Source organism: Salmo salar, chromosome 01, assembly GCF_965601325.2.
Source record: "Salmo salar chromosome 01, fSalSal1, whole genome shotgun sequence".
In the NCBI taxonomy this organism is placed as follows: domain Eukaryota; kingdom Metazoa; phylum Chordata; class Actinopteri; order Salmoniformes; family Salmonidae; genus Salmo; species Salmo salar.
This window is the reverse complement of record NC_138291.1, coordinates 35,388,413-35,532,591: the sequence shown is the minus strand read 5'-3', so window position 1 is coordinate 35,532,591 and position 144,179 is coordinate 35,388,413. Positions and strand designations below refer to the sequence as shown.

The 144,179-nt window shown below is 42.7% G+C and overlaps 2 protein-coding genes across 3 annotated transcripts; both read right to left on the bottom strand.

The window, feature by feature from the left end:
• Positions 1 to 12,246: 12,246 nt before the first annotated feature.
• LOC106601320 (G-protein coupled receptor 68) lies at positions 12,247 to 29,497 on the bottom strand. 2 transcript variants are annotated; one of them, XM_014193465.3, is made up of 2 exons: positions 29,132 to 29,497; positions 12,247 to 20,535 (listed from the first exon to the last, which is right to left on the bottom strand). In XM_014193465.3, the coding sequence occupies exon 2, from the start codon at positions 20,427 to 20,429 to the stop codon at positions 19,338 to 19,340; it is 1,092 nt and encodes a 363-aa protein (XP_014048940.3). In that variant the 5' UTR covers positions 20,430 to 20,535; positions 29,132 to 29,497; the 3' UTR covers positions 12,247 to 19,337. The 2 variants fall into 2 exon arrangements, with proteins under 2 accessions (XP_014048940.3, XP_082829878.1); XM_082973752.1 differs by lacking the exon at positions 29,132 to 29,497 and adding an exon at positions 28,788 to 28,883.
• A 2,256-nt stretch (positions 29,498 to 31,753) lies between these two features.
• Positions 31,754 to 119,234, bottom strand: LOC106601343 (protein Daple). The gene is made up of 32 exons (XM_014193488.3): positions 118,642 to 119,234; positions 117,296 to 117,396; positions 111,405 to 111,513; positions 88,913 to 88,982; positions 74,147 to 74,205; positions 70,011 to 70,094; positions 69,380 to 69,520; positions 69,041 to 69,237; positions 68,734 to 68,815; positions 68,122 to 68,280; positions 65,745 to 65,891; positions 64,101 to 64,245; positions 60,644 to 60,825; positions 59,169 to 59,306; positions 58,764 to 59,048; positions 58,049 to 58,594; positions 57,733 to 57,972; positions 55,119 to 55,246; positions 53,276 to 53,417; positions 52,894 to 53,091; positions 52,507 to 52,668; positions 48,847 to 49,124; positions 45,064 to 45,207; positions 44,507 to 44,693; positions 44,245 to 44,390; positions 44,042 to 44,131; positions 43,476 to 43,747; positions 41,070 to 41,279; positions 39,100 to 39,174; positions 38,898 to 38,966; positions 38,396 to 38,643; positions 31,754 to 35,301 (listed from the first exon to the last, which is right to left on the bottom strand). Exons 1-32 carry the CDS (start codon positions 118,699 to 118,701, stop codon positions 34,300 to 34,302), a joined length of 6,096 nt encoding a protein of 2,031 aa, XP_014048963.3. The 5' UTR covers positions 118,702 to 119,234; the 3' UTR covers positions 31,754 to 34,299.
• Between the last annotated feature and the right edge of the window lie 24,945 nt (positions 119,235 to 144,179).

The following is a 144,179-nucleotide window of genomic DNA, read 5'->3' as shown; positions in this document are numbered from 1 at the left end:
TGCTCATAGACAGTTCCACTTCACAATAACAGCACTTACAGTTGAACGGTGCAAATAATTATTAGAAATAATTTAAAAAAAGGAAATATCACATTTACATAAGTATTCAGCCACTTAACTCTTTGTTGAAGCACCTTTGGCAGCGATTACAGCCTCGAGTCTTATTGGTTATGATGCTACAAGCTTGGCACACCTGTATTTGGGAGTTTCTCCCATTCTTTGCAGATCCTCTCAAGCTCCGTCAGGTTGGATGGAGAGCGTCGCTGCAAAGCTACTTTCAGGTCTCTCCAGAGATGTTCAATCAGGTTCAAGTCCGGGCTCTGGCTGGGCCACTCAAGGACATTCATAGACTTGTCCAGAAGTCACTCCTGCACTGTCTTGGCTGTGTGCTTAGGGTTATTGTCCTGTTGGAAGGTGAACCTTCACCCCAGTCTGAGGTCCTGAGTGCTCTAGAGCAGGTTTTCAACAAGTATCACTCTGTACTTTGCTCTGTTCATCTTTCCCTCGATCCTGTCTAGTCTCCCAGGCCCTGCCGCTGAAAAACAGCTGAAGGTGCCAGGTTTCCTCCAGATGTGACGCTTGGCATTCAGGCCAAAGAGTTCAGTCTTGGTTTCATCAGACCAGAGAATTTTGTTTCTCATGGTCTGAGAATCTTTAGGGGCCTTTTGGCAAACTCCAAGCAGGCAAACTCCAAGCAGGCTTTACTGAGGAGTGGCTTCCGTCTGGTCACACTACCATAAAGGCCTGATTGTTGGAGTGCTGCAGAGATGGTTGTCCTTCTGGAAGGTTCTCCCATCTCCAAAGAGGAAGTCTGGAGCTCTGACAGAGTGACCATTGGGTTCATGGTCACCTCCCTGGCCAAGGCCCTTCTCCCCCGATTGCTCAGTTTGGCTGTGCGGCCATTTCTATGAAATAGTCTTGGTGGTTCCAAACTTCTTCTATTTAAGAATGATGGAGGCCACTGTGTTCTTGGGGACCGTCAATGCTGCAGAAACGTTTTGGTACCCTTCCCCAGATCTGTTCCTCGACACAATCCTGTCTCGAATCTCTACTGACAATTCCTTCGACCTCATGGCTTGGTTTTTGCTCTGTCATGCACAGTCAACTGTGGAGACCTTATATAGACAGGTGTGTGCCTTTCCAAATTGTGTCCAATCAATTGAATTTACCACAGGTGGACTCCAATCAAGTTGTAGAAACATCTCAACTGGCTGACCTCTAAAGTCTGACCTGTGTGTTACAAGGTAAGATAAAGACAGCCGTACCACTGCTCAGTTACCAAGGCAACAGCCCAGACTCAGCACTGCCTGTGTCATGACGGAGACCTAAAAAGCTCAGGTGGTGAGCTTTCAACACACGCACACATTCTTAACAACACCCAAACCCATACCAGCCAACCTCTCACGCCGTCCTATTCATGAGGGTCAATTTAGTATTTTATGCTCAGGTTTGACCACTTGGTGGCGATATAAAGCAGTGGCAGAGTATTAATGGGAAACTCTGCATGAAAGGAGTGAACCTCAAGCACCTGGTGGAGCCTATATGACCTGTTTACCACAGCCAGCACCATCCAGGGCATCAGCACCATCCAGGGCATCAGCACCACAGGTTGGTACAGATGCTATGGAGTCCGGTGTTCAGGTACCGACAGGTCCACCAAGTATGCACACAGATCTTTACGATAATATGCCTGTCTCAATATAGACTTAAATGAGTGTGTGTGTGTGTGAGAACAGGATAGGGGATGGAGGGAACGAGGTGGACGTGGGCAAGTTGAAGGTGGCAGTGAGGGAACACATGCCCAACGGGAGCCTAATAACCTGTGACATGGCTGCTGACTTCGCCTTCACAGCGGTTGGGAATGAATGTATTCATTTAAACGTTTATTTACGTGTGAAGTCACCTTTAGCAATCCATTCTTACATGATTACTCTATTATATTATTAGATACCGTGTTTAGATTTCCTATGAGCAGATTGGAGCCCTCACATTCTCCAGTGCCCTTTACAGGCAGAAGGGTGGTTGTCTCAGGTTTGACGCAAGGGTTGTGTATTATTAACTGCCTTCCATATAGCCAGGAAGTGTGTTGCTCGCTGAAGCAGAGTCAGACATCCTCTCACCATGATTAATTGAGACCAGAGCAGAAGTAGTTTCCATATGTGTGTTGTGTCCTCTCCTCTGTTTGACCATCTATGTGAACCCTGACCATATCTGTGACCCCACACCACCGCTGTCCTGACACCCTGTCCTCCGTACACACAGCTCGAGTGAGATTTCCAATGAATTCATTACGCATGACACTTAATAATAATAATAATTTAACTTGTATAGCGCTTTTCATAACAGAAATGGATCTCAAAGCTGGTTCCTGAAACTTGAAACGTGATATAGTGACCCAGGTTTACGTGATATTGGTTTACTCTTACAGCAAAGACAGAAGCAGGTCTAATTACCTCATTTGTGCCTATTACTATTTGTGTTTGTCATCTTGGAAAATCGAATTAGATCATGAGATAGCATTATTAAGAGTGTATGAGGGAGACTGTGAGAAACATTGAAGTAGTAAATACTGTTTTGAATCTCATCCTCTCCAACCGGTCTCTCTCTGTGTTGTAGAAGTATTTAACTGTGGAGGCTACAGTGTGGCCTGTGCTCTGTACATCCTCAGTCTCGGTCCCATCCACTTAGCGGTACTGTAGGTACCTCCACAAAGGCCTGGGCCAGGAATGTAGCCAAGGTAAGAATGGCTAGGCCCCAGCCCTAGACTATACTAGTTTTATGTGTATGTCTATGCTTCACCACATGCAGATCTTAGGCATGGGGCCAGAGCTGAGGCCCTCCACTGTTAAAGTAAGACAGGACACTATAGGGAGGCACAGACAGGATGTGAGCAGGATTAAACATTTTAAACCCAACCCATTGAAAACTGTTACGGTGCCTTTCATTCCATGTCATACCATTTTGTCCCATCATCTCTCAAATCACAGGTTTTGGATGAGACTGACTTTATGACCAAAATTATACTTTTTACACTTTGTAGTCAATTTTGACACTAGAATAAATGTTTCTGGCTCATATCGATGCCACATAGGCCATTTTCAAAACCAGAAGTTGCTTTTTAGTGGCAGTCGCTCTTTAAAGCTTGAGCTCTATATACAGTGCATTAGGAAAGTATTCAGACCACTTCACTTTTTCCACATTTTGTTACGTTATAGCGTAACAAGATTCTAAAATGTATTAAATAAATAAAAAAATCCTCATCAAATCTACACACAATAACCCATAATGACAAAGCAATTATTATTTTTTTCTTATTTCTGCAAGTGTATTAAAAATAAACAGAAATACCTTATTTACATAAGTATTCAGACCCTTTGATATGAGACTCGAAATTGAGTCATCCTTGAGATGTTTCTGCAACTTGGAGTCCACCTGTGGTAAATGCAATTGATTGGACATGATTTGGAAAGGCACACACCTGCCTATATAAGGTCCCACAGTTGACAAAGCATGTCAGAGCAAAAACCAAGCCATGAGGTCGAAGGAATTGTCAGTAGAGCTTCGAGACAGGATTGTGTCGAGGCACGGCTCTGGGGAAGGGTACCAAAATGTTTCTGCAGCATTGAAGGTCCACAAGAACACAGTGGCCTCCATCATTCTTAAATGGAAGACGTTTGGAACCACCAAGACTATTCCTAGAGCTGGCAGCCCAGCCTAACTGAGCAATCAGGGGAGAAGGGCCTTGGTCAGGGAGGTGACCAAGAACATGATGGTCACTCTGATAGAGCTCCAGAGTTCCTCTTTGGAGATGGGAGAACCTTCTAGAAGGACAACCATCTCTGCAGCACTCTACCAATCAGGCCTTTATGGTAGAGTGACCAGACGGAAGCCACTCTTCAGTAAAAGGCACATGACAGCCTGCTTGTGCTTGGAGTTTGCCAAAAGGCACCTAAAGACTCTCAGAACATGAGAAACAAGATTCTATGGTCTGATGAATCCAAGATTGAACTCTTTGGCCTGAATGCAAGCGTTACGTCTGGAGGAAACCTGGCACCATCCCTACGGTGAAATATGGGTGTGGAAGCATCATGCTGTGGGGCAGAGACTGGGAGACTAGTCAAAACCGAGGGAAAGATGAACGGAGCAAAGCACAGAGACATCCTTGATGAAAACCTGCTCCAGAGTGCTCAGGACCTCAGACTGGGGCAAAAGTTCACCTTCCAGCAGGACAACGACCCTAAGCACACATTCAAGACAATGCAGGAGTGGCTTCAGGACAAGTCGTTGAATGTCCTTGAGTAGCCCATCCAGAGCCCGAACTTGAACACGATTGAACATCTCTGGAGAGACCTGAAAACACCTGTGCAGTGATGCTCCCCATCCAACCTGAAAGAACTTGAGAGGATGTTTTTGCAAAAACCCGTTTTTGCTTTGTCATTATAAGGTATTGTGTGTAGATTGATGAGGGGAAAAAAACAATTGAATAGATTTTAGAATAAGGCTGTAACGTAACAAAATGTGGAAAAGGTGAAGGGGTCTGAATACTTTTAGAATGCACTGTAGACTGTCATGTTTGGATCAAACCAAGAACTGAGATATGTGGTTGATTTACATGTTGTGAGAAGGTGGAGTTGGCTGCAGCTGTGCATTTGATTGCTCTCAATTTTCCTCCCGAATGCGTGTTTATTAGAAATGTAATAGATTATAAACCATCATTATCCCATGATTGAAGCTAAAGCCTGATATGAAAAAATGCCACAAATCAAGTTGTTTGTGTAGCTCTGTGATCTCATCTAGAATAAACAAAGGCACTCGAATAGAACAAAATAAAAACGGGTTTTAGTTTGTGATAGACATTGAACATCCCAATCCCCAATTGCTCAATATGAAAAGTTTTGGTTTTCTTCTTAGGTAAATTATTTTGTGTTTACTTGTATTATGGAAATATTGAGACTTACACTGTCGCATCAGCCTTCTGGTAGATTCAGTTTCTAACTAATCACAGACTGAAGTGTGGCACGAAGGGAGGGGGAGGGTTAGAGAAAAACCTGCCTCAATATGTTTTCTTACATTTGAAAAGCAAATCCTCCCAATCTTAAGAACTCCCAATGGACATTTCATGTCTCATCTTCAGTTAGTAGAACCAAATAAAGAATCAGTCATGCACAATTGGCAGACAAACACACAAGGACACACACACACACACACACACACAGAGCAGACACATAGAAGGCAGTGCTCTGAGGGACAGTTAACTGCCTTTGTGGCAAGCTGCCGACTGAGCTCTGCTCCTGCCACTACCACTCTGCTTCTAGATTAAAAAAACAGAAAGGGGAGTGTGTGTATGTGAATGTGTATATGCGTTTCAAACCAGAAATGCTGCCTTGGTAACCTTTTATCTGTATTCCTTAGCTATGAGTCAGTGAGCAAAACACTTGCTAAGAGCAAATCACCACCTCAATCTGTGTCCTAAAACCCTCTTCTGTAATTCATCATATACAGTTGAAGTCGGAAGTTTACATACACTTAGGTTGGAGTCATTAAAACTCGTTTTTCAACCACTCCACAAATTTCGTGTTAACAAACTATAGTTTTGGCAAGTCGGTTAGGACATCTACATTGTGCATGTCACAAGTAATTTTTCCAACAATTGTTTACAGAAAGATTATTTCAATTATAAAATTCACTGTATCACAATTCCAGTGGGTCATAAATTTAAAAACACTAAGTTGACTGTGCCTTTAAACAGCTTGGAAAATTCCAGAAAATTATGTCATGGCTTTAGAAGCTTCTGATAGGCTAATTTGACATAATTTGAGTCAATTGGAGGTATACCTGTGGATGTATTTCAAGGCCTACCTTCAAACTCAGTGCCTCTTTGCTTGACATCATGGGAAAATCAAAAGAAATCAGCCAAGACCTCAGAAAAAAAATTGGAGACAAGTCTGGTTTATCCTTGCGAGCAATTTCCAAATACCTGAAGGTACCACGTTCATCTGTACAAACAATAGTACGCAAGTATAAACACCATGGGAACATGCAGCCATCCTACCGCTCAGAAAGGAGACGCGTTCTGTCTTGATATGAACGTACTTTGGTGCGAAAAGTGCAAATCAATCCCAAAACAACAGCAAAGGACCTTGTGAAGATGCTGGAGGAAACAGGTACAAAAGTATCTATATCCACAGTAAAACGAGTCCTATAATCGAAATAACCTGAAAGGCTGCTCAGCAAGGAAGAAGCCACTGCTCCAAAACCGCCATAAAAAAGCCAGAATACGGTTTGCAATTGCACATGTGGACAAAGATCGTACTTTTTGGAGAAATGTCTGGTCTGATGAAACAAAAATATAACTGTTGTTTGGCCATAATGACCATCGTTATGTTTGGAGGAAAAAGAGGGATGCTTGCAAGCCGAAGAACACCATCCCAACCGTGAAGCACAGGGGTGGCAGCATCATGTTGTGGGGGAGCTTTGCTGCAGGAGGAACTGGTGCACTTCACAAAATATATGGCATCATGAGGAAAGAAAATTACGTGGATATATTGAAGCAACATCTCAAGACATCAGTCAGGAAGTTAAAGCTTGATCGCAAATGGGTCTTCCAAATGGACAATGACCCCAAGCATACTTCCAAAGTTGTGGCAAAATGGCTTTAGGACAACAAAGTCAAGGTATTGGAGTGGCCATCACAAAGCCCTGACCTCAATCCTATAGAAAATGTGTGGGCAGAACTGAAAAAGCGTGTGCGAGCAAGGAGGCCTACAAACCTGACTCAGTTACACTAGCTCTGTCAGGAGGAATGGGCCAAAATTCACCCAACTTATTGTGGGATGCTTGTGGAAGGCTACCCGAAACGTTTGACCCAAGTTAAACAATTTAAAGGCAATGCTACCAAATACTAATTGAGTGTAGTAAACTTCTGATCCACTGGGAATGTGATGAAAGAAATAAAAGCTTAAATAAATCACTCTACTATTATTCTGACATTTTACATTTTCTAAAATAAAGTGGTGATCGTAACTGACCTAAAACAGGGAATTTTTACTAGGATTAAATGTCAGGAATTGTGAGAAACTGAGTTTAAATGTATTTGGCTAAAGTGTATGTAAACTTCCGACTTCAACTGTATCTAGATTTTTTAAACACCTATTTCCTTAGTAATATTAATGGTGTAAATATGAAATGTATTGGAACTCATTTGTATGTGATTGACTGTTGTAATACTGATTCATGTTTATGATGTAACAGCTTATGCAGTGTATTTTAATAAATGAAGTGCTCTTGACATCTGGTTAGAATCAGAGCCCCACTGTCTGCGCTCTAACATGATCTCATCAACTGTCAATACCAGTGCCAGTGTGTGCCATGCTAGGGCCACCCTCCCTGACTTTCCATCCCTCTCTCCCCAGCCAACTGAGCCAAGTCAGACACAGATCTGTCTAAAACAAATCTTCCACACACACTTCATACAGTCAACACAGTCTGATAAACACATGGTATGGTTTCAGGCAACCTTGCAAGGACAGTAGACGTACTGTATTCTCCAGCCAAAAAATGACTTCCAACATTATGCTCACACTCAGTCACACAGTTAGTTAATCTGTTATTTTCTTAGCTAACATGGAGATAATAGAAAGCGATGACATTGAGTGTGACCTTTCCAAATGAAGACCTTTCCCTTTAGGTTCACTCAAAGTCAAGTTGATATCGTCCAAGGAAGCTTCTGTTGCTAGGGAAATAAATAAACCAAGGATATTCATTAGCTAGTTAGCTACTGGCTACACCTGAGAATGTTAAGTATTATTCGATGATGGAATTAGTTGCTTAGTTGATAAAATTACAGTGTGAATTTAACTCTAGTTCCACCGAGCCATGTGTGTGCGTGCATTTCTGATTCGGTCTCTGTCCGTCATACCCTAACAAGTGTGTTTGGAGTGAGATGCATTAGTCTGTTGAAATGTGTTTTGAAGTGTGTAGTTGTATTTTGAATCAAATCCAAACTGCCAAGGCACCACTCCTTCACAGGTGAAAGAGAGAGAGAAGGTGAAATATGAGCACATACAAGACGGTTTGTTTTACTCTTAAAATATGCCAGAGCAGAGATCTGAATAGGGTTGAAAAAGCTACCGGTAGTTTACCAAAGTTATTGGAATCTCTAGTAATTTTGGTAATTAATACTTGAATAACATATATGCGAGAGAGTATCACTTTTTAATATCGGTCTCCACATTGTCCATGAGTGTCTAGTAGATAGACCATATGGTTCAATTAGCAATCAGGCCCTAGGAGGTGTGGTATATGGCCAATGTACCACAACTAAGGGCTGTTCTTCAGCACGACGCAACGCAGAGTGCCTGCACTCAGCCCTTAGCCGTGGTTTATTGGCCATATATCACAAACCCCCGAGGTGCCGTATTGCTATTATAAACTGGTTACCAATGTAATTAGAGCAGTAAAAATAAAATGTTTCGTCATACCCGTGGTATACGGTCTGATATACCATGGCTGTCAGCCAATCAGTATTCAGGGCTCGAACCATCGAGTTTATAAGAGAAAATAGCCTAACTAATAAAAAAAAGCATCTCCCCACTGGGCACAGACGTCAGTTCAAAGTTTAGTTTTGATTTACATTTGGTTGAGATGTCAACTAACGTGAATACAAAGTGGAATCGACCAAAAATGTAACCCTATCATTGGATTTAAGTTAAAAGTTGGGTGAAAAAAAGACTAAATTCGCTTATTTTGATCACTTTTGGCAAGTCCAATCAGTTAATATTTTGGGGTTGAAATTACATGGAAATAAAGTTGATTCAACTCGTTTTTGTAATCAACAACGGCATTATTTTCAATTAACTCTGCAACTTTTCCAACTATTTATGTTTTTCAAAACTGCCACCAGTTTGACACCAAAACATTGAAAACAAATACATACTGACATAGTAAAATGTGTGTAAAATACAGATATTTCATGCTGAAACCCTAATACTAAACAACGGTATTCACTAAGTTGATGGTTTATATTTAACATTGTTTTTTGTTGTTGTTGAAAATCTTATTGAACTATTTAATACATTTTACATGTGATAAGGCCACACAGAGGGACAGAGATAATTACAGACACCTGTAAAAATCTGAAGTACCCAAAAGGGCCACTTGATGTCTTAAATCCTTAAAAAAAAAAAAAATGTGGGTAGTTTACTAGTAAACTTAGAAAGTTTCCAGTGATATACCCTTCTTTTGCAACCCTAGATCTGAATAAGATAAAATTACATGAAAGCCCTCTCTTCCAGAGAACAACTGTACAGAGGAATCCACACAACTCCATACATCAACCATCATGACAAATGTTTTCCTTCTTTATTTTGACAGGGAGTCAATGCTGAGACCAAGGGCTCTTTTCCAGATGAGTCCTGTTTAGCCCAACAATACACATCAAAATACAACATACACATTAACAACACATCCATATACACATTAAAATGCATGTTATAATACACAACAATACATGAAAAGCAAAACACAATCATAAAATATAGCTGGAAGCAGCAATGAATGGGGTTCACAGGATGACAGAAAGGACAAGATCAGAGTGGATTTACAGTGGTTTAAAATGGACACGTAAAATCTGACCAATTCCTTAGCTAAGTTAACCTCTATGGGTGGTGCACTCCATCAACAGCAGGTGCATTTCAAGAGCGGCAAATTTGAATCCAAATAAATGTCAAAATTCAAATTTTTCAAACATACAACTATTTTACACCCTTTGAAAGATAAACATCTCCTTAATCTAACCACATTTTACGATTTCAAAAAGGTTTTACGGCGAAAGCATAAATTTAGAGTATGTTAGGACAGTACATTTACAAGAGTTGTGTGTAATGTTTTGTCAATTCAAAGACAGGGTCAACAAAACCATAAAACCAGCTAAAATGATGCACTAACCTTTTACAATCTCCATCAGATGACACTCCTAGGACATTATGTTAGACAATGCATGCATTTTTAGTTCTATCAAGTTCATATTTATATCCAAAAACAGCGTTTTGCTATGGCATTGATGTTGAGGAAATCGTTTCCCTCCAATAACCGGCAGTCAAGTCAGCACCACAAATTAAATAATTAAAATTAGAAAACATTGGTAAAATATTATATTGTCATTTAAAGAATTATAGATTTACATCTCTTGAACGCAATCAACTTGCCAGATTTAAAAATAACCTTACTGGGAAATCACACTTTGCAATAATCTGAGCACTGCGCCCAGAAAAATACGCGTTGCGATACAGACTAGTCGTCATGTTGGGGAGATCTAAAATCGAAAATACTATGTAAATAATCCATTACCTTTGATTCTCTTGTCAGTGTCCTTCCGGTCCGGTCCAAACAAAGGGGCTCATCATTTATGTCCAAAAATCTCCGTCTTGTTAGCACATGATCTAAGCCCGCCGGACTTCACTTCATGAACGAGGGGAAAAAATATATTTACGTTCGTTCAAACATGTCAAACGTTGTATAGCATAAATCATTAGGGCCTTTTTTAACCAGAACATGAATAATATTCAAGGTGGACGAATGCATACTCTTTTATAACGTATTGGAACGAGGGTACCCAACATGAACTCGCGCGCCAGGTGTCTAATGGGCCATCATCGTTCCATGGCTCTTGTTCGGTCAGATCTCCCTCCAGAAGACTCAAAACACTTTGTAAAGGCTGGTGACATCTAGTGGAAGCAATAGGAAGTGCCAAAATATTCCTCAGCCCCTGTGTTTTTCAATGGCATAGGTTTAAAGGTAATACAACACATCAGGTATCCACTTCCTGTCAGAAAATGTCTCAGGGTTTTGCCTGCCAAATGAGTTCTGTTATACTCACAGACACCATTCAAACAGTTTTAGAAACTTTAGAGTGTTTTCTATCCATATATAATAAGTATATGCATATTCTAGTTACTGGGTAGGATTAGTAACCAGATTAAATCGGGTACATTTTTTTTATCCAGACGTGCAAATACTGCCCCCTAGCCCCAACAGGTTAAGACATACGATAGGCCTACATTCCAAATGTGGTGTCATTTGGTCCTATGGTTCATGAGAAGAAGATTTCTTTAGTATTTTTAGCATCTTTGAATGCATCAATGTTATTTTCTCAAACTCTTTACAGACTATTGACAAAGATTAAATTCAGAGTGAATCAGACTTTTAGACCATGAAAAGAAGATGTTATGATTATTTTAATTATTAGCGTTACATCGTCAAAAGTGAACTATTAAAACCTGTTGGGGATAGGGGGCAGTATTGAGAATTTTGAAAAAAAATATGTGCCCATTTTTAACTGCCTCCTACACCAACTCAGAAGCTAGGATATGCATATTATTAACAGAATTGGATAGAAAACACTCTGAATTTTCTAAAACTGTTTGAATGGTGTCTGTAAGTATAACAGAACTCATATGGCAGTCAAAACCCTGAGACAAATTCTGACAGGAAGTGGATACCTGATGTGTTGAATTACTTTTAAGCCTATGCCATTGAAACACACAGGGACGTATTAATCATTGAGCACTTCTTACGCCATCCACTAGATGTCACCAGTCTTTACAAAGTGGTTTGAGTCTTCTACTGTGAAAACTGACCGAACAAGAGACTTGGAACGTTGGTCATAAGCGGATGGCCGATACGACTCTGGCGCACGAGTGCATGTTTGGGTACTCTCGTTCCAATACGTTTTAAAAGAGAATGCAATCGTCCGCCTTGAATATTATTGAAGTTCTGATTGAAAAAGGCCCTAATGATTTATGCTATACAACATTTGACATGTTTGAACGAACGTAAATATTTGTTTTCTTCTTTGATGAAGACAAGTCCGGCGGGCGTCGTTCATGTTTTTGAGTAGCCTACAGGACGCGCTAACAACACGGAGCTTTTTGGACATAAATGATGAGCTTTTTCGAACAAAACTACATTTGTTATGGACCTGGGATTCCTGGAAGTGCCTTCTGATGAAGATAATCAAAGGTAAGGGATTATTTACATAGTATTTTTGATTTTAGATCTCTCCAACATGGCGCTTAGTCTGTATCGCAAAGCCTATTTTTCTGGGCGCAGTCCTCAGATTATTGCAAAGTGTGATTTCCCAGTAAAGTTATTTTTAAATCTGGCAATGCGGTTGCGTTCAAGAGATGTTAATCTATAATTCTTTTAATGACAATATAATATTTTACCAATGTTTTCGAATAGTAATTATTTAATTTGTTGTGCTGATTGACTGGCGGTATTGGAGGGAAAATATTTCCTCAGCATCAACGCCATAGTAAAACGCTGTTTTTGGATATAAATATGAACTTGATAGACAATACATGCATTTTTTGTTCTAACATAATGTCCTAGGAGTGTCATCTGATGAAGATTGTCAAAGGTTAGTGCATAATTTTAGCTGGTTTTCTGCTTTTGGTGATGCCCGTCTTTGCATTGACAAAACATTACACACAGCTATTTTCAATGTACTGTCCTAACATAATCTAACTTTATGCTTTCGCCGTAAAACCTTTTTGAAATCGGACAACGTGGTTAGATTAAGGAGATGTTTATCTTTCAAAGGGCGTAAGATAGTTGTATGTTTGAGAAATTTGAATTATGACATTTAATTGTTTTCAAATTTGGCGCCCTTGATATTTCACCTGCTGTTGATAGGGTGCGTCCCACGTTCCCAGACAGGTTAATAGTTTACTTATTTTTTAAGATGTCAATGCCAAACTTAACATGGTTCATCATGGTAATATCTTCGGTAACCCTAAACAGTTTCAAGCTGTTATGCCATTGTGAAGTGGATTCACAAAGGATTTAAATGGACACATAACATCTGATTTCCTGCTTTATCACTAACTCACCCATCTCTTAACAAATCCCTTAGCTTTTCTCAAACCATGTTAAGATATGTAGCATGGGCCTACATACCGAATTTGGTATTATATGGTTTTCCAAAATGTCCAAGTTGGAGGACAATCTATTCTGACGGACCTTACCGGTCTTTGAGGCAAATTTGTTCAGTACACCTATTGTACATTTTCTTTAGGAATATAGGGGAGTAAAAGTTGTCAAAAATATAAATAGTAAAGTATGATATCCCCAAAAACTACTCAAGTAGAACTTTAAAGTATTTTTACTTAAGTACTTCCATAAAAACTAAAAGCAGATCAACCCAACTGAATGGATCTCCAGAGTTAGCCATCCCTGAGACAGGGTCTGGCATCTCAGACATCTGTTAACAATGAAGTAAGGTACGGCGGAAGTTTATGCAGGAGGACTTTATAAATAAAGAGTGCAATGCATCAATCTACGATACTTGAAAGAGTGCAAGCCTACGTTCTGATACAGAATACAGTGACGTGTACTGAACCTATCGCCCACCAGGTGCTTTTGCTCTCTGAGCCTGACGTGAGGAAAACTCTCAATAGAGTAAACACTCACAAAGCAGCCGGCCCAGATGGCCTCCCAGGCCGTGTCCTCAGAGTGTGTGCTGACCAGCTAGCGGGCATCTTCTCTGAAATATTTTAGCTGGTCCTGTCCCAGGCTGTAGTCCCCACTTGCTTTAAGGAGACCCCCATCGTCCCAGTGCCCAAGAATAACAACGTGACATGCCCAAATTACTATTGTCCCATTGTGCTCACCTATGTCATCCTGAAATGCTTCGAGAGGCTGGTCACGGCCCATATCAAGGCCAGCATGCCAGGCACACTGGACCCACTCCAATTTGCCTACTGTTCCAACAGATCCACTGAAGATGCCATGTCTATCACTATTCACACAGCCGTAACACATCTGGACACGAGGAACACCTATGTGAGAATGCTGTTCATTGACTGCAGTTCAGCAATCAACACTATTGTTCCCTCCAAGCTCGACACCAAGCTCAGAGCCCTGAGTCTGGACACCACTCTCTGCAACTGGATCCTGGAGTTCCTGACAGGCAGACTGCAGGCTGTGAGGATTGGCAACAACACCTCCTCCACACTGACTCAACACAGCGTTGTGTCATCAGTACTCCCTGTTCACCCACGACTGCGTGTCTTTGCACGACACCAACTCCATCAAGTTTGCTGACGACACCACGACTATAGGCCTGATAGCCAACCATGACAAGTCAGCCTATAGGGAGGAGGTAAGTGAACTGGCATTGTGGCGTCATGACAACAACCTCTCCCTCATCGTCAGAAAACAAAGGAGTCGATTGTTGACTTCAGGAAGCATTGGAGGGAACATGCCCCGATCCACATCAATGGGACTGTATCAGTGAGTTCCTCGGTGTCCACATTGTCATGAACCAACACCATCACCACTCTTGTCAAGAGGGTGCAACAGCGTCTCTACTTCCTTCTACTTGTTGAGCTAACCACAAGGTGCCGGGCTAACAGAGGTATTGCCAGATATATGAGAAAGATGTGAAGAGAACATTTCTGATTAGACCAAACTGATATGAAAGGAAACAGCAAGAGGTCATAACTTCAGCAGAAGAAGAAAAACACGCAGCGAGAAGGCATTTCATGCATCACTGAGTCAGTCGGTCACTGCTAACGTCAGGCATGACTGCATGGTCACAAAGCAAATCCCTCAAACAGCAAGAGAAAATAAAATTAAACCAATGAACTGGTTACAGTACTTGCTCTACAGATTTATGTTCATATTTTCATGATGTGGTTAAACATACAACATTTAAACAAATTACATTTGATCCCATTAGAGCCCCTGTGAAATATTATATAAGAGTCAACAATATTGTTACACTGGCTCCTTCTGTGTGAATTTATTGACCCCTGGGTTCTTGTTCTGCTTTGAAATACTTTGATTTATGAACTCTGAATGTCTCAACGTTTGACCGCTTAGAACAACCAGTCCATCCTTCAGTGATTTACAACTGCATAATTCACAAGTGAAAAGCCTATTTCTCGCTCGCTCTCTGTTCTGGGAAGATGTGGTACTTTAAAACCAAACTCCTAATGTAAGGAGGGAAAACATGCAGCAGAAAATAATCTGTGCAGAGTGTGAAAGGTCAGCTACGTTAGTTCCCATGTGGGTCGTTTAACCTGGAAATACTCAGGCTGTGTGGCCAGGACATGGCCTGGGAAGACATGGGAACAGGAAAAGGGATGGGGGCATCATGGGGCAGTTCAAACTAAGACATCCTTAAGAGGGGCAGGATAAACCCCTGGGAAAGAGAGTGCAGTAGAGAACACTGAACAACTTATGCTAAACACAGAAGTCAAGTAAGTCAAGACCTCTGGGGTACTACGGAGCTTGCCCCGGTGCTGATGCTTCCCTTTAGGCTCTCAACCAATGATGTATGTATATACAGTATGTCTATGCTCTCCACACACCGTCAGTTATGAATCTGAGCTGAGGAATCCTTACGTACCCCTGAAACTGGGAGCAATTCACATATATTGAGCAGCAAGAATCCCAGAGGGATTCTTGTACATTGAACATAACTACTTGTACATTGAACATAAATATAAACGAGACATGCAACAATTTCAAACATTTTACTGAGTTACATTATATATAAGGAATTTAGTCAATTGAAATAAATTCAATTGGCCCTAATCTCTGATTTTAAATGACTGGGAATACAGATACGCATGTGTTGGTCACAGATACCTTAAAAAGAAAAAGGTAGGGGTGTGGATCAGAAAAACAGTCAGTATCTGGAAAAAACTGTCGTACACGTCGACCCACAGCATCCCAAACATGCTCAAATCGGTGACTTGTGGTGAGTATGCAGGCCATGGAAGGACTGGAACATTTTCACAACTCCAGGAATTGTGTATAGATCCTTGCGACATGGGGCCGTACATTGCCATGCTGAAACATGAGGTGATGGCGGCGGATGAATGGCACGACAATGAGCCTAAGGATCTCGTCACGGTATCTCTGTGCATTTAAATTGCCATCGATAAAATACAATTGTGTTCGTTGTTCGTAGCTTATGCCTGACCATACCATAACCCCACCGCCACCATGGGGAACTGTTCACAACGTTGACATCAGCAAACCGCTCACCCACACAACGCCATAAACGCTGTCTGCCATGTGCCCGGTACAGTTGAAACTGGGAGTCTTCCGTGAAGAGCAAACTTCTCCAGCGTGCTAGTGAAGTCGATTACGACGCCGAACTACAATCAGGTCAATACCCTAGTGAGGACGCAGAGCACACAAATGAGCTTCCCTGAGATGGTTTCTGACAGTTTGTGCAGAAATTCTTTGGTTGTGCAAAGCCACAGTTTCATCAGCTGTCCGAGTGGCTGGTCTCAGACAACACCGCAGGTGAAGAAGCCGGTACTGGAGATCCTGAACTGGCGTGGTTACACGTGGTCTGCAGTTGTGAGGCCGGTTGGAAGTACTGCCAAATTCCCTAAAATGACAGCTCTGGTTGACATTCCTGCAGTCAGCATGCCAATTGCACGCTCCCTCAAAACTTGAGACATCTGTGGCATTGTGTTGTGTGACAAAACTGCCCATTTTAGAGTGACCTTTTATTGTCCCCAGCACAAGGTGTAATGATCATGCTGTTTAATCAGCTTCTTGATATGCCACACCTGTCAGGTGGATTATTATCTTGGCAAAGGAGAAATGTTCACTAACAGGGATGTAAACAAATTTGTGCACAACATTTAAGAGAAATGAGCTATTATGTGTATGAAACATTTCTGGGATATTTTATTTCAGCTCATGAAACCAACACTTTATATATTTTTGTTCAGTGTACTTAAAAATAAACAAACAGGAAATAGAGATAAGTTTGGTCAAGAGGCTATGTTGATATGTCGTATCTGTGCTGATATGTCGTATGAATTCAGAGTCACTCCCAAAACCAAAAACACACAATGAATATTACATAATGTGATGAAAGATAAAAACCTGACAATGTTGCAGAAAGAACTTGGTAAGCAAGATAGTTTTCAACTCAGGCTTATACACAAGGCAGCATCACGTGTGCATGTGTCCTGCACATGTTAAAGAAAGCATAAAACATTCATTTAAAAACAAAAAGCATCATATTCATATGTTATACCTTAATTATAAGACTTTTACTATGTCATATGTCCAAGGCCACTGTAACAGAATGACACAGACTGTATGCCAGACAAAAACCATTGATTGCAAAGTTCAACAAAACATACAGCTCTATGCACAAGGACTATTTTTAACAATTTCCACTGAATATTTTACAAATACATTTACTGGAAGAACAGTGCAGATGTAAAGTTTGGTAACAGAATGCCAATATAATCTCCCTCTGTTTTTTTGGACCATGTTTTACTCCAAATTAAGATTCAAAGATGTCTGCAGAAAGAATCGGTGTCAGCTATGATATGACAACTTGAGTTAGATTTTTTTTTACTTTGGTTATTGAACTACAGTAAGTGAAGTGGATTAACACCCGGAAACAGATGGTCACATCATGAGACCCTGATCTGTATTATACCGTAGTGTATAATTATGAATGTCCTTCTCCTCATTGTGATGTATCCTGAAAAAGTACACAAAGGTAGAACAAATGTAATATCCCTCTTTGCATGTTTGGGTATTATTCTACACAATGGCTATTATTCTAATGAGCTCCGGCCCCAAACAAGACCAAATTTGGTTGGTCCAGTTCGGACCAAATCTGTACCAATCATAGATGTCATTATTTCACACGTTTGGACAACAAAGTACAGCATCAAAATACAGCACAGTAGAGCAGAGTACAGTACAGTTCAGTACAGTAAAGGTCAGTACAGTACAGGTCAGAAAAGTAAAGGTCAGTACAGTACAGTAGAGTAGAGTTCAGTACAGTAGAGTTCAGTACAGTACAGGTCAGTACAGTACAGGTCAGAAAAGTAAAGGTCAGTACAGTACAGTAGAGTTCAGTACAGTAAAGGTCAGTACAGTACAGTACAGTAAAGGTCAGTACAGTACAGTAGAGTTCAGTACAGTAAAGGTCAGTACAGTATAGTTCAGAAAATTAAAGGTCAGTACAGCCTAGTATAGTTCAGTACAGTAAAGGTCAGTACAGTACAGGTCAGAAAAGTAAAGGTCAGTACAGTACAGTAGAGTTCAGTACAGTAGAGTTCAGTACAGTAAAGGTCAGTACAGTACAGTAAAGGTAAGTACAGTGCAGTAGAGTTCAGTACAGTAAAGGTCAGTACAGTATAGTTCAGAAAATTAAAGGTCAGTACAGCCTAGTATAGTTCAGTACAGTAAAGGTCAGTACAGTACAGTAGAAACAGACATCTATGACTGGTTTAGATTTGGACTGACAAAATGTAAACTACTTTTCCACGTCCAAAGACGTCCGGTGTCAGTCGGTGCTCAGTGGGTGAGAGGGCCAGTTACAGTAAATGGAAATAGAGAGGGCTCATGAGAGTCATGGCTAGGTGTCAATAAGAACCAGGAGAAGTGACTTCAACTGGAGAGAGAGAAGAGAGACAGGGAGAGAGAGGGCGGGGTTGTCCAGACTGTTTTCACACTCTTGCTTTGACCGCCACACAACGGAAAGAGAAAGAAAACAGTTATGAGCTGAACATACCAGTATGCCAGTAGAAGGGAGGACATTAGCAGATGACCCACCTGGTTTGTAACTAGTATGAACTCCCATTGCAGCCAATTCAGTTGCAGCCATTCCGTTACCAATTTGGTACCAAAATGACACGTTTTAAATCACTTAATAAATCATAAACCAAATTGTTATCAGTAAAAACACTAAAACCGGTAGGTCTACCTTTAATTGTTACTTATGTGAACTTTCATTATTCTCCCTCCTCATGAGGGAGAGAAATTAGAAAATATCTTAAAGATATGTTTCTGGTAAGAGAATGACTAGACACTAGGCAACATTCCTTAAACTTACAGACGTCAAATAATTTCTGCAAAACTAAATATATAGATATTACTTGGAAGGGTCTTTACTGCAACATTACTGGGTTTTGATGTATTTCTAATACCTTTAAGACTTTTTCTGGTAGATGTTTTATAAGACCCCTTTTCTATCTGTTTGAACAGAAATCAAAGCCTTTGCTTATTCCACATTTTTTTTGCATTGGAAATGGTTGAAAAATGTATATATGCGTTAATTTCTCAAAAATATAGACTCTTAGCTTTCATTTGACAGCATATTTGATGGGTTCCTATGAACCTCACGTTACTGCTCATGGGACTGCCCACAATCATATCATTGCCCAATGTCTCATGTCCAATGTCCTGTCACTGTATGTATTTTTTCCCCAACCTTCTCTCTCCAAATCCAACCCTAGCTCATAGTCTAATAATCAAGTGTCTTTAGGTCCTTCAAAAGAGCTTCATAAAACCCATGTATTATTAATATTACTACTAGACGTCAGCAGTGTGACTGAGACTTTTCTGTTCTCGTTGGAGGTGGCCACCTCGGAGTCTGTACCTGTGGCTGTGATGGGGCTGTGCTGTCCCCTGTGGCAGCAGTAGCAGAGGGCCTGGGTACAGGCCTCCTGGGCTTGTTGGATCCCCTGCTGGGCCCTCTCACTGACGAAACAGTACAGCGCTGGGTCGGCCACGCAGTTGAAGCTGGTGAGCAGCAGGGAGACGTGGTAGTAGTTGAAGATGTTGATTATGAAGGGGCAGTCTCTTTCTAAGATGGTACGCACCAGCAGGAACACGTGGTATGGAGAGAAACACACCAGGAAAATGACAATGGTGCTGGTCACCAGGTTCTTGATGCGCGTTTTCTGGGTGCTTTGCGTGCCTACGCTTTTTCCGACCGCCCGCAGGACGCGGAGATATGACACGGACAGGATGCCTAGTGGGAACAGGAAGCCAACGGCAAAACGGTAGTAGTTGATTGGGTACTCCCACGGCTGCATGGGGTAGTGCTCAAAGCACACCGATTGGTTGGTGCTGTCCCTGCTTAGCTCTTTGTGTTTGAAAAAGACAACACCCACAGCAATCTCTTTCAGCCAGATGAAGGCGCTGGCCAACGTGGCTGCCCGCATACTTCGAAAAGCTGTGAAGCGGAATGGGTACACTACGGCCAGGTAACGGTCTATAGAGATACAACATAAGAATCCGATACTAACATAAATGTTTTCATAGAGCAGGAAGCCACACAGCTGGCAAAGCCACTCAGTTTGTCTCCAGTCATCTCCCTGGAAGATGTACTGCAGCCAGAGAGGCAGAGAGGCCAGGTAGAGGAGGTCTGACACGGTCAGGTTGAGTAGGTAGATCCCCAGCTCGTTCTTGTCTCTCAGCTGAAGCCAGGCATGGTAGAGGGAGTAGGCGTTGGTGGGAACGCCAATCAAAAGAACCAGGATGTAGGCCACAGAGAACAGGTACTGGTGGATCTCATGGCTGATGGTGCAGTTAATGTGGTCTGGCTCAGCCTCAGACATGTTGACTGTCATGGCAGATGTGGTCCACATGCTTTGTTCCTCTCTGTTAGCACCCACACAGTACCAGGCTGTGGGGCCCAGCAAAGTGAGTTTGACTCAAAACAACGACAGTCCCGGCCATTCCACTCACTCAGCTCTGGAAGAAGAAGAAACAACAAAATGTCACGAGGAAAGGATTTTTGTTTTGTCATTGAGTTCCTGAAATCAAAATGATACAAAGAGAGTCCTTTGATAGAGTAATATAATAATGCACGGACTAAGAACAATCTGACATTTTTTTCAATTTTCACCCAAAATGACTAACTGCCTGTTGCTCAGGACCGAAAGGAAGGATGTGCATATTCTTGTTACCATTTGAAAGGAAACACGTTGAAGTTTGTGGAAATGTGAAATTAATGTAGGAGAATGTAACACATTAGATCTGGTAAAAGATGATACAAAAAAAAAAACATGCATTTTATATAATTGTTTTTCTCCATCATCTTTGAAATGCAAGAGAAAGGCCATAATGTAATATAGGGGTTTAGATTTTGGCCATTAGATTTTGGCCATTAGATTGCATGTGCAAAGTTTCAGATTGACCCAGTGAAGAATTGCAATACTGCACAGCATTTTGTATCAAGTCTGCCCAAATGTGCCGAACTGGTCAATTGATACATTTTCAAGTACATAACTACAGACAACATTCACAAATTATATGGTAATACAAAATGTACGTTTATACACTCCCAGGAATGTCATACATGATGGATTATTAGCTTATACATTAACTTTCACACATCTAGATGGCCGGGCAGTGTGGGTGTGGACCCAGAGACGGCATGGGATTCAACTGTAGAACCATGTTCCTACATTTGAATATAAAAATGTATTTTATCAAACTATGCTACGTTTTATCTCTGGGACCCTCAGGATGACAAATCAGAGCAAGATCACTGAATGTAAGTACATTATTTACCTTCAGAGGTGAATATATCAAACCAGTTGCTGTGGTAAAAGTTTGTTGTTGTGCACTCCCCTCAAACAATAGCATGGTCTTTTTTCACTGTAATAGCTACTGTAAATTGGACAGTGCAGTTAGATTAACAAGAATTTAAGCTTTCTGCCCATATAAAGACATGTGAATGTCCTGGAAAGTTTGCTGTTACTTACAACGTCATTATAGTCACATTAGCGCACGTTAGCAACAACTGTCACGGTATGGGGACACAGTAGTGTCTGGAAGAAGAAACAAAATGTCACAAGGATTTATGTTTTGTCATTGTGTTCCTGAAATCAAAATGATACAATGAGAGTCCTTTGATAGAGTAATATAATAATGCATGGACTAAGAACAAGGCTTTAGCAGCAGACTGTGACAATCTGAGATAGCTACTCACATCCTAAAAGGTGACTAGTTTCAGGAAACTAGGCATATGTCTCAAGTCACGACTTCACAGGAGAGGCATTTGAACTTTTATTTTTTAGATATTTTTTGTATGCATTTTTTGGCAGAAATGCCTTCTGGAACATTTGAACTTTCATGTTTTATTTAACCATGTACCTTAATAACAAAGTTGTATGTCATGTGTAAATACGAATAAAGTTAAAGTTAAATTACGAGCCTAGTTGGTTAAGCCACAGAAAAAGACAGGAACCTTCCCGCTAGCCATGATTGGCTGAGATAATGAATTGGCTGGACATCCTGAGAGATGAGTTTCAGATTGGTCTGCTGTGTAGCATCTTCTGTCTATAAAATGAGCTGCTCGTTATGTGCAATCCTTTCTACTGCAGTTTTTTTTTGAAAGATATAACGTTAGCCATGGAGAACTGCAAATGTGTTGCTACTGCTCCCAATAACATTGATCCCCTTAATTTATCAGCCGCTATCGACAAAGGTCAGTGGGAAAATTTGTGATGGACTACTTTCAGGAGGACGATTCTTATGCCATTGCACACGGTCAGTGTGAACCAGAGTGACTTGACACAACGGGCCAAATAAGCTGTACAAACAAAACTCAAACGACGTCTAATTTAATGAAAGGGGTTGCAGTCTGCCATGAAGCGTTCATTTTATTTTATAATTTTAGTTAATTACAAATTCTTATTTACAATGACGTCCTACCCCAGCCAAACCCTAACGACGCTGGGCCAATTGTACGCCACCCTATGGGATTCCCAATCATGGCCGGTTATGATACAGCCTGGAATCGAACCAGGGTCTATAGTGACGCCTCTAGCACTGCGATGCAGTGGCTTAGACTGCTGCGCCACTCGGGAGCCCCATGTATACAGTTAAGAGTCTAGCTACAGTTTCAGATATTATAAATTTCTAGAAAGACCAGAGTGAACACTTTTGCCTGAGATTGCTGGTGTTGTTTAGGACAGCACTGTGACAGGGGTCAACATCCCACAGCTTGTTGGACTGGAGGATGGTACGGTGCTGGTGGAAAGCTATGGCTGGTAACAACACCTGACTCTGTACTTCAGGCTGCTGCCACAGATCAAGCAGTACCAGCACTTCAGGTGAATATCATTTTCATTGCATGAGGTTATTCTTCTTATCTAAATTTGGGAGGAGAATTGATGTTATGCAAGGTTGTAATGTATTTTCAATTTGTTTTGTTATTTCCTGTTTTACAGCTTCGATGCACTGGAGCCTGGTGTTGTCTCCAAGGAGCATTTGGACTCAGTTGGGACCAGGTTTCAGCTGCTGAGCAACGCTGACATTCTTCCTCCCATGGATGGTCTGCCTGTACAAGCACCACTTGGACTGGACACAGCTAGACAAACTTCTCTTTTTGAGAAGATCGGGGAGTTTTGCGACGAAGAGACATCACATGACCTGCATCAAAGTCAAGAGCAGGACAGAAACAGGCTCTCCGAATAGATTCCCTTGTTCATGCGTGGTTCGGACAGACCAGTTCATCACTGGTGGTGAGTTCAGTCATCAGCACTATCTGCAGTGCCTCTATTCACATGACTCTCTCCTAACACAGACCATACGTTGCTGCTACTATTTATTTTTTTATCCTGCTGCTCTGCCACTTTACCAATTATTGTATGCATATAACTTACAGTTGAAGTCGGAAGTGTACATACACTTAGGTTGGAGTCATTTTCAACCACTCCACAAATGTATTGTTAACAAACTATAGTTTTGGTAAGTCGGTTAGGACATCTACTTTGTGCATGACACAAGTAATGTTTCCAACAATTGTTTGCAGACAGATTATTTCACTGCATCACAATTCCAGTGGGTCAGAAGTTTACATACACTAAGTTGACTGTGCCTTTAAACAGCTTGGGAAATTCCAGAAAAGTATGTCATGGCTTTAGAAGGTGTACCTGTGGATGTATTTCAAAGCCTACCTTCAAACTCAGTGCCTCGTTGCTTGACATCATTAGGAAAATAAAATAAAGAATCAGCCAAGATCTCAAAGAAGATTTGTAGACCACAAGTGTGGTTCATCCTTGGGAGAAATTTCCAAACACCTCAAGGTACCACGTTCATCTGTACAAACAATAGTACGCAAGTATAAACACCATGGGACCACGCAGCCGTCATACCGCTCAGGAAGGAGACGGGTTCTGTCTCCTAGAGATGAATGTACTTTGGTGCGAAAAGTGCAAATCAATCCCAGAACAGCAGCAAAGGACCTTGTGAAGATGCTGGAGGAAACCGGTACAAAAGTATCTATATCCACAGTAAAACGAGTCCTATATCGACATAACCTGAAAGGCCGCTCAGCAAGGAAGAAGCCACCGCTCCAAAACCGCCATAAAAAAAAGCCAGACTACGGTTTGCAACTGCACATTGGGACAAAGATCGTACTTTTTGGAGAAATGTCCTCTGGTCTGATGAAACAAAATAGAACTGTTTGGCCCTAATGACCATCGTTATGTTTGGAGGAAAACGAGGGAGGCTTGCAAGCCGAAGAAAACCATCCCAGCCATGAAGCACGGGGGCGGCAGCATCATGTTCTGGGGGTACTTTGCTGCAGGAGGGAATGGTGCACTTCACCAAATAGATGGCATCATGAGGACGGACAATTATGTGAAGCAACATCTCAAGACATCAGTCAGGAAGTTAAAGCTTGGTCGCAAATGGGTCTTCCAAATGGACAATGACCCCAAGCGTTCTTCCAAAGTTGTGGCAAAATGGCTTAAGGACAACAAAGTCAAGGTATTGGAGTGGCCATCACAAAGCCCTGACCTCAATCCTATAGAAAATTTGTGGGCAGAACTGAAAAAGCGTGTGCGAGCAAGGAGGCCTACAAACTTGACTCGGTTACACCAACTCTGTCAGGAGGAATGGGCCAAAATTCATCCAACTTATTGTGGGAAGCTTGTGGAAGGCTACCCGAAACATTTGACCCAAGTTAAACAATTTAAAGGCAATGCTACCAAATACTAATTGAGTGTATGTAAACTTCTGACCCACTGGGAATGTGATGAAAGAAATAAAAGCTGAAATAAATCATTCTCTCTACTATTATTCTGACATTTCACATTCTTAAAATAAAGTGGTGATCCTAACTGACCTAAGACAGGGCATTTTTACTAGGATTAAATGTCAGGAATTGTGAAAAACTGAGTTGAAATGTATTTGGCTAAGGTGTATGTAAACTTCCGACTTCAACTGTAACTACCCCATCACCAGTATCATTGATATTGTTCTTGTATATACAGTCTATTATTTTGTTCTCTCTCTAGAATTGACACCACCTAGTTTGATATTGATACTACGCAAGTAACCATTTCGCTGTAGAGACACATCCACTTAGCAAGAGTCTGGGTAAGCGTCATCTAATATTTGGACACTTTCTATTTACCTGGAATTTTTCCTTATTTTAGGCTTCTACTTTTACCACTTTTGGTCTTAATCTTTACTACACTACTCACTGTTTAGCACATGACCTCACATGTGAATCCTTAGAGATGGGTGGGGCTGGTTTAAGGGGATGTGAACAATGCTGAATTGGTGTAGACAAAGAAGAGCTCTCCACTAGGTACCAAAGCATTCAAGGGCCATTTTCTCAAATTACTTTCCCCATTGTTCCTCAACTGTAGTGTATGGTATACCATTTTATAGCTGTGTGTCTGCTTTTATCCAATGTAAAAAAACACCATTTAAAATGTTGCTACATAAGACCGAATCAAGGCGGTCGGTCACAAATAGCATAACAGTATCCTGTTACAGTTGCAACTATTGGCAAGCTTAACTTAATAATTCCAGACCTCCAATTAGAGTGATTCTTCTGTGCTGCTGTGAGTGACCTCAGGAGGACAGAGGAGAGTACAGGGAACAGTTTGCCCAACTTTATCTCAGACTAGCCCTCCACAAAAAGGCCTGCAGGACAGAGAGAAGATCTCAACATAACTTAGACCCAGTCAAAACTTCACAGCTTCTCAGGTAAGCCATGTGCTCTTTTGTAAAACATTAACACATGAATGACAAACCTAATGAAAACAACTTATATTATGCCTGTGTAGTAACGGTTTAATTACACTAGTAACAACACTAAAACATTCAGTGTGTGAGCATTAAAATACAGGGCATTGCTCTGTTCAGGCATGATGAATTACACACACTAGCTGGTGTGATTTCCCAAGAGCTTTTGCTGTTCTATGTGAAATGATTCTCTGCTTTATCACACAGGCAGAGATCGGTGAGGTCTGCACTCTACTAGCTGGCCTGGACTGCATGTATTGATTGGTGATTGCTACCAGGTGATTAGTGAGTCTGCCAACAGCCCTAAGCATGCAACCTTGGCAAACTAAATTGGAACTACTGTGGCTGTATATCAGAAATACAAGATAGTCAACCCAGAAACCATGGAAACGGGACAAGCAAGATAGTGTATGTCACATGACCAACATTTGATAAAGTTCCCCCATGTGGCCAAGATGTACTGTACTCATGCCTGGTGTAGTAACATGTGCTGCTGAAGAACAAGGAGTTTGTCTCAAATCAACATCATTATTCAAGAATGAAGGGATGAAATATTAAAACGCATCATTAGCCTCTGGTCCTTCCTACACTGTGATATTATTCCAAAAATGAACATGTCCATCAGTTACTCTGCGCTAACTTCTGTCCTCATATAACCTGTCTAAATATGCCCATGTGCAGATGGAGATTTGGATCAACACAAAGCCATAAACCATCCCCACTGAAACTGATGTGTAGCCACGGGCGTGTTCAGTAGGCAGGAAAATGTGAAACCATTTAGAACACACATTTGGTTGCAAAACGCTTAACTACGTTGTGCTGAACACAACAAATATTTGTTTAACCTGTGTTCCCTATTTCATACAACAGATCTCTGTAGTCGAGGAACAGCCAACCCTATAGAGGTGCTCAGGCTGAGGCTGATGATCTTGTTTACAGGCAGGTCCATGCATCGCACAACAAGTCCTGGAATTCCCAGTGGACCCTTAGCATGTAATGAGCATCCCTTTTCAATAAAGACAAGCCTGGAATAACAAATCTGTCCTATCTGGGCTAATTCAGTCTAATCACGTCTGACATGGAATTATGTACGTGTCTGAAATAGCACCTTATTCCCTATATCGTACCTTATTCCATCTATAGTGCAATACTTTTGACCAGAGTCCTATTGGGTCCCATTTCAGACACAAACCACAAGAAATCAAGTAAAGCGTCAACATGTGGTCATTCTGTATTTTCACACGCAAGACTATACACTTAGAAAAAATATTTCCAAAAGGGTTCTTCGGCTGTCCCCATAGGATAACCCTTTTTGGTTCCAGGTAGAACCATTTTGGGTTCCATGTAGAGCCATCTGTGGAAATGGTTCTACATGGAACCCAAAAGGGTTCTACCCGGAACCAAAAACAGTTCTTCCAATACCCACACCAGCATACCACTTGAAAAAAGCAATGTGCTGTATTGGTAATGCATTCTAATTTGAAGTGTTATGCTAGTGTGGATATTGGAACATGGCCCATGCCTGTTCCACAGGCTTATATCCTTCTCTGGTTCTATTCAGTTCAATTAAATACAGATTTATATATCCCATCAGGGGCAATTACAGAGCCGTGGAGGAGAAGCAGAGAGAGCAACAGGTGTACCAGGCAGCAAGTTGGTCATTATAACCACCACATCCTCATTATAATCATAATGTACACTCACATTAGTCCTTTGTTGTGTGATCCCATTGGGCAAAAGTACAGTACCAAATCATAATTGGTTTAAGAGGACATTAGCTACTGATTGATATTGCATTAGGAGGATTTCTAGTATTAATATTTTAGATCAATAACAACATTCCCTGTCCTTTCTGCAGGATGTGGCTGACATTATGGTCACAAAGAGGAGTCTAAGTGCATACCATAACTTGCTCTACCAGCACCAGACCAATAAAGACTGAACAATAAATTAGCAGAATACAAACATTACAGCACAATCAGACCTTTAGCTAATATTTTACTGAAAGTTTAAAGGATGTAACGTTGCTTGCTCAGGAAGTACCACTTCCTCCTGACTCTTCTAACACCGAAGCTCGATCCCAGGCCCCCTGCCTTGCTAGAACAAGTGACTGCTCTCCTGAAGCTTCTGCGTCTCATGAAAAGCTAGCTATTCGCTGGAGCAGGTGAGGACTCTTCAGGCTGAAGATTAAGCTTCACACATCCCCATGTGCTACATTCATCCCTCAAACTTCCTTAACAGTGACCCCAGCGTTGAGCTGAGTGCAACTGTAGATCTAGGTCACAGCACCACAGTAAATGACCGCACATTGCTTACTTAGAGAGTACCGCTTCCTCCTGATTCGGCGCACACCGACGCTTTAACCCAAGACCTCTGCTTCGCTAACACACCACCCTCCTTGACAACGTACCAACCGTTCGAGTTATCCAAAATGTACTAATAGGATAGCTCCATCGGTGACATTTCAAGCTAGCTGTGGAGTGAGTTTCCGGTGCGTTCTTAAATCTGTTACAAAAGCACTACTCTGAGTTGCCAATGAGTATTGAGATCCACTTAATTTCAGCAGTCTCTACTTTCCTTTCTAAAGAGTCATTTGGGGATTGTGTTTGTAGGAGACAAAGTCTGAATCAGTTCATAGCTCAATGCCAGCCAAGCTATTCATTCATAGACCAATGCCACAGGAGATGAAGCCTGGCAGCTCTGTGGTACCCAACTTTTGTCACCGGAGGGCATTGCTTGGCCCACTAAGAGAAACTGAGGGCATGGTTTGGCCCACTGAGAAGCTCCAATATGCATCGGCATATTTTCTTTTGCTCTTTGTTTGACTTCTTAACCTACTTAGTATTCTTGTGCTAAACTCCCCCCAAAAAGACTTATTCCACCACCGGTTGAGCAGAATTTGATGCATACTCCAATATTGGACAATGGTAAAATATAAAAATATTTTCTTGCACCTGTTAATCGCATTGGTCTCCATGCAGAACTCTTGTCCACTGGCTAACCTAGGGTACACACCACAGCACCATGCGCTTCCCGTTAAGTCAGCTACTGTAAAGATGTTCAATAGGATAACTGGATTTAGAAGGCGTTAATAGGATACATACAAATGCAGGCTATATAATACACAATCTAGGCTACTTCCCTCAGACGTCAAAACACAGGAAAGCCTATTGTACAATTGCAAATAGCACAACATTTAGGAATTATTTGCAAAGATAAATAAGCGCAGAGAAACTATAATAGACTAATTAAGCCACAAACGCCAATAATTAGCGATATACTAAAGATATGATTTTACCTTACCCACGCCTCTTGAAATAGGCTGTTTGCGGTCTTTGATGGTGAGAGTTGCTAGGTCTCTCGGCAGTAACTCTCAGTGCTCTGAAGAACCAAGCGCTTGGTTATTGACCAATCCGAAAGTAAGGCTGCTGTAGCACGAAAGAGGAGGCACTGTTCACATCTGGCGTTAGAGACCGGAGAGCACGGTGGTTAAGGGATTTATCTCAGTGTCACAGATTCTGTCTGAGAAACCCCACTTTCATTATAAGAATGCTGGTTTCCCTAGTGCCTTATTTTGTCAGCATATCTTCTTGAACTATATCATCATTCAGAGTAATTTCCTACCCCCTTTCCAGTACACTACAACCCTAGCCTGTGTGTCTATTCATGCGATTCATGTTGGAAACGACCCTCTGGTAATATTTAAACTTGCGTCAGTTGCACGGTGTGGGTGGGTCTAGCTCTTATCCTTTAACCATGCAGCCACTGCTGAATAAGGTCATTTTCATGTAAAAAGGTACCAAAGAGCACCAAGTTTATATATGAGTATATCAAATTTGGTGTGAAATGAAAGTGAAGAGTCTATATTTTTGTGAAATGAAGGCATAGATAAGTTTGCTTATTCCTAATATTTAGGATGAAAAATGATTGACAAAGGCTTTGATTTCTGGGCACACCATGGAAAAGGGGTCTAATAGAAACTACTAGAAAAAGTATTTAAAAGTATTAGAAATGCATCAAAAAAACAATGTTTAAGTAAAGGCCCCTGAAAACAAATATTAAACGTTTATATTTAATTTTGCAGGAATGATTTTGCTTTCATAATAGTCACAAACCACATTGCAGTAGAGCATAGTACAGCACAGTAGACTATAGTTCAGTGCAGAACACAGGAGTAGTGTACAGTATGTAATATATTCAACTGAACTATACTGTGCTCTACTGTAATGTACTGTGCTGTTCTGTGATGTCCAAACTTGTGAAATATAGACATCTATGATTGGTACAGATTTAGTCTGGCCTGGACCAACCAAATTTAGTCTTGTTTGGAGGTCGAGCTCATTATAATAATAGCCAGTGTGTAGAATAATACCCAAACATTTAAAGATAATGGAGGGACATTCATAATGATTCACTTCTGTAGAGTACAGATCAACGACCAATGATGTCCTGTTACCAGGTGTTGATCCACTTCACTTACTGTAGTTCAATAACCATATAGCTGACGCCCCATTCTTTCTGCAGACATCTTTGAATCTTAATTTGTAGTAGATATTTGGGAAATGTGGTCACAAAGAAAACCGAGGAAGATTTTACTGTCATTCTGTTACGAAACTTTGCATATGCACTGTTACTCAAGTAAAATGTGTTTTAGTAACATTTTCAGTGACAATTGTTAAAAGTAGACTTCTGCATATAGTGTATGGTTTGATACACTTTGCAATCAAATGGCTCTTGCTTGGCATACATTTTAAAGTGAAAAAGTGACCATTACCGTGTAACTGCCCATAAGAGATGTCTGTCATGTCATTGTATTAACAACCTGATGGTGACATATTACCTTGACAATGGTCAAACCGTAGTAACACAGTAACAGAAATACACTACATAACCAGAAGTATGTGGACACCTGCTCATCGAACATCTCATTCCAAAAGCATGGGCATTAATACGGACTTGGTCCCCCCGTTTGCTGCTTTGACAGCCTCCACTCTTCTGGGAAGGCTTTCCACTAGATGAATGAACATTGCTGAGGGGACTTGCTTCCATTTAGCCACAAGAGCATTAATGAGGTCGGGCACTGATGTTGGGCGATTAGGCCTTGCTCGCAGTCAACATTCCAATGTATCCCAATGGTGTTTGATGGGAGGTCAGGGCTCTGTGCAGGCCTGTCAAGTTCTTCGACACCGATCTCAACAAGCCATTTCTGTATGGACCTCGCATTGTCATGCTGAAACAGGAAAGGGCTTTCCCCAAACTGTTGCCACAAAGTTGGAAGCACAGAAGCGTCTAGAATGTCATTGTATGCTGTAAAGATTTCCCTTCACTAGAACTAAGGGGCCTGGTCCGTAGCATGAAAAACAGCCCCAGACCATTATTCCTCCATCTAACTTTGCAGTTGGCACTATGCATTCGGGCAGGTAGTGTTCTCCTGGCATCCGCTAATCCCAGATGTCTGTCGGACTGCCAGATGGTGAAGCGAGATTCATCACTCCAGAGAACGTGTTTCCACTGCTCCAGAGTCCAATGGCGGCGAGCTTTACACCACTCCAGCCAACGCTTGGCATTGTGCATGGTGATCTTAGGCTTGTGTGCGGCTGCTTGGCCATGGAAACCCATTTCATGAAGCTCCTGACGTTGCTTCCAGAGGCAGTTTGGAACTCGGTAGTGAGTGTTGCAACCGAGGGCCGGCGATTTTTACGTTCTTCAGCACTCGCCGGTCCCGTTCTGTGAGTGATCTACCACTTCGCAACGGAGCTACTGCCAATGTTTGTCTGTGGAGATTGCATGGCGGTGTGCTTGATTTTATACACCTGTCAGAAACAGGTATGGCTAAAATAGTCGAATACACTAATTTGAAGGGGTGTCCACATACTTTTGTATATGAGGTGTAGCCCTACAAAGACAGTCAGGAGAAACGTCATTTTACAAATCTTTATTTAAAAAGGTTTCCATTGTTTTTGGACAGAAAAGGTCTATGTATCTACATTAAGCTATGAAAACATTTGCAATATTTTCATTTCAGTATCTGTGCACGTTGGTAGGTCTGTCTTTTAGAACTCCAGTCATTTTTTAGTAGTGTTTGGTCATGATTATCAAAATCAAATCTCTAACCTACTGTACATTACACACATGAACTGTGCACCAGTTTGACAAGACCTTAGACACCTGTACACATGGTGATGGCACACGTATTGTGCATAGGTGTGTGTGTGTGTGTGTGTGTGTGTGTGTGTGTGTGTGTGTAAAACAGATGATATTACTCTTGGGAATGCCAACCATACCAACCTTTCATCAATCTGAAGAGAACAGCTGGAAGGGAAATTTGAGTTAGTAGAGAAAAGTGCCAAATATGGTCAATTTTCATGCTCTATATAGTCATCTGATGCATTATATTACACTGTCACAGGCAGACTAGTCATCCACCTAATACAGGAGTCTAATTAGAATTCTATCCACTGACTTTTTACTAATACAGAAAACGCATAGATACTTTTTGAATTAATGAGGTTGTGCACAATTCAAACACCACCCTTACAATGAAACACACACTGTTCACTTCACAACAAACACATTTAGGTGAGAGAAAAAAAACATGCAGACACACTGTAGTTTTATCATCGAGGGGAACATAAATACATTGAGTCGTATTGCCATTTTAGAGCTGGGTAGCAGACAGTATCTAAAAAAACTAAAATTCAACACTATCAAGAACTCAAAATGAAAAAGACAAACCCATAACCCCTGGTCGATAATGTACTCGTTTTCTGTAGTAAAAATGTATCCAGTGTTCAGACTCATTATCTACTTCAGTGTATAGTGCTTTTTGGAATGAATTTGGAAAATAATATTCATCATATGCATATAGAAGACATCAAAACTGACAGTGTTCTACTGTATATAGCAGGGCACTCCAACCGTCCTGTACGTTTTCACTTCAACCCTAATCTAGTGCACCAGATTCTAATAATTAGCTGAATCAGGTTAGTTACAACTGGGGTTGGAGAGAGAACCTACAGGAGGTCATCTCTCCGGGAACAGGGTTGGAGAGAGAACCTACAGGAGGGTATCTCCCCGGGAACAGGGTTGGAGAGAGAACCTACAGGAGGGTATCTCTCCGGGAACAGGGTTGGAGAGAGAACCTACAGGAGGGTATCTCTCCGGGAACAGGGTTGGAGAGCTCTGGTATAGAGACTAGTTTCTGGGCGCATTCACGGTGGTATGAAATATTTCACCGTTTTGTTTCTCAACCTGACCAATCTCTGTAACTCTCATCTTCATCTGTTTTCATCATCATGTCACCATTTCCTTCTTTGTCCATATAAAAAAAAAAAAAAAAAACACTTTCACTCCATCTCCATCACTTTCGCAATCCTCCATCACTTTCTCAATCCTCCTTCACTCCATTTAAAAAGCGTACCCTCTCTTGCTACAAAAGCCCTGCTTTTTCTCTTTTCGGAAGTTGGTCAGTGCGGTGCTCTCTCCCTCTACTTTCTCATCCTGCCTCGCGTGCACAAGGACAGATATGGGATGAATTACATGCTCCCCACAAGCCAGTTTCACAAAGCCCATAGTTTGGTCACCCACAGGCCACAACAGAAAACAGTATGTTCAAAGTTGGAGCAGACCTTTTTCCAGTAATGTGTCACTCTGAGGCTGTGTTGAGACAATCAAACACTGTCTGTCCTTAAGCTCCTAAAGATGGAGGACAGAAATTACCATGCAATTACTCTGGGAGTGGTTCTTTTCTCCTTCCCCAAAATGTTTGTTTTTCAGATTCAGAATATAACTTCTTGGCCAAGGCTGTGTATACAGTGCACAGAGAGCTGAGGGGAATCAGTGGTGTCCGATAGAAAAATATTAAAATACATTCGTCGCTCCCTAGTGCCTTTTGTCTTCCTCAAAGCATTCATGTACATTCATGTGCTAATGTAACCGCGGTACCGGCGGTCCCTTGGTCATGCAAATCAAATCAACGATATGTTTTGCCAGCTGGGTACAGGCCCCTGTGGTGTGTTAATTGAGGTGGTCTCTTTGGGGCACCATTTCCTTTATGAAGCTTTAAAGATAGAATCCGCAGTATGGGGAAACAGCGCCACTGGCTGCCACGCCAGCGCTGTTATTGTTTTTGATACCGAGCTGAGAAGATGTTGCGCGGCATGGTAAAAAAAAAACAAGCAGTACATATTTTGCTCTACTGTTGTGCGTGTAATGATGTCTGAGGGGAAAAACAGTGTTCGTTGTTTGCAGTAACTTCTTTGTTGTTGGCTGTTTCACCATTAAAGATTACAGCTTTAAACCAGTTAGGAAGTTTCAAAAAGTTTCAAATCATAAAGGCTATATCCAGTACAGTAAGGACCAGCCTAGGAGTGCCAGATAAGACCAGGCCAGACATCCTGTGGTTTAGCAGGAAGAACAGTGTTTGTACAGTACTGAGGCTGTGGTCTGTAACTACACTAACGGCTCCTAGACACAGCCATATTCATACCACACAGTCTGGGGGTCGTTGTTGGGGTCTGGGGAGGCAGGGGTGCTCGTGGGGGGCTCCTCTGTGCCACAGCTCAGCCCCCCTCCTCCTCCCACCTCCGGTTTCTTCAGTAATGGGGAGTCCGCCTGTAGCCGCGCCTCCCTGCGCTGCACCTCTTCCTCCTCCAGTCTCAGAGCCGGCACTGCCCTGACTGGCGTCACCATGGCAACCTCCCCACGATGGTTCTTCTGATTCTGCTGGGGGTTGGGCCGTCCCTGTTGTTGTCCGGTGCTGGGTCCGTTGTTCCTGGGGATGGAGCCTGGTGTTGTTCTTCCTCCATATCGCTCGGGCTGCAAGGATAGAGAGGAGGAGTGGTGCTGGGGAAGGCTCAGGCTGAGTGGTTCCTCTTTGGGTGGAGCCAGAGGCAGCCTGCGGGGGTCTATGTCCGAGGGTCCTGCTAGCCTGGCAGACTGGGGGCGCTCCCTGGCCATGGCTCCAGCCCCAGGCCTCCTGACCACCCCGTCCACACTTCCACCACCTCCACTCTGGCTGGGTGAGCCACCTGCCTCCCTGTCTGTCCGGTAGCTATCTGGACCGTTTGAGCGCAGCAGGTCAGCAGAGGCCAGGCTGAAGGTCCGAGACAGACTGCTGCTGCCCAGACCACCTCCACGGGGTGCAGGGGGTCCCAGGGGTGAGGGCCGGCCCCCTGCTCCTAACCCGTTGCTGGCCCGGTTGGGTAGGGTCTGGGACTGGGGTGTGGAGGTGGATCCCTCAGGGAGCCGGACGATGGGCCTGACGCTCTGGCCTGGTTTGGAGTTCCTGCCTGGCACCTCGCCGGCCCGTTGGAGGTCTGTGTCTCTCTTCACGGTGGGCGTGACATAGCTGGTGGGGGTCTTAGCTCCATCTCTCAGAGGAGGGGGCCGGCCGGAGGTGGATCTCTCCCGCTCTCCTGTTCTGCTGAAGTAGTCCTCCATCAGGTCCTCCCGACTGCCTGTCTGCACCTGAGGGAAGGGATGAGGGAGACCGACACACAGCACTTAGATGAATCAAGAAAGTAAAGACTTCAACACCAAACCCTTATCACACAGAGGGAATCCATCCAAAGCTATTATTGTCCATGTTCAACTTCCTGGATTACTGTACAGACAACATGGGACTCAGGACTGATCCAACCAGTGAAGTGCTTGTTTAGATTGTCTATTGTTAAAGAGTATAAAGATTCCTGGAAATATGGCCCATGGCTCTGTCTGCCTATGCCTCTATGATGCAGATTCATTAGGGAATGTGTTTACAACACCAGGGGCCATACACATCTCACTGCAGCGCTATATAAATTATATTACATTAATGGCAAGACAATCAGAGCGGCCTGCTGCTCGCAGGGCTAACAGCCAATGACATGATGAGAAAACAAAGCTAATCTAATGAGGAAGAAGAAATGCCTTTATAAACAAGGAGAAGTATTGATTTGCTCTCATCTACCTGCACCATTAAAAAGAGGGACTACGGGAGGTAACATCACTGCTCAGATGTTGATTGATACAGCACTCTGGGATGCAGGTAAATGTGAGTGTGTTTAGGCATGAACAGCTCTCAATCATATTTAGTCACGTTTGGAGGCAAAAACTTTAGGTGTGTCAACCCATTTTACACTGATTTAAGTGGTTAGTCAGGGAAGCGAGAATCAGATTGATCTCTACATTCTTTAAAAACAGAGGTAGGAAGAGAACAAGAGATATAGTGAATAAGAGCGAGAAAGAAAAATGTACATCGTGTGGTATTGAACCCCCGTTGCCACAGTATGACCACTAAGTGATGACGATTTTATTTACTGTGCGAGTTTAAAAGTGAGGTGAACAGAGAGTGTGTGTAGGTGTGCAAATCCTAACATTTCATCTACAAAACGCATGTCAAGTCAAGTGAGGTGAATGACCAAAAACGAACAGTGCCACCCATCCATCACCCTGGTGGTACCAATACAGAGCCCCAGTCAGAGGGGCTGGAGAGAGGTGCTTTATGTAGCATCACTCAACGCAGAACGAAACCTGACCTTATGTCTGAAACTGGCGGACTTACAGAGAGACCCGTTCAGTATTCTTCATTAGCCAACGTAAAATAAACGTAATTCAGACCATTGACATTTTAGAGGCTGTTTCTAGGAGCCTGCCTAGGTTGGCTGAGAAATCTAACTAAATGTATCATAATTCAAAAAAAATCTGAATTGACTATATGAAGCCACAACGCCTTCCCAAACCTTTCATCCATTTCCCTATGACACTATACACTTATAGCTGGTTGTGAAAATTAACCCAGGATGTGTCATATTAAACTAGAAGCTATAAGCACAATTCCATCCATGCCAAACCACCATACATCACTTTATGGCATAGAATGTGCAAGTTCTTACAGTGGTTGATGTACAGTGCATTCAGAAATTATTCAGGCCACTTGACTTTTTCCACATTTTGTAACATTACAGCCTTATTCTAAAATCAATGAAATATCTGTATTTTTTTCATCAATCTACACGCATTACCCCATAATGACAATGCGAAAATAGGTTTTTAGACATCTTTACAAATGTATCAAAAATAAAAAACAGCAATACCTTATTTACATAAGTATTCAGACCCTTTGCTATGAGACTCGAAACTGAGCTCAGGTGCATTCTGTTTCCATTGATCATCCTTGAGATGTTTCTACAACCTCATTGGAATCCACCTGTGGTGAATTCAATTGATTGGACATCATTTGGAAAGGCACACACCTGTCTATATAAGGTTACAGCTTATTGACAGTGCATGTCAGAGCAAAAACCAATCCATGAGGTCGAAGGAACTTTCCGTAGAGCTCCGAGGCAGGATTGTGTCAAGGCACAGATCTGGGGAAGGGTACCAACAAATTTCTGTAGGATTGAAGGTCCCCAAGAACACTGTGGCCTCCATCATTCTTAAATTGAAGAAGTTTGGCACCACCAAGAGTCTTCCTAGAGCTGGCCGTCCAGCCAAACGAAGTAATCGGGGGAGAAGGGCCTTGATCAGGGAGGTGACAAAGAACCCGATGGTCACTCTGACAGAGCTCCAGAGTTCCTCTGTGGAGATAGAAGAACCTTCCAGAAGGACAACCATCTCTTCAGCACTCCACCAATCAGGCCTTTATAGTAGAGTGGCCAGATGGAAGCCACTCCTCCGTAAAGGCACATGATCGCCTGCTTGGAGTTTGCCAAAGACACCTAAATGATTCTCAGACCGTGAGAAACAAGATGCTCTGGTTTGATTGAAATCTTTAGCCTGAATGCCAAGCGTCATGTCTGGAGGAAACCTGGCACCATCCCTACATTGAAGCATGGTGGTGACAGCATCATGCTGTAGGGATGTTTTTCAGCGGCAGGGACTGGGAGACTAGTCAGGATCGAGGGAAAGATGAATGGAGCAAAGTACAGAGACATCCTTGATGAAAACCTGCTACAGAGCGCTCAGGAGCTCAGACTGGCACAAAGGTTCACCTTTCAACAGGACAACGATCCTAAAAACACAGCCAAAACAACACAGGAGTGGCTTCGGGACAAGTCTCTGAATGTCCTTGAGTAGCCCAGCCAGAGCCCGGACTTGTACCCGATCTAACATCTCTGGAGAGACCTGAAAACAGCTGTGCAGCAACACCCCCCCATCCAACCTGACAGAGCTTGAGAGGATCTGCAGAGAAGAACGGGAGAAACTCCCCCAAATACAGGTGTGCCAAGCTTGTAGCGTCATACCCAAGAAGACGCAATGCTGTAATCGCTGCCAAAGGTGCTTCAACAAAGTACTGAGTAAAGGGTCTGAATACTTCAATGTAATCAGTTTATTTTTTATTTAAAAAAAAAAAGGTATAAAATGTTTTACTTTGTCATTATGGGGTATTGTGTGTATATATTGAGGGGAAAAAAATAAAAAATGTAATCCATAAGGCTGTAACATAACAATATGTGGAAAAAGTAAAGGTGTCTGAATACTTTCCGAATGCACTCTTTACGTTTTACCATACTAAGCTAGTACATCCACATCCCAAACCATTCATCCATCTCCCTATGACACATTATCCCTCTATTCTTACAGTCGGTGGTGAGAGGGTGTTGCTCTCCTCCAGGAACTCTTCCAAGGTGACCATGTCGCTGCCAGGGGAGGAGGTTCGGTGGCGGCCCGGCCGGGGTGCACTCCTCTTGGTCGGTGTGTGTGTATGGGTGTCGTAGGGAACCGTAGAGCTCCGGGGAAGAGACAGGGAGTGGGACACGTCGTGACTAACGCCCACTACGTCATCACTGGACAGGCTGGCAGAACGGCCCTGCAGGCGCTCCAGGGAATCTAGATGGACAGAGGGAGGTAGAGAGGTAAAGATAGACAATAAGGATAAGAGATACAGTATTGCTTTTTAGTCAACTAAACACTGAAAATGACTTAAGTCCACAGTGGGGGATAGTACTAGAAAGCAGGCTAAAACAGTGGCCTGAGACATGCCCAATATAATGACAAATCTGGTAAAGAATTCAGTTAAATGTAAAATGGCATCTATTGAAGTAATTTGCAGGGTTTGCAGATAGGCATAATGTTGGTTGTACCTTTGCAGTTAACAGGGGAATTGCTGCTGGAGGTGTTGCAGCTGAGCTCAGCAGAGCCTGGTCGATAACCTGCAGAGAAAGATGGAGGAGGGAAAGAGAAAGAGAGCAAGAAAGAATGAAACAGAGAGAGGGACACAGAGTGAAAGGGAGCCCAAGGGTCCAGCAGCCGTCTTAACTTGTATTGATCATCCTGGTCTTTCACCTGCGTTTCCATGGATACTGCTCCCAAACAGGGCGTCAGGGGAGTGAACCCGAGGGTCGTCCCCATGGATGAAACCTGCACAGCACAGAGGGAAGTGAGTTACTCCTCCACGTCATCACGTATTGATAGTGAGATGAAGGTATGTGTGTTACGAGTCATTTGTCCCAACAGAAGTGTACCCCACATGCTGATACTGTCCCACTTTACAATTAAAAAACTGTGCACACTAAAAGGGCAGAAGTGTTTAAGGATGATTAAGGGGATATTTCTAAGCTGTAGGAAAACCCCCATGTTTATACACAGTAGATAAAACTATGGATAATCCACTTCACTTCTACATACTGAATTCAAATATTGCTACTGTATAACATAATGTAACAACTGGCTCTGTAAGATGATGTAGCCTTGAGCAACAAGGCTCCTTCCTGTAAGTGTTTGTGTATCTATTCTCCAGTTGATGGGACAAGGTTCTGAGATTGGACCGCAAGGTTTCAAGGAAAGTAAACAAAATGTTCCGACTGTGGTTATTGACTGAGGATGGCAGAATTACTCCAAAACACTGATAACTGACCTCTTGGTAGACTAAGTGACGTGTCAATGTTTCAGCACTGCGCTCTGGGAGATTAGGGATTTAAGTCACCTGTTTGGTGTTATTCTGGAACACTAGATAGGTTTCCATTCAATTGGCGACTGATTTTCATGCAAATATTTTAAAACCTGCATGTTCTCTCACTGGAGGTACGCTTCCATCACACTGATTTCTTGTGGATAAAATACTGTGTGTGATAACGCAGTACACATAAAAATCACTTTGGCGCTTTAGTGTCCATGTACCGAATTTAAAGCAGAAGTTCAATGCTGTTTCGACCCTCTCTCCCCCCCCTCTCTACCGCACTTGCTGTCTCGAACCTCAATGCTTGGCTATGAAAAGCCAACTGACATTAACTTCTGACCTGTTGCTCCCTCTATAACCACTGATTATTATTTGACCCTGCTGGTCATCTATGAACGTTTGAACATGTTGAAGAACGATCTGGCCTTAATGGCCATGTACTGTTATAATCTCCACCGGGCACAGCCAGAAGAGGACTGGTCACCCCTCGGAGCCTGGTTTCTCTAGGTTTCTTCCTAGGTTCCTGTCTTTTTAATGAGTTTTTCCTAGCCACCATGCTTCTACACCTGCATAGCTCACTATTTGGGGGTTTAGGCTGGGTTTCTGTATAAGCACTTTGTGACATCTGTAGATGCAAAAAGGGCTTTATGAATACATTTGATTGATTGAATGGGTTTCCGTCACATTTTAAACTCTACTGATGGTTTTGTCACTAAAACTGTTGCTATAAATTGCAAGCTTGCCCAGTCTGGTTTTGGAGCGTTCTCTCTAGACAACAGGTCACTAATAAAGTGGACAAGATATGATGAGATATGGATAAGAGCAATATAATCTATTTGATCATTTGCAGCCAAGAAACCAATCAATCATGTCACCAGCATTCAAATAATACCCTTGATATTTATTGTAAATTTGCATCAAGCTCGTCAACATCCATCAGTTAACCACCATGACGTTTATCATAACTTATTTAATCTGCCTATAAACGCAATGCTTTTCCACATTGTTGTGGTAGCACAACATAGCATATCATCACGTGACTCCATATCATGGGCATAAAGGACTTTCTACCGCATAATACATTTTACCGACTCAAACATCACACCATGTCAAACAAACTGTCTGTCAACATTTATGAAATTGTATAGACATCATGTTTCCATCACACCTGTCTTGATTTATTTAACGGAATGACTTGACTTAACTGTGGAAGGAAACTTAATTACTGACTTTTAGAAGAGACTTAAGCAAATGTGTAGTTCCATAGAAAGAACATACTGCAGAGCTACACTACATCATGACATCTTAACATTGAAGATGGCAGCTAGTCAGTAAATGGGCATTGGGCCTACCGTACCTTTGGGTCTGCGTCCAGGCCTGGAGCTTGAGTTGGGTGTCAGGCCTGAAGTGGACGTGTGGTTGGCGAGGGTGGAGTGAGCAGCAGCGCCCCCTAGCTCCACACCTCTCCTTCTGGCGTAGAGCTCTTCTGTGCCATTGACACTCTCACTGCTGCCCCCTGGAATTCGGTACAGCTCCCTGCCTCGGGACACTGCACTGTCGTTTAGTGCTAGGGGAACAATAACAGAGCAGTTAGTATCTATGATGGTACCACATCCATCCAAACAAACAACCCCATTCTGGACACAGCAGAGGCAGGTGAGCTGGAGGCTGCTGGACAGTGGGCAGTTAGGGCAGGTAGACAAGTGTGTGCTAGAGCAGTGAAGCGTAAGTGCCAGCAAAAGCTTTCAAAGGACACAAGTTGACTCCGTTTGCACATTTGCTACAGTACACAATAATATACAGTAGTCTCAACTATCATTTCTTCAGTCAGACCACTTTCCAAATGGCAAGATACTGTACACCCACCAATGGTTTTTAGATGCATTTTGGACCTACCAATGTTTCTATCCGATTAGTCTTTTTTTACCAAAGAATAAAAGGCTAAATCCATTTATAGTAAGTCAGACTGAACCCTGGCCTGCTGTGACAGAATAGAATACTGGCAGTTCTACTATTCTATAGGAAGTGAAGGCTTTGGCAGTTTCCTGTCTTTTTCTAACTCTCAAGAAAGGAAGAGAGAGAGTGTGTGAGTAGCCTACAAGATGGTGGTGTCTTAGTCAGCAGGGTGTCTGTCTGGTAGGCTACTGGCTCAGCGAGGGTCTGGTTCTATACCTTAGTCTTATTGCATTCCCTGCTCCCTCTCTCAGTCCAGCATTGGATTGGTCATTTATGCAGACATCACTGTGTTAGTAGTCTCAGACATCAATAGATCCAATAGAACAGCTATTCTGTATTTTTGCACAGCCATTGTCATTATGGCTGAGCAAAGGGATAACGCAAATGGTGTGGAGGGAAAAGAGGTGGACAGAGAGTGAGGCTAAAAAGCATGGCAGAGAGTGACAGACAGATAAGAGTACAGGATATGGAATAAAGGATAGGATGATATTAGACTGTGGTGCGCGTTTGACAAGGAGAGTCAGAGAGAGTACGACGCTAGCTGGAGGCATTCATATTATCAGCAGCGTGACACAGGCTAACACAACGCAGCGCAGACAGCATGTGCACACATCACTCCCCAAAGTGGCATTTCTTTCGCACTGGGATTAAAAGCACAATCCTTTAAACAGCAGTAAATATTGCAGATTGCCCCTGTAACAAAAGTTCTCCTCTCGTCATCCCTCCAGCCATGTGCAACATGAGATTTATACCAGCTGCCAGACTAAGAGACACAGCAGACTGAGTAATTGCCTTCATTGGGCTGGTGTCATCGCTCTTCAGTTGCCCACTTTACACGATTAAACATCAGTTGACAGACACACAGATCTCATTTTCACAGAGAGAGGCAAAGCTGCTGGCTGCAGTAAGGGCTGGCTGCGGTAGGGGTGGGCTCTAATCCAAAACAAGGCTACTTACTGCAGGGTCTAGCCAGAGTCCAGAGTGGAGTGTGCAGGGTATGAGGCTAGAGGCCCCAAACGGTTCAGTTCAGAGTTCAGTTTGTGTGTGTTGGTATGAGTGATAGTGTATGTTGTGATGGGAGGAATGTGTGCATTAAGAGGTCCGTTTTCTGTAAGTAAATTATGACAGAGGGCCAAAAAGTTAAGATGTTGCAGATTAAAAAAGGGGGGTGAGTGAACATGAAGATGACGAAAATGGTGGTGGCATTAGAACTGTCCAATGAGGGGCAAGAGGGGCTCGGTGGTACAGGTGGAGATGTCAGAGGAGGACCAGAAGCGAAGTTGTCTAGAGAGAGAATGCCGTGAGAGAGGCGTCTTGGGAACCTTCATTTTCTCCTGGCTCTTACTCCTCAGAAAACCAAACCGCTTGGCTGCTGTGACAGGGAGTACTGCTGGCAGGGCTGGGGGTGCTGAATGATAGGGGATTATGTTATACACACAATGACAAAGAGAAGGGGGAGAAAGAGAGATGAATGAATGAACGAAGGCAGTTAACTACATGCATTATATGAATGAACAGAGTCCAAAATAGTCCAACAGAGAAGATGAAGAGTTAAAGTATTAAAATGTTTAGGCATGCAATAGATCCCCATTGAACTAGTAGATAATGAAGAACATGCAAGATGAGTTGGAGGGGGAGGAAATGTGAGATTGTGTGTAGCTAGAGCTCCCTCTTGTGGTAAAGAGGACTTGTAGAACTGTATGGCCTTGACACCTTTCTTTATTCAGTTAAGAACAATCCTGGATGAGTAGACGAAAATACACTGCATTTTCCTTTAGTTCCCCAACCCACCCCGAGTCAGTCTTACCTCTGCTGGAGTAGGTGAGGGTAGGGGAGTGCCCCTGTCCGTGGTGGTTCTCCTCCTGAGAGTGGTTCCCCACAGAGTCCAAGCTGAGGCGGGACTGGCGGGGGGGTAGAGGAGGGGGAGGCAGGGGGGGAGGGATGTCAGGGAATTCCAGGGTGGGAGGTTCAGGCAGGGGGATGTCTGGGGCGCTCCGCACCCTCTCCCTCGAGCTGTCCTGTCTGTTCTTGGGCTTGATGAGTTTGGCCAAGGCCTTGGCCCCGGCCCAGTGGTTCTTCCTGACAGACAGGAAATCACAGTTACACTCAGACATCCATCTATCCTCAGGCCATAGGTCATCTTCACTTGCGTCATATTTCTTTCCTGTCTATGTATGCTCTAGGGCCCACAAAGTAAGCTCTCTTTCCCTCCTTGGGGAACTCTCCACAAGTGGCATAGCAAGGGTCAGGAGGGTTTACGGACCATGTGACTTGACCAGGAACAACTCAGGGACCTAGGGCTTGCTAAATGCATCCATTTGTCGTCCTATTCCATTGACTTAGATTAGCAAGTCAAACTGTAACAAAACTTACTTTTTAGGGGTTGGATCATAAAACTTGTACTGATCCATGATCTTCTCCTCCAGCTTCTCTTTCTGCCTCCGGAGTGAGTTCAACTTGTCACTGGAAACACAGGATTTGTTCGATTTATTTATGACATTAAACTAATCAAATTCCAGTAGAAATATCTCCCTCTATATACCCGCACGTGCACACACACACACCTCCCTACTCACATGTACTGTTTTTGCTCTTCGTGGTAGAGCTCCTTGTTCTCCATGGTTCTCTCCAGCAGGGTCTGGTTCTGCTGGCTCAACATCTGGATCTGACTCAGCAGGTGGTGGTTCTCCTCCTCCAGGTTCCCCTTCAGACGCGTCAGCAACTGGGACAGAACACACAATAGAGATGAGCTGTTTTATCTCTAAGGAAAACCCATAGACAGTCCCCTGTGCAGTAGCTCATTGAGGTCCCGGTGTGGTCTTTCAGTCGTCTCTGTACCTCACAGTGGTTGTCCAGCTTGGTCATGGAGATGTCCAGGCCCTGGTGCTGCTCCTTCATTGAGTCGTATCTGGCCTGCCAGCGGTTCACCTCCAGCTGAGCTCCATTCAGACTAGTCTTCAGCTCCTTGGTCTGCACCTGCACCCCATCATACTCAGCACGTAGCTGGGTATGCGTCTGGGTCAACCTTCAGGGGGTGTGGAGAGACCGTATGGAGAGACATGAGTTCCTGGTGCTTTGCAAAACAAATTCATCTTCAAAATACCAATTTTGTCAGTTTTGTAGTTAACTTTGTTCGATTTTTGTTGAGAGTTGAGTTTTGCCATACTTATTTTTTCTGCCCACTTGGCAACGAAAGCCAGTTTTATCTAACTGTAGTGTTAAAAAACCATGGCCAAGTGTGTGCAGCTGGAGGAAGATGGTTAGAAACAGCCATTACAGTATGTAACCACCAGAGGGTGCCAGGGTCAGGCTGTTCTCGGGCTGTTCTATATGTGGTGCTTTGAAAAGCTGGAGTAGGTAGTTGGTGCTGTATTCAGGTGCTGCTGTGAGCTCACCTGTCCACTTCCCCCCTCAGGCTCTGGTTCTCCCCCAGGATCAGGGCGTTTTTGTGGATCTCCTCTCCGAGACTCTCCCTCTCCTTCTGGAGGGTGGACTCCAGCGCCTCCATGGCATCTTTCTGCTTCAGGAGCACTATGTACCTGCACACAGAGACACAGACAGAAAAACAGAAACAAAGACTGGGTTAAAAGACAATTTCTCCTCGGAGGTCAAAGTATTCCGACCCCTTGGATTTCTTAATATTTTATTGTGGGATTAAAATGGATTTAATCGATTTTTTTTGTCGTCAACAATCTATACTCTATTGTCACAGTGGAAGAACATTTTCATAAATAAAATAGTCATTGCTTAAGTATTCAGCTCCCTGAGTCCATACATGTTAGAAACACCTTTGGCAGAAATTCGAGCAGTGAGTCTTCTTGGGTAAGTCTCTAGAGCTTTGCTCACCCAGATTGTGAAATATTTGGCAATTACTCTTTTCAAAATTCTTCAAGATGTTGGGGATCATGGGTAGACAGAAATGTCTATAGTATTTAAATCAAAAGTGTAGCTTGGCCATTTAGGAACATTCACAGTCTTCTTGGTAAGCAACTCCAGTGTTGATATGGCCATGTATTGTAGGTTATTGTACTGCTGAAAGGTGAAGTCCTCTCCCAGTGTCTGGTGTAAAGCAGGTTTTGCTCCAGGATTTTCCTGTGCTTAGCACTATCCCTTTTTTTATTCTGAAAAAACTCCTCAGTATTTGCTTATGTCAAGCACACTCGTACCATGATGCAGCCACTACCATGCTTGAAAATAAGGAGGCAGTTAAATGACAATTAAATACATTTTAATCCCACTTTGTAACAAAATGTGGGAAAAAAATCCAAGGGGTCTGAATACTTTTGCAAGGCACTGTATGGTGCCTAATTAACTGTCCCCAGGTTTTGTATTGTGTTACATCTAAAAATAGGCCATGGCAATCCCATCCCATATAGATTCCTATTACCACCAAAAGAACAATATCGATACTGGGTCCGACAAGAGCTGGATGGAAAAGTCATGAAGTATTAAGCATCCATGATATATGTGGTGGTGTGTTCAAAGAGCTGCTAAGATCACAGATCAAAGCAATCCAATCAGGGTCGTCTTGATTCTTTCATAATTTCCAAAAAATGTAAGAAACTGACTGGAAAAGGGAGGGACTACCTCAGCCTGTCCAATAAGCTAGCTACGTTTGCTCTTACTCAGTACATTTATTAGCTATCTAGCTATTAGCATTAGCGGCTAACAATTAGCATCTCAAGATTTAGGGCAACTTGCTAAGAAAAGACAAACTATCTGTTTGCTGATATAAGAAACAAACTAATAGTGTCATTTATAGAACGCTGGTGGATTTATATTAAGAAGCAAAGTGAAAACAGCATTGATGTCATCAACATTGTTGCATGTGCTGCATTGACCAGGCAGACTGAACGCAAGTGTCTCCTGGTTGAGGAACATCAAATGCGCTCGAGTGACAGGGGGTGTGGCTAGGTCTGTGTGGAAAGTGGCACGGAGAGAGAGTGGACAGAGATGAGTCAAGTAGCGAAGTAAAGTAAAAATTAACATTACAGATGGCATTTCACATTTAACAAACCAAACATTAAAATAATGGTATAGAAGTTAAAGTAAAAACCCAAACCGGTCCCTGCATCAATACCGGTATGTCATAAAATAAGGTATACCGCTCAGCCCTATGAGATATACTTACATAATATAACCAAGTCTAAATATAACCACAGCAAACAAACAAAGAGAACACAGTCACCATAGTTAGAGTAATGTACTTGTGACACGTGTCGCCCTCCGGCCCTCCCCTCAGGAGTGACCTGCCTGAGCAGTACAGGTTATAAAGGTTCCACTGTAAAACAATAAAAGCAGCAGACTAGAAGAGCTCCACTGACATCCAAAAGCCCTTTCTGAACACCAACTGAATGAAATGAGTCTCCCAGAGTTATTGAACAGTCACAGTTCTGGCCTGATAACTGATGTTGTCCTGTCCCTCCCTAGCCTTAGTGATAGGCTACCTGTCTCCACCCAACCCGACGGTTGCTGTGTCAGCAGCCTCTCCCAGCTCCAGCCAGGGTGTCTCAGAGTGAAATCACAGAGTGAAATCCCACCCAGTCTGTTACTGCTGTACTGTTCCAGCCCGGTGGCATGGAGTGGTCAGGCGAGAGCAGGGGAGAGGCAGGAAGGGCACTCAACACATCCCATAGGTCACTTCCTTGGGTCGGTCTCTCAATGTCCCAGTGCCAAGCCAGTCTGGAAGGACATACTTTCACTAACCTATGGCTGTTTATATGTGGCTTATCAAATGAGGAAGTCTGTTATTGGAAAATTAACTTCAGAGAAATATATTAACAGTTCTCTTCATGACATGTAACCAATTGATATTTTACGCAGACTCACTGAGGTCAATAAACATGACATGGACATGAACAACAGTGTAACATGAACACTCTGTAATAATAATTCTATATATTTATTTTAAACGAATCTGACCTTTTTCTACTACACCTTCTCAGTGTAACATCTTGGTGAGTGTATTCGTGACCATGGTAGTTGACCACTTGGTGTGTATGACCCATTGTGGACTCTTCCATGTGTGTGCAATCACTTGGTGGGTGTGTGTGTGTGTGTGTGTGTGTGAGAGAGAGGTGTGAACCCGTGGATTATGACATGTATGTGTGACCATAGTAGTTGACCTCTGGAGAAAAAAAATCCCCGCCAAAATGACAAGTACTATGGTGGTTGTCTATAGTGTGATTTCTAGCGGAATGTTGATTATTTTTTCTTCCTATGAATTTGGCTCTAGCGTTTGAACAGTTTAAGCCACTAAATATTATGACCCCATTCCTGAAAGCTAAGACCAAGGAACAAGTACATGCCTCCTGTTTCCCTCTCGGATACTCACAAGGACTCGTTGTGTGTGACAAAAAACACACCTAATGACTGAGGGAAATTAATTCTAAGCATACCTTCAGACTGGAATTTGGCATTAGCTGATTGTCATTTATTGAGATGCCTAGTTTTCAGGCGATTTTAAAAATACCTAATTTCTTTTAAAGCTGCAATATGTAACTTTTTGGGCAACCTGACCAAATTCATATAGAAATAGCCTAATTGTTATTTTATTGTTGCTCTTTTATTTTTTTAACTTTTGTTGACTTAGTAAATGTTTTCTTAACTCTTATGTTTCTTAAAACTGCATTGTTGGTTAAGGGCTTGTAGGTAAGCATGTTGTATTCGGCACCTGTTGTATTTGGCACATGTGACAAATATGTGATTTGATTGGATTACAATGACTATACACAATACTTGCTTGTTTTGTCAAACTGAAATTAGGCAAACTATTCTAATTTTAGCAACCAGGAAATGGTGGTGCGATTTCTGCATAGTGCATCTTTAAGAAGATTTTAATAGCGTTGCGCCTTTTCAACGATGCTAACATTTTTTGGTTGCACCTTGACTCACGCAAGTTGAGTGCACTCCACTTCTTTCATAATTACTTTAAGCAACATTCCATTTTAAGAAAAGTGATTTATTGTCGGTCGTGTATTGCTTTTTTTATACAGTTCTTCTGAAGAATAATCGCATGTGGAAAATATCCGGAACCCCTGCAATGAAACTTTTTTTTTTACATATGGCCCCAGTAAAAATATTGTTGAATAGCCCTGCCTTAGGGTATTACCACTTGGTGTGTGTGTGCCCGGTGGTTTGAGTAACCCCTGTGCGTGTGCCCCATGGGTGTGACCCACTTGTTCTCCAGTGTGCGGTGCTCTTGCTCCAGAGCTCTCTGGTTGCCCTTCAGGGTGGCGTGTTGGGCGATGAGCTGCTCGTACTCCGCTGCCTGTCTCTCATGCACACTCAGCAGGCGCTCGTGATCCTGGAGCACGCTCTCCCTGCCCACCCGCGCCTCCTCCCGCTGCCGCTGCCACGCCTCTGACTCACTCTCCAGCGCCCCCACCTGGCCCTGCAGCACAGCATTCTGGGCCATGAGAGATGCACTCTGGGAGTTGAGGGTGGAGTTCTCCACCTAAAAGAGGGAGACATTTTTTTCATTTTACAACATCTATATATTGGCAACAACTGACACAGCTACTCTAACTAGGAATTAGGGCTGACCCCATTTAGTCGATTGTTTGGTCGATAGGCTGTTGGTCGACAGAGATTTTTTGTTGTTGAGCGGTCACAAATATAAATATATATTTTTTCCATGGCACACATGTAGGGCTGACACAGAGAAAAAAAAGAGTTGTCTGTTCTTTCAACCAATCAATTAGACATTTTTAAATGTGTATTTTTCCATATATTGACACATCCTATGTGTTTTAATCAAATCAACTATATTAGCTTGTCTGATGCTTTAAGCACACAGTTTGATGAAATAATTAGGACACAGAAATGACTAGAGGGAGTCCGGCCAGCAATTGATTTGATTGTGCCGGGGCCGACTCAGACTTGCTGCTCTGTGTTAAAAAAAAAAAAAAAAAAAAAGACAGCGAGTGACTGTGACTAGCACCCGTTGTCTCTCCCTGCTGCATCGACACCACGGAACGTCAAAGTGTTTATCGAGCGGTCTGTGTTGCTGAAGCTGCAACATAATTACAGCCATTTCTGACTGAAAAGTTCTGTTGCCGGAATCCATCATTTGTTTAGGAAAAATCTCCTATTCCCTCAACCCTTGCTTTCTTTACGTGACACATGTATGCATCGCATGCACATGACCAAAGACCTGTTCGCACAGGACAAGTATTACTGGAGAATGTTGGTTATGTAATTATTACTCCAGAATGCCCGTTATTCCAGAGGACGATTCGGGTGGGATAATTTTGTCCCCAAACTGCCCCCTGTAATTGTATTTTATATACATTTACACAGTTATGAAGGAAGGTTTTTATTCTAGGCGTGAAGATACAGTATTTCAACATGTCCAGGTGATAGGGCCACACTGATAACTCAAGCTTGGTTCCAAAATGTCTAAACCATGCCAAACCATATTTCCTATAGTGTCACCATAATATTTGAATTGAGGAAGTGTGATCATAAATCATTAGGATATTTTTGCAATCCGCAGTGCGTCGAAAATGCCCCCCAGCCTTCAGATGTGAGCTAAACAGTGCAATTACACTTGAAAAGCATTTTAAGGCTATCGATGAAAAGGTTTACTTATCATTTCCAAAGGTCAGTTGTATGCTGCTGCTTTGCGATCTACTAACAGCAAGGGTTGCATTAAATAGGCTCAATATTTTTTACTGATGCATTTAGTAATACTCGATTCATATGCACAAAACAAACAAAAGCATTCACTGTGAAAGTTAATAGGCTACATGTACGCCATTCATATATAGCTTATGCGGAGCACTTAGTTCAATTTATCCAATCAGTTATTGTTTTCTTGCGCAAACAGTGAGCATCACCTGTCAAACGCAGACATTTCTCTCAAAACACAGGATGTTGATTTTTCACGGGACTAGTATTATCAGACCTTGGAGTTTGTCAAAAAACAGTATGTTATTCTGGCTGGAATTGTTACTCTCCTGCAATGTAAAAATGACTGACATGGCAGATTTGGACAGGACTAATATTACAGATGTAATTATGTGCATGAGCACAAAACGCCACATTTCCCCAACCTCCCCAGTAAAACGAATACTGTCCGAATAGGGCCTGACCTATAGACAGGGTCGGTCTTCGCCTTTCTGCCGCCACAGGTGAGACCAAAAATTACACCGGTTTATTTATTGTTTAAGGTAATTATTCAAGGCTTGCTTTATTTTAATTAAAATACTTGATTGCATTTCAAATCATGAATGATTCATATGCTGTGTGATGACATGAACAATTGATCGATACAGTAGCCTAAAAAAGTATTGAAATATAGGCCAAAGTAAAAAGGATGTGCTTTTATGCCTGAATCTCAAATGGTGGTTATACAAAGCTGCTATACTAAGCCTACTATACTAAGCCTACTAATGATAATGACATTATCATCATCACAACAACAACGAGATCAAGAAAAAGGAGCATTATTGTTATTCTAAATATGTTGTTTCGGACAATTTGGAAAAGTGTAAACACGAAATAAATTACAATACCAGAGAGGCTGTTCTAATGAAAAAAAGTGTAAAGCCTTTACAGCAAAGATTAAAAACAGCTGAATTTGGCTTGGTGCTCGAGGAATCAGTAGACTATTAAACAAACACTCAAACAGGCAACTGAAGCATCTTATTTCTGTAGATATATTGATGACTTATAAAGTCAGGCACATTTAACAGTTAAACTATTGATTATAGACCTAATTAAGTTTGGATTTCCCCTCTCCTCACTTTCCTTAGACAATGAGGCAAGGGGTGTTTTCGCATCTTCTCATTCTGCTGCTGCATCCGCCGCATTGTTCTCAACACCAATATGCTGGTTAACTTTGCTATTATGCACATAGCAACATGGTCTAGGAAAAGGCGCCAATTCAACAGCGCACCGATGTGTTTCAGAACCGTGGAGAGCGATCGCTATCGAAAGAGGGAGAAAGCGTATTTGTTATAAAAAAAATATCATTTTTATTAGTGTTGCACCATTGTTCTTATGTATATAACCATATACAATTTCAGTAGTACATGTCTTAGACTGATGTACAGTGCCATACCCACGGCATCCAAAGTATGTTTTTAGATCCACTGAGAATGACAATAGTTTCTCAATGTATTTGAAAATTCTTTCTAGCTTTGTTGTAAGTTAGTAGCGTGAGCTTTGGACCAGACCCAGTCGATGGTTGATATAATGTTTCAAGTTCATTGCAGACAGGCCATGCGAAGCCAATGTGATGTATAAGATATTCATTTTTAAAAATCAGGATATTTTCTACCTGCAATGTTTTTATTTGTTGGTTTTATGTAGGCTATTTGGTTACTTCTATAGAAGTAACTCTTAGATTTGTATCATTTTCAATACAGATAGAATTGAGATTAACCACATGACAATGATTTTGCGATACTATAACTTAAATAACACTGCTCCGCAAAAATTTGCATAAAACTGGATCGGTAGAAATGGTAAGATAAATAGTAAATTGGCACTCAACATGAAAAATATATATATATGTCCCACCACTGGTGTAGCCTATTACCGGCACCTTCAGGAGCGCAACGGCAGAATCTGCAAAGGCCAGCAGCAGGGGGGGGGGGGGACATAGGGTGTGTCTATATATGGAAAAATACACATTTGGACCGATCGATTGGACGAAAGAACAGAAGACTGTCGGTTGACCGAGATCTATTTTAGTCAGGGACAGCCCTACTAGGAATGCAAACAAGGGGGTGAGTAACAACTGCCAGACCGACACACAACCTAGCTCAGAGAGAGAGAAGCACAGTAGCTGTGCAAACATGGTGGAGCAGAGCCCCTGTAGTATGTAGTACCTGTAGCTTGGCTGTCTGTGTGTGCAGGGCCGTGTTGTGCTCTTGCAGTAGAGCAGCCTGCCTCTGAACGGCCACAGTCTGGGCATTCAGCTGACTGTTCTGGGTGTCCAGCTGTCTCAGCTGCTCCTTCAGAAGGTGCTTCTCTGTCTGCAGGGTTGCATTCTGAAGGGAAAGGCATCTAGGTAAGATTAAACATGCACAATATACCATTTGTATAACAATTTACCTGATGCTTGCATTGGCCAGTATGTTTTGACCGTTACTGTAGTAGCTGTTTTGCTATGCATGTTCTAAGCATTCACAGCAAGGGTTGAGGGATCTACAGGAAGAAGTCCTTGTCAATGGTCAACTAAACATTAAACTCTTTTAAATTCCATCCCCACTCACATTCTTCTCTATGTCGATGAGGCGGTCCTTGAGTTTGAGGAGCTCTGCGGTGGCCTCTCTAGTCTCCGTTTCCCACTTCTCCTTCTGGCCGGGCCAGCCCTGGCCCTGACCTACAGCCTGCAGTGTGGAGCTCTGGGTCTGGGAGTGGGCCTCCTCCTCCTCCTGCCTCTGTCGCAGAGCCTCCAGAGTCTTCTTCACCTAATCACCACAACAACAGTGTGAGCAAAAAGATTGTAAGTGAATAAGTTACAAAAGAGAGTAGAAGCGTGAAAGTGTTTATGTGAGAAAGATTGAGTAGGGGCAAGAGTATGATTAGTAGACTGTGTGTGTGCTCCAAATATGTTTGAGTGTGAGTGAATGAGAGAGGCGTATAGGTACGTACGGTGCTGAGTTCAGTGCGTAGCTGCTGGTTGAGACTACTAGACTCCTCCAGTCGGGACTCCAGCCCCTGAATCTTCTCCTCGCGGATCTCTAGAGTCTTCTTCAACGTTGACTCGATCTTACTCTCCAAGAGCTTGAACTTACTGAGGGGGCAAAGAGACAGGCAGACAGTATGTCTAAATGTCATGAAGAAATAGAAAGTCCAAGACAAATTTGAATCTCAATGAATGAATTTATCAGCAACGTGGGTTTTTTATTTAAGTCCGATGATGATCAAACATAATGGAAATTCCTGCAGAATGATGTGCATTTACTTCTCTATGTTTTTGAGGCTGAGTGAGACCGCATGTGTGGCAGATATCAAGCCTTCACTTAGGAGAGACTAGAGTAATACTATGGGATATCAAGTTTGAGACAGAGGTTTGCTTGCTGAGGTAATGCTGAAAAGTTTTCCAACCATAAGACTTTCATCTGTACTAAGGAGTCACGGTATTAGCTTTGCACTAAGACAGGGAAAAATATGAAAAACCCTAGCCACAAGAGGTTGAACCCAATAGTTAAATAAAAATAAATATATATCATAAGCGTGCAGAGCACACAAGATTACTAAGTGCTGTAGAAATGTAACTCAGGGTGGTGAATTTCTTTGACGTTAACTGATTAGTGGCAGCTTGGGTTTCATTGAGCACTAATAGCTAGAGAAGGAATGTCTTTGCTTTTAATCCAATCCCCCTGGGTGACACCCAGCTGGGTCTCTAACTCTTACCTTGAGGTGCCTCTTAACACATCCTCAGAGACTGAAGAAAACCCCTCAAGAGGCCCTCCTTTCAGGCAATACAAGTTTTTCCAAAGTGTCTTATTTCATATATTTTCCCTTCAGAAAGGCTGGAGTTCAGGAGTGTACAGTTCAGCTATTCCCACAGCGCTGTCCTGCTGCTTGCCTCACCGGACCTGGGGTTCAAATAGTATTTGTTTTTTCTTTCAAATACTTTAGCCGCTTTTTTATATCTATATTTTTTTTTTTACTTGTCTGATACAATTGAACCAATGGAATAGTCCCAAAACCTCACCCATCTGGCACCCCAGGCTCAAACGCTCAAAATATTTGAAGGAAAAACAATACTATCTGAACCCAGGTATGGTGCTCCCGGTCACTGTACATTACCTCACCAAGCAGGACTATATTCTAGAATGCCTCTGCTCTCCAGGGAAAATTCCAGAGAAAATTAACCTGCTGCAAGACACAGAGGAAAGGAAACAATCTTTCCCCTGTAATTTCCCCATTCAGTCTTATGAAAATGGTTGTAGTAGAACACTGCACACCTGCTGCTGGAGAACGCTCAAACACATACTTTTGAGTGAAACACGTGTTCATGCCACCAACTGCACCAAACAATTAAAAAAAGAGCCTAAATAAAAGATGGCACATTAAATCTACAGAGAAATAGATTAAACGCTTTCAACACAGGTTTGAACAGAAACCAGGATTCACCCACTATATCTGGCACAGGAGGTAGGGCAGAATCCATTAACGCAAATAACTTGCTAAACATGAAAAGCCTCTTTACAACTCAAAACCAACATGTCCCCTGTACCTCATCCAAAGTGGACATTGGGCACAGATTTTCACAAGCACTTCAGCACACACAAATGCTCTAAATACCTGTTACAAAAGATTTGTACACTCCCTTTCTTTAATACAAAAAAATGCCTGCAGTATTATGAGGGTAGGGTATAGAGTCTGAGACATGGGTCTGAGACACTGGTAGTGTGATGGCATGCTGGTACAGTATAGATGTAGTTAGTGTGACGCATGCTGGTAGAGATAGTGTAAAGCCTCTTACTTGTCTTCACAGCTGTGCTCCTCCTGCAGTAGTTTCTCTCTGTTCAGGCCGATCTTCTCCAGCTCGTGGCTCAGTGTCTCCAACTCGTTCCATTGCTGCTGCACCTTTAGCTTTTCATTCACCAGGTCCTGGACAGAACAAACACACAATATAACGCCGATTCCACTGAGCTGTCCACCAAACCGTTTAAGAGAGGCAGTTGTAGCAGAAATGCAGATCTAGAGACACACTTGAAACACGCTGCACATTCAGTATACGGACAGGCTACTGTAACCCTTACTGCAGTTTTAGAGGCGCATTGACATAAGCAGAGTATGCACAGAATACTAATCTCTCATGGTGTGATCCATAATTTATATATAAAAAACTAAATCTTTATCCATTCATCGGCACCCTGCATTTCTTTTTCTACTTGAACTCCATGTGCTGTATGGTACATCTACACTGAACAAAAAATATAAAAACGCAACATTTAACAATTTCAAAGATTTTACTGAGTTACAGTTCATATAAGGAATTCAGTCAGTTGAAATTAATTCATTAGGCCCTAATCTATGGATTTCACATGGCTTGGAAAATAGATATGCATCGGTTGGTCACAGATACCTTACAAAAAAAGGTAGGGGTGTGGATCAGAAAACCAGTCCGTATCTGGTGTGACCACCATTTGCCTCATGTGAGGCCAGTTGGATGTACTGCCACATTTTCTAAAACGACATTGGAGGCGGCTTATAGTAGAGAAATGAACATTCAATTATCTGGAACCACCTTTGGTGGACATTCTTGCAGTCAGCATGCCAATTTTACGCTCCCTCATCACTTCAGACATCTGTGGCATTGTGTTGTGTGAAAACTGCACATTTTAGTGTGGCCTTTTATTGCCCTGGGTAAGTGCACCTCTAATGATTATGCTGTTTAATCAGCTTCTTGATTTGCCACACCTGTCAGGTGGATGGATTATCTTGACAAAGGAAAAATTATCACTAACAGGGATGTAAACAAGATTTGTCAACAAGATTTGAGAGAAATAAGCATTCTGTGCAGATTGACCATTTCTGGGATCTGTTATTTCAGCTCATGAAACATGGGACAAACACTTTACATGTTGCGTTTAGATTTGTGTTCAGTATACAGTAGACCCTTTGACTTTTTCCACCTTTCGTTACGTTACAGCCTTATTCTAAAATTGATTATATTGGTTTTTTCCATCATCAATTTACACACAGTACCCCATAATGACAAAGCAAAAACTGGTTTAGACATTTCTGCTAATTTATAAAATAAAAAAACTGAAATATTACATTTACATAAGTATTCAGACCCTTTACTCTGTTGAAGCACCTTTGGCAGCGATTACAGCCTCAAGTCTTCTTGGGTATGACGCTACAAGCTTGGCACACTTGTATTTGGGGAGTTTCTCCCATTCTTCTCTACAGATCCTCTCAAGCTCCATCACGTTGGATGGGGAGCGTTGCTGCACAGCTATTTTCAGGTCTCTCCAGAGATGTTCGAGCAGGTTTAAGTTGGGGCTCTGGCCGGGCCACTCAAGGACATTCAGAGACATGTCCCAAAGCCACTCCTGCATTGTCTTGGCTGTGTTTTTAGGGTCGTTGTACTGTTGGAAGGTGAACCTTCACCCCAGTCAGGTCCTGAACGCTCTGGAGCAGGTTTTCATCAAGGATCTATGTACTTTGCGCCGGTGATCTTTGCCTCGATCCTGACTGGTCACCTAGTCCCTGCAGCCGAAAAACATCCCCACAGCATGATGCTGCCACCACTATGCTTCACCGTAGGGATGGTGCCAGGATTCCTCCAGACGTGGCGCTTGGCATTCATCTTGTTTCTCATGGTCTGAGGGTCTTTAGGTGCCTTTTGGCAAACTCCGAGCGGGCTGTTATATGCCTTTTATTGAGGAGAGGCTTCCGTCTGGCCACTCTACCATAAAGGCCTGATTGGTGGAGTGCTACAGAGATGGTTGTCCTTCTGGAAGGTTCTCCCATCTCCACAGAGGAACTCTGGAGCTCTGTCAGAGTGACCATCGGGTTCTTGGTCACCTCCCTGACCAAGGCCCTTCTCCCACGATTGCGCCGTTTGGCCAGCTCGAGGAAGAGTCTTGGTGGTTCCAGACTTCTTCCATTTAAGAATGATGGAGGCCACTGTGTTCTTGGGGACATTCAATGCTGCAGAATTTTTTGGTACCCTTACCAGATCTGTGCCTCGACACAATCCTGTCTCGGAGCTCTACAGACAATTCCGTCAACCTCTTGGCTTGGTTTTTGCTCTGACATGCACTGTCAACTGTGGGACCTTATATAGACAGGTGTGTGCCTTTCTAAATCATGTACAATCAATTGAATTCACCGCAGGTGGACTTCAATCAAGTTGTAGAAACATCAAGGATGATCAATGGAAACAGTATCTGTTTTTATTTTTTAATACATTTGCAAAGGTTTCTAAAACCTGTTTTCGCTTTGTCATTATGGGTTCTTTTCAGATTGCTGAAAAAAAATATTTAATCCATTTTAGAATAAGGCACTGTATCTACTGCATAGTACACGTACTTCTCTACAATCTACTGTAGCCTATATTATCCTCAGACCTTCCCCATACATACCTCTCGGAGTGTGACCAGGGTCCTCTTGTCAATCGTGGCCTGTTTCTGCAGCTCCTTGTTCTCCCTCTCCAGCTCTTTGACCTTCCCAGTCACCTCCTTTAACCTCTCCAGCTCTTTCTCCTTGGTGATGCCCTCTTTCTCCAGGGAGGCCAGCCTCAGAGCAGTCTCCTCCAGCACCCCCTCCTTCACCTCCAGCTGCTGCCACAGCCTCCGTGCCTCCTTCTCCAGCTGCTTCCTCTCCTGCAATTTAATTGAATTGAAATCAGGAGTACTTAAGACACGGACACTACAGTTTACACATAACACACAGACATACCTTCTCTGACTGGCCCAGTTCTTGCTCCAGCCCCCTCTTCTCCTTCTCCACTGCCTCCAGGCGTTTCCCCACCAGGCACACCTCCTCCAGCTCCCTTCTTAGCCCCCCTGTCTCGGCCTCGGCCTGCCTCAGCTCCCTTTCCAGCCCCTGGATCTTGGTGGAGCTGTTGTCCAGGCTCTGCTGGAGACTCTGGTTCTCCTGACCCAGGCTGCTGACGCTCATCTCCAGCCTCTCCGCCCTCTTCCCCTGGGACCTCAGCTCCTCCACAGACCGGGCCAGCTCCTCCCTCTCCCGCTCTAGCTCCCCATTCTCCTGCTGGAGCTGGGCCAGGCGCACGGTGGCCGGCCGGAGAGATTCCACAGTGCGGCGGAGCTCCAGGTTCTCCTGGTCCAGGAGGCTGTGGTCCTTCTCCAGAGTGGTCAGGCGCAGACTGATGTTCTGGGCCGTGTCCGCCTGCTTCTTCAGCCTGCGGTTGTCCTGCTCCAGGCTGGCATTGTCTCTCTCCAGGGCGTCGGCCCGGTCACACGTGATCATCAGAGACGTCACCTATGTTTACATTTACAGTTTAGTCATGTTGAAATCATTGTGATATGTGGTTGTTTTACCTAAGTTGAATACACTGATTGCAATCCACAATCACTGCAAGTAAAACATTCTTCAAAGACCTCTGCAAAAATGGCAAAACAAGTGTGAGCACAAGAAGGACCTCCCTCACCTCCCTCTGAAGCTGCTCCTTGCTCCTCTCCAAATGTGCAGTCTCCCTCTCCAGCTCCTCACAGCGCTCCCCCCTCTCCCTCAGCGTCTCCAGCTCCTTAGTCGACTGCTTGCCCTGGGCCTCTAGCCGGGCCAGCTTGGACCTGGTGTCTGTGATGGTCTGGTGGAGGACGCGGTTCTCCGTCTCCACCTCCCTGACCCGAGCCTCACTGTCGGCTTGGGCGCGCTGACGCAGGGAGCTCACCGCCTGGCTCAGGTGCTCCTTCTCCTGCTCCAGCTCGGAGATCTGGAGAACACACAAACACAGTCAGGTGGGAAAACAGTGACAAAAGAGGGACCATCGATGACACACACACACACAATCAGTGGTGCATTTAGCATGTGTAAGGTTAGAAGTGGTGTGTACCTGTCTGTCCTTGTCTGCCTGCAGTGTCTCCAGAGCCTTATCCAGTTTCTGCTTGTCTTTGAGCAGATCTTCCCCGAGACCCTCCATGTCCTGGGTGGTCTGCTTCTCCTGGTCCAGCAGGGTCTGCAGACGCTCCAGCTAGGGAAGGAATGGAGGAAACAGCAGACACAAAATGGATGACAATCATGATCGAAAGCACAAACACTAAATGGAACAAATTCATAAATTCACAGCAAAGAGGTCATAAATATGAAAGCATAATGTCAGAAGTGTGTGAGAGACAGTGTATTCGGAAAGTATTCAGACCCCTTAACTTTTTCCACATTATGTTACATTGCAGCCTTATTTTAAAATGGATTAAATACAAATATTCAATCTACACAGAATAACGTATAATGACAAAGCGAAAACAGGTTTATAGATTTTTTTGCAAATGTATAAAAGTAAAAACAGAAATAAATAAGGTGTTCAGACCATTTGCTATGAGACTCGAAATTGAGCTCAGGTGTATCGTGTTTCCATTGATCATCCTTGAGATGTTTCTACAACGTGATTGGAGTCCACCTGTGGTAAATTCAATTGATTGGACATGATTTGGAAAGGCACACACTTGTCTATGTAAGGTCCGACAGTTAACAGTGCATGTCAGAGCAAAAACCAAGCAATGAGGTCAAAGCAATTGTCCTTAGAGATCCGAGACAGGATTGTTTCGAGGCACAGATCTGGGGAAGGGTACCAAAATCAATCTACAGCATTGACGATCCCCAAGAACACAGTGGCCTCCATCATTCTTAAATGGAAGAAGTTTGGAACCACCAAGACTCTTCCTAGAGCTGGCCGCCCGGCCAAAATGAGCAATCGTGGGAGAAGGGCCTTGGTCAGGGACGTGAAAGGGTCTGAATACTTGTGTAAATGTGATATTTCGTGTTTAATTATTTTTATACATTTCTTAAAACCCGTTTTTCACTTCGTTATTATGTGGGGTATTGTGTGTAGATTGAGTGGGGGAAAAAAACAATTGAATCCATTTTAGAAAATAAGTCTAACGTGACAAAATATGGAAAAAGTCAAGGGGTCTGAATACTTTCTGAATGCACTGTACATAAAAAAAAACATCCACACCGGTGCTGGGCCGAAAACTAGAGAAATATTGCATTAATCCGGTACATGCTGCTCTGCTCCCACCCGCATGCTTTAACTGCACCACAAAACATACTGCAGTGCATACTGCAGACCAACTATATAGGACATGTGGGACCAGCAAATAGTATCCCACAACACACAGACTGTCAATCTATAAAAGTATGTGGGACACGCATACAGTACCTTCTGCATGCTTCTTTTCTGTATTCAAGGTGTGACCCCCATCCCTGTGCGTACGTGCATCAGAGTGGCTGAGCGTGCATGTACGCAAGTCTGTGAGTCTGTCTCTAGTATGCGTGTGTCTATGGGAAATCAGTGTGTCTGTACAGTACCTTCTTGCAGAGGCCCTGGTTCTCACTCTCCAGCTCCAAGGTATGTAGCTGGCCCTCCTCTAGACTTAGGGAAGCCTCTCTGAGCTCCTGGATGGTGGTCTGCAGACCCTGGTTCTCTTTCTCCAGCTTCAGCAGACGGCTCGATGCAGACTCGTTCAGCTCAAACACAAACGATTTGCGTGCTGCACGGGGGGGGGGGGTGGATTGATTAATCCAATGCATTTGTGTACTGTACAGTATAAGACTGGGATCATAAGTATGTCTTTATTTACTTAGAATAGTGGGTGGAAGTGATTGAGAGAGCAGCTTTGGCTGCTTGCATAATGGATATTTTTCGTTTTGACTGAATCGGTGTGGAAAGTTTGAGTCAGCCACATTTATAGGACACTGTAGATTTACATAATACATAGTCGTGCTCAAATTTGTTGGTACCCTTACAGCTCATTGAAATAATGCTTCATTCCTCCCGAAAAAAGTGATGAAATGAAAAGCTATTTTATCATGTATACTTGCATGCCTTTGGTATGTCATAGAATAAACCTGTGAATAGAAGCTGTGAAAAGAAATGAATTACTGCTTATTCTACAAAGAGATTCTAAAATGGCCTGGACACATTTGTTGGTACCCCTTAGAAAAGATAATAAATAATTGGTTCCGTGTGGCTCAGTTGGTAGAGCATGGTGTTTGCAACGCCAGGGTTGTGGGTTCAATTCCCACGGGGGACCAGCACGGAGAAGAAAAAAAAAATGTATGAAATGTATGCATTCACTACTGTAAGTCGCTCTGGATAAGAGCGTCTGCTAAATGACTAAAATGTAAATGTAATTGGATTATAGTGATATTTTAACCTAATTTGTTTCTTTAATTAGTATGACACGTCTCCAATCTTGTAATCAGTCATTCAGCCTATTTAAATGGAGTAAAGTAGTCACTGTGCTGTTTGGTATCATTGTGTGCACCACACTGAACATGGACCAGAGAAAGCAAAGGAGAGATTTGTCTGAGGAGATCAGAAAGAAAATAATAGACAAGCATGGTAAAGGTAAAGGCTACAACAAGACCATCTCCAAGCAGCTTGATGTTGCTATGACAACAGTTGCAAATATTATTAAGAAGTTTAAGGTCCATGGAACTGGAGCCAACCTCCCTGGGCGCGGCCGCAAGAGGAAAATCAACCCCAGATTGAACAGAAGGATTATGAGAATGGTAGAAAAAGAACCAAGGATAACAGCCAAAGAGATACAAGCTGAACTCCAAGGTGAAGGTACGTCAGTTTCTGATCACACCATCTGTCACTTTTTGAGCGAAAGCGGGCTCCATGGAAGAAGACCCAGGAGGACTCCACTTTTGAAAGAAAAACCATAGAAGCCAGAAAGGAATTTGCTAAAATGCACATTGACAAGCCACAGTCCTTCTGGGAGAATGTCCTTCAGACAGATGAGTCAAAACTGGAGTTTATTGGCCAGTCACATCAGCTCTATGTTCACAGACAAAAAAATGAAGCTTTCAAAGAAAAGAACACCATACCTACAGTGAAACATGGAGAAGGCACGGTTATGTTTTGAGGCTGCTTTGCTGCACCTGACACAGGGTGCCTTGAATCTGTGCAGGGCACAATGAAATCTCAAGACTATCAAGGCATTCTGGAGTGAAATGTTCTGCCCAGTGTCAGAAAGCTCTGTCTCAGTCGCAGGTCATGGGTCCTCCAACAGGATAATGACGACGAGGATAATGACCCAAAACACACAGCTAAAAGCACCCAAGAACAAAACATTGGACAATTCTGAAGTGGCCTTCTATGAGTCCTGATCTGAATCCTATCGAACATCTATGGAAAGAGATGAAACTTGCAGTCTGGAGAAGGCACCCATCAAACCTGAGACAGCTGGAGCAGTTTGCTCAGGAAGAGTGGGCCAAACAACCTGTTAACAGGTGCAGAAGGCACCCATCAAACCTGAGACAGCTGGAGCAGTTTGCTCAGGAAGAGTGGGCCAAACTACCTGTTAACAGGTGCAGAAGGCACCCATCAAACCTGAGACAGCTGGGGCAGTTTGCTCAGGAAGAGTGGGCCAAACTACCTGTTAACAAGTGCAGAAGGCACCCATCAAACCTGAGACAGCTGGGGCAGTTTGCTCAGGAAGAGTGGGCCAAACTACCTGTTAACAGGTGCAGAAGGCACCCATCAAACCTGAGACAGCTGGGGCAGTTTGCTCAGGAAGAGTGGGCCAAACTACCTGTTAACAAGTGCAGAAGGCACCCATCAAACCTGAGACAGCTGGAGCAGTTTGCTCAGGAAGAGTGGGCCAAACAACCTGTTAACAGGTGCAGAAGGCACCCATCAAACCTGAGACAGCTGGAGCAGTTTGCTCAGGAAGAGTGGGCCAAACTACCTGTTAACAGGTGCAGAAGGCACCCATCAAACCTGAGACAGCTGGAGCAGTTTGCTCAGGAAGAGTGGGCCAAACTACCTGTTAACAGGTGCAGAAGTATCATTGAGAGCTACAGAAAACGTTTGATTGCAGTGATTCCCTCTAAAGGTTGTGCAACAAAATATTAGGTTAAGGGTCCCATAATTGTTGTCCATGCCATTTTCATTTGTTTTATTATTTACAATATTATGTTGAATAAAAAAATCTAAAGCAAAGACTGATTTCTATTAAATATGGAATAAACAATGGTGGATGCCAATTGCTTTTGTCAGTTTCAAGTTACTTCAGAGAAAATTGTGCATTCTTCGTTTTTTGTGGAGGGGTAGCAACAAATTTGAGCACGTCTGTATGTGTTGACAGTTAGAGGACCAGGCACTGTGATAAATGTGAGGCTGAGGGAAGCAGCTGAGCCAGCTGCTAAGTTAATATATTACCTTTCTGACAATACAGAGTGAAATATTAACTTCAACACAGAGGCCAAAATATAACCCCTCACACACACACACACACACACACACACACACACACACACACACCAATGCAAAGACCTGTCGTGCAAATCTACAGTGATGTTCACCCTCTAATAAAACTGAAAATATGATACAATTCATTTCAAGTATCAACAGCATAGTGTCTGAACTGAATTTTTATTTTAGGTTGCGCCACAAGCTCTGGCAGGATTCACTGAGAATCCTTGACTTGTTCATCATTTTTCAGCCAAAATCTCCATCAGCCACTAATGGAAGGTGATTTATACATGTTGGCTGTCAGCAGAATAACATATGTGCCATTTAGCAGACCCTACAGTGACTACATGCGTGCATACGTTACGTACGGGTGGCCCCGGAAAACAAACCTATGAACTGAACAGTGCAAGACCACAACTCAAAGTGATGTAGCTGGGAAAAAACCTACACATGTTTAGTGTGTGTGTGTGTGTGTGTGTGTGTGTGTGTGTGTGTGTGTGTGTGTGTGTGTGTGTGTGTGTGTGTGTGTGTGTGTGAATATGCATGTGTGTGCGCCTTTACTGTCGCTGTTGTCGTTGTTCTTAGCGAGCTGCTCCAGCTCCCAGCCAAGGTGGGTAGACTCGTTCATGCTCTGTTTCTGAGAGATCTCCAGCAGCATGTTCTCCTCTATCAACTCCTCCAGGCGTTTCTTATCTGTGTCCCGGTCCTGAGAGGGACAGCAGGGTGAGTCACACACACATCAACATATACACAGTTAACAGTGCATTTGGAAATTATTCAGACCCCTTGATTTTTTCGACATTTTGTTACGTTACAGCCTTATTCTAAAATGGATTCAATGAATTTGTTCCCCTCGTCAATCTACACACAATACCCCATAATAACAAAGCAAAAACAGGTTTAGAAATTGTATCACATTTATTTGCATTGAGACTCAAAATGTAGCTCATGTGCATCCTGTTTCCATTGATCTTCCTTGAAATGTTTCCACAACTTGATTATAGGTCCCATAGTTGATATTGCATGTCAAAGAAAAAACCAAGCAATGAGGTCAAAGGAATTGTCTGTAGAGCTCCGAGACAGGATTGTGTCGAGGCACAGATCTGGGGAAGGGTACCAAAAAATGTCTGCAGCATTGAAGGTCCCCAAGAACATATTGGCCTCCATCATTCTTAAAAATGGAAGAAGTTTGGAACCACCAAGACTCTTCCTAGAGCTGGCCGTCCAACCAAACAGAGCAATCGTGGGAGAAGGGCCTTGGTCAGGGAGGTGCCCAAGAACCCGATGGTCACTCAGAGAGCTCCAGAGCTGCTCTATGGAGATGGAAGAACCTTCCAGAAGGACAACCATCTCTTCAGCACTCCACCAATCAGACCTTTATTGTAGAGTGGCCAGATGAAAGCCTCCCCTCAATAAAATGCACATGACAGCCCGCTTGGAGTTTGCCAAAAGGCACCTAAAGGACACTTCAGCCAATGAGAAACAAGATTATCTGGTCTGATGAAACCAAGACTGATCTCTTTGGCCTGAATGCCAAGCATCATGTCTGGAGGAAACCTGGCACCATCCCTACGGTGAAGCATGGTGGCAGCATCATGCGGTGGGGATGTTTATCAGTGGCAGGGACTGGGAGACTAGTTAGGATCGAGGGAAAGATGAACAGAGCAAAGTACAGAGAGATCCTTGATGAAAACCTGCTCCAGAGCACTCAAGACCTCAGACTGGGGCGAAGGTTCACCTTCCAGCAGGACGATGACCCTAAGCACACAGCCAAGACAATGCAGGAGAGGCTTGGGACAAGTCTCTGAACATCCTTGAGTGGCCCAGCCAGAGCCTGGACTTGAACTCGATCTAATATCTCTGGAGAGACCTGAAAACAGCTGTGCTCTCCATCCAACCTGACAGAGCTTGAGAGGATCTGTAGAGAAAAATGGGAGAAACTCCAAATATATTTGCAGAAATTTCTAAGAACCTGTTTTTGCTTTGTCATTATTGGGCATTGTGTGTAGATTGATGAGAGAAAAAAACAATTTAATACATTTTAGAATAAGGCTGTAACATAACAAAATGTGGAAAAAGTTAAGGGGTCTGAATACTTTCCAGATGCACTGTATACACGAACACTGCATTGACATATAACATACACTGACATATAGCACACACAGATGGACAGACAGATGGACCAATCCCTACTGCATTTCTTACCATCTCTATGTCATGCAGTTTGGAGCGCAGCTGCAGGTTCTCCTTCTCCAACTCATGTAGTTTGTCACAGCGCCCCCTGGCTGCCCCCAGCTGCTCTTCCAGCATGGCTTTGGTATCAATCAGAGTCACGTTGTCCTCTCTCAGCTCCTGGAAACACACACACACACACACGACCCCATTTAGTCGACTGGTCGATTGTTTGGTCGATAGGCTGTTGGTTGACCAAGATTTTTTTTTTTGGGGGGGGGGGGGGGGGCGAGCATCGCAAAAATCTACATTTTTTAAAATGTTTTTTTCCTTAATGGCACACAAGACACCTGTCTGATTCACGGACATCTCAGTGGATTAATCCATTGAGGTCGCGGAGATGCCACGGTCCAAGAAAAAGGGGTGTGTGGCTAAGGTGCAAAAGGCACTTGCAGTATCTCTCCAGAATGCACGCTCTCCTGCGAATTCATGGTTTCATAACTTAATTGTGTGAATTGTTTGCCCTTTGATTGTTAGTGTCTATCAATTCCCCATTACTTATATCACCACGGACATGTTTGTAGCGCTCACAACGCATGCTACACTTGTGAGAAACAAGTTTTGGTTTATTTCACTCCATTTACGAGTTTCTCCAATTTATTAATTGTCTTTTGTCTGGAGCCCTCCTGTCAATGTTGAGTAAGGACGGGCACCTGATTACGCATAAAATTAGGCATAGGCTACTTGGCCTGGATGCAAATGTAGGCCTATAAATGTACCCATTTGGGATCTGATAGTATTTCTGATTGTCTTAACCCACCACAACTAATGAGCTTGTGGAGTTTTTCAAAAGCATTTTTTTCTTCACCTCAAACAGCAAGTAAACAAAGTATTTTTATTATCCATTGAGAATGACAATAGTTCCTCAAAGTATTTTAAACATTTTCCTGTTCTCTCTCTATCGATAACCACTCGGCATGAACGGGAAAAATGTAATGCTCAGATCCAGTGGAAACGTAAAACTTCGTATTCCTTGCACAAATAGCCTACAGCTGTCTGTCCTGAGCTCACTTGCGCAGGAAACTGAGGGCCCAGAATATGATACAATGTTGGACGTTTGCTAGCGCGAGCTTCGGGCCGGACACAGTCGATAGTTGATAAAAGTTAATTGCAGACAGGCCACAGAAGTCAATGTGATTTCTAGGATTTATATTCATTTTTAATCAGGATATTTTCTACCTGCTTTTAGATTTGTATAAATTAAATGTTGATATAATTTAGATTAACCACATGACAATGATTGAGACTATTTTAAATTAAATTATACTGTTACACAAAATTGTGCATATGAAAATCATAACTGACAAGCAGATCGGTAGAAATGGTAAGAATAAATTGGTACTCCAAATTGAAAAGGTTGCCGACCGCTAATGTACCCTATTACCAGCAACTTTAGGAGCTTAATGGCAGAATTTGCGAAGGCCAGCAGCAGTAGGAGGAAGAGAGTCAGGAACAGTTTTTTTTTTTTTCCCCCAGTTAGGCCATCTTTATCTCTGGCTCCCTCAAGTCATTTGTGTGTCTTAATGATTTAATCAAACAGCATGCTTAAAGCATCAGACAAGTTCAGTAGATATAGTGGATTTTATTAAAAACACATAGGGTGTGTCTATATATGGAAAATACATGTTTACAATTTTCGACCGATTGATTGGTCGATGGAGATTTTTATTTTTGTTGGGGGACAGCCCTAAAACAGAGGGACATATACAGCGTGTTGAAGGGGATTGGCCTGAGACGCTGTGCAGGTTTTCTAATCTTGATCACATAATGAGTAGTTATTTGGGGAAGCAAGGTGATTTGTAATTCCGTTCAGTCGGACTGCAATGTAGCGTATATATATATATATATTTTTTTTTTATCTCAGTAAGGAGACAGTGTGAAATATAAATGAGGCAGAGATGGAGACAATAGGAAATAGTGATTCAAAGGCCTGCCACTAACAGCTGTGGAGCTCCCTTCCTGGACAAACTCAACTCTGCTGATCAGGAGGTACCATTGTTCCCCTGTGACAGAGACAGCAGGGGTTCTAGTCAATGTTCTACTCAATGAAGTGGAACTGATTTGACCCAGAGACATGAAAGACGTGCTGCTAAGGATTATGGGTCTTAATATGCACAACCAATATTAATCCGTCTTGACAGATGAGATAGGCTATATATGCGAATGTGTGTTGATAATGAGAAAAATAAATGCTGTCACTACCTCACTTTCAAACAAAGGTGCATGAACTGTGGAGCAAACAAAGGCATTTTCCTTTTACATGTGTTGTTAATGTACAGTATTGTATTTTATTCTAGCTTTCATAAAATTGATGTTGGTGAGTTTAAATTCAATGCTCAGTGTGTCTCACCTCGACTCGTGTCTTGTAGAAGTGGACGTCGTGTAGCCTCTCCTTGCAGCGTGACAGCTCTGTGTCCAGTCTATCCACCTTGGCTGCCTTCTCCCTCAGAGCATCCACCTCATCCCTGTAGGCGCGCACCGACCGTGCCTCCGCCAGCAGCTGCATGTTCTGCACAGGGCATAAAAGCACACTATGGATCTGGTCTGGAGGTTTTCATTTCAGAAATTGTATACTGCCTCTGTTCGGTTGCTGCAAAGTAAAGGTACATGAATTGTACAACAAACTAGATGTACTGGAGGTTATGGCTAAATAACAGATCTTTCCATTTCAGAATTTCCTGGTATCATGTGAATATCCAAAAATGGTAATGGCTCTGAGAATGTGACAACAGCTAAAATGTTCACTACTGTGAAATTTCTGAAGATGGAATTTCAAAGCTTTTCTAACATGTCATTTGTGGTCAAGATTTGAAATGCCTAGGAGGAAACTTTATCCTGATTTGGAAAATAAGGGAAAGTTGGGTTTCAGTGTACGTTTACATCAGTGAGTGAGAAACAGGGAGAGAGAAACAGGGGGATAGTGTGAAGGCGGGGAAGCCAAAGTGAAAGAGGAAATGCGCACCTCTTGCTTGAGTTTCTGCATCTCCAGGTCCAGCCTCTCCACCTCATGTTTGGTATCCATCAGATGCTCAGTCTTCTCCTCCCTGGGAGCGAGACGGCACACATTAGGTTGGCAAATCAATTTATTCAGACATATGTACATTTTTGTAATCATGTTAAGTGTCGTTTATTTAGAGTCAATATATTTTCTGATAGAGGGTTTGCAGTGTTTCTGAAGTTAACATCTTAGAGAATTATTTGTCTTAACAAAATGTACTAAACGCTAAAATGCTATCCCCGACTCTAACCTCTCCCCTATTCGGACTCACAGTTCCTGCCGTGAGCGTCTCAGTTTGGCTTTAGTGTCGGCCAGCTCCACAGCCAGGTGCTGGCGGTCCTCTTTGGACAGCAGTGAGACGGGTCCGTCCAGGCCCAACACAGTCCTCTCAGGACAGGGGTAACCCATGTGATTGGAGGGCTGCTGGGACTGAAGATAGTCCTTCTCCTGGGTCAGCTCTACGATCACCTGGAGGATGGTGGAGAAAAACTGTCAGTCTATTGACTGTGTATAGAAAGGGCAAAAATCAAGTCTGAGTGACAGTAAACTTATTGTGGGTAATACAGATGATTTGGATGCGTTTCAGACTTGTTCCGTCTTGGATACCAACCTCTGCACATTCGTCTCGTTCATCTATGAGTTTGCGGAGGTGCAGGGCCATGTTACGGGACAGGGGGTCCAGCTCCTCAGGGGGCATGTCTGGCAGCTCCAGCCACTGCATGTCCAACACATTCTCCTGGTTATGGGTCACCTGAAGGGGTAGACAGACAATATAACAATGTCAACAGGAATGCCATAAGTTCTACATTGAAACCCAATACATGTGTAATAACAGTGCCCCCTCCCTTGTAATTCCGGGTCTAAAGCAAAAAAATATATTACTGTAGGCCTGGGAATAAGACTTGAATGTGTCTATGTGAAGATGCAAAGTACATGTGAGAAAAAGATTCTCAATAAACAAATTGACAGACACGCATGAACATGATTGCCTAAATGTCAATGGAAATGCCATACTGTTAAAGTGTAGGCCTAGGGGTAAAACCTGAATATGCCTTTACGTCATTAGATTTATTTGACAGGGACAGTGCACATCAATCAAGGTTTCTGTAAATGTGCCAGATTTAGCCAGATGCGTACCTGAAGATAACGCGAGAAGAAAAAAAAATCACTACAAAAAAAAGGAAGGGCTGATGCGCATGAACATGTGTGCCTGCTTTGACGTGAACACCTGCACTACTCACCTCTTGAATGTGGGAGACGATGGCTTCCTGCTTCTCGATGTCGAGCAGTTTGATTTTCTCAATGATCTCTTCTTTCCTCTCACACTGCAGAGGAAGTGACAATGGCAGGCACTTCTGTTAGATACCTATAGGTCGCGACTATAAACTAATCAGAAAAACATTTTGATTAAGACTTGGTTTTCACATTCTCTAATGAACACAAAGGACTGGGTGTTTGAATGGTCATAAATACGAATAAGCCATATGAAAAGAACGTTCTAAATCGTATAGAAATACGGTATAGGGTAATGTGGAGGACTTGAGTAATTACCATTCAATGGAGAGAAAACAAGAGGTATAGATAATGCATCAACTTAGAAAATGTATTACATCTATGCATGATGTTGACATTACTTTTTTTTGGTATTGGAAAAATAACTGAGGAAAAGTCAACAACTATTCAACACTTCATCTCTCTCTCTCTATCCTGCTTTTTCCACTGGAACAAGAAAAACCAGGGCAGTGTAACAAAGAGAGAAAAAAAAGAGAGGGAGAGGCCAGGGGATTGGAGGGAATGAAAACAATAGTGTACAGAGCTGAAGCTATAGAGATAGAGCCATGGGAATGGAACAGTACAGCCTCTGGTATAGGTACAGGTGGGTGGGCCCTGCACTATTTAACCCTTTATCTCTGAGCCTCTGACTTGCTCTGTGATATTGGTTCTACATTGGATATGTTGATTTCAAAAGAGGAATTAAATCTCAAAACTTTTGGAGGGCCATTTTGAATTGATTCATAAAATGCTGATAAGTTAACAGGCCGTTGCACTAAAGTTTACTGTTATCAGTTTCAGATAATACAGGGATGTGTTCTAACATGTAAAGTTATGCCAATGCAGCTTTACTTCCTGGTGTGATCAGGTGCAAGGTGGGGCGCCAGGTAGACTAGCAGTTAGAGCGTTGGGCCAACCGAAATGTAGCTGGTTTAAATACCTGAGTCGACAACGTGAAAAAAAAATATAGGCACTTAACCCTAATTTGCTCGATGGGGCACCATAATACTATGGCTGACCCTGTAAAACAGCACATTTCACATCCGGTATATGTGACAAAACGTATACATTTATACACATTCAGTACCAGTCAAAAGTTTGGACACACCTACTCATTCCAGGGTTTCTTTATTTGTGCTATTTTCTACATTGTAGAATAATAGTGAAGACATCAAAACTATGAAATAACACATATGGAATCATGTAGTACCAAAGAAATGTTAAACAAATCAAAACATATTTTAAATTTGAGATTCTTCAAAGTAGCCACCCTTTGCCTTGATGACAGCTTTGCACACTCTTGACATTCTCTGAAGCAGCTTCATGAGTTGTGTTGTGACAAGGTAGGGGTGGTATAAAGAAGATAGGGCTATTTGGTAAAAGACCAAGACCATATTATGGCAAGAACAGCAAAAAAAAGCAAAGAGAAACAGTCCATTATTACTTTAACTTCTTAAATCTAGGCGTTCCGCCAGCGGAACCCCTAGCCAATGGGGTCGCATGGCACGAAATACAAAAACGCAATCATTTCAATTTTTCAAACTTACGACTATTTTACACCATTTTAAAGACAAGACTCTCGTTAATCTAACCACATTGTCCGATTACAAAAAGGCTTTACAGTGAAAGCAAAACATTATTATGTTAGGAGAGTACATAGCCCAAAATAATCACACAGCCATTTTCCAAGCAAGCATATATGTCACATAAACCCAAAACACAGCTAAATGAAGCACTAACCGTTGATGATCTTCATCAGATGACACTCCTAGGACATTATGTTATACAATACATGCATGTTTTGTTTAATGAAGTTCATATTTATATCCAAAAACAGCTTTTTACATTGGCATGTGATGTTCAGAACATGCATTCCCACCAGAAACTGCCGGTGAATTTACTAAATTACTCATCATAAACATTGACAAAATACATAAATTATTTTAAGAATTATAGATACAGAACTCCTTTATGCAATCGCTATGTCAGATTTTAAAATAGCTTTTCGGCGAAAGCACATTTTGCATTATTCTGAGTACATATTTTGACACCCGCCAACTTCGGGGCACACTAAACTCAGAATTACTATTAGAAAAATGGTATTACCTTTGCTAATCTTCGTCAGAATGCACTCCCAGGACTGCTACTTCCACAAGAAATGTTGTTTTTGTACCAAATAATCCATATTTATGTCCAAATACCTCCGTTTTGTTTGTGCGTTCAGGTCACTATCCAAAGGGTAGCGCATATCGAGACATAGAGACAAAAAAAATAAATCGAAATGTTCCTTTACCGTACTTACAAGCATGTCAACCGCTGTTTAAAATCAATTTTTATGGTATTTCTCTCGTAAAATAGCAATAATATTCCAACCGGACAATAGTGTATTCATTCAAAGACGAAAAGAAAAAACAGCATGGTCTCATGAACACGCATCTCCAATCTCTTTGTCACCAGGCAGACCACTGACAAACTTAGCTACCATACTCTGCCCAGAGACGCCTCAATCCACTTTCTGACGGCTTTAGAGAGCCAATGGAAGCCTTAGAAAGTGCCATGTAACAGCTCAGATACTGTAGTTTCGATAGAGAAGCAAAAGAAGGACTACAAATTCGCAGATGGGCCACTTCCGGCTTGGAATCTTCTCAGGTTTCTGCCTGCCATATGAGTTCTGTTATACTCAGACACCATTCAAACAGTTTTAGAAACTTTAGAGTGTTTTCTATCCAAATCTACTAATAATATGCATATTCTCGTTTCTGGGGAAGAGTACTAACCAGTTTAAAAATCGGGTACGTTTTTTTCATCAGGCTGTGAAAATACTGCCCCCTATCTCAAACAGGAAAAGACATGAAGGTCAGTCAATCCAGAACATTTCAAGAACTTTGACAGTTTCTTCAAGTGCATTTGCCTAAATCATCAAGCGCTATGATGAAACTGGCTCTCATGAGGACCGCCACAGGAAAGGAAGACCCAGAGTTAGCTCTGCTGCAAAGGATAAGTTCATTAGAGTTACCAGTCTCAGAAATTGTAGCCCAAATAAAATGCTTCAAAGAGTTCAAGTAACAAACACAATTCAACATCAACTGTTCAGAGGAGACTGAATCAGTGAATCAGGCCTTCATGGTCGAATTGCTGCAAAGAAACCACTACTAAAAAGGACACCAATAAGAAGAGACTTGCTTGGGCCAAGAAACATGAGCGGTGGACCAGTGGAAATCTGTCCTTTGGTCTGAAGCATGGAGGAGGTGGTGTGATGGTGTGGGGGTTCTTTGCTGGTGACACTGATTTATTTAGAATTCAAGGCACACTTAACCAGCATGGCTAGCACAGCATTCTGCAGATATACACCATCCCATCTGGTTTGCACTTAGTGGGACTATAATTTGTTTTTCAACAGGACAATGACCCAAAACACATCTCCAGGTTATGTAAGGGGAATTTGACCAAAAAGGAGAGTGATGAGTGCTGCATCAGATGACCTGGCCACAAACCCCCGACCTCAACCAAAATGAGATGGTTTGGGATGAGTTAGACAGAGTGAAGGAAAATCAGCCAACAAGTGCTCAGCATATGTGGGAACTCCTTCAAGACTGTTAGAAAAGCATTACTCATGAAGCTGGTTCAGAGAATGACAAGAGTGTGCAAAGCTGTCATCATGGCAAAGGGTGGCTACTTTGAAAAATCTAAAATATATTTTGATTTGTTTAATACTTTTTTGGTTACTACAATAATTCCATGTGTTATTTCATAGTTTTGATGTCTTCACTATTATTCTACAATGTAGAAAAATAGTACAAATAAAGAAACCCTGGAATGAGTAGTTGTGTCCAAACTTTTGACTGGTACTGTACACACAATATGTATACTGTTTGCCAAGGTAGATAGTTTACAGTATAATACAGGGATATGTGACTGACTGACTGCTTCTACACTGACTCAGTCTTCAATTGGGAATCTAATTCTAAAGTAGGCCTACCTGGTTGGCTCAATTAAAAGGGTTTGTTAATGTTTTGTAATTTAAACTTTATTCATTCAGATTATCATTGAGATCAAATCAATTTTGCAAGAATGACATGTTGAATTGTAGAAAAGGCTATGTTACCTGTACAGCACAGCCTAGGATCAACAGCAGCAGTCTCTTCACCTCCTCCATGCCCTTACCTGTTGAAGATGGAGACATAACTGATTAAAAACACCCATTCCTTATACACTGAGGAAAAAAAGTATTGATCCCCTGCTGATTTTGTACGTTTGCCCACTGACAAAGAAATGATCAGTCTATAATTTTAATGGTAGGTTTATTTGAACAGTGAGAGACAGAATAACAACAAATTCAGAAAAACGCATGTCAAAATATTATACAATTATTTGCATTTTAATGAGGGAAATCGGTTTAAGTCCTACAGCTCTGCAGGGCAGTCACTATCTGACACAGCCATAAAGTCATAAAATATCATTTGAAATCTAACCTTTTCCCTAACCTTAGTGGCACCCCAGTCTCATTTTTTATTTAATTTAACACTACGATGGAGCCAGAGGAGATGGCTGGCGTTTTACGATCCCCTAACCAATTGTGCTATTGTGTGTTTTTTCACGTTATTTGTAACTTATTTTGTACAATGTTTCTGCCATCATGTCTTATGACCGAAGAGCTTATAGATATCAAGACAGCGATTACTCACCCCGTACTGGAGGAATACTTTTTCTTTAACTAGTCGGACGGAAAGGATTTACTTCAGACACCTGACAAGGCCCCTCATCCCAGTCATTTGCAGGAGAAAGAGACATCGGAGGCGAAGGTCTGGGTGCCTTGTAAGGATCCGACAGCAAGCGGGTAATCTCCCTTTACCATAGGTACCATTTTTATAAAAAAATGTTACCTTCATTTAACTAGGCAAGTCCGTTAAGAACAAATTCTTATTTTCAATGACGGCCGAGGAACAGTGCCTTGTTCAGGGGCAGAACGACAGATTTTTACCTTGTCAGCTCTGGGATTCGATCTTGCAACCTTTTGGGTTCTAGTCCAACGCTCTAATCACCCAACGTACAACGACCTATTAGCCAACGTACAATCAAAGGAAAATAAAATCGACGAACTACGATCACGTATATCCTACCAACGGGACATTAAAAACTAACATCTTATGTATCGCCAATTTGTGGCTGAACGACCACATGAATAACATACAGCTGGGGGGTTTTAAGCTTTTTCGGCAAGATAGAACAGCGGCCCCTGGTAAGACAAGGGTTGACGGTCTATGTATATTTGTAAACAGCTGGTGCATGAAATCTAAGGATGTCTCAATGTTTTGTATCTCATGAAACTGCAGACCACACTATTTACCAAGAGCATTTTCATATATATTCTTCGTAGCTGTCTATTTACTACCACAAACCAATGCTGACACTAAGACAGCACTCAATGAGCTGTATACGACCATAAGCCAGAAAACTCTCATCCAGAGGCGACGTTCCTAGTGGCCGGTGACTTTAATGCCGGAAAACTTAAATCAGTTTTACCGAATTTCTACCAGCACTTGACATGTGCAACCAGAGGGGGGAAAAAAATATTTAAAAAATTTACAAGAAAAACTCTAGACCACCTTTACTCCACACACAGACGCATACAAAGCTCTCCCCCGCCCTCCATTTGGCAAATCTGACCATAATTATATCCTCCCGATTCCTGCTCACAAGCAAAAACTAAAGCAGGAAGCACCAGTGACTCGGTCAATAAGAAAGTGGTCAGATGAACAGATGCTAAGCTACAAGACTGTTTTGCTGACTGGAAAATGTTCCGGGATTCTTCTGATGGCATTGAGGAGTACACCACATCAGTCACTGGCTTCATCAATAAGTGCAAAGATGACGTCATCGTACGTACATACCCCAACCAGACGGATTACCAGGACGCGTGCGCCGAGCATGCGCAGACCAACTGGCAAGTGTCTTCACTGACATTTTCAACCTGTCCCTGATGGAGTCTGTAATACCAACATGTTTCAAGCAGACCACCATAGTCCCTGTGCCCAAGAACAATAAGGTAACCTGCCTAAATGACTACCGACCCATAGCACTCACTTCTGTGGCCATGAAATGCTTTGAAAGGCTGGTCATGGCTCACATCAACACCATTATCCCAGAAACCCTATTCCCACTCCAATTTGCATACCACCCCAACAGATCCACAGATGATGCAATCTATTGCACTCAACACTGCCCTTTCCCACCTGGACAAATGGAACACCTATGCAAGAACGCTATTCATTGACTACAGCTCAGCGTTCAACACCATTGTGCCGTCAAAGCACATTACGAAGCTAAGGACCCTGGGACTAAACACCTCCCTATGCTACTGGATCCTGAACTTCCTGACGGGCCATCCTCAGGTGGTATGGATAGGCAACAACCCATCTATCACGCTGATCCTCAAAACAAGGGCCCCTCAGGGGTGTACTCCCTGTTCACTCATGACTGCATTGCCAGGCACGACTCCAACACCATCATCAAGTCTGCCGATGACAACAGTGGTAGGCCTGATCACCGACAACCTATAGGGAGGTGGTCAGAGACCTGGCCGTGTGGTGCCAGGATAACAACCTCTCCCTCAAAGACAAAAGGAGATGATTGTGGACTACAGGAAAAGGAGGACCAAGCACGCCTCCATTCTCATCGACAGTGCTATAGCGGATCAGGTTGAGAGCTTCAAGTTCCTTGGTGTCCACATCAACAAACTAACATGGTCCAAACACACTAAGAACGTCCTGAAGCGGGAGACTCGGCATGGGTCCTCAGAACCGCAAAAGGTTTTACAGCTCCACCATCAAGAGCATCCTGATAGGTTGCATCACTGCCTGGTATGGCAACTGCTCGGACTCCAACCGCAAGGCTCTAGAGGGTAGCGCATATGGCACAGTACATCACTGTGGCTAAGCTTCCTGCCATCCAGGACTTCTATACCAGGCGGTGTCAGAGGAAGGCCCTAAAAATTGTCAAAGACTCCAGCCACCCTAGTCATAGACTGTTCTCTCTGCTTACTGCATGGCAACTGGTACCGGAGCACCAAGTCTAGGTCCAAAAGGCTTCTTAAGAGCTTCTACTCCCAAGCCATAAGACTCCTGAACAGTTACTCAAAGGGCTACCCAGACCCTACTTTTACGCTACTGCTACTCTCTGTTAATCTATGCATAGTCACTTTAACTCTACCTTCATGTACATATTACCTCGACTAACCGGTACCCCCTTGTAACCGGTTTGAAATGGCTAGCTAGTTAGCGGGGTGAGCGGTAATAGCATTTAAAATCGGTGACGTCACTTGCTGAGTCCTTGAAGTAGTTGTTTCCCTTGCTCTGCAAGGGCCACGGCTTTTGTGGAGCGATAGGTAACGATGCTTCGAGGGTGACTGTTGATGTGTACAGGGGGTCCCTGGTTTGAGCCCAGGTAGGTGTGAGGAGAGGGAAGGAAGAACTGTTACACCCACACATTGACTCTGTACCGGTACCCCCTGTATATAGCCTCGCTACTGTTATTTTACTGCTGCTGTTTAATTATTTGTTACTTTTATTTTAAAAAATTTTACTTCACACCTATTTTTCTCAAAACTTCTTTAAAGCATTGTTGGTTAAGGGCTTGTAAGTAAGCCTTTTACTGTGAGGTCTACACCTGTTGTATTCAGTGCATGTAACAAATAAAATATAATTTGATTTACTTAACAAAAAGGCCCATCTGAATTAGGTGGTCCAGGCAAGTCATAGCACAAGTGAGTGAGTGAGTGGAGTGGGGGGGTGGAGGGGGGGCTTTCCTCTTTTGTTCTCTATTTGCTCCTCAAGCAAGGGGGAGGCCAATGACCTCACGGAATCCGATCAGACCAACTCCTTGAATGCCCTACTCCTTGAAGTTGTGTCTATCGCTTTTCAACAGTACAAGCAAAAACATCTCTGGGAGGACATCTTGAAATTAAGACATTTTTGTTTATGATTTTTTGCGATATACAGTGACTTTAGAAATAATTCATACCCCTTGACTTATTCAACATTGTTGTTACAGCCTAAATTCAAAATGTATTAAATACATCCCACCCATCACCTCATAATGACAGTGAAAACATATTTAGAGAAATGTTTGCAAATTTATTGAAAATTAAAGAGAAATATCAAATTGACATAAGTATTCACACCCCTGAGTCAATACATGTCAGAATCACATTTTCCATCAATTACAGCTGTGAGTCTTTCTGGGTAAGTCTCTTAGAGCTTTGCACACCTGGATTGTACAATATTTGCACATTCTTTTCAAAATTCTTCAAGCACTGTCAAGTTGGTGGCTGATCATTGCTAAACAGCCATTTTCAAGCCTTGCAATTGATTTTAAAGCCAAATTAAGTCAAGACTAACTAGGACACAGGAACATTCAATTAGAAAACCCAGGTCTTTGTGGTTGAATCTGTTTTTGAGATTCACTGCTCGACTGAGGGACCTTACAGATAAACGCATGTGTGGGGTACAGATGAGGCAGTCATTCAAAAATCATGTTAAAACACTATTATTGCACACTGAGTCCATGCAACTTATGTGATTTAAGCATATTTTTACTCCTAAACTTATTTAGGCTTGCCATAACAAAAGGGTTTAATACTTAGTCAATATATTTCAGCTTTTCATTTAATACATTTTTAACATAATTCCACTTTGACATTATGGGGTATTGTGTGAGGCCGGACACAATGCTAAATTTAATACATTTTTAATTCAGGCTGTAAACACAACATTTGTAAAAGGTAAGGGGTGTGAATACTTTCTGAAGGCACTGTATAGCCAATTGACTTTTCAGCTGGCCTATCTAGTGGTAAGGGAAGACCCCGATGAAATGAACAATAATGAATGGCTACTTATTGGCATTGGGTGACCGTATACACAAATCGCAAACACCACTCAAATGGATGGCAGTTCATCAAAAACATACTGCAAGCGGAACATGGCAAATGCCAGGCGTCATAATCCAAAAATCCCAAAGGGGTGAGTGCGTTCCACCGTAGGATTTCATATGGGAAATGGTCAAAGTCAGGTCTCAAGGGTGAAATGATCAAAATCTCATTTTTTTTCAAAATTGTAAACCCTCATATCAAGTGTGTTTTGTACCATTTTTCGAAATGTCTTTTTTTTTGGTCAATTATACATATGTAGTAACCATATGGACATATATTTGTCTTATTTTATTGAGTTTTCCCAAAAAGGCCTTTGTTTTGTCCATTTGCCATATATGATCATAGGAAGTTAGCCAGAGCTTAAAAGTCAGTGAACAATGGCCAAATGGTGTGTGTATGAGATATATATATATATACACACGTATTTAAAGTACTAAATCAGGCTGTTATGTCCATTTGCCATATATGATCATAAGAAGTCGGCTTAAAGAAACCAAAAGTCAGTGAACCATGTGCAAATGGCATATATAATGTCGAGATGGCCTATATACTGACCAAATGATATACATCACTATGTTAAGCCCTGAATCAACCTAGAAGATCTATTTGATCACAGGAAGTCAGAATTTCTCATTGGTGTTGATTCAGCATGTCCATTTCGTAATGGGAAGTCCTTATGGATATACATTGGCAATGGACATTGTCAACTTGCAGAAGAGCATGTTCACACTGACAATATAGCATGTGTGTAATTGGACACTGTCCAATCACTTGTTGGTGTTGATTTCAGCCTGTCCATTTGGTGAAGGTAAATCCGTCATTAAATACATTGGAAATGTACAATTGTACACTGTCCATTTGCAAAGTATTACAATGGGCATTTAGCGTCACGAATTGGACATGCTCTAATATACTGCAGAAATGCCCAAATTGACTGAACTCGGGATGGCCGAGCAGTGAGTGGTTCCTCTCCATCGCTCGTTGATGTTGATTTTAGCCTGTCTATTTGGTGATGGTAAATCCCTCATTAAATACAATGGAAATGTACACTGTCAGTTCGCAATGTAAAACATACAATGCCAATGTATTATACTGTCATCAAGTCAGCCATCAGTCAATAAGATATCATACTGATGCCAAACTTAAACATACTGACAAACTTACTTTGTCCAACTCTTTTAGAAGCCAACTATCGCATATTTCAGAGCCGGCCCACAATTCATAGCGCCTTCTGTTAACCTCTCTGGTATCATTGGGATGCTATCGTCCCACCTCGACAACAGCCAGTGAAATTGCAGGGCGTCAAATTCAAACAGAAATCCCATAATTAAAATTCCTCAAACATACAAGTACTATACACCATTTTAAAGAAACTTCTTGTTAATCCAACCAGTGTCCGATTTCAAAAAGGCTTTACGGCGAAAGCACACCATGCGATTATGTTAGGACAACACCTAGCCACAAGAAACCATACAGACATTTTCCAGCCAAGGAGAGGACTCACAAAAGTCACAAATAGTGATTAAATGAATCACTAACCTTTGATGATCTTCATCTGGTGGCACTCCATGTTACACAATAAATGTTCGTTTTGTTCAAAAAAGTCCCTTTTTATGTCCAAAAACCTGTTTAAATTGGCGCGTTATGTTCAGTAATGCATTGTCTCAAATAACATCTGGTGAAATTGCAGAGAGCCAAATCAAATTACAGAAATACTCATCATAAACATTGATGAAAGATACAAGTGTTATACATAGGATTAAAAGATAAACGTCTTGTTAATCCAACCGCTGTGTCAGATTTCAAAAAGGCTTTACGGCGAAAGCACACCATGCGATTATTTACATTTACATTTACATTTAAGTCATTTAGCAGACGCTCTTATCCAGAGCGACTTACAAAATGGTGCATTCACCTTATGATATCCAGTGGAACAACCACTTTACAATAGTGCATCTAAATATTTTAAGGGGGGGGGGGGGTTAGAAGGATTACTTTATCCTATCCTAGGTATTCCTTAAAGAGGTGGGGTTTCAGGTGTCTCCGGAAGGTGGTGATTGACTCCGCTGTCCTGGCGTCGTGAGGGAGCTTGTTCCACCATTGGGGTGCCAGAGCAGCGAACAGTTTTGACTGGGCTGAGCGGGAACTGTGCTTCCTCAGAGGTAGGGGGGCCAGCAGGCCTGTGGTGGATGAACGCAGTGCCCTTGTTTGGGTGTAGGGCCTGATCAGAGCCTGAAGGTATGGAGGTGCCGTTCCCTTCACAGCTCCGTAGGCAATCACCATGGTCTTGTAGCGGATGCGAGCTTCGACTGGAAGCCAGTGGAGAGAGCGGAGGAGCGGGGTGACGTGAGAGAACTTGGGAAGGTTGAACACCAGACGGGCTGCGGCGTTCTGGATGAGTTGTAGGGGTTTAATGGCACAGGCAGGGAGCCCAGCCAACAGCGAGTTGCAGTAATCCAGACGGGAGATGACAAGTGCCTGGATTAGGACCTGCGCCGCTTCCTGTGTGAGGCAGGGTCGTACTCTGCGAATGTTGTAGAGCATGAACCTACAGGATCGGGTCACCGCCTTGATGTTAGTGGAGAACGACAGGGTGTTGTCCAGGATCACGCCAAGGTTCTTAGCACTCTGGGAGGAGGACACAAGGGAGTTGTCAACCGTGATGGCGAGATCATGGAACGGGCAGTCCTTCCCCGGGAGGAAGAGCAGCTCCGTCTTGCCGAGGTTCAGCTTGAGCTGGTGATCCGTCATCCACACTGATATGTCTGACAGACATGCAGAGATGCGATTCGCCGCCTGGTTATCAGAAGGGGGAAAGGAGAAGATTAATTGTGTGTCGTCTGCATAGCAATGATAGGAGAGACCATGTGAGGATATGACAGAGCCAAGTGACTTGGTGTATAGCGAGAATAGGAGAGGGCCTAGAACAGAGCCCTGGGGGACACCAGTGGTGAGAGCGCATGGTGCGGAGAGAGATTCTCGCCACGCCACCTGGTAGGAGCGACCTGTCAGGTAGGACACAATCCAAGCGTGGGCCGCGCCGGAGATGCCCAACTCGGAGAGGGTGGAGAGGAAGATCTGATGGTTCACAGTATCAAAGGCAGCAGATAGGTCTAGAAGGATGAGAGCAGAGGAGAGAGAGTTAGCTTTAGCAGTGCGGAGAGCCTCCGTGACACAGAGAAGAGCAGTCTCAGTTGAATGCCCAGTCTTGAAACCTGACTGATTAGGATCAAGAAGGTCATTCTGAGAGAGATAGCAGGAGAGCTGGCCAAGGACGGCACGTTCAAGAGTTTTGGAGAGAAAAGAAAGAAGGGATACTGGTCTGTAGTTGTTGACATCGGAGGGATCGAGTGTAGGTTTTTTCAGAAGGGGTGCAACTCTCGCTCTCTTGAAGACGGAAGGGACGTAGCCAGCGGTCAAGGATGAGTTGATGAGCGAGGTGAGGAAGGGGAGAAGGTCTCGGAGCCTTGTTCTGTGAGCTTGTAGTGAGTCGTCGAGCCACGGAGCAGAAGGGGAGGACCGAGCCGGCCTGGAGGATAGGGGACAGAGAAAATCAAAGGATGCAGAAAGGGAGGAGAGGAGGGTTGAGGAGGCAGAATCAGGAGATAGGTTGGAGAAGGTTTGAGCAGAGGGAAGAGATGATAGGATGGAAGAGGAGAGAGTAGCGGGAGAGAGAGAGCGAAGGTTGGGACGGCGCAATACCATCCGAGTAGGGGCAGAGTGAGAAGTGTTGGATGAGAGCAAGAGGGAAAAGGATACAAGATAGTGGTCGGAGATTTGGAGGGGAGTTGCAATGAGATTAGTGGAAGAACAGCATCTAGTAAAGATGAGGTCAAGCGTATTGCCTGCCTTGTGAGTAGGGGGGGAAGGTGAGAGGGTGAGGTCAAAAGAGGAGAGGAGTGGAAAGAAGGAGGCAGAGAGGAATGAGTCAAAGGTAGACGTGGGGAGGTTAAAGTCACCCAGAACTGTGAGAGGTGAGCCATCCTCAGGAAAGGAACTTATCAAGGCGTCAAGCTCATTGATGAACTCTCCAAGGGAACCTGGAGGGCGATAAATGATAAGGATGTTAAGCTTGAAAGGGCTGGTAACTGTGACAGCATGGAATTCAAATGAGGAGATAGACAGATGGGTCAGGGGAGAAAGAGATAATGTCCACTTGGGAGAGATGAGGATTCCAGTGCCACCACCCCGCTGGCTCGATGCTCTAGGGGTATGCGAGAAGACGTGGGCAGACGAAGAGAGAGCAGTAGGAGTAGCAGTGTTATCTGTGGTAATCCATGTTTCCGTCAGCGCCAGGAAGTGTAGGGACTGGAGGGTAGCATAGGCTGAGATGAACTCAGCCTTGTTGGCTGCAGACCGGCAGTTCCAGAGGCTGCCGGAGACCTGGAACTCCACGTGGGTCGTGCGCGCTGGGACCACCAGGTTGGAGTGGATTATGTTAGGACAGCACCTAGCCACAAAACACCACAAAGACATTTTCCAGCCAAGGAGAGGACTCACAAAAGTCAGACATAGCGATTAAATTAATCACTTACCTTTGATGATTTTCATTTGGTGGCACTCCCAGGACTCCATGTTACACAATAAATGTTTGTTTTGTTTGATAATGTCCCTCTTTATGTCCAAAAACCTCAGTTTTGTTGGTGCGTTTAGTTCAGTAATCCAAAAAAGGCACACATGTCAAACAATGTTTAAAATCAATCCTCAGGTTGTTTTTGTCATAAATAATCAATAATATTTAAACCGGACAAAAGCTTTGTCAATAGAAAAGGAGAAACAAGAAAGGCGCGCTCCCGATCACGTGCTGGACTCGTGTCTGGAAATTTCCACTGTCCACTCATTTAAAGTGCTGCATCTCCCTCATTTTTCTGAGTAAAAGCCTGAAACAATGCCTAAAGACTGGCCGCATGTAGAAGAAGCCATAGAGATCGTGAACTGGGTCCTAAGTCTTTGTATGGTGGATAGGCTTTCAATGGAAAAACAGCTTTTCAAAATAATAGTACTTCCTAGATGGATTTTCTTCAGGTTTTTGCCTGCCATATCAGTTCTGCTATACTCACAGACATTATTTTAACAGTTTTGGAAACTTTAGAGTGTTTTCTATCCAAATCATATGAATATCCTAGCTTCTGGGCCTGAGTAGCAAGCAGTTTAATTTGGGCACGCTTTTCATCCAAAATTCCGAATGCTGCCCCCTACCCTAGTGAAGTTAAAACCAGTTCTGGCATTGTGTAGGCCTAGCTGAGCCGACCCCGAATTTGGCTCGATAGGTCATTCGGAGCCAGAGCAGCGACCTTAATTAGTGCTGAAAATTCACGTTTTTCATTGGTTGTTACGGGGTCCCTGAACAAGCTATCGGACAGAAACCTGTAGGGTCGGTCTCTATGGGCTGAGGCGGTTTCAATGTACCTAGTCTTGTGATTCCGGGACTTCTCTAAATGTTGTCTTTTTTGCAATGTTAAATGAATTGAAGACATTGCAAATGGACGAGGCTGTTTCTCAGACTGAGAACCTTCTAGAGACACATAACTCACCGTGCACTACTGACTTAAGCTCTGGAACAGGATTCTAAAGTTTCAGATCTCTAGGTTTGACGGTTCTTTGACGGTTCTTTGATGGTTCTTTGATGGTTCGAATGCAGGTAACTATTTCAGGCTCTGTGTGTCTGTAAGCCCCACACTATGTCACTCCATATTGACTGTGTGTGTGAGAGAGAGTACAGAAAAATCACATGGAGCCCCAAAACCCGCCTTAATGGATTCGCCTGAACACGCCTCAACTGGATCGTCAACTTAAAAACCACATTTATTTAAGCATCATGAAATGGACTTTGTACGAATTCTGGTAAACTACTATAGATAAATGGCTGGTTACACAGTTGAAGTCAGAAGTTTACATACAGTTAGGTCGGAGTAATTAAAACTCGTTTTTCAACCACTCCACAAATTTCTTGTTAACAAACTATAGTTTTGGCAAGTCGGTTAGGACATCTACTTTGTGCATGACACAAGTCATTTTTCCAACAATTGTTTACAGACAGATTATTTCACTTATAATTCACTGTATCACAATTCCAGCGGGTCAGAAGTTTACATACACTAAGTTGACTGTGCCTTTAAACAGCTTGGAATCTTCCAGAAAATATCATGGCTTTAGAAGCTTCTGATTGACTCAAATGATGTCAATTAGCCTATTGGAGGTGTACCTTTGGATGTATTTCAAGGCCTACCTTCAAACTCAGTGCCTCTTTGCTTGACATCATGGGAAAATCAAAAGAATTCAGCCAAGACCTCAGAATAAATAAATAAAATGGAGACCTCCACAAGTCTGATTCATCCTTGGGAGCAATTTCCAAATGCTTGAAGGTACCACGTTAATCTGTACAAACAATAGTACGCAAGTATAAACACCATGGGACCACTTAGCCGTCATACCGCTCAGGATGGAGACGCGTTCTGTTTCCTAGAGATGAACGTACTTGGTGCGAAAAAGTGCAAATCAATCCCAGAACAGCAAAGGACCTTGTGATGATGCTGGAGGAAACAGGTACAAAAGTACTCACAAAAGTATCTATATCCACAGTAAAACGAGTCCTATATCGACATAACCTGAAAGGCCGCTCAGCAAGGAAGACGACACTGCTCCAAAACCACCATAAAAAAAAAAAGACTACGGTTTGCACATGGAGAAATGTCCTCTGGTCTGATGAAACAAAAATAGAACTGTTTGGCCATAATGACCATCGTTATGTTTGGAGGAAAAAGAGGGATGCTTGCAAGCCGAAGAACACCATCCCAACCATGAAGCACGGGGGTGGCATCATCATGTTGTGGCGGTGCTTTGCTTCAGGGGGAATTGGTGCACTTCACAAAATATATGGCATCATGAGGAAAGAAAATTATGTGGATATATTGAAGCAACATCTCAAGACACCAGTCAAGAAGTTAAAGCTTGGTCGCAAATGAGTCTTCCAAATGGACAATGACCCCAAGCATACTTCCAAAGTTGTGGCAAAATGGCTTAAGGACAACAAAGTCAAGGTATTGGAGTGGCCATCACATAGCCCTGACCTCTATCCTATAGAATATTTGTGGGCAGAACTGAAAAAGCGTGTGCGAGTAAGGAGGCCTACAAACCTGACTCAGTTACGCCAGCTCTGTTAGGAGGAATGGGCCAAAATTCACCCAACTTATTGTGGGAAGCTTGTGGAAGGCTTCCCAAAACATTTGACTCAAGTTAAACAATTTAAAGGCAATCCTACCAAATAATAATTGATTGTATGTAAACTTCTGACCCACTGGGAATGTGATGAAAGACATAAAAGCTGAAATAAATCACTATTATTCTGACATTTCACATTCTTGGGGGGCCAGCACAGAAAAAAAAAATGTATGAAATGTATGCATTCACTACTATAAGTCGCTCTGGATAAGAGCGTCTGCTAAATGACTAAAATGTAAAATGTAAATGTAAAGTGATGATCCTAACTGACCTAAAACAGGGAATTTTTACAAGGATTAAATGTCAGGAATTGTGAAAAACCGAGTTTAAATATATTTGGCTACGGTGTATGTAACCTTCCGACTTCAACTGTATTTTTCCTTACACCGTAGGTTTATGTACTTTGACATGAAGCGGTCAAATTAGCACTGTATTACTGTTTTCTACCTTTAAGCCCACAAAATGTGCATTAACTCAAAGAGCGTTGTGGCCTCGATGCCATCTTGTTTCTAGGCTAAAAGTACATTTGGCCACCCCTGTGCTCACCGAGTTTCGTTTGAAGTCTTTTCCGTTTACGAGAAACGGTCATGTCCATTTGTCATATACAGCCAGCTGGTGGAATTTTCCGGAAGAGCAGATTTTTTTATTATTTATTACAATTTGATATTGCGGAAACCAATTGTCCAGGAAACGTATTTTCTTTTTTTACTTTCCGGAACACTGGGCCCAGGGGGACGACCTGAGGCCTTCGGCCTATTTTAATAACACTCGCAGACGTCCAGTAAGGGACCATCCATTTGCAATATGAAGATCCTCATCAATCATAAGGGAAATGACACAAGCGTCATCCCAATAAACATTAACCTGCCAGGCAGGCAGCAAATCCCAAATGACAGTTTTGTGGACCTCTCCCATCCCCCCAGTTCTTACACCGGTGGGCTGGAAGATCTCGCCCATCACTGATGGTTAGGAGCCATCAGTTAGTGGGTCAATCATTAAAATCTGCCACAGCTCAGGATTACGTTTGGGTGTTTTTGTGGATGTAGCAAGCCCTTCATTTTTAAAAAGACACATATGATTGTAAAAAAGTATTTACCATGTCGTTTTGTGCAGGGTTTGTCTGGGATCAGCTGTGTGTGTGTGTGTGTGTGTGTGTGTGTGTGTGTGTGTGTGTGTGTGTGTGTGTGTGTGTGTGTGTGTGTCCCCTTGGGCCTGGAAGGGACTTCAAAAAAGCTTGATCAACACTCTGGGGAAGGGGCAACACGGTTGCCATGGAGACTGTCTGCGACCCAGCTCTGCCCTTATTCCATTGAGACCAACTAAGAAGACAAAAGAGTTACACAGGGCAGGCAGTGGTGTAACCCTGAGAGGAGCTTTTCACTGTTTCGAATCTACACTTAACATAGGAAGTCACGGAAAAGCTAACTTCCTGAGGCCATTCCGTACAAATATAACGCATCAATCCACACACACACCCCCCACTAACCAATATTGAGATTCAGTTCACATACCAAGGCTGGCTTACAGCTAAAGCCTCCCAACAACTCAATGTTAGACCACTATTGTCCTTGATTGCTAAACACGTTTTCATACGGAACCAATCAAGAGGCCTAGATCTAGACAACTTGGCCTCCGGCTAGAAAATAAAAAAAATAAGCCACATGGGTCTTGATAAGTTATTTGTGTGTCTGACAGACAGTTGCAGGAACTAACATGCAAAACAAGCGTGCGAGCGGCATGGTAGTGGCCCAACCCATGAAAGGCCTAGCCACCGGGAGGAGAAGGAACAACATTGTCTGGCGGTGAAGCTGAACACTTCAAACATGACGTCATTATCCTGGAGATACTCTACTCTCACGCCAGCAGTTACAAAAGCCATAGAAATAACTGGTCTGGTGTTCCTTTTATTCATTCATGCATACAGTACTGCACTGCAAGTACATGCATGAACTACATACAGTATATGTGAACTGCATACATTATGTGTGAACTACGGGGTATTAGCTTTATGGAGTCATCTAGCTAGGTGGAGTTTAAAAAAAGTCATAAGGGACAGAGGCGGCATGAACCACACTAGCTAAATGTAAACTTATGACAAAGTAGTGTACACAATATACGGTTCTGGGATCAGAGATTAAAGTTAGATGAGGAAACAAAAACAACTCTTCCTTCTCATAAAAGTTTAGTTGTTACTAATCAGACTAGATGGTCCCATCAAGGCTCAATATACCATAGTAGCCTTAGGTGAACTATCCCCAGCTATACCTGTATCTTGCGGACAGCAGGCCTCTGACCTTTCCACACCCACTATAGAAGGTCTGACGGTCTCCGTAGCCACATCTAGCCATATCAGGTTTATCCTGGCGAGGTTGTCAACACCAGGCCGGAGAGCCCACACACTCAGCACTCTCCATGGCCTGATTAGCCTCCTACAGATAGAAGGGCTCCAATGGACTTTTCCTGCCTTTCCCACTTCCTGACTGACCCCAGTAAAAGGCCACAACATGTGCATCCTTTCCACCCCAACAGGCCCTCATACAGTACAGTATCTGAGATTACAAGGGAATACGTAAAGGCATTTGTAAGCACTTATTGTGAGTGTGAACAAGAGATGGGAACCCCTAAGTTAAATATTGCACTAGCCAGCTAGCCAACTGGATTTAGAGGCGAAGCTACCTGAGGCTTGTTGTGAGTTTGTGAACAAGAGAATGAGCACCACAGTACCTGAGAGGGGGTCCTTTGCGATGGTCAGCACATTAGGCAGGGTCATCAGGATGAGCTGCTGGAGACTGTCCTGAAAACACAGAGGAGAACATACCGGGTTAAAGTAAGAGCAGGACCAGAGGAAGGAAACCATTGCAGCAGAAGTCCTGTGTTGACTTGTAACCCAGTGCAGGGGTTAACTAATAAAGCCACAGACTCCAGCTAGAACAGAAAGCTTCCACCGGCATGAATTTGAAGGGTGAAGTCGCTAACAGAGCTTGAACAGGGACCCACAGCAAGGTGGGAAAAGGAAACGTATTAAACACAGACAGGAAATATTGATGGAAAGGAGGACCATTTTCAGTTTGTAGAGAACACGTTTGGGGAGGAGGGGGAGTTCATACAGTAATCAACGCAGTGCCCAGCTGTAAGAATCTCCTAGTGAGAGAGAATATGGGCAGGGCTGTAATAACACACACACAAAAAAATTCACAGAACGGTACATGTTGGGAATCAGGAAGGAACACAATCACATACATACAACATGTGCATGCATGTAAGTACTGTTTGTTCTCTCGTTTGTCACACTCACATGGGTAACAAATGGAATGCTCAATGTCTGTGTGTGAGAGAATGGACCAGAGGAACAATGGACACCTTGGTAACAAGCTATAACACACACAGACAGAGTAAACCAGACCCAACACGTCCAAATGACCTTAGCTCCTCGTTCAAACACACACCTACATAGAAAACATTACACCCACACAACTTGACACTGGTAGGTCACCTGTAATGGTTATAGCTGTAAACCCCAGGCACGTACTTCAAACAACTCATTGTCGTAAAATGAAAAACTTGACTGTTGGAGAATTTAACTGAAGTCTGTTTGAATTAAACAGTCTTCAGGTAATAAAGCAGGTTATGTAAATAGGGAAAACTGAAAGATTAGGGTCAAGTTAGCCTCATTGTGAGAGAGAGTGCGAGAGAAAAAGAGAGCAGTGGCACAGAAGTTACTATGACATATTTACTCATTTTCTTTCCCTCCTTTCCCATACAGGTTTCACTGGACTCTAGAGGCATTAGATTAGACAGGCCTGGGGGAGAATCAAAGGGCCTGCCGCCACTACAAGGGAGGGGCCTTCTGTATAGAGGGGCTGGGTGGTGGTGGTGTGGGGTAATGACCACTTTCACTCTCCCTCCCCTCCTATTGCAGCAGACCCTTGGCAGAGGCCCCGGCCTAGCTACAGCTCCATTGTCAGGTAAAAACCGTTGAGCATTCCATTTGTTACCCATGTCATCCTGAGAAACCTCTAACACAAAAAACACCCCCCACTTCTCTGTTTCAAATGCACTGAACTAGAAAGCCAGAGCACAAGATCGGTTAAGAAACAGCAGAACAGAGCAGAGTCTAACTGCCTGCTAGGCTCCTCATCGTACACTAGCCGCAGCTCAGTGAAAATGTCACCAGGTGTTGCTTTTCCTTAGTTCCCCTGGTAGTCCATAAATTCCATTGTGCAAATACATACCATAGATACAGATACATGACATTGATCCAGACATGAAACAATTGTTCTATTCCTTGATTAGCCAGATTTTTACATTATTTTAAAATTAAGTTATGCTCGGCAAGGCTTTGAGTTGCTGTGATAGTTTGTTCCACTCAACAGTGCCAGTATATAAAAAGGTGATCTTACCAGATACTCCACCCTTTTCTCTACAGATAGCCAGACTAGCTGATTAAAATGCTCGACCTTCAGATGAGTACGAGGAGGGAGTTAAGTAGTTTCCTCCCAGATTGCAATTCCTAGGGCTTCCACTAGATGTCAACAGTCTTTAGAAAGAGTTTCAGGCTTGTTTTTTTTTTTTAAATGAGCTAGAATTTGTAGTTTTTCTAAGTGGCTCCCATTTTGTCTGTAGTGTTTGTAGCGCGTTCCGGTGGGTGCGCGTACTTCGTTATTTATCTCCGGTACTGGTCTCTGGTATATTCAGTCTTAAATTGTATTGTTTATTTACATAATAGGGTACCTGAGGATTGATTAGGAACGTTGTTTGACTTGTTTAGAAGAAGTTTATTGGTAACTTACGGGATTCATTTGTATGCATTTTGAACGAGGGAAACCGGTGGATTACAGAGTCAAGCGCACCATTGAAACTTACTTTTTTGGGATATAAAGATGGACTTTATCGAACAAAAAGGACTATTTGTTATGTAGCTGGGACCCTTGTGATTGCAACCAGATGAAGATCTTCAAAGGTAAGTGATTTATTTTATCGCTATATCTGACTTTCGTGACACATCTGCTTGGTTGGAAAATGTATGTAATGCTTGTGTGCAGGGCGCTGTCCTCAGATAATCGCATGGTGTGCTTTCGCTGTAAAGCCTTTTTGAAATCTGATAAAGATAAGTGATTTATGGATTAACTGGATTAATCAAGAAATTAAGCTTTTAAATGATGTATGACACTTGAATTTCTATGAATGTTTAATAATACGATTTCTGTCATTTGAATTTGGCGCTCTGCAATTTCACCGGATGTTGGGCAGGTAGGACGGTAGCGTCCCAATGATCTGTAAGAAGTTAAAACCTTCACGGCCATAGTGTCAACAGTAAAGTACCCATCCAATTCATACCCAAGGTAGCTGACCAAGGTTTTTTGTGTAACCACCGAGTTGCCCACTTGGACACTAAAACCAGGGGAACTTCAAGCTTTACTCTGGATTCTGTTGTTCCAATATGCAGAGAAAGGTTTTCTGAAAGTCATTTACTGATATTGTATAACTCTGCACTAAGGATCTTTTCCACTGTGTTCTTATGGGACACCAGTAGAGCAGAGTCATCTGCATACCAAATCAATTACAATTTGATTTCATATCGTTAACATGTGTATATCTTCATGCTCCTAGACTTTAGTGCTGCATTCGACATCAAATCGAGCCCAACATTCTTTTGGAGGGATTGGAAGCCACATTTGGTTTACGCGGACAAGTTCTTCACTGGTTTACATCTGATCTGTCAGAAAAATATCAGTTAGTCTCTGTGGATGGCTTGTCCTCTGACAAATCAATGGAAAGTTTCGGTGTTCCTCAAGGCTCCATTCTAAGACCACTATTGTTCTCTATCTATCTATCTTACCGCTTGGTAATGTCATTCGGAAACACAACGTCAACATTCACTGCTATGCAGATGACACACAAGCAGTACATTTCGATCAAACATGGTGAAGCCCCAAAATTCCTGTGTTCCAGACATAAGGAAGTGGATGGCAGCAAATGTTTTACTTTTAAATTCAAACAAAACAGAAACACTAGTTCTAGGTCCCAAGAAACAAAGATCTGCTGTCAGATCTGACAATGAATCGATGGTTGTACAGTCGTCTCAAATAAAACTGAAGGACCTAGGCATTACTCTGGACCCGGATCTCCCTTTTGACAATCAAAAAAGATTTCATCTTTAACATTGTAAAAATCTAACTTTTGTCCAGAAATGATTCATTAAAGCTAATCCATGCTTTTGTGACATCAAGATTAGACAACTGGCTACCCAGATAAGGCAATCAAACTTCAGCTAGTGCTAAATATGGCTGCTAGAATCTTGGCTAGAACCCCACAGGCCTCTTTATTGTTCCTAGAATTTCTAAGCAAACAGCTGGACGCAGGGCTTTTGACTATAGAGGTACATTTTTATGGAATGGTCTGCCGATCCACGTGAGAGACGCAGTCTCAGTCTCAACCTTTAAGTCTTTACTGAAGACATCTCTTCAGTAGGTCCTATGATTGAGTGTAGTCTGGCCCATGAGTGTGAAGGTGAATGGAGAGGCACTGGAGTGTTGAACCACCTTTGCCGTCTCTGCCTGGCCGGCTCCCCTCTCTCCACTGGGATTCTCTGCCTCTGACCCCATTACGGGGGCCCTCACTGGCTTGCCCTTCCTGTCCTCGGGCTCATGTAGTGGGGAGATCTACATGGGCTATACTCAGCCTCGTCTCAGGGTAGTAAGTTAGTGGTCTGTTGATATCTCTTTAGTGGTGTGGAGAAAGTGATTTGGCAAGTGGTTGGGGTTATATCTTGCCTGGTTGGCCCTGTCCGGGGCCAACGTTGGACAGGGCTACAGTGTTCCCCGATCTCCCCTGTCTCAGTCGCCAGTATCTATGCTGCAATAGTCTATGTGCCAGGGGGCTAGAGTCAGTCTGTCATATCTGGTGCAATTCTCCTTTGTGATCTTAGGTACCCTCCCTCTAATTCTCCCATCTCTCGCTTTCCCTCTCCCCCCCTCCCGGAGGACCTGAGCCCTAGGATCATGCCTCAGGACAACATGGCCTGATGACTCCTGGCTGTCCATCTGGTTATGCTGCTGATCCAGTTTCTACGGTTTTGCCTGCAGCTATGGAACCCTAACCTGTTCATCAGTCGTGCTACCTTGTGCTGCTGATCCAGTTTCTGGTGTTTTGCCTGAGGCTATGGAACACTAACCTGGAACACTAGCTTGTCACTCTCTCTCTCTCTCTCTCGCCTCCCCTGATAAAGTATGTTAAAAACAATAGACGTGTCAGTGGAGTGGGACTTTCTAAAACCAGACCAAGACAAAGAATATTAGTCTTGCTCTATTCCTCTCTGTTCATAAATTACTTTTTGCAGCACTTTAGACAGCGCACTGAAAATAGATACATCTATAGCTGCCCTTCTCGGTTTTTCTGCCCTTCTTGTGGATAGGGATCACGCTAGCATGTTTCGTAACTGTGGGAACTACCTTGCTCAATCAAGATGTTGATTAAATAAGACTTTACTACTTCTCTGTTATTAACAGATGCTTGGGTTTGGAGGCAACATTACTAAATAAGCATGGTGCATCTGGACTGGAGCCTCTTATGGCCATAAAAACATAAGACTGTCTGACTAGAGGGCCCCATATATCTGTTATTCTGTTACACCTCATCAATATTCAAAACACAGGCTTACGTTCTAGCCGTCACACACCCCCAGGCCTTTTTAGAAAACAGCTCTTAATTGAATGGTTACTTAACTAGATCAATTTAGGGAAGCAACATCATTAAACAATGTCCCATTAAAAGATTTGTATAATATGGCTAGCACTGGGGCTTTGTAGAGGTGTAACAGGCTCAAGCCATCATGTTTCAGCAGGCAGATGATCAGCGAGAGGAAGCTGAGGGAGAACCGCAGCTCTGAGCCCGGCTGCCTATCGGTTTACCCTCTGGAGGACGGGCCAGTGAGGACACTAACAGTAGCTGCAGGTGTTGGCTATGATGCATAGCTAAATAGAGTTCCCTAGCTATCTCGGTCTACGACCCAAATGGCACCATATTCCCATTATAGGGCACTACTTTTGACTAGGCTCTTGTCAAATGTAGAGCACTATAACGAGAATAGGGTGTCATTTGGAAAGCATAATCTCTTTGCCTGGTCAACTCCTGCTGTCAGCTAGTCCAAATCATCTAATTCAGCATAAGAGAAACCAAACCAGTGTAAATTAAACATGACAAAAGCCAGGCAGATGGTGCCTTCAAGGCTCTAACTAGACCTTATTGATGGAGATAGGAGAGAGATATTTGCCTTGTTTTTCCCAGTACTGGGTCATAATCATTAGGCACCAATAAAAAAAAATGTATAATTGAAATGACAAAACAGGGAGGGAGGGACTATATGGACTTGTCCAATCAGAAAAAAATCTATATTTTCAGTTTACCGTTTAAAAAAGGTGATGGAGATGCTATGGTGGGTCCAACTGAACACAACGCTGGTTTATCAGTCATGTTAGTGGAAAACAGGCTGGGACACTAACAAAAAGAGGTCGGGTTTACATTATTGATAAGTGCAGATCGATTTCAGCCTGCAGGAACAGGTGAGGTCATGTTCAGGTACTGGAGTCAAATATCTCCTCTCCTACCCTCTCTCCATTATCCACCCAACAATGATAACTCCTTCAGTACAAAAACTAAAACAGTTTCTGGCTGACCTCATACCTTCGTGTGCTCAGGTGTGTACTGTGCAATAGGTAGACGTGTCCTTGACAACAGCCATCTCCACTGTAAAATCTACCTTTGTTTAAACAGGGAAGTGGGGAGGAGAATGAAAATGACTTCGTGATCATCATCATCATCATCATCATCATCTACAGCTCAGTAACATTATGGAACCATCGTTTGAACATGTTGGGGCCAGAGGGTCAAAGAAAGATCACAGGCCAGAAATGTTGGAAGAAAAAAAAAGATGCTTGGGCCCCATTTCCTCTTCCTATGTTGCTATGCAGAACAACACAGAGCTCTGCAATCTAGGAAATCCATAGGTCACGTGTTTTTGTTTGGTTTTCTGGACCTTTGACTTGATGGTTATTTGGAGACCGATTAACCTGTTCACGTAAAGCTGACAGAGGAGCTGTAGACCAAGTGTTTCAAATTCTACATGTACGTCATTAGGAGACGAGTCAGCAAGTGAAAGCAAGCACAAGTGAAAGGTTGAGACAAAAGCAGAGAGAGGAGAGCTTCAGCCTCCTCTCCTCCTCCCCAACCAGCCAAGATCAGGGAGAAAGCCGAGGCAGGCTGGGTAGCTCCGCACCAGTGCTGGGCTCGACACAGTAACGTCAGTCAGAGAACGTTCCCCCAAGCCACAATGCCCCCAATGGGCCTCTCTTCCAATCACCGAGCCTTTCCCCCTCAGCACAGACTGCCCATGGGAACAGCAGGACTCCTGCTTCCACCTACTCCGCCAGGGCTGCTTCAAAGCACCACATACATACATACATACATACATACATACATACATACATACATACATACATACATACATACATACATACAATTGAAGTCGGAAGTTTACATACACCTTAGCCAAATACATTTAAATTCAGTTTCACAATTCCTGACATTTAATCCGAGTAAAAAAATGGCCTGTCTGAGGATCACCACTTTGTTTTAAGAATGTGAAATGTCAGAATAATAGAGATATATTTGAGCTTTAATTTCTTTCATCATATTCCCAGCGGGTCAGAAGACATACATACACTCAATTAGTATTTGGTAGCATTGCCTTTAAATTGTTTAACTTGGGTCAAATGTTTTGGGTAGCCTCCCACAAGCTTCCCACAATAAGTGGGAATTTTGGCCCATTCCTCCTAACAGAGCTAGTGTAACTGAGTCAGGTTTGTAGGCCTCCTTGCTCGCACACGCTTTTCCAGTTCTGCCAACAAATTTTCTAAAGGATTGAGGTCAGGGCTTTGTGATGGCCTCTCCAATACCTTGATTTTGTTGTCCTTAAGCCATTTTGCCACAACTTGGGAAGTATGCTTGGGGTCATTGTCCATTTGGAAGACCCATTTGCGACCAAGCTTCAACTTCCTGACTGATGTCTTGAGATGTTGCTTCAATATATCCACATCATTTTCTTTCCTCATTATGCCATCTATTTTGTAAAGTGCACCAGTCCCTCCTGCAGCAAAGCACCCCCACAACATGATGCTGCTGATGGTGTTCTTTGGCTTGCAAGCCTCCCCCTTGTGCACTATTGTTTGTACAGATGAACGTGGTTCCTTCAGGTATTTGGAAATTGCTCCCAAGGATGAACCAGACTTATGGAGGTCTACAATTGTTTTTCTGAGGTCTTGGCTGATTTCTTTGAATTTTCCCATGATGTCAAGCAAAGGGGCACTGAGTTTGAAGGTAGGCCTTGAAATACATCCACAGGTACACCTCCAATTGACTCAAATGATGTCAAATTAGCCTATCAGAAGCTTCTAAACCCATGACATTTTCTGGAATTTTCCAAGCTGTTTAAAAGCACAGTCAACTTAGTGTATGTAAACTTCTGACCCACTGGAATTGAGATAGATTATTTCACTTATAATTCACTGTCTAAACAATTGTTGGAAAAATGACTTGTGTCATGCACAAAGTAGATGTCCTAACCGAATTGCCCAAACTATAGTTTGTTAACAACAAATTTGTGGAGTGGTTGAAAAACGAGTTTAAATGACTCCAACCTTAGTGTATGTAAACTTCCGACTTCAACTGTACATACTAATGTGTGTACTGTGTAACTGGGAGAAAGCAGAGGCAATCTCATCCATTTAGGTATTGCACTTAAAATAAAGAAATTCCTTTCCCCCATTTTATTCCAATGTCCTGTATTTAGTTGTACACTGTAAACAAATGGGCTGTATAGACAGAGCTCCATGACCAGGTATTATAAGAGGAAGAGAGACCACACCCAAAACAGTTTTCCTGAGGAGAAGACAACACTGGTCTATAAACAGTGCTGCTGCTGCTGTGTTAGGGAAGCCCTACATTAAGTATGAAGCTCTTGTACTACGGGATGAGGCCCCACAAGCACATTATATAAACTCAGCAAAAAAAAGAAACGTCCTCTCACTGTCAACTGCGCTTAAATTCAGCAAACTTAACATGTGTAAATATTTGTATGAACATAAGATTCAACAGACAAACTAAACAAGTTCCACAGCTGCAACCAGCTGAATTAAGTACTGCAGTGCATCTCCTCCTCATGGACTGCACCAGATTTGCCAGTTCTTGCTGTGAGATGTTACCCCACTCTTCCACCAAGGCACCTGCAAGTTCCCAGACATTTCTGGGGGGAATGGCCCTAGCCCTCCGATCCAACAGGTCCCAGACGTGCTCAATGGGATTGTGATCCGGGCTCTTCGCTGGCCATGGTAGAACACTGACATTCCTGTCTTGCATGAAATCACACACACAGAATGAGCAGTATGGCTGGTGGCATTGTCATGCTGGAGGGTCATGTCAGGATGAGCCTGCAGGAAGGGTACCACATGAGGGAGGAGGATGTCTTCCCTGTAACGCACAGCGTTGAGATTGCCTGCAATGACAAGCTCAGTCCGTGATGTGACACACCACCCCAGACCATGACAGACCCTCCATCTGCAAATCAAATCAATCCCGCTCCAGAGTACCGGCCTCAGTGTAACGCTCATTCCTCTGACAAACACAAATCCGACCATCACTCGTCAGTGAAGAGCACTTTTTGCCAGTCCTGTCTGGTCCAGCAAAGGTGGGTTTGTGCCCATGTTTTTGCCGGTGATGTCTGGTGAGGATATGCCTTACAACAGGCCTACAAGCCCTCACTCCAGCATCTCTCAGCCTATTGCGGACAGTCTGAGCACTAATGGAGGGATTGTGCATTCCTGGTGTAACTTGGGCAGTTGTTGTTGCCATCCGGTACCCGTCCCGCAGGTTATGTTCGGATGTACCAATCCTGTGCAGGTGTTACACGTGGTCGGCCACTGCGAGGACGATCAGCTGTCCGTCCTGTCTCCCTGTAGCGCCGTCTTAGGTGTCTCACAGTACGGACTGTGAGGCCCTCGAGGGTGTCACAACTAGGAACAGTCTGGCATTGTTCCAAACCAACACCTTGCACCCACCTGCCACCCTACCTACCTAAACAAACAGCAGAATAACTGAAGATATTACCAGGCTGCACTGGAAACAGATTAGGACCTGCCTCCGTCACAGGGTACACACTGGCTATCTGGGTTGTTTATGTCACATTACAGTGAATGAAAAACGCTAAAAAAGGCCCAGTCAATCTTTTTTTTTTCTCTCGATTTTGGTTGAGTGGATGTGCAGTGAAAATCCCAGAGAGTGGATCAATAGCCATTGTTGAATAGAACAGCCTGGTGAGTGAGAATTTCATCATGTACCAGGGACCCATTTAAAAAATGCACACCTTCGCCCCCCTTGGTCTGACCGCTGACCCAGGCTATGATCAATAACACAGCTAAGCACACTCCCCTGTGTGTGCGCGTGCACGCACACGTGAGAGAAACAACTTGTCAATTAAGTTCCCACAATGTATGCGGCCCATCTCCCTTGCTAATTGACCCCTTGCACCATATTCCCTGTGGGGAAGACAGCCTTCCTCTCACAGCACTGACTACACATCTGTAAGCACTCATATCTATATCATTCTGTGAATGCTTCTGAAATAGTACAGAAAGCGTCTCTCTGCACTGATGATTGCATATGCCGAGCTACAGTGCCTGCAATCAGAGCTTCAGAATTCTAATCACAGGGTGCTGAATTATTTCTCACCTGGGCGTCTAGTCTACAGTTAAGTCACTAACCACAGAGTATCACATAGCCTGTATGGTTTTATAAAGTGTGAGCGATGGGGAATAATTGTCCGTGTAGATACAAATATACTGTACAGAAAACAGAGACAACAGAGTGATTTGTTGAAAAGACAAAGGGGCTAAAATAAGAAGGAATAGAGCTAGTATAGAACTTATTCAACACTGGATTAAACAAATGCTCAAACTTGACAGAGTGAGTAAATAGGGTACCAAGTCTTCCCAGCCTCAGACACATGACTGCAACAAACACTAGGCTGACTGGGAGGTTCGCCGCTGTTCACATTTCAAAGACTTTTCTCTGTAACAAATGAATGAGAAATCATTCATAAACAGAAAATTATTATTTTTGGCTGTCTGCCATATTTCATAGCCCAGACTGCATTAAGGCTTCTTGCCAAAAGACCTGGGACAAGGACACCCCAGTTGAAAAGAAAGACACACAAAAGAATAAGACTGAAGCAATGTCCGAGACCCCACACTTGATAAATCCCACTGTGTGTGTCTCAGAGCCGATACACCCACCACCAGGCCTACTAACGCCCCATTCAGTGTGAATGCAACAGCAGGCTGGAAAGTGCCATTCCTGCCACCATGATAACCCCGCCCCCCACTTCTCCTCTCCTTTATTGACTGAGTACGATGACACCTCCCCTGAACTCCCCTATCCCCTCCCCCAGCATCCATTGAGGGGACGCAGTCTTGTGGAACCCTCCCCAGCTGTTCCATTCTCCTCTGCTGAGACGGTCTGAGGGCCAGAGTGGGTTGACATGATCATGTCCCTATGAGTGGAGAGTGTAGAGGTCTGGGGGTCAGTGTGATAAGGCATGGGTTGACCGGGATAGGGTGACTTGATGACCAAGCCCCTATGGGGTACAAGCAGGGCTGGAGCTGATGCTAGTCTAGTGCCTTTACAGAGTACAGTACACCCGTCTCTACAGCCTAGGGCAACCTGGCTGCTGGAAACCAGTGAGTGCCTGTATCGTTGCTTCTATAGCCCAGTGGCAGCAGACCCCTGAAGCTATGAACAGAGGAAGCCAAGTCACCCCTCCATGGGGTGTATGGCCCTGATTATGTTGCTCTGTTTGGGCCCAGTGCCACAGAGGACAGGTTGGCAGCAAATGGTGTATTAAAGTAAAACAGATGCCTATCAAAATACTGTTAACGAACACAGTCATGGCAGAAATGGCCCATATGGCAATTAAATGCAGACAGACATCACCCACATGCTTTCCAGCGGAAACAGTTCGTGCGTATATTATGAAGTCATTTTCTGACATTTTGGACTTGGGTAAGGGTTTTTCAGCTGTTCGGGCACACATTTCTTTCTTAAGGCAAGCCGAAGTCAGTAGCCAGAGTTCACACCCCTTCGTCGGTGATTCGTCAACAGTAGGGATTCTTCGAATCGTTTTCATGCACATTCTTTGGAGAAATACTGCATCAAACATCTTAGATGAAAAATTGGACGACTAAGATCTCTGACAAAAACGTCAAAATTAATGACAGAACTCGAGTTCAGATAAATTGGGACAACTTTGAGGAACTAAGTCTCAAAAGCACTGGCTACAGCGTCTCAAATTTTTTCAAGCGAAGGTCTTTCAGGGAGTGTGTGAGCACACGTGTTCGGTTTGGCTAGCCGCCAGCTGAACGGAAGCATGCTGACGCCTTTAGCAATCTGAGATCAATACAAAAAACAGAAACCCCCCACACCCACACTGGCTGCCTGTGGCCTGAAATAACTCAGCCAATCATACAGTCAGTCAGGATGTGGACTGGCTGGATCTAGACTAGAGAGGGTTCGCCACATTAGTCAGACCTGGGGTTCTTCACACATTTCAGATCAGCTAGGGGCTTCATGCTCTGGCGGTATTGGGTAAATAAACTCAGCAACAAAAAGAAACAACCTCTCACTGTCAACTGCATTTATTTTCAGCAAACTTAACATATGTAAATATTTGAACGGACATAAGATTCAACAACTGAGACAAACTGAACAAGTTCCACAGACATGTGACTAACATAAATGGAATAATGTGTCCCTGAACAAAGGGGGGGAGGGGGGGGTTAATTCCCGGACACTTCTGGGGGGGGGGGAAATGGCCCTAGCCCTCACCCTCCAATCCAACAGGTCCCAGACGTGCTCAATGGGACTGAGATCCGGGCTCTTCGCTGGCCATGGCAGAACACTGACACTAATGTCTTGCAGGAAATCACGCACAGAACGAGCAGTATGGCTGGTGTCATTGTCATGCTGGAGGGTCATGTCAGGATGAGCCTGCAGGAAGAGTACCACATGAGGGAGGTCTTCCCTGTAATGCACAGTGTCGAGATAGCTTGTTGTCATTGCAGGCACAGTCTGATGATGCCGTGACACACCGCCCCAGACCATGACGGACCCTCCACCTCCAAATTGATCCCCCTCCACAGTACAGGCCTCGATGTAACGCTCATTCCTTCGACGATAAACGCAAATCCGACCATCACTCCTGGTGAGACAACACGGCGCCTCGTCAGTGAAGAGCACTTTTTGCCAGTCCTGTTTGGTCCAGCGACGGTGGGTATATGCCCATAGGCGACGTTGCTGGTGATGTCTGGTGAGGATCTGCCTTAAAAACAGGCCTACAAGCCCTCAGTCCAGCCTCTCTCAGCCTATTGCGGACAGCCTGAACACTGTTGGAGGGATTGTGCATTCCTGGTTTAACTTGGGCAGTTGTTGTTGCCGCCATCCTGTACCTGTCCCGCAGGTGATGTTCGGATGTACCGATCCTGTGCAGGTGTTGTTACACATGGTCTGCCACTGTCTCACAGTATGGACATTGCAATTTATTGCCCTGGCCACATCTGCAGTCCTCATGCCTCCTTGCAGCATGCCTAAGGCACGTTCACGCAGATGAGCAGGGACCCTGGGCATCTTTCTTTTGGCGTTTTTCTAGAGTCAGTAGAAAGGCCTCTTTAGTGTCCTAAGTTTTCATAACTGTGACCTTAATTGCCTACCGTCTAATCTGTTAGTGTCTTAACCGTTCCACAGGTGCATGTACATTAGTTGTTTATGGTTCATTGAACAAGCATGGGAAACAGTGGTTAAACCCTTTACAATTAATATCTGTGAAGTCATTTGGATTTTTACAAATTATCTTTGAAAGACAGGGTCCTGAAAAAGGGACATTTCTTTTTTTGCTGAGTTTATGTAGACTACTAAAAACCTCATTCATCAGTTACACACAGTGACAAAGCTGTCTTTAGAACCAACAAGCCACCACACAGTCGAGAGATTATGGAATCTAGTGGTGGTGCAGAATGCCATATCACCACAAGATAAGTGGAGCGGAACGCTTCAGTGGTCTCTCTATGTAGGCTATGAGTCAGTGGTCTCCATGGGCGGCAGGTAGCCTAGCGTTTAAGAGCGTTGGCCAGTAACCGAAAAGGTCGTTGGATCGAATCCCCAAGCCGACTAGGTGACAAATCTGTTGGTCACTCAGGATAAGAGCGTCTGCTAAATGACTTAAACGTAACTGTAAAAACATTTAAATAAACATGCTACAATTTCAAAGACATAGTTAGTGTTACAGTTCATAAAAGGACTTCAGGAAATTGAAATGAATTCATTAGGCCCTGATCTATGGATTTCACATGGCTGGAAATACAGATATGCATCTGTGGTCACAGATAAAAAATTAAAATACATTTAAGTAGGGGTGTGGATCAGAAAACCAGTCAGTATCTGGTGTGACCACCATTTGTCTTATGTGAGGCCGGTTGGACGTACTGCCAAATTTTCTAAAACAACATTGGAGGCAGCTTATGGTAGTGAAATTAACATTCAATTCCCCAGCAACAGCTCTGGTGGACATTCCTACAGTCAGCATGCCAATTGCACCCTCAACACTTCAGACATCTGTGGCGTTGTGTTGTGTGACAAAACTGCACATTTTAGAGTGGCCTTTTATAGTCCCCAGCACAAGGTGCACCTGTGTAATGATCATGCTGTTTACTCAGCTTCTTGATATGTCACACCTGTCAGGTGGATGGATTATCTTGGCAAAGGACAGCTCATCAAACAGGGGATCAACACTTTACATGTACAGTTTATATTTTTGTTCAGTATATGTCGGAGTCGGTCCAGGAAACAATCAATCATGCCGAGTTACATGGAGCAGCCGCTGACCCACAGGCCAACCACATACAGGTAATCAAGCTGCTACACCAATGTCAGCATGTGGGCTGGAGTTTATGGAATCTGGTGTATTGAACCTCTTCCCCCCCCCACAACCTAAGTGGAGCAATTTCTTTAGTATTCTCCGTGTACGAGTCTATCCAGGAAAATGAGGAAACCATATTTAACAGGTCCTGTTCATTCAAATCAAATTGTCACATGCTTCATAAACAACAGGTGTAGACTAACAGTGAAATGCTTACTTACGAGCCCTTCCAAACAATGCAGAATACAAACATTAAAATAATAGGAAAAAATAGCAATGACAGCTTGGCTATATACATGGGGTACCAGTACAGAGTCGATGTGCAGGGGTACGAGGATATTAAGGTAGATACCTTATGTACATATAGGTAGAGGTAAAGTGACGAGGCAACAGGATAGATAATCGACAGTAGCAGCAGTGTATGTGATGAGTGTGGAAGTGTGTGTGTGGCAAATGTGTGCCTGTGTGCACGTGTTGTGTGAGAGTGTGTGTTTAAGTGTCAATGTAAGTATGTGTGAGTAGAGTCCAATGTGTGTGCATAGAGTCAAAAAGAGTTAGTGCAAAAAAAGGGTCAACGCAGATAGTCCGGGTAAACTATTTAGCAGTCTCATGGCTTGGGAGTAGAAGCTGTTCATGAGCCTTTTGGTCTTAGAGACTTAGCGCTGCGGTACCGTTTGCCATGCGGTACTGGAAAGACAGTCTATGACATGGGTGGCTGGAAGCTTTGACAATTTTTGGGGCCTTCCTCTGACACCGCCTGGTATAGAGGTCCTGGACGGCAGGGAGTTCGACTCCCGTGATGCACTGGGCCATACGCACTACTAGAGGTCGACCGATTATGATTTTTCAACGCCGATACAGATTAAAATCGGACGATTTTTTTATATATAAATAATAATAATGACAATTACAACAATAATGAATGAACACTTATTTTAACTTAATATAATACATCAATAAAATCTATTTAGTCTCAAATAAATAATGACATGTTCAATTTGGTTTAAATAATGCAAAAACAAAGTGTTGGAGAAGAAAGTAAAAGTGCAATATGTGCCATGTAAAAAAGCTAACGTTTAAGTTCCTTGCTCAGAACATATGAAAGCTGGTGGTTCCTTTTAACCTGAGTCTTCAATATTCCCAGGTAAGAAGTTTTAGGTTGTAGTTATTATATTACAATCTCTCTCTATACCATTTGTATTTCATATACCTTTGACTATTGGATGTTCTTATAGGCACTATAGTATTTCCAGCCTAATCTCGGGAGTTGATAGGCTTGAAGTCAAACAGCGCAATGCTTGAAGCACAGCGAAGAGCTGCTAGCAAATGCACGAAAGTGCTGTTTGAATGAATGCTTACGAGCCTGCTGCTGCCTACCACCGCTCAGTCAGACTGCCCTATCAAATCGTAGACTTAATTATAATATAATAACGCACAGAAATACGAGCCTTAGGTCATTAATATGGTCGAATCCGAAAACTATCATTTCGAAAACAAAACGTTTATTCTTTCAGTGAAATACGGAACCGTTCCGTATTTTATCTAACAGGTGGCATCCATAAGTCTAAATATTGCTGTTACATTGCACAACCTTCAATGTTATGTCATAATTATGTAAAATTCTGGCAAATTAATGATGGTCTTCGTTAGGAAGAAATGGTCTTCAAACAGTTCTCAACGAGCCAGGCGGCCCAAACTGCTGCATATACCCTGACTCTGCTTGCACAGAACGCAAGAAGTGACACAATTTCCCTAGTTAAAATAAATTCATGTTAGCAGGCAATATTAACTAAATATGCAGGTTTAAAAATATATACTTGTGTATTGATTTTAAGAAAAGGCATTGATGTTTATGGTTAGGTACACATTGGTGCAACGCCAGTGCTTTTTTCACGAATGCACTTTAAGTCACCCGTTTGGCGAAGTAGGCTGTGATTCAATGACAAATTAACAGGCACCGCATCGATTATATGCAACGCAGGACAAGCTAGATAAACTAGTAATATCATCAACCATGTGTAGTTAACTAGTGATTATGTTAAGATTGATTGTTTTTTTATAAGATAAGTTTAATGCTAGCTAGCACCTTACCTTGGCTCCTTGCTGCAATCGCATAACAGGTAGTCAGCCTGCCACGCAGTCTCCTCGTGGAGTGCAGTGTAATCAGCCATAATCGGTGTCCAAAAATGACAATTACTGATTGTTATGAAAACTTGAAATCGGCCAGAATTAAAAATCGGCCATTCCAATTACGCACTACCCTCTGTAGCGGATTGCGGTTGGACGCCAAGCAGTTGCCAAACCAAGCGGTGATGCAGCCAGTAAAGATGCTCTCAATGGTGCAGCTGTAGAACTTTGAGGATCTGAGGGCCCATGCCAAATCTTTTCAGCCTCCTGGGGGGGGGGGGGCACTGTTGTGCTCTTGGAGTGGTTGGACAATTATAGGTCCTTAGCAATGTGGTCACCGGGGAACTTGATTGAAGCTCTCGACCCGCTCCACTACAGCCCTGTTGATGTGAATGGGGGCGTGTTTGGCCCTCAGTTTCCTGTAGCTCGCGATAAGCTCATTTGTCTTGCCCACATTGAGGGAGATGTTGTCCTGGCGTCTAGTTGGTGATCAGGCCCACCAGCGTCGTGTCATCAGCAAAGTTGGTGTTGGAGTCGTGCGCGGCCACGCAGTCGTGGTTAAACAGGGAGTACAGGAGGGGACTAAGCACACACCCCTGAGGGGCCTCCGTGTTGAGGGTCAGCGTAAACAAAGATCAGCCTTTCCTCTGCTCATAAGCCACTGAACCACAGGGCAACCACCACATACAGGTAAACGACACACCAGCCAAAGGTCAGAATGTCCAAAACACTAGGACTGGGAATGGTGCTCCTCATCTAGGGCACAGGCATCCGTGAGAGAATGTTAAGAGTTAAAAGTAAGTCAGAGGCCTTGTTTTTGTTTCCCATGGCAGCGGTCTCAGGAGGGGGTTTCCTGCACTGGGGGGTGGGGAGCCACACACATCCAGGCTTCAGAGGTAACAACAAAAGAGAGAAAAATACTTGAGAAGGACAGGGAGAGAGAGCTAGCGAGCGAACGAGCAAGAGTGTGCTACATAGGAAACAAGTGTGCTAGGTAGGAAAAGGAATAGGACGAAAGGAGAGATGAGAGAACATAAAAGAAAGGAGAATGCCTGTGGCTCTTGTGCTGGTCTCGAGAGCTTTACAGCTGAATACCGTAGCTAACAGTGAAGAAACTGAACACCTCTGGGAAAAGAGAGGAGAGCCAGGAGGCCAAATCAGAGTACCCCATGCCTCAACCCCAGCCTCAGCTGCAATGCAGTACAATAGACTCCACACTGCCCAATCTACAGACAGTCCCAAGCCAAAAACCTTCTGCTTAATGCCTTTGCAAGCTAGACTAGGCTGCATTCAAAAGATGCATGTCTGTGCCACATGTAGGTCCATTTGCAGGGTGATAGGAGCATCACACATACACCAAACTACACCAAACTACACAAAGCACAGGTGATGGATAGAAGGTACTTGAGGCATAATACAGCAGGACCTGAGAGCTGTGTCCTGACTGACAACACAGTTCTCCTGTAACACATCTGAGAATGAAAGAGTCATGTTACAGTGAGGTGGAGTGCCCTGACTCTCCAGACAATAGCCCCCCCCCCCGTGTCCCCATTGTCCAGGTTTTGGTGGGACGCTTTATGGTGCAGCGCACAGAGACTGTTATTTGGGAGCTAATCTAATTTGGGGAGAGTATATAAGGGGGGAGTCGGGGGATGCAGACACAGAGATGATCCCTGTGAGTGAATAGGGGCCCTGCCTGCTGTCTCTGACCTACAGTGTGTAGTACTGTGTATGGGGCTCAATGGGATGAGAGTCATCATAATATCTTCACGTCCGTCTCCCATTCCTGGATGAAATTGGGGCACCGCCAGAACAGTCTGGGTGGCTTAAGCAAGCAAATGTGAGACATGCTTTAGGTTTAGACTGAAATCCAGGCTAAGCTGGTATATGTATTAAACCAGTATTAGATTTGGCAGTTATTGTTAATCCTGGTTGGGATACCACCAGGAGTACCCCATCCCTTGTGACACGCAGAAAGTCTCACACATTCATTCTACATACACACAAAATGGCTGGTCTTTTCACTTGTAAACTGGTGTTTTAAAACGCATTATTAATCCTTAAGGTACAAAACTCAAATATTTTATAACAGCATAGGGTCCAGATGAAAGGTAAGGAAAGAAGACTGTTTGGTCCAGTTGCCAGGTTGTACAGTACAGTTGGGGGTTGGTGTGGGGGACTGTAACACTGCCTTCTAGGCCAAACTTTCTATAAGCATGTCAGTTTTGAGCCGTGTTTGGCAAAGCTGTGAAACTGTTTTCAGATTAACTCAATATCAAATGAATTTCCTGTGTGACGAATACACACACAGACAGACGATTGGTGCCTTAGATTAGTGGCTCCCAAGCTGTGGGGTGCTCTATACAGCCCTCCTACAGCAACATCCTGTTGAGGATTGATCTAACTACAACTTCATTGCCTGCAACCCAAATGGCACACTCGTCCCTACATAGTGTTTCTCTCAGATGGTGGCTCACACATACTTGCCCGTCTGCAACCCTCACCATATCTTATCTAGCCAGGCCTTCAGGGCATGTTTGTGTGAACATAACTTCTTTTCAATGGTCAATTGTGTGATCATATCACATCATCCAGCCCTTACTGTACTAACATGCGCGCCCTGAGGGGGTAAACGGTTGGTAGGGAAGGAGGGAGACACCTACAACGAGAGCTGCGTGATCATTCAATGCTAGCTAAAGGGTGTTTGGTTGGTTTGCTATGCAGTATGCGGATTGCCATGGATTAATCTAGATCAAACGTCACGGTCAATATTGAATCATGATAAAGTACAAACAGATCTGTGCAATGGTTGATGGGAACCTGAGGTTAAATGTCAACGACATTGATCGATCTACATTAATATATGGTAATCAGCATACTGCATAGCAAATCAACCAAACTATAATAACGCATCAGAAGACAACCGACCAGCAACACTGCTGGCCTGGGAGCAGGAACAGAACACAATCATCCATCCATCCAGCTTGACAAAGTGAGTTTACTCTTTAGCTAACGGCTTTCACACAGAGTTAAGGACAGAACACAACTGGGACTAATACGATCAGTCGTGTGAAACAAATGGAGAGTAGATGCATCGCGAGCACACACAAGGCAGTGATATCTGTGTTAAACAAGAACTGCCTGATTGAGGGGAAATGAGGCATTAGCGGTCAGAGTGCCGAGGGGTTAGTGAACCAGGACAGGACTGGAGTGACTTAGTTAGAAAACAAAAACACCAGACGAGGCTAATCTAAAGTGAGAGGCCTAATGCATTACCAAAGCTAACCGTTTCTGTTAGCACGGCCCGGAAATCTTATAACAGGCCTTCAGGGAGCTGGCGCCCTGAAGGCCAGCCACCTCCCCTCCCCCACATTTCTCCCTACTATACATATGTAGGCTACAGGGGAGGCAGATGACCGCAGGCCAGGCAAAGACAACACATCTGTTCTTGATCAGGAGGAGAGGGAGAGAGGGGAGGGGTGAAGAGTGAACCCCCCCACCTCCCTCTTTCTCCCATCTCTGTAGACTCCCACAGCAGGGTTGGAGCAGGACCTGGGAAGACATCTCTACCCCTCCACTGGCCATCATTTATTAGATCAGACAGAAACCTCTGTAGAGAGCAGGGGAGAGAGATATGAGCCCTACTCCATTAAGCCCTATAGTCTTGACTCTCAACCACGTGGATCTGGCTCTAAACGTTCAATCCAAAGTGAAAAGGTTCACTGGAAATGGCAAAACTTTACGCAAGAAAACTTTGAGTTGCCATGTGGCTTGGTGAGTCTACTCACATTGAAGGTGAGTCCCTGGTCTGAACACACACACACACCTCTGTTACTCATTAGCCTAGTGTGTGTGTGGGTGTAAAAATTAAAACACGAAGCAAACCAAACTCTTTGGTTCTTTAAAACCCTGATGTCAAATAGTGTGTGCTTTCACTTGGAAAATAAATTAAGACTCTGGATGAAAACATGTTTGTTTCCAACATTAAGGCCATTTTCCTAAAGAAGTTAAATCCGCTTCGTGTTTTGTTTCCTTGCCACGGTACTAATGAATAATGCGATACTGGCATTGTCCCGGCCCTGTGTGTGTCCTAGCCTATCTACCTAATGAAAGGGGCCTCCCTGCAAGTGCCATGGGTGTGTGCACTTCACGAGGACCACCGAGTTCTTCAGTCACACAACACACACACACACACACACTAATTAAAAACACTGCAGAGGCACCATCTATGTTTCCCATTGCTTTATCAACTATAACCAACCACTAAGCGAACAAAATCTACTTTCAAACAGAAGAATTAGAGAATGAGGCTCTTTTCAAATCGACTTACTTTAAAACGTGCGAATTTCTCACATCTTGAACGCTACCTCATATCAAATTTGATGCACCACTTGCAACTGAACACATACATTTATAACCTTTTTCCCCAAACCGAGAACAAAGTATAGCCAAGAGCAGGTTTGATTTTTCAACTATGGCAGCGTTTTGTATAAGCTACCCTGTAACATTGAGTGTGGAAACATAGATAAACTATCTTGCATAACACAGTGCAGCTGTGTGAGGAGAATGTAGACATTTTGTTAATCTTGCTACCCAGCTCTGTATAATATGAATGACACCGATATAGTTACTGTACTTTTATATTCGTATTAGAGATGTAAATGTACATTTTTGCTATGCTGAAGTTAGGCCTACTTGATATTGTTAGCTAACGTTAGTTAGCTAGCAGCTGTGCCATTGGCTATTTGTCTCGCAGCTAAATTAAATGTGCATGGATCAGAAAATAATCCATTGAAATGTTGGCACATGCTTGTGAATTGTTGCATTATTGAAGAGTGTAATATGGTTTTGTCCCATTAATCAAGAGTTGAATATGGTAGATGCATGAAAGGTTGCCTGCATAACGTTAGCTAGTTGAATAGTTTGCCTGCTTCGCTAGCCTACTGGCTAGCGGCTACTGTGACATTTACGGTACATTTTAACTGCGAAGCAAGAACGTCCCGGACCGTCTCTCAACTCGTGACATTCACATTGGTAATGTGAATTGAACACTCTTCAATGGAAATAGCCTCTGACATTCAGAGTGTGAAAGTAAAACTGAAAGAGGGAGACTAGGCTAACCTCCATACAGTATTTGGGGTGATAACACAACACTGCATAGTTCGGTGTGAACAACTGAAGCAGGTGACACCATAAACATACAAAGCGGGCACAGATTTGAAACTTTGGACCTGGCGGGGTCGGGAAGTGTTTGAATGGAGTGTGTATGTGTGTTTTACAGCCAAGGGCGGCATCTGAATGGAGTGTGTGACGTCTGTAGTTGGGAAACCGAGGAAACAGAGAAGGAATGTGTTGAGAGAGGTCAGCCAGAACAGTTGGGTCGCTCTCCACTGTCTCACCGTGTGTGTAGTGGATTTCACCAACTCATTTCCAGTGGAATTAAAAGGTCGGCATAGTTTCTTCTAAAGATTTCCACGGGAGGACTAGCAATCATGATTCATAATGAAACACTACTAGCCTACTCCAGCTAAAGATAGCGTGAGGGGAAGCATTCATTTTCCCAGATTACTATAATTACAGGTTGTGAGATGAAACCTACAGCAACCTAGATAAGATAAGACTACTGTTGGTTTCTGATATAGGCTGTCATTCATGACTGACCTACCTCTACCTGCTAAAAATATTGCGACAGAATTATCACCATAACATTTAACTCATTAAAACAGAGGACATCATGTATTAGTAATTGTTTGATAATGGAGATGTCAGTGGAAGGACAGCAGACAAAACAATGAGAGAGAAACATTCCTCTGGGGATAAGCACCACACCCAAGCAGCCAGGTCTAACCCCCAGGATGCTCACACCCACCAGCTGCTCTCTGATCACCAAGACCAGAGACTACACACAGCTCCTGGCTCTACACGTGAAGGACGTGTAAATGAGTACGAGGTGTGCATTAGTAAGTAGCTATAATTTGACATGGTGAGCAGCATTCAAAGTGGTAAGGAAATGTTTTAAAAAAGGTGCGTGAGGTGAGTGAACAGGAAGTGGATAGACAGAACTGAGCTCACCTGGTAGTAGTTCTTGATGTGCCTGATCACAATGTTGAGGTTCTGGATTCGTAGGTTCACATCATTGTTCACATTCTTATTCACTCTCTGGTTTGTGGGGCTGGGGTCTCTGGATAAGAAAAGACATCACATGAAAAATTATTTTTGTAGTAAAGTAGGTAAACTACAAAAAAAAGAAAAAACAGCAGCCTTTTCCTTTACTGAGCATTATCTGAGCATTATATCGACTATATTTTCTTTGAACAGCTGCTTAAGGCGTCAGCATGTTTCAGTTCGGCTGGTGCCTAGCCAATCTCTGCAGGCCGAACCGAAGTAGTGTGCTTGCATACTCCCTTACAAGACCGTCGCCTGAAAAATGAGGGGGGAAAAGGAGCAATAGTACTGTTTGTCCATTTTGAGACTTTGTAGCCTATTCCTCAAAATAGTCAGAATTCATCTAATAATGAATCTAATACAGCCGAAAAAACCCGCACCGAAGTCCAAAACACCACAAAATGTTGACATAATATATGCATGAACTAAGGAACGGTTTCAGTTGGGAAGCGTTTAGTCTGGCATGCGAGACATACAACTATTATGTACATAATCCTATAAATTCCTATTTTAGCCTACATTTGTATGTATTGTACACCAACTCTAGTAAAGGAGTTGCTTTTACCAAATATCCACACAAAAAAAAGGAAAATAGATTACTGTTGGGGATTAGCCTACACTTTAGAGCAGAACGGCATATATAATATGGTGCTTATTCAGAACACACAGACGTGATGTCACTCTTTCCTCGAAACAAGTAGGCCAAGAATACCCAATTGTTTGGTTGACAGATGTATTATAATGGATGCACATGGCTTTCAGGAACAGCATTGTCCCCCTACACAAGCTGGAAGCACACACACAGGTCTCCACAGGAGAGGGTTCAATCTACAAAGCCAACCAGAAATGTGAAAACACCCTTGAAATACATAGAGCTGATCAATAGGACACATTTAAATACGGTGGTCACAGAACTACTGTACTTGTTAGGTAAACAGTCAGTGGACATTGGACTAGTTATAGTCTGACATGAGTCCAGTGTTTGCATTGAGACCGGGTTTGTCTGAAATGACACCCTATTTGCCTTCAGAAAGTATCCATACCCTTTGACTTATTCCACATTTTGTTGTGTTACAGCCTGAATTCAAAATAGACCCCCCCCCCCCCCCATCTACACACAATACCGCATAATGACAAAGTGAAAACACATTTTCAGAAATGTAACAAAATGTATTGAAAATGAAATATACAAATATATAATTTACATCAGTAGTCACACCCGAGTCAATACATGTTCAGGAACATTTAATGTCGTAAGCAACTCCAGTGTAGACGTCGCCTTGTGTTTTTGGTTATTGTTCTGCTGAAAGGTGAATGTCTCCAGAGTCTGTTGGAAAGTAGACAATTGTTTTTATGCTGTACAGGCTTATTTCTGTTCACTTGGTCATTTAGGTTAGCATTTGAGTAACTACAAAGTTGTTGATCCATCCTCAGTTTGCTCCCAGTACAGCAATTAAACTAACTGGTTTAAAGTTACCATTGGCCTCATGGTGAAATCCCTGAGCGGTTTCCTTCCTCTCCAGCAACTAAGTTAGGAAGGACCCTTGTATCTTTGTAGTGACTGGGTGCATTGATACACCATCCAAAGTGTGTTTAATAACTTCACCATGCTCAAAGGGATATTCAATGTCTGCTTTATTTTATTGGTTAAATCTGCGTTTGAAATTCACAGCTCGACTGAGGGACCTTACAGATAATTGTATCATTTTAAAACACTATTATTGCACACAGACATTTCACCTTTTCATTCATTTATAAAAAATGTCTAAAAACATAATTCAACTTTGACATTATGGGGTATTGTGTGTAGACCAGTAACACAAAATCTCAATTTAAATCAATTTTAAATACAGACTGTCAGACAAAATGTGGAAAAAGTCAAGGGGTGTGAATACTTTCTGTGCACTACTTTTGACCAGAGACCTATAGGGTTCCATTTACGACAGAGCCCATGTTCCTGGCAAGGCTAGGCTGTTTTGAGGGCTTGGTCTGGATAAGTGTTGTTTGTGCTAACCTCATTTACATATGTTTTGTGGGCACACCATGCAAATGCTGCCAAGCTTGGGCCAGTATTTCAGTAAGTCTCTGAAAGGGCTTTAGATTAAAAACAAGGAATAGTTTTTTTATTCAGGTAAACTTGTGTACTAGCTGCCTTTAGTTCTAAATGTACAGCTTTCTGACATGGCCATTCCCAGTTCTCACTGGCTGGCTGAGAAAGCAGAGTGAGCCCTGTATCCAAAAAGCGTTTTAGAGTATGAGGGCTGATCTAGGTTCACCGCTCACCCTGTCCATATAATCGTATACATTATTACAGTGCATTCGGAATGTATTCAAACCCCTTGACTTTATCCACATTTTGTTACATTACAGTCTTATTCTAAAATAAGATATTTGATATTTTATTTTTCTTCCCCCTCAATCTAGACACAATACTCCATAATGACAAAGCAAAAAACATTTAGAAATGTTTGCAAATGTATAAAAAAAAAGGAAGAAAGTATTCAGACCCTTCACTCAGTACTTTGTTGAAGCACCTTTGGCAGCGATCACAGCCTCAAGTCTTCTTGGGTATGACGCCACAAGCTTGGCACACCTGTATTTGGGGCATTTCTCCCATTCTTCTATGTAGATCCTCTCAAGCTCTGTCAGGTTGGATGGGGAGAGTCGCTGCACATCTAATGTCAGATCTCTACAGAAATGTTTGATCAAGTTCAAGTCCAAGCTCTGGCTGGACCACTCCTGAACACTCTGGACCAGGTTTTCATCAAGTACCTCTCTCTGCTCCGTTCATCTTTCCTTTGATCCTGACTAGTCTCCCAGTCCCTCCCGCTGAAAAACATCCCCACAGCATGATGATGCCACCACCATGCTTCAACTTAGGGATGGTGCCACGTTTCCTCCAGATGTGACACTTGGCATTCAGGCCAAAGAGTTCAATCTTGGTTTATTCAGACTAGAGAATCTTGTTTCTCATGGTCTGAGAGTCCTTTAGGTGCCTTTTGGCAAACTCCAAGCGGGCTGTCATGTGCCTTTTACAAGGGAGTGGCATCTGTCTGGCCACTCTACCATAAAGGCTTGATTGGTGGAGTGCTGCAGAGATGGTTGTCCTTCTGGAAGGTTCTCCCATCACTAAAGAGGAACTCTGAAGCTCTGTCAGAGTGACCATCGGGTTCTTGGTCACCTCCCTGACCAAGGCCCTTCTCCCCCATTTGCTCAGTTTGGCCGGGTGGCCAGCTCTAGGAAGAGTCTTGGTGGTTCCAAACGTCTTCCATTTAAGAATGATGAAGGCCACTGTGTTCTTGGGGACCTTCAATGCTGCAGACATTTTTTTGGTACCTTTCCCCAGATCTGTACCTCGACTTTGTCATTATGGGGTATTGTGTGTAGATTGATGAGGAACATGTTTTATTTAATCCATTTTAGAATAAGGCTGTAACGTAACAAAGTCAAGGAGTATGAATACTTTCCAAATGCACTGCATCTAAAAGGTAAAGCCTGATCCTATATCAGAACTACTAGAATACATGCCCAGAGCAGGCCCAGGCTTGAGTATTGGAGAAACATTTCCATGAAAATAATAAAATGGTATCTGGAACAACCAGAGGGGGGTCTCTAACCACCGTGTGTACCCTCAAATGTATGCCATGTCATTGTGTCACTACGTGACCAAAAGTATGTTTACAACTGCTCGAACATCTCATTTCAAAAATCATGGGGATTAATATGGAGTTGGTCCCACCTTTGCAGCTATAACAGCCTCCACTCTTCTGGGAAGGGTTTCCAGTAGATGTTGGAACAAACCATTTCTGTATGGACCTCACTTTGTGCACGGGGGCATTGTCATGCTGAAACAGGAAAGGGCATTCCCCAAACTGTTTCCACAAAGTTGGAAGCACAGAATCGTCTAGAATGTCATTGTATGCTGTAGCGTTAAGATTTCCCTTCAATGGAACAAAGGGGCCTGGTTCATACCATGAAAAACAGCCCCAGACCATTATTCCTCCTCTACCTAACTTTACATTTGGCACTATGCAGTCGGACAGGTAGCGTTCTCCTGGCATCCACCAAACTCAGATTCTTCCATCGGTATGCCAGATGGTAAAGTGGGATTCATCACTCCAGAGAACGTGTTTCCACTGCTCCAGAGTCCAATGGTGGTGAGCTTTACACTTCTCCAGCCGACGCTTGACATTGCGCATGGTGATCTTAGGCTTGTGTGCGACTGCTCAGCCATGGAAACCCAATTCATGACGCTCCCGACGAACTGTTCTTGTGCTGACGTTGCAACCGAGGTCAGAAGATTTTTTTTTACGCGCTTCAGCACACGGCAATCCAGGTCTGTGAGCTTGTGTGACCTACCACTTTGCGGCTGAGCCGTTGTTGCTCCTTTCCACTCCATAATAACAGCACTTGACCAGGGAAGCTTTAGCAGGGCAGACATTTGATGAACTGACTTATTGGAAAGGCGGCATCCTATGACAGTGACACATTGAAAGTCACTGAGCTCTTCAGTAAGGCCATTCTACTGCCAATGTTTATCTATTGAGATTGCATGGCTGTGTGCTCTATTTTATATACCTGTCAACAACGGGTGTGCCTGAAATAACCAAATCCACTAATTTGAAGAGATGTCTACATACTTTATTTTATATTGCGTATGATAATTACTAGACATACCAGTGATGTCACATGGACTTATTTACATGGCTAAATCATGCATGGCAGAGTTATACCAGTCATTGTCCTGGCGGGGGTTGTTTTCTGTCCCCTTGTCCTGTGCATAATAATATTGTCTTTGTTTGAGGAGGAGCATACAGCATTTAAAGCCCCTCATTAAGACAGATAGGCCAGGGGAAGCAGGAGCAGCTAGTCAGGGGAAAGTAGGTTAAAGGACAGGACTTAGGAGGGGGTGGGGAGGGGGGGAGGGGAGGGGGAGGAGGGAGCGGGGGAACTGTATGGTTAGCACAGCTGGGGGCAACACAAAGGGACAGACGCTAGGCACAGTTAGAGAGTGAGGGAGAGAGGAGAGAAGAGTGTAATTGAAGGAGAGCAAGAGATGAGAGAGAAAATTGGTAGCTGATTTCAGAAACAAGTCACAGCATTACAGGGAGTTTCTTAAACTAAGTCATTGACTGCGACTGCATTGCCTGCCATTCAGGGCACACCACTTTCCTTTGAAGTGACAGAGCACAGGAAATGGTTCAGAAACTTGAGACGGTTTAGAGAAAGACTGAGCCATGTCAAATTTGTCAGACGATATCTGGGCAGTAATTTTGAGAAACAAGCAGCCCTTTCTGTGTCAGAGCAAACTATCACAATCATTATGGAAAAAATAATATACACTTCTTCAATATTTTCACATAAATTATTTCCAGCAGTGAGAATGTCTGTGTTCACCGTTTTCAGTAGACAGACTGAATGCATCTCTGAGCTCAAGAGCTCTGAGAGGCCTCCCAGTACTAACCAAACAGACAGCCACATTGTGCAGATATAACCGCAGCCTTAGGATCACATTGACTCATGAAAGGCAGGCGAGAGCGCAAGAAAAAGCGAGTGAGACGGAAGAAGCGAGAGAGACTTTAGGATCACATTGACTCATGAAGGGCAGAAAAGGAGCTGAAAGAGTGAGTGAGAATCCAGTCAGTGAGCCATGAAAGCAGGGGTAGGATGTCTGAACACAGTTGGATACCAGTAAGGGAAACCATGCCAGGATGTGGTTATGAAATAAAATAGATTGAGGCCACAAAACAGCTGCCAGATTAACATGCACACACGCACACACGTTTATGTCCACTCACATGTGTGTCATGATCTTGTGCAGGAAGACACCATCCACCAGATCCATGAACATGGAGAGCTTGTCCTCTGAGCCAGAGCCCAGGGGTCCAAAGGTCTTCACCTGAAGGGAGAGGGGGAGAGGGAGAAAAGGGGAAGAGAAAAGGGCAGACAGGATTGGATTACTCTAAAGAGCTCAGCTCACCTATGAAGAGATTGGCCACATCTGGGTGTCAGTGCTTTCGGTTTCCAAGAATACACAGACGTTTCCTGCTCTGACAGATGTCAATGCAAGTTTTTTCTCTCAATTAATAATGTCTACGACTTTGTGAGCGTGTCAAGATATTTAGGCTCTAGATCTAGGAACCAGGAGGTCCTCCTAGAGGTGAGTCAGGGCTAGCAGAGAGGACGAAGCCCAGTGAGCGAAACAAAGACCGGAGGGTAGTGAGTTGTTAGAGCGGAACAAGCAGCCAGCGGCTGAGGCCCAGCCGACTGGCCAAACAGGACATCAGGGCAGGATGAGGGGGATCAGCCCCCCCCACCATAGCCTGGTGCCATACTGTATGTGCTTAAGGTATAGCCTGGTACCATGGTGTGTACTGTAGCCATAGACTGGTGACATACTGTGCAATGTTGTAGCCATAGCCTGGTGACACAGTGTATGTAGGCCTATGTGCTGTAGCCAACTCTTCTACCATTGTCATGCCATATATCCAAGCCTTGCATTCATGGTATGGCAATAAACATACAGAGAGGAGTTGTCAAAAGTTATACCATCAGGCTACGGTCTTCTGAACCTCTGTGGCATAGCTTACATACAGTCCTCGTCTTTCTACTCTAGTGACACCGAGTTCAACCAACATTATGATTCCCTTGACTTGTGTGATGATAAAAATGGAGCCAAAGTACAATGACCTAACAAGCATGGCTCTGTGATAGACCAATATTGACACTCATGGACTAGATACAAAATTCGGGCTAGAGGTTGTGTGAACAGCTGGCATAGCTCTTGCTCAGTTTCATGGAAGGTCAGTTCCAAGATATAGGGAATAATAGTAGGTCATGCCAATAAAACCCATAGACCATAGGAATAAAACACAATAAAAAGGTGTTGGCTTGTTGGGAAAATGTCAGACTTCCTGGCTTTACAGCAAAGATTAACACCAATCAGTAAATAAATAATGTAAACGAACAGGTCTACCAGTCTGCTACTGTATGTCTGAAAGAAAAAAAACTTTTTTTTTATATGACACTAGGAGTAGGAGATGGACAAGGATATTTAAATATGAAAGTGGCCAAGAGCAGGTTAGCAGGACACCGAGTTAAATTATTATCCGCCATGGCACTTGCTGAGTGCACATTCACTTACCCACACCACCAGCGGCGTATCCATGAAGTTTCCCATCAACTCTGACACTGTAATATCCATGTTCAGAATCTTCAGATAATTCTACCCAGTTCTTAAATCCGAAAATAGTGTTCACCGCCCGATTGCTCGCGGCCACTCATTCCTCAACTCGAGGGACCTTACATGCCTGGTCGAGACAGAACAATGCCGTGAGGCATCGAACATAAATCGCACGTTGTTGAAGATCTAGCGATGACAAATCTTCACGTCGATATAGATTCCCAAGACGCAAAAAAGTGCCTTTTATATTAAACAACTTTTTTTAAATCCAGTGCAGGTCACAGGGATTCAATTTTGGGGGGGTAATTATAGCGTTCAGACTCCAGTTTTAGACTAAATTAATCTAAAACTTCCATAAGAGCAGAACAAAGTAAACGCGCTCACATGTTCAAGCTACATTGCCCATGTAAACTGACTGGAAGAACACCTAAAAAGAAGACTAATCAAAAAAGAAACATTGTGGCCGTGAAGAGAAAAGTTACAGATGCTTCCGGCGACGACAAGTTCTGTACACCTCCATGGCTCAAACGCCTGCCTCTGCCGCACATGATGTATTTCACACACAGCATCATACAACCTGTAACCGCTTGAATAGCGCGCTTGAGTGACAGCGTGGATAGCCTATCAAATCTGGTATCACACCTCAAACCGAACAAAGAACAGCCAATGCACGAGCCCAGAAAACTGGATTTAAATCAAGATTACGTAATTAGAGAAAAAATATGAAACACAAATGAAGTATTTTAAATTGCACAAGTGTACCATCCACTGTCTAGAACCAATAACTGCAGTTGTTGCCTATGGGAATTGGTCACACATTTACCAAAAATGTATGTGTCATCAAACATCACAAGTAGTGGTGGAAAGTACCCAATTGTCATACTTGTGTAAAAGTAAAGATAATTAATAGAAAATTACTCATGTCAAAGTGAAAAACACCCCGTAAAATACCACTTGAGTAAAAGTCTAAAAGAATCTGGTTTTATTAAATATACACTATATATAAAAGTATGTGGACACCCCTTTAAATTACTGGATTTGGCTATTTCAGCCACACCCGTTGCTGACAGGTGTATAAAATCAACACACAGCCATGCAATCTCCAGAGAAAAAAACATTGGTAGTAGAATGACTTTCAACATGGCACCGTCATAGGATGCCACCTTTCCTTACAAGTCAGTTTGTCAAATATCTTCCCTGCTAGATCTGCCCGGTCTGTTCGTAGGGAGCTTCATGAAATGGGTTTCCATGGCTGAGCAGCCGCACACAAGCCTAAGATCACCATGCACAATGCCAAGCGTCGGCTGGATTGGTGTAAAGCTCGCCACCATTGGACTCCGGAGAATTGGAAACACGTTCTCTGGAGTGATGAATCACACTTCACCATCTGGCAGTCCGACGGACAAATCTGTGTTTGGAGGATGCCATTAGAACGCTACCTGCCCGAATGCATAGTGCCAACTGTAAAGTTTGGTAGAGGAGGAATAATGGTCTGGGGCTGTTTTTCATGGTTCGGACCAGGCCCCTTAGTTCCATTGAAGGGAAATCTTAACGCTACAGCATACAATGGCATTCTAGATTATTCTGTGCTTCCAACTTTGTGGCAACAGTTTGGAGAAGGCCCTTTCCTGTATCAGCATGACAGTGCCCCCGTGCACAAAGGGAGGTCCATACAGAAATGGTTTGTTGAGATCGGTGTGGAAGAACTTGACTGCTCTGCACAGAGCCCTGACCTCAACCCCATCAAACACCTTTGGGATGAATTGGAACACCGACTGTGAGCCAGGACTTATCGCCCAACATCAATGCCTGACCTCACTAAAAATCTTGTGGCTGTATGGAAGCAAGTTCCCGCAGCAATGTTTCAACATCTAGTGGAAAGCCTTCCCAGAAGAGTGGAGGCTGTTATAGCAGCAAAGGTGGGACCAACTCCACATTAATGCCCATGATTCTGGAATGAGATGTTCGAGCAGGTGTCCACATACTTTTGGTCATGTAGTGTACTTAAGCATCAAAAGTAAAATATATAAATCATTTCAAATTCCTTAAGCAAACAAGACAACACCATAAATGTTTATTATGTTTATTAATGGGTTGCCATGGTTACACTGAAACATTCAGATATCATTTTCAGAAGAGGCATTTGGGTTTAGTGAGTCCACCAGATCAGAAGCAGTAGGGATGGCAAATGTGTTCTCTTGATAGGTGTGTGAATTAGACCTTTTTCCTGTCCTGCTAAGCATTAAAAACATTACCAGTACTTTTAGGTGTCAGAGGAAATGTATTTGAGTATTTTATTTTTCAATGTAGTGGAGTAAAAGTAAAATATGTCAAAAATATAAAGTACAGATACCCCAAAAACTACTTAAGTATATAATACTTCAAAGTATTTTTACCACTGATCACAAATTAAGGAGATACAATTATTTTAATTGCATAACAGTCAACAAAAAACATTTTGTGAAATCTTTCAATCTTTTCCAAATAGATAATATTTTAGGAGAAAAATAAATATATATTGTGTGTCTATAAAACCATAGTTCAGTGCAGTCTCCCTACTAGAGTCCAATAGGAAGCGTTGCTGTACTTTTACTGTGGTGTCCAAAACTGTCTGTGGTGCTAATATGCATCTTACTGTACCACCTACTGCCCAGAGGTTAAAATGTCACCTAGTTTGAACACAGTATTCCATAATATTTCAATACTTTTCTGACCACACCCCTTATGATTTGAACGAAACATTTCATACATGCTTGCTTACCCATTGTGGAAGTGGTCAGAAAGTGACTTTTTGGACCTGAATGGCAAAACATTCAGGATATAGAGGTGACCAAAGTTGACCCATTTCGCATACCCCACATGAGACGTCCATGTTTTCATCACTGAAAACAGATAACAGTTGAGTTTGATATCATTTGAAAGCTTACAAGCAGGTTTGTCAAACTGTTGTATGATTTTTTATATATATATATATATATATATATATATATATATATATATATAAAAACGGGTAAACTCAGATTTGTTTCATTTTCACAAATGTTGTATCTTAGAACCTATTTTTCATAATCTGAAAAATTTGTGTTGTGCCCGTCATCAATTATTGACACAGCATACTCTTGAATACAGAGTGGGTGTCATTTCAACCATAGAAATATAATTCATAGAATGGACCTATCCCTTCAGACCCCTGCAATTTAGCTTGTACACAATAGACATTTAAATTGAATTGAAACTTTAACTTCCAATTACTACCAGTCCACCCACCGTCGAATGCCAACTTTAATTGGAATGTCTATTCTAATATCCACCCTGCATTCAAGAGTATGCTGTCTCAACCCATGGCAGGCACAACACAAACAATTCAGATGATGTAGAATAATGTCTAAGGTACAACATACAGATAATGAACTGTATGTTTTTAACCTCTGCGATGACTACAAGGTCCTATTCCGATAGGTAGTAGTCATCGCAGATTGTAGTCATCGCAGATAATATTCAAATTTTTGGTGACTTTAATATTCACATGGAAAAGTCCACAGACCCACTCCAAAAGGCTTTCGGAGCCATCATCGACTCAGTGGGTTTTGTCCAACATGTCTCTGGACCTACTCACTGCCACAGTCATACTCTGGACCTAGTTTTGTCCCATGGAATAAATGTTGTGGATCTTAATGTTTTTCCTCATAATCCTGGACTATCGGACCACCATTTTATTACGTTTGCAATCGCAACAAATAATCTGCTCAGACCCCAACCAAGGAGCATTAAAAGTCGTGCTATAAATTCTCAGACAACCCAAAGATTCCTTTATGCCCTTCCAGACTCCCTCTGCCTGCCCAAGGACGTCAGAGGACAAAAATCAGTTAACCACCTAACTGAGGAACTCAATTTAACCTTGCGCAATACCCTAGATGCAGTTGCACCCCTAAAAACTAAAAGCATTTGTCATAAGAAACTAGCTCCCTGGTATACAAAAAATACACGAGTTCTGAAGCAAGCTTCCAGAAAATTGGAACGGAAATGGCGCCACACCAAACTGGAAGTCTTCCGACTAGCTTGGAAAGACAGTACCGTGCAGTATCGAAGAGCCCTCACTGCTGCTCGATCATCCTATTTTTCCAACTTAATTGAGGAAAATAAGAACAATCCGAAATTTCTTTTTGATACTGTCGCAAAGCTAACTAAAAAGCAGCATTCCCCAAGAGAGGATGGCTTTCACTTCAGCAGTAATGAATTCTTGAACTTCTTTGAGGAAAAGATCATGATCATTAGAAAGCAAATTACGGACTCCTCTTTAAATCTGCGTATTCCTCCAAAGCTCCGTTATCCTGAGTCTGCACAACTCTGCCATGACCTAGGATCAAGGGAGACACTAAAGTGTTTTAGTACTATATCTCTTGACACAATGATGAAAATAATCATGGCCTCTAAACCTTCAAGCTGCATACTGGACCCTATTCCAACTAAACTACTGAAAGAGCTGCTTTCTGTGCTTGGCCCTCCTATGTTGAACATAATAAACATTTACATTTTACATTTTAGTCATTTAGCAGACGCTCTTATCCAGAGCGACTTACAGTCGTGAATGCATGCATTTTTATTTTTTTTCATACTGGTCCCCCGTGGGAAACAAACCCTCAACCCTGGCGTTGCAAACACCATGCTCTACCAACTGAGCTACGGGGAAGGCTGTAAACAGCTCTCTATCCACTGGATGTGTACCAAACTCACTAAAAGTGGCAGTAATAAAGCCTCTCTTGAAAAAGCCAAATCTTGACCCAGAAATTATAAAAACCTATCGGCCTATATCGAATCTTCCATTCCTCTCCAAAAAAATTTAAAAAGCTGTTGCGCAGCAACTCACTGCCTTCCTGAAGACAAACAATGTATACGAAACGCTTCAGTCTGGTTTTAGACCCCATCATAGCACTGAGACTGCAATTGTGAAGGTGGTAAATTACCTTTTAATGATGTCAGACCGAGGCTCTGCATCTGTCCTCGTGCTCCTAGATCTTAGTGCCGCTTTTGATACCATCGATCACCACATTCTTTTGGAGTGATTGGAAACCCAAATTGGTCTACACGGACAAGTTCTGGCCTGGTTTAGATCTTATCTGTCGGAAAGATATCAGTTTGTCTCTGTGAATGGTTTGTCCTCTGACAAATCAACTGTAAATTTCGGTGTTCCTCAAGGTTCCATTTTAGGACCACTATTGTTTTCACTATATATTTTACCTATTGGGGATGTCATTCGAAAACATAATGTTAAATTTCACTGCTATGCGGATGACACACAGCTGTACGTTTCAATGAAACATGGTGAAGCCCCAAAATTGCCCTCGCTAGAAGCCTGTGTCTCAGACATAAGGAAGTGGATGGCTGCAAACTTTCTACTTTTAAACTAGGACAAAACAGAGATGCTTGTTCTAGGTCCCAAGAAACAAAGAGATCTTCTGTTGAATCTGACAATTAATCTGGATGGTTGTAAATAAAACTGTGAAGGACCTCGGCGTTACTCTGGACCCTGATCTCTCTTTTGAAGAACATATCAAGACTGTTTCAAGGACAGCTTTTTTCCATCTACGTAACATTGCAAAAATCAGAAACTTTTTGTCCAAACATTACGCAGAAAAATTAATCCATGCCTTTGTTACTTCTAGGTTGGACTACTGCAATACTCTACTTTCCGGCTACCCGGATAAAGCACTAAATAAACTTCATTTAGTGCTAAATACGGCTGCTAGAATCCTGACTAGAACCCCAAAAATTTGATCATATTACTCCAGTGCAAGCCTCCCTACACTGGCTTCCTGTTAAGGCAAGGGCTGATTTCAAGGTTTTACTGCTACAAAGCATTACATGGGCTTGCTCCTACCTATCTTTCCGATTTGGTCCTGCCGTACATACCTACATGTACGCTACGGTCACAAGACGCGGGCCTCCTAATTGTTCCTAGAATTTCTAAGCAAACAGCTGGAGGCAGGGCTTTCTCCTATAGAGCTCCATTTTTATAGAATGGTCTGCCTACCCAGGTGAGAGACGCAGACTGAGTCTCAACCTTTAAGTCTTTACTGAAGACACATCTCTTCAGTAGGTCCTATGATTAAGTGTAGTCTGGCCCAGGGGTGTGAAGGTGAACGGAAAGGCTGGAGCAACGAACCGCCCTTGCTGTCTCTGCCTGGCCGGTTTCCCCTCTCTCCACTGGGATTCTCTGCCTCTACCCCTATTACAGGGGCTGAGTCACTGGCTTACTGGTGTTCTTCCATGCCGTCCCTGGGAGGGGTGCGTCACTTGAGTGGGTTGAGTCACTGACGTGGTCTTCCTGTCTGGGTTGGTGCCCCCCCCCCCTTGGGTTGTGCCGTGGCGGAGATCTTTGTGGGCTATACTCGGCCTTGTCTCGGGATGGTAAGTTGGTGGTTGGAGATATCCCTCCAGTGGTGTGGGGGCTGTGCTTTGGCAAAGTGGGTGCGGTTATATCCTACCTGTTTGGCCCTGTCCGGGGGTTTCATCGGATGGGGCCACAGTGTCTCCTGACCCCTCCTGTCTCAGCCTCCAGTATTTATGCTGCAGTAGTTTATGTGTCGGGGGGCTAGGGTCAGTCTGTCACATCTGGAGTATTTCTCTTGTCTTTTCCGGTGTCCTGTATGAATTTAAATATGCTCTCTCTAATTCTCTCTTTCTCTCTTTCTTTCTTTCTCTCTCTTGGAGGACCTGAGCCCTAGGACCATGCCTCAGGACTACCTGGCTTGATGACTCCTTGCTGTCCCCAGTTCACCTGGCTGTGCTGCTGCTGCAGTTCCAACTGTTCTGCCTGCGGCTATGGAACACTGACCTGTTCACCGGACGTGCTACCTGTCCCAGACCTGCTGTCCCAGACCTGCTGGAACCCTGACCTGTTCACCGGACGTGCTATCTGTCCCAGACCTGTTGTTTTCAACTCTCTAGAGACAGCAGGAGCGGTAGAGATACTCTCAAAGATCGGCTATGAAAAAGCCAACTGACACTTACTCTTGTGTTACTGACTTGTTGCACCCTCGACAACTACTATGATTATTATTATTTGACCATGCTGGTCATTTATGAACATTTGAACATCTTGGCCATGTGCTGTTGTAATCTCCATCCGGCACAGCCAGAAGAGGACTGGCCACCCCTCATAGCCTGGTCCCTCTCTAGGTTTCTTCCTAGGTTCTGGCCTTTCTAGGGAGTTTTTCCTAGCCACCGTGCTTCTACACCTGCATTGCTTGCTGTTTGTGGTTTTAGGCTGGGTTTCTGTACAGCACTTTGAGATATCAGCTGATGTAAGAAGGGCTATATAAATAAATTTGATTTGATTTAGATAATTGACCTTCAAGCTTAAAAAAATGACACATTTTTAGTTTTCTCAATAAATCATAAACAGTTTGACAAACCTGTTTGCAAGCTTCAAATGATATCAAACTCAATAGTTGATATTTGTCAGTGATGAAGACATGGAATTCTCACGGCAGTACGGGAATGCATCTATCTCCTGAATGGAATTCTCATGGCAGTACGGGAATGCATCTATCTCCTGAATGGAATTCTCATGGCTGTACGGAAATGCATCTATCTCCTGAATGGAATTCTCATGGCAGTATGGGAATGCATCTATCTCCTGAATGGAATTCTCATGGCAGTATGGGAATGCATCTATCTCCTGAATGGAATTCTCATGGCAGTACGGGAATGCATCTATCTCCTGAATGGAATTCAGGTCCAAAAAGTCACTTTCTGACCACTTCTACATTGAGCAAACATGTATGGAAGGTTTCGTTCAAATCAAAAGGGGTGCTGTCAGAAAGTGATTCAAATCATATAAAACGACCCGACAGCAAAAGGTATGCCACTTGGTAAACAGTCAGTGTTATCAATTGGCAATAAAATAGAAAACAAGATGAAGAGTTGAACTCCTATTACACTCACTTCATTAATGCTTTAATGCAGTTCTAATATTGTAATAATCAAGGGGAATGTAATAATGTGTGACTTTTTCTTTTTGAACTATTTTACTTTTAAATAATTGTCACGTCCTGGCCAGTATAAAGGTTAATTAGTATTGTAGTTTGGTCAGGACGTGGCAGAGGGTATTTGTTTTAGGTGGTTCAGGGTGGTGTGTTTTGTAAAAAGGGTGTTTGATTTAGTAATTCCGGGTTTTGGTTTATGTTTAGGTATTTCTATGTGGAGTCTAGTGAGTGTATGTCTATGTTTGATTAATTGGGGTTGGGACTCTCAGTTGAAGGCAGGTGTTGTCTATCTGCCTTTGATTGAGAGTCCCATATAGTAGGGTGTGTTTGTGTTTGCTTTTGTAGGTGATTGTTCTGTGTTTAGCCTAGTGCCTTACCAGACTGTCAGTTTGTCAATCGTTCGTGTTTTTTGTTATTTTTGTACGTTCGTTTTTTGGAAGTTAATAAACAAGATGAGCATACACATACCTGCTGCGTTTTGGTCCTCAATTTCCAACGACAAGCGTGACAGAAATATTATATCATACAACAAAGCAAGTATATTTTTTACGTAACACAATACATAACACTGTAAGACTCTTACAGTAACATGAATAGAAACGTTCATTTACAGATGCCTTCATTACATACCGTCTAGATTACTGTAACACCTTTTTATCAGGCTGTACCGCCACAAATAAAATAAAATAAAAACATATCACCCCAATTCTTGCCTAACTGCACTGGCTCCCCAGTTCGGTACAGCCTACAGTCTAACTCTTAACATAAGTATAAAGCTTTAAATAGACACACTACCACCTACCTTAAGGAAATATTAATACAATACTAAGCCGTCAGATCCCTTAGATCACAGGAAGCCGGCCTTCTCATTATTCCACGTATATCAGAAAACACAGCTAGGATCAGGCCTTCTCCTACAGTGCACCATCCCTCTGTCTGGGCAGCAGATTCAGTCAAAATTTTGAAGAACATGCAGAAAACACACCTTTTTAACCTTTGTTACATTTAGTCTTTTTTATTTACTTTCCAAATATGTTTATGTCTGGATCCTTTATGGCTTTGTCTTCTTTTCTAACTCCCTGCTTCCCTCCCTTTCCCCCTCTTGGGGGCCCGTGAGGCCACCCATCCTGTCCGGATCCAGATACATGTCCACCCACAGACCTGCCCACCTGACTGGCTGCATCCCCTTTGATCAAGCCACCATACTCCATCCATTCTGCATCCACCCTGGCTGTGCTAACCTGCGATCCATCCACCTTACTCCTGGCAATAAATGGATTCACTATCACTTCTGCACTACTGGAGTCCCTAATGTTTAACGATCCCATGTGTTTTAACCCCATGTAATTTCCCTGTACTCTGTCTCTTAATTAGCATTAACCAGCATTCATGAACAGGATTCTTGGGTGTCAACATCATTTGATACAAAATACACTACCCTTTCGTATATACAGTGCCTTCTGAAAGTTTTCAGACCCCATGAATTTTTCCACATTTAATCCCAGAAACCATGGGTTGGGCCAAAGCCAGAACACAAATGGGTAAAGTGCCATTTTGGAAATTCGTCATTGGCTTTGACACTGTGCTTGTTTAGAGATGAGCCAATCGCTGATGACTTTGTTTTGTACAAAAACCCTAATTTTGACATCACCACAAACCACTTCAATGATGGCAATCTCAGACTGAAGTACGTCGCGAACATAGAGTAGCGGAAGAATTCAGCTGGAGTCGTCAGGCATATTAATTTGGACAGTGAAGCGCAAACTTTTAATTTGGTTCTATGCTCCAGCATTTTGGATTTGAGATCAAATGTTTGATATGAGTTGGCAGTACAGAATGTCACGTTTTACTTGAGGGTATTTTCATACATATCTGTTTTACCGTTTAGAAATGAAAGCACTTTATGTATGTAGTCCCCTCATTTGAAGGTGTCATAAGTATTTGGACAAATTCACTTATAGAGTAGTAAAGTAGTCAAAAGTTTTGTATTTGGTCCCATATTCCTAGCATGCAGTAACTACATCAAACTTGTGACTCTACAAACTTGTTGGATGCATTTGCAGTTTGTTTTGGTTGTGTTTCGGTCTTCGGATTATGTTGTGCCCAACAGAAGTGAACGGAAAATATTGTATTGTGTCATTTTGGAGTTACGTTTATTGTAAATAAGAATATAATGTTTTTGAACAACTCTACATTAATGTGGATGCTACTATGATTATGGATAATCATGAGTGAATCTTGAATAATGATGAGTGAGAAGGTTACAGAGGCATAAATATCACCCCCCCCCCCCCAAAAAAATGATAACCTCCCCTGTTATTGGCAATGGTGAGAGGTTAGCATGTTTTGAAGGCAAAATGCATCCAACAAGTTTGTAGTCACACGCTTGATGTAGTCATTGCGTGCTAGGTATATGGGACCAAATACTAAACTTTTGATGACTTTGGGCTCCCGAGTGACGCAGTGGTCTAAGGCACTGCATCTCAGTGCTAAAGGTGTCACTACAAACCCTGGTTCGATTCCAGGCTGTATCACAACCTGCTCTGATTGGGAGTCCAATAGGGTGGCACACAATTGCCTCAGCGTCGTTACGGTTTGGCCAGGGTAGGCCATCATTGTAAATAAGAATTTGTCCTTAACTGACTTGCCTAGTTAAATAAAAAATAAATACACTGTAAGGGAATTTGTCCAAATACTTATGACACCTTCAAATGTGGGGACTAGATACATAAAGTGCTTTCCAAAATAGCCAGATTTAATATTACAGTAAATAATATGGCTAAACTCCAATATACTGATAGAGAAGAAATGTACAAGGGTATAGTATTTTATGAAGGACATTGTAAACAAGAATGGTAAAATGATGTCATACAAGTAACTAACAACAGTGTATGGAGGTGTATGCTCAATACAAAATTATAACCAACTCATCGCGGCTCTGCCACAAAATTGGAAGAGACAATTACTTAAAGAAGAAATTAAAGAATTAGTCTGTATGCAACCCATAGCTTAAAATGATTAGTATAAATCGAAAAATGCATCAGTTTCACTTGTCGAAAGGTTTGACAGCAATACCATATAAAATTCAAGTCAGCTGGGAACAGGTTTTTGATGTCCCAATACCTTGGCATTGGGTCTATGAACTGACATATAAAACAACAATTGACACATCAATCCATTCGTTTCAATTTAAGCAATTATATAAAATACTTGCTACAAAAATATTTTTCAATATATGGGTCATTGGACAGTGAGCTTTGTGCAAACTCTGCCATTAGGAAACACATTCAATAGAACATATTGTCTGGTACTGCGACTCGCTTTTGGAGTCAGGTCCAGGAATGTTTGTTATGTCATAATATCAGGGTTCAGATGGACCTGCAAACTATATTGTTAGGGGATCTGAAAAACCCTGAACAGTCATTGGGAAATATCATTATGCTCTTGTGTAAAGTATCCTCGTAAGACATCATAGTAAAATGGAGGGATGTATTGTAGAACGAAATAGCAAAATGGCATTATATTGGGAAAGATGGGTTAATCTGTTGACATCTGAGGGTTGGAGTTAAGATCAGAATGAATGGTGGATTGTTGGTGGAAATCCAGCACTTGAAGAAAGAGGAAATTAGGAATATAGTTATAATTATTTGACTACAGGTACCATAGATGCGAGCAAAGTAGCTGTAAGTAGCAATAGAAGTACTGTTGTCTGTTAGTTTACTCCAATTAGGGTAGGGATGGTAGGGCAACAAGTTTAGAGAAAGTAAAAAAATAAAAATAAAGTGGGATTAGAAATGATAAACAATTAAATTGATAGAACCTACAGTCTGCAATGTTAAAGATGAATTCATTTCTAAATGGTAAAACATAAGTATGAAAATACCCTCAAATAAAACATGACATTCTGTTTTGTCACCTCATATGAAACATTTGATCTCAAATCCAAAATGATGGAGTATAGAGCCAAATTAAAAAACATTTGAAATATGATTACCACAGAGATCCTATTCAATTACTTATTATGTAATTATTTTGCAATTACCATGTACAACATTGAATATATGGGTTTGCTACTAAAATGACTATTCCTGGCCAGCAGAACTGAGTTTCATTAAAGACCATTGGATTTAGGATCACTTTAACGCAACACTTTACTCTGACTTGCCCGTTAACGTTTTTTGTCTAGCAGACAGAGAGTGGTGTACAAAATCACTTAACATTCTGAATTCAGGGTAAAGCGTTGCTTTATTGTTATTTATGGAAAAATCCAACACTTTCAGTTACACAACAAAACACAATATAGTTTTGAAAAGGTTTATAACCATCCAGACAGAAGTTTTCTGATACAATAAAACCATGCTGACAGAAGTTTTCGATACCATATTATTTTTTTGTGGAGAGAACAAATGTACCGTATGTAGTGTGTGTGTGTGTGTCTGTGTATCTGTCTGTGTGTGTGCGTTTGTGTGTGTGTGTGCGTGCGTGTGTGTGTGTGTGTCTGACTGTGTGTGTGTGTGTGTGTGTGTGTGTGTGTGTGTGTGTGTGTGGTGCGTGTGTGCGTGTGTGCGTGTGTGTGTGCGCGTGCGTGCGTGTGTGTGTGCGTGTGTGTGTGTGTGTGTGTGTGTGTGTGTGTGTGTGTGTGTGTGTGTGTGTGTGTGTGTGTGTGTGTGTGTGTGTGTGTGTGTGTGTGTGTGTGTGTGTGTGTGGGGGTGTCAGTGTACGTATGTGTAACCCATGATCTAACTGATGACCGAGTCGGAGCATTTCTCTGATGCCGCATTTGACTTTGAAAGAGTTTGCGTGACCTCAGCTCAGCCTATCAGAAAACCAGCCATGTCACCTTTTTTATTTTTTATTAGCCCACACATCAAAGAATGGTACTGGTCCAGCCCATCTGGGATTTGCCAGAAGTGCCAGATGGCCAATCCACCCCTGCTCGGAGAAAATGATTGCACAATTGGTAAATAGTGGCTTATAGCTATGTCAGTCAGGTACCGTGGCTAGCTGCCAGCAGAGACATGTTGTGGAATGCATGTTGTGGAACCAAAGGCGGGAATGCAGGCGACAAGCTTAGGTCTGCATATAATGCCAATCGTAACGCATTGGGCTTATTAAGGACATATTTTGGCTAGAGTGAGCCCTCTCGCTTCGCCTCTTCATCTCTGCTGAAACTAACGTGCGAAACAGCGCCGCTGTCACGCTCTAACCATAGAGAGCCCTCTGGGTTCTCTATGGTGTATAGGTCAGAGCGTGACTAAGGGGGTTTCTAGCATTTCTATTACTATGTTGGTATTTGTATGGTTCCCAATTAGAGGCAGCTGATTATCGTTGTCTCTAATTGGGGATCATACTTAAGTTGCCCATTGTTCCCACCTGTGTTGTGGGATATTGTTTTCAGTTAGTGCCTAAGTGCTGTTTCTGTGCTGTGCTGTGCTGTGCTGTGTATCTGATGCTTTCTGGACAGAAAAAGCTTGACATGCCATACTCCTTTTGTCCAGACAGAATCAGATGCATGGTCTACACATATGCAGACAGAGGGACGCTGTTTCGCTCGCTCAGATGCTTTATCTGAGATCGGTGCGTCTTTCTGTAGGCGTGCGTCTCGGTCAAATAAATTATCAATATTTCAATATTTTATTTGGACAGTGGAAAGAAGCTACGGTAGGGTGGGCCAGGCCCCCTAAGGCCAGCTCATAACCTCGGCCCTGGTAGTGTATAATCAATTGGCACAGCTCAAAAGCATCTTAAAAGAGTAAGTTCATCGTTAGAATCTTTGTAGGAGCATCGTTAAAGTAACACAAAAGCGAAAATCCACTTTTTTCAGCTGAAAGATGATGCCCAGAGCTTACCCATGATGTTGCACAACGATTTAAGTCAATAAGTTGTCGTTTTATTCAAAGTATATTTGGGGCTTGAAGTGGGAATTCCGAAGCGGGAACTTCGTGGAAATCTGTGTCAATGTGTTTCACCAAGGTAAAGACAGTTTCAGGTTGGATATTCAACGGATATTCGCCTTTAGTTTTCCTTAAGTCCACCAACAGCAGTTATGGACCGTCAACATAGTGTCAAATCAAATTTTTCAAATTTCAATAGCTCTTTAACCATTACTCCTAAAACTTTCAAAACTGGTTGTAGCTAACCCGATGGCATAGACACACATTGCACACTTTTTTGTTGTTGACTTACATCTCGCACTATTTTAAATTATTTATTTACATTTTTTAATTTCAATAGCTCCTTGTTCATATGACCTATTGACTTCAAACAAGGTTCAGAATGTCTACTGACTACCCTTCTATATTGCACACCCTTTAGTTTGTCAATTTTTATCTCACATGATTTTACATGATTTTTATTTTATTTAGAATTTCAATAGCTCCTTGGTCATGTGACCTAGTGACTTCAAACAAGGTTCAGAAGATCCACTCAGTGGGCCTACACATTGCACACCCTTTACTTTGTCAATTTTCATCTGCCAAAGGGGGTGGAGTTGCAATCTACTGCAGAGACAGCCTGAAGAGTTCTGTCATGCTATCCAGGTCTGTGCACAAACAGTTCGAGCTTCTACTTTTAAAAATCCACCTTTCCAGGAATAAGTCTCTCACTGTTGCCGCTTGTTAAAGAACCCCCTCAGCCCCCAGCTGCGCCCTGGACACCATATGTGAATTAATTGCCCCCCATTTATCTTCAGAGTTTGTACTGTTAGGTGACCTAAACTGGGATATGCATAACACCCCGGCCGTCCTACAATCTAAGCTAGATACCCTCAATCTCACCCAAATTATCATGGAACTTACCAGGTACAACCCCAAATCTGTAAACTCGGGCACCCTCATAGACATCATCCTGACCAACCTGTCCTCTAAATACACTTCTCCTGTCTTCAACCAGGATCTCAGCGATCACTGCCTCATTGCCTGCGTCCGTAATGGGTCTGTGGTCAAACGACCACCCCTCATCACAGTCAAATGCTCCCTAAAACACTTTAGCGAGCAGGCCTTTCTAATCGACCTGGCCCGGGTATCCTGGAAAGTTATCGACCTCATTCCATCAGTAGAGGATGCCTGGTTATTCTTTGAAAGTGCTTTCCTCACCATCTTAAATAAGCATTGACCCATTCAAAAAATGTGGAACCAGGAACAGATATAGCCCTTGGTTGACTCCAGACCTGATTTCCCTTGACCAGCACAAAAACATCCTGTGGCATACTGCATTAGCATTGAATAGCCCCCGCGATATGAAACTTTTCAGGGAAGTTAGGAACCAATATACTCAGGCAGTTAGGAAAGCAAAGGCTATCTTTTTCAAACAGAAATTTGCATCCTGTAGCGCAAACTCCAAAAAGTTCTGGCACACTGTAATGTCCATGGAGAATAAGAGCACCTCCTCCCAGCTGCCCACTGCACTGAGACTAGGAAACACTGTCACCACTGATAAATCTACTATCATCGAGAATTTCAATAAGCATTTTTCTACGGCTGGCCTTGCTTTCCACCTGGCTACCCCTACCCCGGTCAACAGCTCTGCACCCCCCACAGCAACTTGCCCAAGCCTCCCCCATTTCTCCTTCACCCAAATCCAGATATCTGATGTTCTGAAAGAGCTGCAAAATCTGGACCCCTACAAATCAGCTGGTCTAGACAATCTGGACCCTCTCTTTCTAAAATTATCAGCCCAAACTGTTGCAACCCCTATTACTAGCCTGTTCAACCTTCCTTTCGTATCGTCTGAGATCCCCAAAGATTGTAAAGCTGCCGCGGTCATCCCCCTCTTCAAAGGGGGTGACACTCTAGACCCAAACTGTTACAGACCTATATCTATCCTACCCTGCCTTTCTAAGGTCTTTGAAAGCCAAGTTAAACAAACAGATCATCGACCATTTCGAATCCACCATACCTTCTCGGCTATGCAATCTGGTTTCCGAGCGGGTCATGGGTGCACCTCAGCCACGCACAAGGTCCTTAACGATATCATAATCACCATCAACAAAATACAATACTGTGCAGCCGTATTCATCGACCTGGCCAAGGCTTTCGACTCTGTCAATCACCGCATTCTTATTGGCAGACTCAACAGCCTTGGTTTCTCAAATGACTGCCTCGCCTGGTTCACCAACTACTTCTCAGATAGAGTTCAGTGTGTCAAATCGGAGGGCCTGTTGTCCGGACATCTGGCAGTCTCTATGGGGGTGCCATAGGGCTCAATTCTCAGGCCGACTCTTTTCTCTGTATACATCAATGATGTCGCTCTTGCGGCTGGTGATTCTCTGATCCACCTCTACGCAGATGACACCATTCTGTATACTTCTGGCCCTTCTTTGGACACTGTGTTAACAAACCTCCAGACGAGCTTCAATGCCATACAACTCTCCTTTTGTGGCCCTCCAACTGCTCTTAAATGCAAGTAAAACTAAATGCATGCTCTTCAACCGATCGCTGCCCGCACCTGCCCGCCCGCCTAGCATCACTACCCTGGACGGTTCTGACTTAGAATATGTGGACATCTACAAATACCTAGGTGTCTGGTTAGACTGTAAACTCTCCTTCCAGACTCATATTAAGCATCTCCAATCCAAAATTAAATCTAGAATCGGCTTCCTATTTCACAACAAAGTGTCCTTCACTAATGCTGCCAAACATAGCCTCATAAAACTGACTATCCTACCGATCCTTGACTTCGGCGATGTAATTTACAAAATAGCCTCCAATACTCAGCAAAATGGATGCAGTCTATCACAGTGCCATCTGTTTTGTCACCAAAGCCCCATTATACTACCCACCACTGTGACCTGTATGCTCTCCTTGGCTGGTCCCCGCTTCATATTCGTCGCCAAACCCAGTGGCTCCAGGTCATCTATAAGTCCTTGCTAGGTAAAGCCCCGCCTTATCTCAGCTCACTCCTCACCATAGCAGCACCCACCCGTAGCACGCGCTCCAGCAGGTATATTTCACTGGTCACCCCCAAAGCCAATTTCTCCTTTGGCCACCTTTCCTTCCAGTTCTCTGCTGCCAATGACTGGAACAAATTGCAAAAATCACTGAAGCTGGAGACTCATATCTCCCTCACTATCTTTAAGCATCAGCTATCAGAGCAGCTTACAGATCATTGCACCTGTACATAGACCATCTGTTAATAGCCCATCCAACTACCTCATCCCCATATTGTTATTTATTTTATTTCTATTTTTCATTTTTTTTCTCCTTCACACCCCAGTGTCTCTACTTGCACATTCATCTTCTGCACATCTATCACTCCAGTGTTTATTTGCGAAATTGTAAATATTTCGCCACTACGGCCTATTTATTGCCTTACATCCCTAATCTTACTTAATTTGCACACACTGTATATAGACTTTTCTATTGTGTTATTGACTGTACGTTTGTTTATTCCATGTGTAACTCTGTGTTGTTGTTTGTGTCACACTGCTTTGCTTTATCTTGGCCAGGTCGCAGTTGTAAATGAGAACTTGCTCTCAACTGGCTTACCTGGTTAAATAAAGGATAAATAAATAAATACAATTTAAAAAATACTGTATGTGGGAATGTCTTATGTCCATCTTACATGTAGTGTTGGTACATGGAATATTCGTCAACTGCATATATCATAAATTGCTATTGCAAATATCTTCAACAACTGACATTTTCAGATATTATTTTGACAAACACACTTTGGTGCTTACAATTCATTCTCTATTGTCATAGATTTGGTTTCACGTCATGACCATAGTAAGATGTTATTTTCTATGGTAGAGTAGGTCAGGGCGTGACAGGGGGTGTTTTCCTATGTTTTGTATTTCTATGTTCATGTTCTAGTTTTGGTATTTCTATGTTGGTTTTGTTTGGGATGATCTCCAATTAGAGGCAGCTGGTCCTCGTTGTCTCTAATTGGAGATCAAACTTAAGTTTTTTTTTTTATTCCTACCTGGTGTTGTGGGATCTTGTTTTTGTATTGCTCAGTGAAGCCTGCAGAATGTGACGTTCATGTTTCTTTGTTTATTGTTTTGTATAGTGTTCTGAGTTAAAATAAATATTTATCATGAGCACTCAACACGCTGCACCTTGGTCTACTCCTTACGACGATCGTCACATTTGGTGGGCACTGTCATCTGTGATCTTTGTGATATGACTTTAAGCACGTACTAATGAATCTGTCACTTAACATTTTTTTCTTAAAGTCTACAAACGCTCTACATTTATTCACTCTGTGATAGGGTTGGCTCGTATATGCTACTTTTATTGTCCTGTAAATGGTTTAGTGCCTATAATTTTGGCTGTGGGTAGAATGGGGCATAAAGGAAATTACCTTTACTACTAGATTATAGTGATAAGGAAAACAGCATACAAATTTGGCTTGTGTATTCATTTGCCTGTAACTAATCAGAATTCCATTATGTTTACATAAAGAGAATACTTCAAAATGAGAAGATCCTGCCATGGAAAAGACGACTGGGTGGACCTAAAGTGGAAAGGAGGGGAAATAACTCGCAACATGCAGCAGGACACCTTCAGCTGTGAGGTCTTTGTAATGTAGGTTTGATAGTTATATTTCAGTGAATGGTTAGCTGTTATGTGACAATTAGGTCAAACTCTATTTTATTTGTTGGTGTAGATGGCCAAGGAAGTTGCACAGAACTTCCAACATCCCCTCCCAAATTGATATGGAACCTTCAAAAACACATGGCGCAACTGCGAAAAGAAATGGCTGAGGATATACTAAAAATGTCTTATGTAATGACATTTAATTCAAAGAAAATGTAAGTTCTTTATTTTTATGTTGTCGGACGGCCTTATGTTCAGTTCATGCCTATGATTTGAGTTCAACAAAGCCAACAACTGCTTCATGTGTGACACTGATAAAGAACCTGGATGTGGCCCAAAGACTGACTGGGTTAGTAACTTTATTTAACATGTTTATAATCTTTTGACAACAGTGACGGCATGTAAGACAATTTATGCTATAAAACAATGGATGGCTCATTCGTCATACTGCACTGATATTTGATATTATTTATAACGTGTTACGCATTGTTTCAGATTGAATGTTTTGCATGCCAACGGTGGTTCCATGTGCTGTGCCTAGGAATGAAGACAAGAGTTCAACAGAGTAAAGAACACAAACTGGAAGTTCTGTCTTTGTTGTTGAAAATGTATGCTATACCCCATCCACACTGAAGAGGCTCTGAAATGTACATCAACCAGGGATAAAGAGAAAGTTAACACTGAAATGTTTCATACATATTTGGAGTTGTCTGACATGTTGGAAAATATTAAAGGTCTACAATTTCTGTTTAATTGGTCAATATTACATTTTTATTTATTGATTTACTGGCCACCATTACTGTGGTTACATGTTCAGCATATGTATTGAACAGCAAACCCACTGCAGCCTCCCTTACTAGCTCACTCCATCGCTGCTTTGGATAATTCATTGCATGACTCTCGTATTTTGCCCTTTTCCTTTATGGTTGATATTAATGAAGAAAGGGGATATCTGTCTCTCTCCTGTTGGAAAATAAGTACTTAAAACTACCACTTATTATAGATAAATATTAAAGAAAAGGGTAAACACTGGACTGAACCCCCTAATTGTCAAACTAATATTAATGTACAACAATATAGATACATGACTAGAGGTTACGCAATATGGGTGTATATCCACTGCACACATCTTAGGTGTGCAATTGGCATGACCAAGGAGCTATTGAAATTGTAAATCTTGAAAAATTCATGTAAAAACGTGTGAGATGAAAATTGACAAATTAAATGGTGTGCAATATAAAAGGGTACAGTCAGTGGACATTCTGAACCTTGCTTGAAGTCACTTGGTTACATGATCAAGGAGCTATTGAAATTTGAATGTAAAATAAGTTTGTACTTTGTTTACGCTCCCTAACTAATTAAACTAGGAATACAAAATCCTGCTCATATTTCTGCATGTCTATTAGCTTTGGAAAGCAAATTAATGTCCAAATCGTGAAAAGACCTGTGCAATATTTTGTGCAATTTTTCCATCATGACACTTGTTTGGAGTCTGTGGTTTGAAAGCTATTGAGGTTTGAAAGCGCGAATATCCGTTGAATATCCAACTTGAAACTGTCTTTACCTCGGTATGAGATGACTACACATTTATTTTCAGGGCTGGGTTTTATTTCAATGTTACCATCCACCAGTATAGCATTGTTTAAGTTCTTCCTCTTCGTCAAGTTGCGACTGTGCTGAGCCAAACAGCCTTTCGACATCCACTTGGGCGCCTGATCATGGAGAAAATTTAAATAGGCGGTGAAAACGTATGTTTTTGCAATTTACATTTTTTTATACCAGATAATGATCCATTAGATAATTGATTAATTTTCACTTTTTAAGCTAGTCTGTATTAAAATATATATTATATATGACAATTTTATTAATGATATAATTACATGATATGATTGCATTTTGCAACCCTGCTCCCCCCATCGCCCCAAGCTGAATGGTTTTGACAAACTGTATTGTTAGGGCGTGCTTTGCTACACACTCCCTGCTTTGATTGGTGCAGCTGGAAAGCACTATTGCACAACAAGTCTAATGAAAAGGCACCAGTTATGTTTCCACTTAAGTCTTGTAGATAAATGCACTGCTCTCTTTATGTTTATAAAACCCTCTTGTGCAAACTCCCGCCATGCCTTACTTTACTGTTCAATTACAGACATACAAGTCACAAGACCCAATCACAGGAATGGCTAAATCTAGGTCCCATTGATCATTACGGAATTAGGTAAATCTGCGTTCAGTTTTTTTGCACCCCGTGTACAGTTGAAGTCGGAAGTATACATACACCTTAGCAAAATACATTTAAACTCAGTTTTCCACAATTCCTGACATTTAATCCTGGTAAAAAATTCCCTGTCTTAGGTCGGTTAGGATCACCACATTATTTTAAGAATGTGAAATGTCAGAATAATAGTAGAAAGAATGATTTATTTCAGCTTTTATTTCTTTCATCATATTCCCAGTGGGTCAGAAGTTTACATACACTCAATTGGTATTTGGTAGCATTGCCTTTAAATTGTTTAACTTGGGTCAAATGTTTCAGGTAGCCTTCCACAAGCTTCCCACAATAAGTTGGGTGAATTTTGGCCCAATCCTCCTGACAGAGCTGGTGTAACTGAGTCAGGTTTGTAGGCCTCCTTGCTCGCACACACTTTTTCAGTTCTGCCAACAAATTATCTATAGGATTGAGGTCAGGGCCTTGTGATGGCCTCTCCAATACCTTGACTTTGTTATCTTTAAGCCATTTTGCCACAACTTTGGAAGTATGCTTGGGGTCATTGTACATTTGGAAGACCCATTTGCGACCAAGATTTAACTTCCTGACTTCCTGACAACATCTCGAGATGTTGCTTCAATATATCCACATCATTTTCTTTCCTCATGATGCTATCTATTTTGTGAAGTGCACCAGTCCCTCCTGCAGCAAAGTACCCCCACAACATGATGCTGCCACCCCCGTGCTTCATGGTTGGGATGGTGTTCTTCGGCTTGCAAGCGTCCCCCTTTTTCCTCCAAACATAACGATGGTCATTATGGCTAAACATTTCTATTTTTGTTTCATCAGACCAGAGGCCATTTCTCCAAAAAGTGCGAACTTTGTCCCTTTGTGCAGTTGCAAACCATAGTCTGGCTTTTTTATGGCGGTTTTGGAGGAGTGGCTTCTTCCTTGCTGAGCAGCCTTTCAGGTTATGTCGATATAAAACTCGTTTTACTGTGGATATAGATACTTTTGTACTTGTTTCCTCCAGCATCTTCTTCAAGATCCTTTGCTGTTGTTCTGGGATTGATTTGCACTTTTTGCACCAAAGTACGTTCATCTCTAGGAGACAGAACACGTCTCCTTCCTGAGTGGTGTGATGGCTGCGTGGTCCCATGGTGTTTATACTTGCGTACTATTGTTTGTACAGAAGAAAGTGGTACCTTCAGACATTTGGAAATTGCTCCTAAGGATGAACCAGACTTGTGGTCTACAATTCTTTTTCTGAGGTCCTGGCTGATTTCTTTTGATTTTCCCATGATGTCAAGCAAAGAGGCACTGAGTTTGAAGGTAGGCCTTGAAATACATCCACAGGTACACCTCCAATTGACTCAAATGATGTCAAATTAGCCTATCAGAAGCTTCTAAAGCCATGACATCATTTTCTGGAATTTTCCATGGAACAGTCAACTTGGAGTATGTAAACTTCTGACCACTGGAATTGTGACACAGTGAATTATAAGTGAAATAATCTGTCTGTAAACAATTGTTGGAAAAATGACCTGTGTCATGCACAAAGTAGATGTTTTAACCGACTTGCCAAAACTATAGTTTGTTAACAAGAAATTTGTGGAGTGGTTGAAAAATGTGTTTTAATGACTCCAACCTAAGTGTATGTAAACTTCCGACTTCAATTGTATGCAGAGCTCTCTGCACCTTGATGCTCTGCTGCCTTTAGTGCAGTTCAGGTTGTTAATGGAGGACCTTATTGTTGAGGAATGTGCATTTTAAATTGCTTGTAGTACTGTATGTTTTGGGATCCCTTGGAAAGAAGGCATTGGTCTCAATGGGTCTCCCTGCTAAAATAAAGGATGAACAAAAGTCTGCGTGGAAACAGAAACAGCATAGGCAATTGGACACGTTTTTGTCTGCGAGTGAGTAGCACGAAAAAAGGAAAATATATTCTGAAAAATACCTAAATAGTTGATTATAATGACAAGCTAATTGAACAAGTGTGTGAAGTCTGAGATTAATGACAGTGTTTTCTGTTGAAAGAGTAAAGTATATATAGGGTTTTAAAAAATATACTCAAAATTAAGATTATAGATTACTAAAGAAACGCAAATTTTTTGTCCATTCAAATAACATCAAATTGATCAGAAATACAGTGTAGACATTGTTAATGTTGTAAATGACTATTGTAGCTGGAAACGGCTGATTTTTTTATGGAATATCTACACAGGTGCACAGAGGCCCATTATCAGCAACCATCACTCCTGTGTTCCAATTGCACGTTGTGTTAGCTAATCCAAGTTTATCATTATAAAAGGATAATTGATCATTAGAAAACCCTTTTGCAATTATGTTAGCACAGCTGAAACTGTTGTCCTGATTAAAGAAGCAATAAAACTGGCCTTCTTTGGACTAGTTGAGTATCTAGAGCATTAGCATTTGTGAGTTTGATTACAGGCTCAAAATGGCCAGAAACAAAGAACTTTCTTCTGAAACTCATGTCTATTCTTGTTCTGAGAAATGAAGGCTATTCCACGCGAGAAATTGCCAAGAAACTGAAAATCTCATACAATGCTGTGTACTACTCCCTTCACAGAACAGCACAAACTGGCACTAACTAGAATAGAAAGAGGAGTGGGAGGCCCCAGTGCACAACTGACCAAGAGGACAAGTACATTAGAGTGTCTAGTTTGAGAAACAGACGCCTCACAAGTCCTCAACTGGCAGCTTCATTAAATAGTACCCGCAAAACACCAGTCTCAACGTCAACAGTGGAGAGGCGACTCCGGGATGCTGGCCTTCTAGAAAGAGTTGCAAAGAAAAAGCCATATCTCAGACTGGCCAATAAAAATAAAATATTAAGATGGGCAAAATAACACAGACACTGGACAGAGGAACTGCGGCGCCGACAGAGATGGCCGCCTCGCTTCAAGTTCCTAGGAAACTATGCAGTATTTTGGTTCGCAAAGAAGGGCATCTATTGGTATATGGGTAAAAAACAGCAGACATTGAATACTCCTTTGAGCATGATGCAGTTATTTATTACACTTTGGATGGTGTATCAATACAACCAGTCATTACAAATATACAGGCACCCTTCCTAACTCAGTTGCTGGAGAGGAAGGAGACCACTCAGGGATTTCACCACGAGGCCAATGGTGATTTTAATGGCTGTGATAGATAACTGAGGATGGATCAACAACATTGTAGTTACTCTGTAATACTAACATAAATGACAGAGTGAAGAGAAGGACGTCTTTACAGAATGAAAATATTCCAAATCATGCATCCTGTTTGCAATAAAGCATTATAGTAATACTGCAAAAAATGAAACATTTTGACCTGAATACAAAGCGTTATATTCGGGCAAATCCAATACAACACATCACTGAGTACCACTCTTAAAATTTTCAAGCATGGTGGTGGCTGCATCATGTTAAGGGTAGGCCAATGCTTGTCATTGGCAAGGACTGGGGAGTTTTTTTTTAGGATGAAAACAAACGGAATAGAGCTAAGCACAGGCAAAATCCTAGAGGAAAACTTGGTTCAGTCCGCTTTCCAACAGACACTGGGAGACAAATTCACCTTTCAGCAGGACAATTAACTTAAACACAAAGCTAAATATACACTGTTGCTTACCAAGATGACATTGAATGTTCCTGAGTGGCCTAATTACAGTTTGACTTAAATCGGCTTGAAAATCTATGGCTGTCTAACAATGATCAACAACCAACTTGACAGAGCTTGAATAATTTTTTAAGAATTAAGGGAAAATATTGTAAAATTCAGGTGTGCAAATCTCTTAGAGACTTACCCAGCAAGATTCACAGCTATAATTGCTGCCAACTGTGATTCTAACATGTACAGTATTATACAATGGGTGGGTCTAATCCTTAATGCTGATTGGTTAAAAGCACATTCCAGCCGGTGTCTATTCCACAAGCTACCACCTGCTAACTCTATGACGTTAAAATGCCTATTTACTCTGTTCTGACTGCGAAATCCACTGTCTCATCAGCCCAGCCATGCAATTTATAAACTTGATCTCCACTATAAACAGCCTCTAGACATTATCTAACATTTAATTTGACAGCGGAGATTTTATAAACCTTACTGTCTCTCCAACATTTGCAACAGTTTCAATATTTAAATTCGATCTCCAGCTGTCCTATAGTAATGAACGTGTCTGAAGTCTGGACGAGACAGACGGGCAGGCAGCTTTTCTCAGCCTGTCAAAACCATGAACCAGCTGGCATAATTTTTATGGATATATACAAAGAAATGTTAATTGAAAAAAGGTAAAACGAAACAAAGTGCATCTAGTTTGCAGTCTTTCCAGCTCCAGTTAGAAGTGATTGTGTTAGCTGTGTTGTTGGCTAGCTCCTCTGAACAACAGTGTCCTGACGAGTGAGAACATTTTCTATGCCAGGCAAAAATCACACCTCATTAGCTCATTGTTATGGATGTATCCAAATAAATGTCACAAGAAAACAGCTTAAACAAATGCAGCTACTTTGCTGTTATTCTGGCTGTACATTTTGATGTGACTGTAAATTAGCCATAGTTGGCTAGCTAGCAAGCAAGGGATAACAATGTTGCCAGCCATTATACAATGGGTGGGTCTAATCCTGAATGTTGATTGATTAAAAATCGCTTTCCAGCCAGTGTCTATCCAACAAGTTACCACCGGCTAAATCTATGATTTTAAAATTCCTATTTACTCTGTTCCATCTGATTGTGCAATTCACTGTCTCATCAGCCCATCCAAGCACT

What these genes read in the sequence shown, in the direction of transcription:
- LOC106601320 (XM_014193465.3), bottom strand. Translation starts at nt 20,429, where the DNA reads ATGTGGACCACATCTGCCATGACAGTCAACATGTCTGAGGCTGAGCCA.
- LOC106601343 (XM_014193488.3), bottom strand. Translation starts at nt 118,701, where the DNA reads ATGGATATTACAGTGTCAGAGTTGATGGGAAACTTCATGGATACGCCG. An exon ending in AACGAGACGAATGTGCAGAG is followed by an intron (nt 69,238 to 69,379) that starts GTTGGTATCCAA and finishes ACCATCCTCCAG; the next exon opens with GTGATCGTAGAGCTGACCCA. An exon ending in TCTACAAGACACGAGTCGAG is followed by an intron (nt 65,892 to 68,121) that starts GTGAGACACACT and finishes GTGTGTTTCCAG; the next exon opens with GAGCTGAGAGAGGACAACGT.